The sequence below is a fragment of the Sitophilus oryzae genome, unplaced genomic scaffold (assembly GCF_002938485.1).
Source record: "Sitophilus oryzae breed Bouriz unplaced genomic scaffold, Soryzae_2.0 scaffold_1640_pilon_pilon, whole genome shotgun sequence".
Classification (NCBI taxonomy): Eukaryota; Metazoa; Arthropoda; class Insecta; order Coleoptera; family Curculionidae; genus Sitophilus; species Sitophilus oryzae.
This window is the reverse complement of record NW_022146326.1, coordinates 1,150,215-1,294,393: the sequence shown is the minus strand read 5'-3', so window position 1 is coordinate 1,294,393 and position 144,179 is coordinate 1,150,215. Positions and strand designations below refer to the sequence as shown.

Here is a 144,179-nt window from a genome sequence, read left to right as displayed (position 1 = left end):
CCTAATTAATTTAGAGAATAATTCTATTTAGGTTTATTGAAGAGCACTAAAACCCACATTCAAAAGAACAACTTTAGATATTTTTGATTAGCTCGTTTACAAGTTATCGCCGATTTCTTTTTAAATATTTCTCCTTTCTTATGGCCCTATATTTACTTATGAGCACCAGTCCAGGTAAAAGATAACTGTCAAATGAAGTTGTCATTTCAGAAATTTACCTATTTAGTGCTTTATTATTATTGAAAACTCATTCCTACATCGGAAATCTTAAAGATGTATTTATAAATACAAATTAATATGAATTAAAGTAAAATAAAGTAATCAATTACAAGGTTAATTATAGTATTATTAGAATATTCAATAACTTATTAATTTAGGTACTATTAAATTGTTAGAACTTTAGGATTTAAGAAGATGTTCAAATATTCCTCCATCGACTGTTAGACAATAACCCAGGCGATCATAAAATTATCTTCTTATATTCCCTAGTTGGTAAACTGAAATTCTATTGCATTCGGCAGAAATAGCATTTTTTAACTCGTCTAGATTTGGGTATTTTTTATCCTTGTATATCATGTTGATGAATGACTCCAGAGAAAGAAATCATTTGGCGAAATACCAGGAGACCTTTCTGGCCAATTTACTGTATGATTTAGGCCAATAACGTGTCCGTTAAAACTATTGTCTAAATATTCCCGAACAGCCAGGGTACTATGTGCCGGGCAGCCATCCATTTGGTACCAAACTTCCTGATTTTCCCTAGCGACATCATGTAAAGCAGGTAAAATATGATTTTCGAGTAGTTCCAAATAATATTCTGCATTTAAATTTCGCGTAAGAAATAATGGCCCGATAATATTGTGTCCGAATATCCCTGCCCAAACATTTACTTTCAACAAAGAAAACCAACACAGGTTGTGTTGGTTTTCTTTGTTAAAAGTAAATGTCGTTGTGTTTGTTAAAAGTTCCAATATCGATAATTTTGAACATTGGGTTCATTATTTAAGGTAAACGTGCATTCGCCAGTAAAACATCAACTCGCTTAGTCAATAATATAGGAAAGTACTTAAAATTTTCTAAACAATATGAACTGCTCTCAGACATACCCTTAAACTTACATTTGACAAATAATGATGACGTAACGCTGAACGATAGCTGAACAGCCTTTTAATAAGAAGAGACAACGAAAATTAATACAAAACGCTAACAACCTTTTGTCTTCGTCTTGTCTTCGAAATCTCTCCATATAGGCACCGTACGCCACGGCAATTTTCGAAAATGAAAGGCCCGAAAATAATAATGAGCCTTAATTTATTAGCTCCGGGCGACATGTTTGCCGATTTTATAATGTGATCAAATTTGCGATTTTACATGCGGGTTAAGATATTTTCCGGTCTTACGTATAATGGAACGGTGGTGGAGAAAATCATTATGTGATCCTCTTCATTTTTCAATTACCCAAAATAAATGACGGGTATTGGTGCTTTACCTGTATCGAATTAGTTGCTTACTTCGACTACCCAACTTTTACATTTGTCGGTTTTTTTTTAGTTTTTATCTTTTTTCATTACTTGGAAAGTTGGGTGAATAACCACATCTGTAGATGTTGGCTATAGCTTTTAGTCGCTTATTATTAAATAACAATCAAAACTTAAATCACAGATAGTAAATACAAAATACTGATAAAAATTACAGAAAAAAACAATCTCTTTTTCAATTAAAATGAGGGACAACTAGCATGATTGCTCATTTTATTTAAAGTCTTATTTTTTTAAGTCTAATTTTCAAGTAGTGCAACATCGAATAATATTAATATGGGGGCACGGCAGTGCCCCCGCCAAGTCTAGCACACCCATACCATCCTTTTATCGAATGTTATAGCGGCACTTTTGACCACCCTGTAACTTCGTTGTGGATAAAGCAAGAATATTAATTTTCACTACACATGAAGACATACTATAGCTGGCTAGGTTACCTAAATATCTAGTAATTATCCCTCATAGTGTGTGAATTATCGCCTGTCAAATTTCTTTAATTTCGACATTGACTCACAGACAGATCATCAAAATTCTAAGGTAGTTCTAGATGTATCACAAACTTCAAATTTCGAATTTTAGGTAGCTTTAAGCTTATAATGGAAGGAAAAAATGAAAAATCTCGAAATATCCTTAGCTTTCTTCGGGTTCTTGTTATTACCGATACTGAACCGTCCTAGAACTCTGCAGCGCATGCGCAAATGAAATAATGTCTTCTTATTTCCTTCTGCACATACGCATCACAGTTCTAGGACGGTTCAGAATCGGTAATAACAAGAACCCGAACAAAGCTCTTATGAATTAAAAGTTAGCTGTCTAGCGCTACCGGTAACTGACTTTCCAGTCGAGAAAAAGATAGAAAACTAGAATTAATCGAAGCGGTCTCTTCTGATTTTATTTTTATATGAATATACCAACAATAATTCAAGGATTGTGATTTTTTTCTAGTAAAACTTCTTTAACTTCGCCAGTGACTCACTCGCCGCCACCAAAATTTTAAGGTACTTCTAGATGTGTCACTAATTTCAAATTTCGAATTTTAGGTAGCTTTAAGCTTATAATGAAAAAATGAAAAATCTCGAAATATCCTTATGGATGAGCTTTGAGCTTATAATGGAACGACAAATTAAAAATCTCGAAATACCCTTATGGGGGATGAAAAATTAGTTGTCTAGCTGCTACCGGTAACTGACTTTCCTGCGATGGTAATAGAAGGACCGGTGATATAAAAATTTGGATTTTTATATAAAGGCACTTGCTCCATCTATCTAAAACATTATCACCATTACATTGTTTTCGGATCATTTGAAAAGTGGTACCACCTTTGTTATTTTCAATGAAACACCCAGTATATTATTACATCTTTAGACTAACTATTATTACATCTTAAACTACTATCATATCTCATATTTAGCCGACCATACCAGTATGGTAGGCTATTAAGATTGGTAAAAAACGTTTTTTTAATTTCACTCAAAATGAGTTATTTGGGTCATAAGACCCAATGATGACCTAAATACAAAATATTTTCATGGTGTCTGTCTGTCTGTCTGTCCGTCTGTAACACGATAACTCAAAAACCGCTAAACCGATTTTAACCAAATTTAGCACAAAAATACTGTGGCACCCGAGAATCTGGCCATTAGTTTTTGGTGGGGGTGGGGGTTGGTAAGGGTGTATGGGAGGGGTTAAAAATTTTAAAAAATCGGAACTCCAAAGTTACAGTAGCCAGCGAAAGGCGGTTTTCAATTTAAGATTAGGAATAATATTTGCAACAAAATTTGTAATAACATCAAAATCAGTCAGTCAAGTTGTGTTTTTGGAATCCAAATATACATCCTTAAATACAGTTTTGCTTCTTTTAGACTCACCCTGTATATACGGTAAAAGGTGCATTATATAAACGATTAAAATATATACATAGGTATAAAATTTTAAATTAAAGTAAAATATGACAGTAAACTTTCATTATAAACGACATAAAACCGTTTAAAAATTCAGCTGGATGACTCTAAAGTTATAAACCCCATATTTTATTACTACAGTGATTGTTAATTTAATAACATTAATAGTGCCTTTACCGCACATGGTGAATATGGTTCATACCCCATAAAAAACATTTTTGTTCCCAAAAAACGTAAAATTTATAATATAATTTGGCTACTTAAACTTAAATCTTTGCGCGGATTTTTCTTTAATAGGGAGTTTTAGAAATGATTTTTTTCCTACGTTAAAATACCTTGGAGGGAATCTACAATATAACCTTCTCACAAAATGATCAGTGTTTGGTGTGTGGAACTTTTAACATAAAGGTCCCCGAATTATCTTTTCATAGGCAAGTAAGGTATTCAGTTGTTCTTTTATTTATATTAAACCGATGATATTCGTACGGCGTGGCTAAATGTATTTTTTATATAATTTAATTTTTGTGACAGTATAATATAATAATAGCTCCCGTATACCGGGTGTTGCATCGTCGGACGGGACATAGGAAATCCCATGTAAATTTTAATGGGGTTAATTATTGGCTTTCCTAATTATTTTAGAGAATAATTCTATTTAGGTTTATTGAAGAGCACTAAAACCCACATTCAAAAGAACAACTTTAGATATTTTTGATTAGCTCGTTTACAAGTTATCGCCGATATTTCTCCTTTCTTATGGCCCTGTATTTACTTATGAGCACCAGTCCAGGTAAAAGATAACTGTCAAATGAAGTTGTCATTTCAGAAATTTACCTATTTAGTGCTTTATTATTATTGAAAACTCATTCCTACATCGGAAATCTTAAAGATGTATTTATAAATACAAATTAATATGAATTAAAGTAAAATAAAGTAATCAATTACAAGGTTAATTATAGTATTATTAGAATATTCAATAACTTATTAATTTAGGTACTATTAAATTGTTAGAACTTTAGGATTTAAGAAGATGTTCAAATATTCCTCCATCGACTGTTAGACAATAACCCAGGCGATCATAAAATTATCTTCTTATATTCCCTAGTTGGTAAACTGAAATTCTATTGCATTCGGCAGAAATAGCATTTTTTAACTCGTCTAGATTTGGGTATTTTTTATCCTTGTATATCATGTTGATGAATGACTCCAGAGAAAGAAATCATTTGGCGAAATATCAGGAGACCTTGCTGGCCAATTTACTGTATGATTTAGGTCAATAACGTCTCCGTTAAAACTATTGTCTAAATATTCCCGAACAGCCAGGATACTATGTGCCGGGCAGCCATCCACTTGGTACCAAACTTCCTGATTTTCCCTAGCGACATCATGTAAACAAGGGCGTAGATAAGGGGGGGGGTACTGGGGGACAGTACCCCCCCCCTGACGCTTGACGAGATACGAGAATTGAAATAGTCATTGACTATGAAAGGATTTTTTTTAATTAATATCCGACATATAAGAACACTTTGTATGCTTTTAATTATGTTGATTTATCGTTTATAATATGTTCGACCTAATTAAAACCATACAAAGTGTTCTTATTAACCACGACAGATTAGTGGGGTTAACTCTAATCAATATCCATAAAGATATTGAAATAAATGTTGATGCTGTTATTGATAGGTTTTCCAAACAGCGTACTAGAAAACTTGATTTTGTTTTGTAGTTTTATTTATAGTTTATAGTTTTATAGTTTTCTTTTGATAGTTTAGAGTTTTTTTATTTATAGTTTATAGAAAATTAACTAATAAACGTCGTTGTTTCATTTTTGTTTATGTTATTTACAAATCTATATTTTAATTTTTGTGTTATGTTTTTATATATTTTTGAAGACAAAAAAATCGCCGTCATTTTAATTCGAGAAAAAAATTCCGACGGTGTTTTTTTTGCGACTTAATCATAGTACCACCCCCATAGCATACACCTATCTACGCCCCTGCATGTAAAGCAGGTAAAATATGATTTTCGAGTAGTCCCAAATAATATTCTGCATTTAAATTTCGCGTAAGGAATAATGGCCCGATAATATTGTGTCCGAATATCCCTGCCCAAACATTTACTTTTAACAAAGAAAACCAACACAGGTTGTGTTGGTTTTCTTTGTTAAAAGTAAATGTCGTTGTGTTTGTTAAAAGTTCCAATATCGATAATTTTGAACATTGGGTTCATTATTTAAGGTAAACGTGCATTCGTCAGTGAAACATCAACTCGCTCAGTCAATAATATAGGAAAGTACTTAAAATTTTCTAAACAATATGAACTGCTCTCAGACATACCCTTAAACTTACATTTGACAAATAATGATGACGTAACGCTGAACGATAGCTGAACAGCCTTTTAATAAGAAGAGAAAACGAAAATTAATACAAAACGCTAACAACCTTTTGTCTTCGTCTTGTCTTCGAAATCTCTCCATATAGGCACCGTACGCCACGGCAATTTTCGAAAATGAAAGGTCCGAAAATAATAATGAGCCTTAATTTATTAGCTCCGGGCGACATGTTTGCCGATTTTATAATGTGATCAAATTTGCGATTTTACATGCGGGTTAAGATATTTTCCGGTCTTACGTATAATGGAACGGTGGTGGAGAAAATCATTATGTGATCCTCTTCATTTTTCAATTACCCAAAATAAATGATGGGTATTGGTGCTTTACCTGAATCGAATTAGTTGCTTACTTCGACTACCCAACTTTTAAATTTGTCGGTTTTTTTTTTGTTTTTATTTTTTTTCATTACTTGGAAAGTTGGGTGAATAACCACATCTGTAGATGTTGGCTATAGCTTTTAGTCGCTTTAAAATAACAATCAAAACTTAAATCACAGATAGTAAAAACAAAATACTGATAAAAATTACAGAAAAAAAACAATCTCTTTTTCAATTAAAATGAGGGACAACTAGCATTATTGCTCATTTTATTTAAAGTCTTATTTTTTTTAAGTCAATTTTCAAATAGTGCAAAATCGAATAATATTAATATGGGGGCACGTCAGTGCCCCCGCCAAGTCTAGCACACCCATACCATCCTTTTATCGAATGTTATAACGGCACTTTTGACCACCCTGTAACTTCGTTGTGGAGCAAGAATATTAATTTTCATGAAGACATACTATAGCTGGCTAGGTTACCTAAATATCTAGTAATCATACCTCATAGTTTATGAATTATCGCTTGTCAAATTTCTTTAATTTCGACATTGACTCACAGATAGATCATCAAAATTCTAAGGTAGTTCTAGATGTGTCACAAACTTCAAATTTTGAATTTTAGGTAGCTTTAAGCTTATAATGGAAGAAGAAAATGAAAAATCTCGAAATATCCTTAGCTTTCTTCGGGTTCTTGTTATTACCGATTTTGAACCGTCCTAGAACTCTGCAGCGCATGCGCAAATGAAATAATGTCTTCTTATTTCCTTCTGCACATACGCATCACAGTTCTAGGACGGTTCAGAATCGGTAATAACAAGAACCCGAACAAAGCTCTTATGAATTAAAAGTTAGCTGTCTAGCGCTACCGGTAACTGACTTTCCAGTCGAGAAAAAGATAGAAAATTAGAATTAATCGAAGCGGTCTCTTCTGATTTTATTTTTATATGAATGTACCAACAATAATTCAAGGATTGTGATTTTTTTCTAGTAAAACTTCTTTAACTTCGCCAGTGACTCACTCGCCGTCATCAAAATTTTAAGATACTTCTAGATGTGTAACTAACTACAAATTTCGAATTTTAGGTAGCTTTAAGCTTATAATGAAAAAATGAAAAATCTCGAAATATCCTTATGGATGAGCTTTGAGCTTATAATGGAAGGACAAATTAAAAATTTCGAAATACCCTTGAAAAATACCCGATGAAAAATTAGTTGTCTAGCTGCTACCGGTAACTGACTTTCCGGCGATGGTAATAGGAGGACCGGTGATAGAATTGTTTTAAAAATTTGGATTTTTATATAAAGGCACTTGCTCCATCTATCTAAAACATTATCAGCATTACATTGTTTTCGGATGATTTGAAAAGTGGTACCACCTTTGTTATTTTCAATGAAACACCCAGTATATTATTACATCTTTAGACTAACTATTATTACATCTTAAACTACTATCATATCTCATATTTAGCAGACCATACCAGTATGGTAGGCTATTAAGATTGGTAAAAAAAACGTTTTTATTAATTTCACTCAAAATGAGTTATTTGGGTCATAAATGACCTAAATACAAAATATTTTCATGGTGTCTGTCTGTCTGTCCGTCTGTAGCACGATAACTCAAAAACCGCTAAACCGATTTTAACCAAATTTAGCACAAAAATACTGTGGCACCCGAGAATCTGGCCATTAGTTTTTGGTGGGGGTGGGGGGTTGGTAAGGGGGTATGGGAGGGGTTAAAAATTTTAAAAAATCGGAACTCCAAAGTTACAGTAGCCAGCGAAAGGCGGTTTTCAATTTAAGATTAGGAATAATATTTGCAACAAAATTTGTAATAACATCAAAATCAGTCAGTCAAGTCGCAGTTTTTGAGATAAAAAAATATCAAGTATGGGCGGCTATACGTGCCTCCAGGCGCCAATTTTTTTTATAACACTAACCTATACCTGTCTCTTATAATTTTCGAGATAAAAAATAAAATATGTGTAAAATTGACAAAAACATGATTTTGAATAAGCAATGGTAAAATCACGAATTGCACATTTTTAAAGTTAATATTTAGGTTATAACGAAAGTCGGAAACACAAGTCGTTAGAAAACTAGAATTAATCCATTTGATATCATCTGACTTTATACGATAATTCAAAGTTTATGAATTATTGCTATATAGTCTTAATAACGTCTTTAATATTATTTTGAATGATATATTACCCGAGAAAAAATAGGAGGATAACATGCAGATTCTGTGGGGATTAATGGAAAAACACCAGACACCAAACACCAAACACCTCATTACTGAGTGCGCTGAGACAGCAACCATTCGTGCCATAAACTTTGGTACGACTAATATCGGAGATGAAGAACTAACCTCTGTAAAACCGTCTCAGATACTGGCTTTTGTCAAAGCCCATAGACTGTAGGATGAGTTATAAATCAGGACTGACAGGTAAAACGTTATGTGTGGACGAAGCTTTAAATCACAACCAGCAAATCATATATATTTCTCGCGTTTAAATTTAACCCCATTTTCTCCACCTACCTAAATCAAAGTTACAAAATGTTCCCATCCACATCAAATACCTCAAATTACAAAGCTCTAGAAAATCTCACGTCCCGTTTCATTCCGAAATTGTGCCGATCAAATTCGAGAGAAACCACAGATCAGCCCTGCCCTCTATCAGAACACAAAAGCGCATATAATTTTCGTTGGAAATAACGCCTTTTACAGTCTTGGTCTTTACGAACAAAAACCCCGCATTATAACTTTCTCTAGACGACGAATAATATACGTGGATGCGCGTATGAAGATTCTTTCTCCAGAAATTATTATTATTAAATTGAATTTCGGCTTTCAAGAAATTCAGAAGGAGAAAAAAAACGTTTAGGGCTAATACCTTTGTTTTTTTATATATTCTTTATAGGTGTATACCTTTTTAACTAAATCCATAGAATTTTATATTAATCTAAGTATCTTATCTACTTTTTTTCAGGCAATAGGGTAAATGTGGATCGTGATATACAGGATGTTTCAATTCTCAATTTGATTCACATCATTGGGATCTAAGAAATGGTAAGAGATTGGCTTAAATTTGTGCTGTTAGTGAGCTCAATGGTAATCGAAGAATAATCGTAGTAAATGAACTTATCTTTGTCATTTCTGGAAATATGGCGGAAGAACTGAAATTTCCGGTTTTCCGTTTATTTTCTTACAAGATTATTTTCACAGTTAGAAAAAATCTATAAAAACATTCTCAAAGAAAGTTTCTTATCTTCATAGCTACCTCGTCATATTGAAAATAACATCAAAAAGTACCTAACGATAATTGAAAAAAATTGCAAACTGTTGGTGACAAGTTCATTTCGCTCTTAAAAATTCACTAAGGCATGTATCGACATGATATCCAAAAAACAAAATGCACAGGAGACATGGTTCTGTCAGATAAATAATGTTTTAGAAAAATTTACTTACGAAATTATTGCACAGGGTGTTTGGTTGCGAAGTCCAGTACTAAAGTTTATACAAAACTGAGATTAAGAATTGAAAAAAATTAATGAATCGGTAAAGTTGATATATTCATATACAGTTTGCCAAAAGAAATCATGAAAATATATAAAAATAAGGATAAAAATATATCATATTTTAAATTTCACAAAAAGTTTTTCGTTGCATATTATTACAATTTTTTGCATCTGAGTGTATAAAAGGATGTCGTAAACCAAAATAGATAGAAAGATGATTAAATTAGAGAATCAGAGTTGCGCCTTGCTAAACCCTACAACGGCATGTCTCATCTCCAAAAATCTGATTACAGTACGTCTGTCCGTTCTGTAGCTAAGGGGTATCCGAGAGAGGGGAAACGATATTGTCTCGATGTTTTTCGTAAAAAAATAGACGACGCGTCCCATCAATAAAATTCAACAAATTTGCAAGTAGCCAATAAAATGAGTGGGCGGAGCGATTTGCGGTGACGCACTCGTCAAATCGACATATAAAATATATTTTTCTTCTTACGACGCCGTCTCCTTTCGAAGGTTGGCGATCCAAATAGCTAACGTCGTTCTAGATACAGCCATACGAAATATGTCGATTGATGAGCAACCAAACCATCTACGAATGTCCTTTAGCCAGGAATTCTGGCGTCTGCCGATAGATCTTTTGCCCTGGACTTTGCCTTCAATTATTAATCTGAGAAGTTCATACTTTTTACCCCTCATTATGTGGCCTATGTAGCGTGTTTTTATTTCTTTGATGGTAAGCATGAGTTCTTTCTGTTTTCTCATTCGATTAAGAACCTCCACATTTGAAACTCTTTGGACCCATGATATTCTTAATATACGGCGGTAAATATACATTTCGAAGGCATCTAATTTTTTTTAACGATATGTCAAGAGTCCAACTCTCACACCCGTACAGGAGAACTGAAAAAATGTAGCATCTGACCATGCGTACCCGTAGCTCCAAACTCAAATCTGACCTTGTGAAAAATTGTCTCATATTTATAAATGTTTTTCTAGCCTGTTCTATGCGGCTTCTAATTTCTTTCTTCGGGTCGCATTGATCATTTACAATACACCCCAAATACTTGTATGAAGACACTTGCTCTACTGGGTCACCGTTGATATCCAGGTGAATCTGCACAGGTGTTTTGGTGAATGCAAGAACCTTCGTTTTTGTGGTATTTATGAGGAGACCGCAGTTTTCACTATGCCGAACTAATTCATTCATTAGCCTCTGCATGGTTAACGCAGTCAAAGGCTTTTCTATAATCTATAAAACAAGCGATTATATTGACATTCATGTCTCTGCAACGCTGAGTGATAACGTTTAATCCGAATAACGCCCTCACGAGTACCTAGGCCACTGCGAAATCCAAATTGAGTTTCGTCTAGTTGGTATTCGCATCTTTTATAAATTCTGGTGTGAATTATTCTGAGAAATATTTTGAGGACATGGGACATCAGACTTATCATGCGGTATTCATCGCAGTTCGAAGCGTGGGTTTTCTTTGGAAGGGTAATAAATGTCGAGCGTAGCCAATCCGTTGGGATAGTCCTCATATTATTGATCACTTTCCCGTTAATCCTAATTCCACATTCGATTCCTTCTAGAGCTTCTTTGAAGATAGCCTCTGAATATATATTAAATAAGAGCGGTGACAGCACACAGCACTGTCTTACACCTCGTTTAATCGTGATTTCTTCTGACGATTGAATTACTTCGTCTTTGGTAATTTCAGGTCCTTTTTCGTTCATGTTTTCATCCGCTTTCGGTGGAGTGTTCGGTCTGCTATCATTAAATAGATCTTCTACGTATTCCTTCCATCGTTGTAGTTTATTCTCTATTCTTAAGATGATGTCATTATTTTGGTCCCGTAAGATAGCTGTGGAACGTTTCTTGTTACAGTTTACCATTTCTTTCACCTTCTTGTGTAAATTGAACGTGTCGTATTTTTCTTGAAGATTTTCGATTTCACTACACTTCTCGGTCATCCACTGTTCCTTTGCATCTCTGCATTTTCTTCTAATCCTTTTGTTTAGTTCAGCATATAATGCTGGATTTGCCTTATGGGTTCTCCTTTCATTCATGAGTTCTAGGATTTCAGGAGTCATCCATTCTTTTTCACATTAGTTTCAAGGTGGCCAATGTCATTTTCCTGAATAAGAGTTATGGAGGTTTTTATCCTATTCCAGGTTTCCATTATATCCAGTTGTTTTTCATTTTGGATTTTTGTCATTTCACATTCGATCCTGGAACTCACTTGAGTGTGTACATCCGGTATCCGCAGTTTTCTAGTGTTGATTCTAGGAGTTGGTTGCGTCTTAGCGATCTTTTTGAATCTTCTCATTCGGAAATCCATAACGACGGGATTGTGGTCGCTATTAACGTCTGCGCCAGGATATGTTTTTACTGATTGCACGTATTTCTTCAGTTCTTGTCCAACAAGTATAAAATCGATCTGATTCCTTATGATACGGCCTTTTTTATCAGCAGGAGATTTCCAGGTGTATAGTCTTCTAGGATGTTGTTTGAAGAATGTGTTAGCAATAAATAAATTCGATTCTATACAGAACTGGATAAGTTTGTCACCTCTCGCATTTCGTGTGCCTAGGCCATACTCTCCTACGACATCTTATAGATTCTGTTGTTAAAATATATTGCTGTTTATTTAAATGTTTTTTGTCCGCCATTCCTTTCATAGACACAGATCCAGGAGATGTACTGTACTTTCGAAGATTTTTTGGCAAAACCCGAATTTCTGAATTTCATTTCTCAATTATATTTTTTCTGACTCTATATGAAAATATATGCCAATACAAATTTCACATTCTCATTCCTAATTTCCAATTTCCAGCTCTACAAGATGATGTTATTAGATTTTCAATCTGATGTTTTGTTACATAGATACATAAGACATACTTACATCATCAATTTTATTGTTCTTTATATGATTCTTTATATTTATTCTTTATAATCTTTAAATTAGTACTTAATACTATTAATATGCATTTTAACATTAAAGAAAATCATAAAGAGAAATATTTTGATCTAATATTCGAATTATGCCATGACTAACTATTATGCTATGTGTTAATTCCGGTTTTTGCTATTATACAGGGTGAGTTCCCTACGGTGTTCTCTATGGGTATCTCGGAGATAGAGAGTCGCATTTTTCCGGCGGGGAAAATGGGAAAAGAATTGCAGTTTTGTGGGGTCATAAATATGCTGAAAAACTCAGTAATTTTTCGAACATATTATAGCTTATATCGCTGAAATGCTTAAAAAATGGCGCTTTTTATGACATCATGGCCACCTATGGTTTCCATTTAAAAAACATATGTTTGTCTCATATGTCAAAAATGAAGGGTTTAGAAAAAAACGGAGGACGCAATCTCATTAAGGATATAATTATCTACAACTTTTATCTGAAAACTTTTTGTCTAAAATAGATTATAATGGAATTAGGGACAATTTTTGAAATAGCCAAATTTTGTTTTTTCGAAATATCTGGTAAGCCATGAACTTTTTCAAAAATCTGAAAGGCGCATATTTATGACCTCACAAAGCTGCAATTCTTTCAACATTTAACCGACTCTCTATCTCTAGTAGTTTCCAAGATACCAATAGAGAACATCGTAGAAAAGTCCTGTAGTTTTGTTCTAACGTCCGAAATTAGTGGTTATAGACGATTGGTCCTTGTGTTAGTATTTGCTGACCTCAATAAAATTTAAGTATTATAGATTCTGTTGTTAAAGATTAATGAATATTAATAAATATTTTGGATGTTTCAATAAAATTACCATACGAACGAGAAAAAAAACGGCGTCAAAGATGGCCGAGGAATGACAATCGATGATAATTTTGGCGAAGTCAATCTCTAGACCCCCTTTACTAAAAATTGACATAAACCTTGTCAAAAGTTAACACTAATTATAGAAAGACTAAAAAAGGATAGAACGTTTCCGACACACTATTTCCAAAAAAAATAGTTTTTCTTTAATTTTGAACAACATCCATTAATAAATTAAAACCTTTGTAAGGCCAACTGGCAGTAAGCGCCATTAACAAATAAGGAAGAGTACGGGCCAAGTAAATGACGTCTATAGGGCTTGACGTCGACAAAATTATCATCGATTGTCATTCCTCGGCCATCTTTGACGCCGTTTTTTTTTCGATCGTATGGTAATTTTGTTGAAACATCCAAAATATTTATTAATATTCATTAATCTTTAACAACACGAATCTATAATACTTAAATTTTATTGAAGTCAGCAAATACTAACACAAGGACCAATAACTATATCCAGACATTTTTTTTATTTTATCATCAATAATAGCGAGACGCCGAAACCAAATAATAAATCGGCACCATTTCCTGGGGAATTCCCATCGTAAGTCTCGAAAACCTCTATTATACAAAAAGTAGGTACAGATAAATGATTCCACTGAAGTGGAGACCTGTCATTTTATTATGTCTTCGGACGAAGTACTACCTGATCTGGCTAGAGCTTCTGGTGGCGTCAACTTTTTTTTATTCTAGGTGTGGGAAACTAATAATATTTTCTTTGTCAAATTTACAGCATAGAATACGATGGAAAAACACAAAGGTTAGAGTTGGCTTGTAAATGAAGATCGTTGACATTTTATTGATAAAATTATATGGTGAACGTTATTGAAACGTATTTATTTCGAATCCAACTTGACGCCATTTTTATTATATGAAAATAAATTCGAAAAATTTTAGCAGATGATTCCTTGGTAAAAATAAAGGGTAGATTTTCTCGGTAAAAATAAAGGGTAGTTAATGTTTTAGGAATAAATTATTTTTATTTGTTATATTAAAAACAAAAAACGATAAAGTAATATAGGCCTACAATTTTATGACAGTATTACCACAGATTAAGTATACTATATGTATACAGATAAAAATCTTATCCCTAATTCGTGGTACGAAAATTGTTTTTTATGACGATGTGCAAACGAGTCAAATTTCCTGTGCGCAAAAATAAACTCGCATAAAATAACAATAAACAGCGTAATAGAGAGATATCGCTAAACCGAATAGCGTGCATGGACGTCAATAAGGCCAGGTGTTATTTCCTTTACGTGAGGTAGTATTAACTCTCTTCATTTATAGTTATCGGATCGGAAAGAATTCTGTTCGCGTCGCGTCCGCTATTTAAACTTAACCTAACTTTGAATTTAAAACTTTGAAATTGTTTTGTTTACTAGGTATTTTAAAACTAAAGGGCTAAAGTGTTTGTATTTTGCCGAATTTTTTGTGATTTTTTTTTTATTTTCAGTTAAGCAACATAATACATATCTTGGTAATATGGCAAAATAGATAGTAGATTGAACTAAAAAAAAGTAACGAAAAAAAAATCCAGTGGTTCTCAAAATTTAAGGAAAATAGTTATTTATGGTACTAGTGTGCACCAAGGGATAGAAGTTCATGAAAACGCAAAACGATCTAGCTAGAACAGGAGCCAACACTAACTGGATCAGAACCGTTCTGCTTCCCAAATGGAAACTAACTTAAAGCAGAGCTCAACAACCTGGAAGACTCCATCCTTAAACTGGAATGGGAATCCTCCAATAGTCTAACACTGAATTGGATTGTCATGGGGTTTTTAATAGGTTATTGTCTTCTCAATGGACTCCTCAGTATATAGAACCTAATAAACAACGTCGAAAGCAGATTCTGTAGGATAAATGAGGACACTCCAGAACACTTCATCAATGAGTGCGTCATAAGCTTTTGTACGAATGATATTAGAGATGAAGAACTAACCTCTGTAAAACCGTCAGACAAAACCGACACTAGCCGTAAGACTGTATGATGAGTTATGAGATTATTCAACAAAGTTTTCCAGACTATTTAAAAAAAATAAAAAAAGAAATGTTGATTCAAAACACTATATTCTTCTTCTTTTTTTTACGTGCCGTCTCTTTCGTGGAGGTTGGCGATCACATTGGCAAAATCTTCACGATTCTCGGCTTTCCTTATGAGTTCTTCAAAAGTTAGGTGAGTCCAGTTTCTGATGTTTCTCAACCAAAATAGTTTCTTCCTGCCGAGACCTCTCTTTCCTTCAATCTTACCCTTAACTATCAATTGTAAGACGTGGTATTTTTCATTTCTCAATATATGCCCTAAGTAGGATGTCTTTCTTATTTTTATTATATTCTCTGCCTATTCTGTTGTAGACTTCGGTATTTGTCATATGGGCTGTCCATGGAATTTTAAGCATTCTTCGATATATCCATGTTTCGAACGATTCGAGGCGATTCATCTCTTGAACTTTCAGTGTCCATGTTTCTGCTGCGTATAATAGGATTGACCAAACATAACACTTAACGAGCCTAGTTCTCAACTCTAGGTCCAATCTGGGGTTCTGGAAGACGTTCTTCATTTTTAAAAATGCATTTCTCGCTTGTTCTATTCTAGTTTTTATTTCCACTTCGTTGTTCAAGGTGTTAACTATCCCGGACCCCAAATATTTGAACTTGTAGACCTGTTCTAGGGTATTGCGCTCTATTTTAATAGGAATTGGTACATTTTGATTCTTTCCAAATACCATAACTTTAGTTTTGGAAGAATTGATCTTCATCCCATATTTCTTACAAGAGCCTTCAAGTCGTTCCACTAAACTCTGGAGACCAGTATCAGAATCGACAATAAGAACTGTGTCATCGGCAAATCTAATGTTGTTAATGATTTCGCCATTCACCATATTGGACGATACATTTTTTTTTCAAACAAAAATTATTCTAATAAATTCTTTCTTTAATTTTTTGTATTAAATCACTAAAAATACTATATATTTAAAGATTTTCTATGTAAAACGTGCCTCTAGCAAAAATCTGAAAAAAATGCAAGACTAGCAAGAGTCTTGCAACAAGACTAAACCTGGACCGTGCAAGACCAAGACCAAGACTACTATAACTGCAAGACCAAAGAAAAAGTTGAAAGAAAAGGGTCGAGTGTTTATTGGTCTTGGCAAAAAAATCCGGGTCTTGAAATAAATTTGAACTCAAAAAAATGTACGATTAAAATAGCTATAGTATTTCAACTATAATTAAAACAAATATTTAAAAAAAAACATATAAGGAAGCTTTAATAGATTTCATTATACATTGTTTATTATATGAATTATTAGACCAATCGATGTCATTCGAATATCACTCTTTACCATCGAATAAAGCAGCCTTATCACGCTAAAAGCGTTTTACCAAATTAAACGGTTCTCCACCCTTCGTTTTCCACCTATGTGCGCTACACAAATAATGTCATTTAAATATTTATATAACGGAGGAAAAAACTAAATGAATTGTTGGAATAATCGTTTGTACCTTAGAGCATGATCCAACGAGACGTGGCTATTAACAAGTTTAGTTGAAGCCAGTGGCCCATCTAGAGATTGGGCCTGGGAGGGGTAGTGGTAATATTTAATAAAGTTGGTATAAATAATTCAGATTTAAATTAAATTTGCCCTCAGAGGTATTGAGATAGTGGAAAAAATAAACTTGGATTGCCTGCATTTTTTATTATGATTGGTGTTATTAGTTTTGTTTATGACAGTATTATCTTGTGTTATTATGGTTACCATATTTATAGCAAAGTAAGTACAGATCATCTAAAGTAAATACCTAATATAGTTTTGATTTCAGGCCAGTTCTTGTATTTTTAATATTTTTTTTAAGAAAGGCTGAATATATATATTTTTTATTAATTTATTATTATTATCTCTGAAACTATCGGAATGTATTTAGTCATATCTTAGGATTATGTAAAGTAAGCTGAAAGGAAGCCAAAAATGCAATAATATACAGGGTGTTCCCTTTAAAAAAAATCATGCCGATCCACTCGGACTTTTTTGAGCCACCCTATAGAAGTTAAAATATTGTCCTGAAATTTCATCAGTACATACTTTAGGTTTGCACTTAAACAAAATTCGCAGGTTTTTTATTCTAGGAACTACCGACGCACTACTACCGGACCCTGTATATAATTTTTGATATGTATTTCGTCTATAAGCCCTTGTGTGCTATTTGTAAAAAATCTTAGGTATGACTGGATGTCTTAGGTACCATTTTGGTACCATATACCACCAAATGTTTCGCCATTGCAATTATAATCCAAATATTGAAGAAGTACGATTCAGGAGACTTCTCAACTACTTGGCTCTAGGTATTTTATGGTCTAACGTTTTTTAAAGCACATATTTATTTCTTATTATGGTCAATCAAAACAAATACCGTCCGGCTTTTTAATCAGGAAAATGAATTAACTCTGACGAATAGAGCGGAACAAAAATAGGAAAACTCTATTAAACGTGTTTTTTTTTGTGTGACCCTCCGTGCTTTAAGTCTGATTAAAAGATGACGATTGTGATTCTACGATTGTAATAGGGAAATGTTTACTACATTTATGTAATGATTAAAGTACATAATGTGTATATATTATGCGGAAGTAGAAAAATATAATTAATTTTATTGATCTATATATTTAAAAGTAAATCTATGAAATTCTTTCTTTATTAATTTTTTATCTCTAATCATTTTGTTTACTCATATTATTTAAACACCTCCACTATAACGTAGAGCTTTCTTCTTCTTCTTCTTCTTCTTCTTCTTCTTCTTCTTCTTCTTCTTCTTCTTCTTCTTCTTCTTCTTCTTCTTCTTCTTCTTCTTCTTCTTCTTCTTCTTCTTCTTCTTCTTCTTCTTCTTCTTCTTCTTCTTCTTCTTCTTCTTCTTCTTCTTCTTCTTCTTCTTCTTCTTCTTCTTCTTCTTCTTCCTCAACCCGACGAATTGATTCGACAAAAAAAATCCCGAATCTTTTTTCTCTAAAATAAAAGATTTGCTGGTTGATAATTCACTATTTTATCGTTAAAAAATCGCGATTTATCTAAATGACGTCTTAATGTCAGTGTTATTTATTATTTACATAAAAACAAAACGCACGTTTATAGTGCATAGTAACATAAACGCACCCTGATAATTTATTAATTCGCAACAATGAAAGTAGAACTGGTAGATCCTTTTAAATCAATTATTCTTTAGAGAGTGGACATGAAACAGTTCTGCTGTTGGATAAAATTTTGTATGGCACTCGCGTGTTATAACATATAAGTCACTTGAGAAAATTAAATTATCTAACCAAACCAAACCAAACCAAACCAAACATTTCCCGGCGTGACTTATATATAAGACAACACAGTCAACACAATACTTGGCGATCTTGCACCCAGAGTAGGAAAACTTTATTTTCTTTGCCTAATTTATTAGCTTCTCTAGGCATTCTTTGACCAACTTCGAATTCATGGTTACTGAATTAATCGCTCTTAAGTCTGCTTGGCTATCGGATAAGATGGCTATTTCTTGTTTCCGATAGTTCCTATCTAAGATAAGTTATACGCATCTGTCGGTAGAGTAGACATCTATCTGAAAGATACTGGGGTAGCTGCCTTTTGGTTTGGAGTATTTAGTTTTGGATACAAATACTCCTATCCCTATTCCAGCTTTGATTTCTGAAGCAAACGACCACGAAGCAGATAACACGGTCAACAAGTATATAACACTGGCATGGTTTTTAACTGCCTAGCAAACCTTTCTCTCTTCCAATTCTTTTTGTTACTCAAGAGAGGTGTTTCTTAAAGTTGTACATTCTTGGTAGGTCATGGACTGGGAGTTGGAGGAGTGGAACTTAAACAATAATTTTGAACGAATAAGTAATTTCTTATACCACATAAACGTAAAAAATGGAAGACCACAATACCGCAAGAATCTTGCATGCTTCACATTGATCTTGATCTTGCGGAAGTCTTGTCGGTTTTGCATGGTTTTTGCATAAAAAAAAAGAACAAGACCAGTCTCACTCATCAATAATTACGATCTGTTCGGGATCTAAAATTATTTCCGAAGTTCTAATGATTATACACAGTGAGCCTGAAAAAAGTGCAAAACACACAAAAAGTGAGAGTGACAAATTGAAAATTATTTTTACAATTTCAATTAACTTTAAAATTTTAGAAAAATCTTGTTATTTTTCAGTTTTTTTGCGAATATTTTAGAATTAATCGTAATAGACAATTTCCACTTTAGCATTATTAGCGATAACTACAGCGAATTCTTCTCCTCTATAAACAGTGTATGCTTTTCTATAGTATGTCTATCTTTTCTATATTTTATCTAAGTGCATATCTAATGCATTTTCCAAAATGCTGGTGGATCTGCTTAAAATTCTAAAAAACCAAAACGACGGTAAAGTTAGCTCTACCTCCCGCCGTCGTCGATCGATTTGACGATAACCTGGTGAAAACCGTTGGGGAAGAGGCACCGGCATACGCGTCCACGCTCCGGCACGTGCAGATGGTACTCCTCACGGTGCTCACCGACTGTGACACCGATCCTCGGCACGTCGGCTGCAACCCCCTCATTACGCAAATCATCGTTAGAACAACCCAGTTTACCAGTAGGAGTCCGATTGTGTATTTTGTTTTGTTTTTAATGAAGCGAATCTTACCAGAATGGTGGCATAGGTTTGATGGTAGCTTAATTTAAATAATAGTTATTTTTTATGCAAGACGATCTGTTTTATACAAGACGATCTTAAAACCTGTTAAAAAAAAATTTTCAATTTCATGCCATCAAAAAAACACCATATTATGCCAAGCATCTCAGAACTTACGACCGAGAAAAATAAAATATTTTCCTTGATTTAAGTAAGAACAATCTTCAATCTTCTTTCAAAAGGGAGGAGCATTATCGTCAATATAAACAAATTCATCCCCCACTGCCCCTCGAAATGGATGCACAATAGGCTCTAAAACGTCTCTAAGAAATCACGCACCTGTCATTGTGCCATCAATAAAAACAAGAGGAGTTCGCGTGCTCGTCTTCCAGATACTCTCCAGACCAAAGTTCGTCGCGAGTCTGATACTAGGCCTATTCTTGTTTCATCACTAAACATGACGAAATTCCAATTAGGTCTGTTTGCTCTCATCTCCTCAGCCTAGAGACCTGCACGGGCCGGTTTTTTGTAGCCCGACCCGGCCCGGCCCGAGAAGAGAAGTAGGTTTTGTAAGCCCAGCCCAGTTTGTGGAAAGTTAAAACTTAAACTAGTCCGGCCCGGCCCGAACCATTAAAATAAAATGATCAAAATAAAATTACAAAAATCCTTTCAATTACAATTATTCCAAGTAGTTCTTGTCGATTCCAGACAATCTATCAATTTCACATAAACATAGCCTAAAAACACCTATTATAATACAGGGTGTCTCAAAAACATGTACTGAAGCAAAGTTGTGTTTATTTAAAGTGCGGAACCGGCCCGGCCCGAGGCCCGACCCCTATTGACAGTGCGAAACCGGCCCGGCCTGTGGCCCGTGTTCGGGCCGGGCCTGGCCTGAGGCCCGTTCGGGCTACCCGGCCCGTGCAGATCTCTGCCTCAGCCTCTTGTAGTCGCGTAATTTTGTGCTGTAAAATATTGTGCTCTTCGGAACACGTAGAGGCCTCCTTAAATGTAATCCTCTGTCATGGAGTCTTCTTGCTATGGTCTTTCTTGAAACATTTACTCCTTCAAGGTGAGTTAACTTATTTTTAATAGCAGTACTAGAAAGCAGGGGATTGCGTCGTGCAATTAGGGATATTTGACGGTCTTGCACAGCAGTAGTAACTCTTATTCTACCTCATCCAGGTCGGTCTGTAACCTGGTTTGTCTCCCGGAAGTGTTTAATATTCGAGAAACATCGCTTTGGTTAACTCCTACAATTTCAGCTATTGCAACTTGCCGATAGCCCTTTTGAGACAGTGTTATATTTTTCCGTATTCTGACTCTATTAAACTGTGAAATAATGTTTCTAGACATTTTAAGGCCAAAACAATAGTCAAATTTCTTCTGAAACCCAAGAGACCACAAATCGAAATGTGCAAGAATTTGTAATAATATTGGGTCTGAACGATAAATATTGTTTACCATATCCATTTTAACAAGAAAATGTTTATTAGAGATTATCAAAGCTATGTATAAAAAAAGATTCTTTAAATTTCATTCCGTATATTTTTAAACGATATATGCAATAATTTTGGCCATGGTGGACATTTAGGGTTCCCAACCGTCCCGGTTTGACCGGGATTAACCAGGAATCAGAAAGTTTGTCCCGGCGAAAATTTTGCCTTGGCCGGGACCAAAAAAATCACATTTACATATAATATATTTGAATTTCTAATATTTAATGTTTTGTTTCAATTATTTAAAAACTTAAAAATAATTGTCCCGGAATCGCCGATGCTCAAGTTGGGACCCCTATGGACATTACAAATTCGTAAGTTTCTAACAACTGCTTCCCTAACTTAAAATTTCACCGCACGCCCCTGTCGGTAACACGGTTCATTCCACGGTTGTCAATTTTTCTTTGTATTCGGTGCACAAGATGTTTCAATAAAAAGCAAATTTGAATTTCTCTACTAATGACCGTGCATACGTAACGTCTTGTAAACGAATAACATACTTTAATGTATTGATTTATGATCTCCACCTGCTCCTTATTTAATAAATTATTTCGATGGGAGATATTGAAAGACAGTTTTGTACGTTGAAACGGCCAATATAATGAATAATTTTATTATGGTTTGCAAGTGGTTTGGCGAAAGATGATATGGCAAATTCAATGTCACGTGACATTTCAATGTTTAAATACTTATATAGTAAAACTTTGATAGTTCAGACACATATCACAGGCATCGTCGAATTAAGGAAGTATCCGGATTACTGGAGGAGTATTTTTATAATGTTATTGTTTCATACTTTTATTGTTTCCTACCTAAACTCAAACTTTAAACACATTTTTATTTAAACCAAAACGCGAAATACTTTATAAAACATATTAAACTTATTCTTATTCTTATAAATTTTGCTTATTGTGAATATATGCACCAATAAGATAACTCAGTTACTACTTACTACAATATCCATATTAAGTAACTACGCACCTTAAAACAAACATATTAAATACTTACATAAAAATTTAATTTGAATTGAATTGAATTAACTGGGTTTAAATTTGAATTAACTGGGTTTAAAAAAAATGAATTAATTTTTATCGGCATACATACTTATCGATTTTGCTGCCTCATCAGCCTTCTGTGTTACTACTTTCAAAATCAAAATATCTTGCGTAGAAACACCGTTTTTTTCTACCCAGTAAATACTTTTTGATAAAAATTTTACAACATTGCTAAGTTTCATTGTCAACACAACATTGTTATCTTCTGTTTCACTAAAGGCGTCATTTGTTTCTTTTGTTTCCAGTGCCTAGTATTTTTTCTTCAATTTGTCTCTGCCTTATTATACTATTATACTCTTCAGTCAGAGACAAATTCTTTTTCTTCTTGAGTTGATTTCCAATTTTTTTATTTTGTAAATGGTTTGGTTTTTTTTATTCGTTCTTGATTTTTTTGTTCTTTTTATTTCTGATTTATTTATATCTGAAATATTAAATTTCGGAACAGCAAAAAATGGAATGTTACGTATCCTCTCTTATTCCTTAAAACACTAAATCACCACAATACACCTAAAGAGTTTTACTTTTACACTGGACGCGCGTTTGGCTAACCATGTTAACATCAACAGCAGATAATCAAGACTGACTGAGAGTCTTGGTCAGTGAGAAGTCTTGATCATCTGCTGATGATGCTAACATGGTTAGCGAAACGCACGTCCAGTGAAAAAGTATAAATGTTTTGGTCTATTGTGATGATTTAGTGTTTTATTTTGCTGTGTAACACAAAAAGTTCAAACCCCCAACTGAAATATCCTTCATTTTTTGTCAATGCAATCCAATCTTACGTTTTTTCTTCAGCAAGAGTCGTTTAGTTGACTATTTTTTAGCAACATACTATTTAGGATTTTAGGATACCCCTGACTAGGGGCGACTAGCGGCGTATACAGGAATTTATTTTAGGGGGGGGGACAAAATGTAATGTAGAATATGCTTTTTAGGACGCCATTTTTAACCCAAAAGCCTCATATTTAACCCAATCTATAATTTTTAGGGGGAGCCTGGGTTTCATGGCTCTGTATCCGCCGCTGCTCCTGACTCCAATAAAAGACTACATATTCTGCATTCAACCTTCCAAGAAAAATGCAGACTTTCATTCATTACCCTTTGAATTTTATTGGCATCCGGACTAAAGAGATAAAATATCAAAATTGTCCGGTTGAAGAGACGCCAAACTACTGGAGTGTCCGACTCAGGGGCGGATACAGAAATTTATTTTAGGGGAGGCCCAAATATAAAATAATGCAAAATATTAAAAGGCATATTTTGCATTATTTTTAACCCAAAAGGCGCCATTTTTAACCCAAAAGCCTAATATTTAACCCAATTTACAGATATTAGGGGGGGGGCGGGCCCCATGGGCCCCCCCTCTGTATCCGCCCCTGGTCCGACTTGGCGCGTATCGGAATTAGAGAAGTTATACTGTACCATAGAGTTTGTACATACATAATCTCAATAAGTACATGTGGACCACCAAATTTAATGCTTCCCCTTCTTCTTGAGAAAAAAGCTAATTTAAATTTTATCATTAGTTTGATTTGTCCAAAAAAGATTCGTCATAGACTTGAAACTAGTACACAACAACTTCGGACCATTTTTTATTATCTGGCGTTAAAGTTTAAACCTTACTTCCTAAACAAAACTCTTAATGTTTTAATCGGTTTTTAATAAATATACGTAACGTACCAATTCAGGATCTGACAAGCCATAGAGTCTAGGTGGCATTTCATCAACTTTTTATCCGATATTAAGTTGCATTCTAACTGTCGCACAAAAATTCTCTATCCCATAAGCAAATACATCAGTTCTATATCGACAGAATACTTTTAATATCACCCGATCCCATTCCTTCCTTGAACTTTAGCATATTGTCCTTTTTCAGATCAATAAAAATAAAAGAACTATTAAAAATATTTATTGGAGAGGATTGGAGCCTGTTTTTTTCATTTAATTTTCTTTCTTTACACCACCTATTAAAACAAAGTTAATATCGCTCCAATCGGGCATCAGTACCTCGACACGGTCGAGGAACGCGGCGGTTGCGAAGGTACGAAACAGCCACGTGCTGGGCTCGCGCCCGCCAGCCATATGGCGAGCGAGATGCGCCCCCTTCGAACCAACAACCACCACCAAAGATTGAAGGTTTCGATTTCTCGGCGGCGGCCGCCGTGGCACTTTTTCCGTATCGGAATTTCGTCCCGTGTGCCCCTTCGTCTTTTTTCCTTGTCCTCTTTTTGTGATGCGTGGAAAGGTGCATGGGTCTACGCCGCAAACGGTTTCTATGTGCGAGGTTTGCATATGGTCGTGTGCTGGGGCAACGAACCACGTTTTCTACGGGTTCCCCGATTAAAACGATGGATGTTTTTTGTGTTCTTTTTTATAGGGGGTGAATATACTTCTACACATATACTACTGACATTACCCGCTGACGAGTATTTGACACCGATCCGAAGATGGTTACGCAAGGCGTTTTCTTTCATGAGCTTTTCTGTGACTGAAAAGCTCGATTACGTTATGTTATCTCTCTTCCGCACTGCGGACATTCGAAAATCTCATTACTTTGTTGCCTCTTTACTTTTTGGTTGTCGTGGTTAACTGAGTTTACTACTCCATTGCGTTCTATTGTGCGCTGCTTCCTCCCACTGATGCTGCATACTTACCCCCTTTAAGTTTTCATGGAAGATATCTTTGTATCTTTTGAGTTGTCCACCCGGTATCCTCTTACCCTCTACAAGCTTACCGTAAAGAAGAGATTTCGGTAGGCGGTTTTCTTGCATCCTGCATATGTGGCCAACTCATTTTAAGCGGGATTTAGTAATCATGACTTCAGCGCTCTCGCAGCTTGCTTTTTCAAGGACTAATACCTTTGAGACATGACCTTGTTACATGACCCTGTATATCCTTCAAATCCAAAACTTAATATTGGACACACATTTTTTTTAATTTTTATAGCAGAAAAACCGCATAGCGAGACTTAATTTTTTTTTATATTTTATGTTTTGATGGGATAAGATTTACATTATTAGAAATCTTCAAGCTCAATAATTATTCAATTATGTTCCAGTCGAAATATAATCGATGTTCAAGCAGTCGGGCATATGCGTGCGTCCGAAAACTGCTTACACCTTTCTATAATTTCGAATCATTAATTAAATCGATTGGCGCCTCGTTTGCAACAGATATCGGTAATAAATAACCGCTCGAACAACGTATCATTTGCATAAAACCGCATAATGGCTTCTTAGACGCTTAATATAGAATTAAAGTCAAAGGAAAAAAGAGTGTAATGGTTATTTTATGGTAACAATATAGGGGGGTATTGTTTCAAAAATGGTGGTGAAACATTTCGGTCCTCTCTAATTATCTAATGATAAGAGAGGCCTAAACCATAAAACACCCTCTATACACTATGCCCGAAATGTTTCAATAATGTGTATAAAAAAAACATTTTTAGAAACCCGTGTCTCCAATATAGTTTCTTAGTAAAAATATTTTTTTTTAATTCCGATTTATACTATATCTCCGAAACTTAAATTTTATAAAAAATCAAACTCACTCTACAAATTTATTTACCCAATAATATGTACAAAATACATTTTTAGAAACCCGTGTCCCCAATAGTTTCTTAGTAGAAATTATTATTTTTTTTTAAAGACTGATTTATACAGGTTGGTCCGAACTGTATTCCGGAAACTTCGGCAGCATATTCTGCAGATAAAAACAAGTAAAAAAGTTCGTATAAATGTGTGTCCTAAAATGCTTAGTTTCGGAGATACAGGGTGTATAGAAGTTTCATTTTTATTTCGATTTTTTCCAAATAATTTCTGCAGTAACGTCAATATTTTTTAAACACAATAGGCCTCACAGGTCGCAGTGTTTCCGGGAGAGGACGGCCCCTTGTTATGGAAAAAAACGTCAATATTTGGATAAAAATTGGTGTCTGGAAGTTTTTTGACATGAGAAATTTGGATTTTGATGTCAGTATGACTCCTACTAGTAGAGGGCACCACCTACATATTTTTTAACTGGTTTGAAGAGTAATAACTTTTTATCTGTACCTGTATAAAACTACTGAGCAAAAAAATATACATTTATGACGTTTTTTACGTAAAAAAGGTCTTTTGGTAAAAGTCGCTACGAGTAATGGTTTTCGAGATATTTGGAATCGAAATTATCAATACCTGTCATCACTGAGATAAATTAAACATAACTATGACTAAATAGTTATTATACTGAAATCATAAATTTGAAATGTTTTTGTGCCAAAAGTTCAACAGAAACTGTTTTATCATCATTTTTTTACAGAAAAATTTATGATTAATTTAAAAAAATAGAAATTTCCCAAATTTATTATTTCAGTGAAATAACTATCTACCCAACGTGTTTATTTTTTGTCAATAATGACATGTATTGACGACCATATATAGATGACCATTCTAAATATCTTGAGAACGGTTGCTCGTGGCGATTTTTACAAAGAGATATTTTTTACGCAAAAAGTCATAGAGATGTATATTTTTTCCCTCGGTAGTTTTATACAGGTACGGACAAAAATTTATTACGCTTTAAAACAGTTAAAACACATGTAGATGGCGCCCTCTACCAGTGAGAGTTATATTGACATCAAAACCAAATTTCTCATGTTAAAAACTCCCAGACACCAATTTTCATCTAAATATTGACGTTACTTCAGAAATTATTTGGAAAACATCGAAATAAAAATGAAAATTCTTCACCCTGTATCTCCAAAAGAGCATTTTAAACATGAAACACACCCCCTTCTACACCCTGTATCTTCGAAACTAAGCATTTTAGGACATACATTTATACGATCTTTTTTACTTATTTTTATCCATAGAATATGCTGCCGAAATTTCTGAAATAGAGTTCGGACCACCCTGTATATCAACATAAAACGATATTTATGTAATTAAAGAAATATCATCGTAACAACAGAAATTGTGAAAACGTCTAGGTTTACTTATTTCACTGATATTTATGAAAAAAAGTTCTTTGTCTCGGGGTTAGCAACCGACACGTCGCACAGTGATCTGGCTGGGTCAGAAAGCGGCCAAAAGTAATTTTGGTCATAATAAAGAGATTTTAAGAATACGAGAAAATACGATTTTTTTTATTATTGAATTTCAAAAAAAAATCCGTTTTTTCCAAAAAACTCAGCTTTTTTGATTGCATCTTGGTGAACATCCTAAAGCGCAACTTTGCCCCAATTTAATTATGTTCGTATCTATTACGATTACCGAGATACCAACGCTCGTACCTCGAATTTGTAGCACCCTGTATATTCAACTTAAGATATAAGTTAAAACGATTCGAGGTGAAAATAAAATTACCACCAGCAAATCCCGTAAAAAATGCTTGGTTCCTGAATAACGCATCGGACGACATTCGTTATACAGAGTTTATCCCTGTTGTCCTCATGGGCGGGTCATGGCGGGTAAATATATAATTTAGATTTACTTATTAAGCCTTGGGGTATGATACTTATATACTAGCTAAGGTGGACTTTAAAAGATAAATTTTGTGAAACGAGCAAGAACATCTTTTAAATTAACATTTTATTAAAACAATTTTGCGTAAAATCAAAAACGCTCTTACCATTTTTTTGATGCTGTTTAAAAGGCGAGTCCTTACCCTTCACGTAGATGTCTTTAGTTTCTTCCACGAACAATTTGTGCCTTGGTTATAATTTGTTTTACTTTTTTTCTATAGACTTATGGTGATTACGATCCAAAATTATACTAAATGAACCCTCTGTAACTTTAAAAAAAAAATAATTTAGGAATTCACTTATAATGCATCATATCTCTGGGGTCATTTAAGTGTTTAATTAGCATCGGTTAAGGAAGATACCAGGATGTTAAATTTGACCACTTATGACCTAGCCTCAGATCACTGTGCATCGTGGAAGTTACTCGAGACAAAACGAAATTGAACGAGACAACAGGAGACAACCAAAAGTCGCCAAAAAAAATTCCCCCACGGCCTTCTTCTCAATTTTACGAGTAATTTCGAGGCGTTTTTAAGAAATGAAACCAAAGCAATCAAAACTCATTCGTGCAAATTTTTTAGATTTCTCTTTCAGTGGCGAAATATGCATCAGGACTTTTTCAAGAAATGAACCTGTCATAAAGGATAACGCTTTATAGCTTTATAACCTTTTTTCGTTTAATATTTATTTGTATTTCTGTATTCAAATTTTCTGTTTGAACCCAGCCTAACTCTGAAATGGTGACACCGGACAATAGGAATATTAGCAAGTCTAAACCGTTTTTTATACAGTCGCAGTCTGTCTGGTTATTGTAATAAATTAGTTGCGCTGTCGATTTTAAAGATTGTTAATGATTGTAGACGTTTACTCCTTATTATTGCCACTAATATTTATTAGTAATAAATCAACATGAAGATGAATAGTAGTTATAAATAAAACATAACGTGTCGGAGAGAGAACATTATTATTTCTCATTTATTATCTTTTTATTAATAAACTATTTGATTTACTGTTATTATTTATGAAATTTGCGCTTCTGTAATGGGTTAATTAGTTATTTAAATATCAAATCAAACATTTGATTAAATATATTAAAATATAGTTATGTAGGGTTAGTTAGTTTTTATTCTATATATATTTATATTTATATATATATATATATATATATATATATATATATATATATATATATATATATATATATATATATATATATATATATATATATATATATATATATATATATATATATATATATACAGGGTGATTCCTGTAAGTCGGTCATGCTTTCGAGGAAAGATAGGGGACGTCGAAATATTAATTTTGGTATAGCACACTATGGGTCGGAAATGCCTCTTACGCAAGATACAGGGTGTTAAAGTTTTTGAAAAATTAAAGATATTCTTTAATAGTTTTTTAACAGTTGAAGGTATCGTTATAAAATTTTATTATAGGAATCTACCTAACAGAGACACTTTAAATGTAAAAAGAAGATGTTTTAGTATCAACCAATGGCGTAGATGTGATACGCGTCGGGTAATTTTTTCAAAAAAAAAATAGTACGCCACTGATAAAAATAAAAATTTCGGAGTTTTTTTATTTACTCGGTTTATTTTCAAGAAAAAATGTCTCTTGCAACTTTCTTCTATCTAACACCATTTTGTCACAATTTAAAAATAAATATTTTTTTAATGAGAACCTTAAATATGAGAATTATTATAACTACCTTAAAACTACGAATTTTATTATTAACAATAAAAAAAATTCTAGTTTAAATTTATAATTTTTTAAAAATTTATTTAGAGCTAATAGTAAAAAGTACTAAAGTTAACCAAGATGAAGGGAGCTAACGATGCACATGTGTTTCTGGCCTATAGTTATAATAATTCGCTGTATTTAAGATTCTCATTAAAAATTTATTTATTTTTAAATTGTGACAATATGGTGTTAGATAGGGGAACGTTGCAAGAGACATTTTTTCTTGGAAATAAACCGAGTAAATAAAAAATCTCCGAAATTTTTATTTTTATCAGTGGCGTACTATTTTTGTTTAAAAAAATTACCCGATGCGTATCATATCTACGCCACTGGTTGAAACTAAAACTTCTTCTTTTCACATTTAAAGTGTCTCTGTTAGGTAGATTCCTATAATGAAATTTTATAACGATACCTTCAACTGTTAAAAAACTATTAAAGAATATATTTCATTTTTCAAAAACTTTAACACCCTGTATCTTGCGTTAGAGGCATTTCCGACCCATAGTGTGCTATATCAAAATCAATATTTCGACGTCCCCTATCATTCCTCGAAAGCATGACCGACTTACACGAATCACCCTGTATATTGCGGATTTTTACGACATTCGTCGCCTCCCGCTTCTCAACTTCCATAGATTTCTGTCTGTCCAGTCTTCTTCCTGGAGGCCCCTAGAATTCATAGCGTCAACTACGCCGTGCTTCCATCTTCGAGGTGGTCTTCCACGTTTCCGCCTTTCGCTTGGTGTCCATGAATGAATTCTTTTCGGCCATCGGTTATCATCCATTCGTTGGAGGTGTCCGTACCAACTTAGTATTTTGCCGTCAATGGCGTCGAGAATAGTTTCTTTTTCTCCTATAATTTCTCGTATTCTTTGATTTGAGGTGTGTTCCAGTCTTGAAATGCGACAACTTCTTCGCCAAAAATCCATTTCAAGAGACAGCAACTTATTTTTCTCTACTTGTTTAGCTCCCACGTTTCAGCGCCATAAGTGGTAATGCTCTCTACAATGGCTTTATAAAGTAGAATTTTTGTTTTTTGGGAAATTTTGTTACACCACAACAACGAGTTAAGTTGACCAATAACTCTTTTTCCTTGTCCAACTTTATTTGCAATATCTTGAGTGTTTTTTCCATTTGTTGTAAAAGTGACGCCCAAGTATTTAATGTACAGACATTTTTAATTGTACCGATTCCTACATCCAAATCCTCACGTTCGTCATCACCCACTACCATGTACTCCGTCTTCTTTGTGTTTATTGTTAGGCCCCATTTCGAATATTCCTCATGCAGTTTTCTAAACATATAACTGGAGTCGTCTCTGTCTCCCGCTATCAAGACCTGGTCGTCGGCAAAGAGTAAGGTATATGAAGTGTCTTTTCCTACTGGGATACCCATTCCACGGCATTTCATCTTCCAACACTTCAGTACTTCCTCCAAATATACTTTAAATAAAGTTGGTGCTAATGAACACCCTTGTCTTAAACCCTTATTCACAAGAAACTCTTGGGAAATATTGTTTCCAAGTTTAACTGTACTACTGCAACCCTCGTATAATTTTCTTGTTGCTTGGACATACCAACTACTGATACCAAAATTTTGCATTGACACCAACAACTTACTCAGTGGGACTGTAGGACAGTTTTTATTCTGTTCTGCTATTTTTTTTTGATATTTTCTTTAATAATTTTTGAAGTACTCCTTTACGCGCGCTGGGAGTAAAACTTCAAGGTCGTGACACACGAGCTAGCGAGATGAAAAGTGATAAGAATCGCACGATCGCTCAAACGCCAAAAAAACATTTGATTTAAAGCTAAGACAATCATTATAATAAACTTGATACTCTACCTGTGTACCAATATCCTCTGGTTGTGTGCTAGAAAGTAAACTTTCATGCATATTTTCATCGGTAGGTTTGTAGCTTCTGAATAACGGTCTAGGTAAAGCATCTAGCTCATTTGCTAGCTCAGAATTAGAATTATTAGAGTTGAGCAACTCGCATTTTCATTGGAAGACATTGTCATATTTAATTCAAACCAATAATCAACGAGAATATTCGTATAATTTAACAAAACTACTGCAAATCACTATAAGTAATGAACAAAACATGTAAACAAAAATAGACCAGACGAATTGTTCGTTAGGTTCAAATTTTTTCTCTTCTTAAATAAATTTTAATGAGCGTTAACATTATTAGGCATATACATAAAAGTGTCTATTTTGGGTGGTATTCCACTACATATAAAAATTAAAAAAAAGCTTTGGAGTAGGTTATTACAGTTAGTATATATGTTAGATATCAGTCGATATCAGGAAGACCGAAGCGATCCAGAGCCAAAGTAACTGCTCCGCGTATGCGTGGATCAGGAGGCTACGAAGCTACGAGCTACAGTACGTCTGTCCGTTCTGTGGCTACGGGGTATCCGTGAGAGGGGAAACGATATTCTCTCGATGTTTTTCGTAAAATTTAGACGACGCGTCCCATCAATAAAAATTCGACAAATTTGCAAGTAGCCAATAAAATAAGTGGGCGGAGCGATTTGCGGTGACGTACACTACAAGTCGACGTATAAAATATATTGCTGTTAATTTAAATGTTTTTTGTCCGCATTCCTTTCATAGACTCAAACACAAACTCAGATCCAGCAGACGAACTGTACACACTGCAGGGAGAGGTGTCGCGACGGCGCCTGCGCCAATTCCGGCAGTTCGAGAACAGCAGTACGACCGTACTCGTCTCTATTTAACATTCAAGCATATACGTATTATTTACAAATATACTCAGCCTAATCTCCAAAAAGTGAAGCCCAAACAGTGAAAGAACAATATGGAATTCTGCATAAGTCTATTTCACCCGGATATTCATTTAACTGAGCATGCCTCACCTGAAGAAGTTTTCATTGGTCGATGTTTTTAAAGGGAAGTGGTTGACTGACATTTCACCTAACCTTCAATTTTATTTATATTTTTATTATTTATAACACATTATCATGGAGTTGGAAAAATATCAAAAAATAGTGGGAAACAATAAACTAAACAAAATCACTCTTTTACGCGCACAAATAAAAAGTAATCCAAACAGAACTAAAACAACAATCAATCGGAGTTTGGCGCAATCGCAGTTCAATCCATATCCGGGTGAAATAGACTTATGCAGTTTTAATATGGAGCTGGGTTATGTTGTCCTTTTCTTACGGCACAGAAATTGCACACGGGGTTAAATAGGGAACCCTGAGTATATTTGTAAATAATACGTATATGCATTCAAGTTGTATGACGTAATAATAAAAGTTGTTAACTAGGGTGGTTTATTGTTTCATTTTGGGGCTAATATAACTCAGTTTTAACATATATTACAGAAATAAATTGAAAATATGTAATATTTATATTAAAACAGCATTATAGGTCACTTTTTCAAACATGTCCTTCAAATCCTTCAATTCAATAGCTTTAACAGCGCTTTCAGATGGAGCGGACCGTCCGCGACGGACCGCCCATCATATTTTATCAAGATAGCTATCGGATGAACTCCGTCGAACGGAGCATACGCGCGCATGTGAAATTGTTCATATAAACTCATGGTACTTGCTCGAAGTCGCGGACGCTCCGCTCCATCTGAAAGCGCTGTTAGTAAGAAGTTTCACTTCAAATATACACACATAGTGCACACACTGTTTTTTTTATCTATAGTAATGACTCATTTGCACTCTTTGCCTCTATATACTGAAATAAATATATGCTCAATATACAGGGTTGTTCACCACATACGACACGGAGTATTATAGCTAAACACATAGATTTTTACAAATTGTAAGTTTTGTGCTCGTTGAAGGACTATTAGAGCTACAATTTAAAAGTATTTTTACAAAATACAGAGTGTTCCAAATAAGTAAAAAATATTATAGTTTTATTTTTTTAAATGGAACTCCCTGTATATTATTCTATTTTTAGATTCTACGATTAAAATAAAGGTAAATTTGATTAAGGTTTATCACACTTAAACCTGACCGTTTTTCAATAATTTTCAATTTTATGAAATTGCAGTAAAAATTTTAAGGTTTCATTTCTCCAAGGGTATCAAATTTTTTAATGCTAAATATTTACTGAAGATTATTTATTGATCAGATATTATGTTGCAATAATGAAAATTGTACTACCTTATACACAGTGTCCAAAAATTTATATTAAATAATTACTAGCTTTAAACGGCAATAACTTGTTTAATTTAAATGGAACACCCTGTATATTTTAAGTGAATCAAATGCACAATGTAATTGTCTATCAAATTGTATTATACCATTTTTTACCCATCTCTTCAAGTTTTTGCAGAAAATGCATTTTCTTATAATTTACACCTTATTTATCACTATATCCATGGAATATTGACATTTTAGATTATTTTTAAAGATGTAACAAATTTTCAGAGAGTACAAATACTAATATTTTCGATATCAATTTACGTTCATTAAAAAATAAAAAAAAAACTGTTAAATATTTTTGTTAAAGAGGACAAATGAATATGGTACCAGTATTCAAACTACATTAATTGACTGTTTACGTCGAATAATAATAATTGCTGCAAATACTAAAAACTGAATCTTGTGTGGGTATTAAACAGTGTGGTAAAATGTAACACCTTACAAATTTTATTTCATTTTTTGACGATTACTGATTTATAGAAACAGAGACGTTCATTTTCATAACTTATTATTATATTGATTTCTGAGCCAAATCCACATTTATTTAGAATACTTTATTATTTAAAACAATTTAAAACTATGTAATTAATTAATTTTTGGTCGGAAATAATAGTGTTATATTTATAATTGGTATACTCTTTTACAAAGATTTAAATAGTTTTTTTGTATACCAATGGGCTTGCAATATTTACCACCTGTACATTTTGTAGATATATGTTGCTTTAAAAAAATCTGAAATGTCAATATTCCATGGGTATAGTGATAAATGAGGTCTAAATTATAAGAAAATGCATTTTCTGCGAAAACTTGAAGAGATGGGTAAAAAATGGTATAATACAATTTGATAGACAATTACATTGTGCATCTGATTCGTGTAAGATATATAGGGTGTTCCACTTAAATTAAACAAGTTATTGCCGTTTAAAGCTAGTAATTATTTAATATAAATTTTTGGACACTCTGTATAAGGTAGTAAAATTTTCATTATTGCAACACAGTATCTAATCAATAAATAATCTTCAGTAAATATTTAGTATTAAAAATCTTGATACCCTTGGAGGAATGAAGCCTTAAAATTTTTACTGCAATTTAATAAAATTGAAAATATTTCAAAAACGGTAATGTTTAAGTGTGATAAACCTTAATCAAAATTACCTTTATTTCAATCATAGAATCCAAAAATAGAATAATATACAGGGTGTTCCATTTAAAAAAATACAACTATAATATTTTTTACTTATTTGGGACACTCTGTATCTTGTAAAAATATGTTTAAATTGTAGCTCTAATAGTCCTTCAACGAACCCAAAACTTACAATTTGTAAAAATCTAATCGTTTAACTACAATACTCCGTGTAGTATGTGGTGAACAACCCTGTATTTTGTGTTGAGTAAAAATTATTTTTAAATAGTGTATTTTAAAATTCGAGAAAATGTTTTTTTTTGGTAATAGTCAATTTTTAATAAATGAAGTCTGGACACTGACCTCGCCAGAATTACGATTCGTTAGTTCGATTGTCTTTCCCTAGCCGTCTTTAACGCTGTTTTTTTTATTATACTGCATATAGCACTGTAGGAAGAAAAATAACTTATCTCATGACATACACATTAACATCAGTTAATAATTATTAATGATAATAATCAAATATACAAAGTGATAAAACACAGCATTAAAACTTATTAGCTTAAAATCAATTAACTCAATCTTCCAGATCTCTATTAACAGTCAAAAAAAAATATTAAAGAGATCGATATCAAGACATTAAAAATCCCTTTCGATGGACTTTCACCTTGGCCCCGTTTACCTGCAGCTTTACACACTACAATATTTATAGTCTGGAGGGTGGAAACTACCCTCGAACGCATCACGCATCCGTCTGGTGTTTGGTCGAGCAGATGGGATACCTAGACGCGTATTTTTTTCCGTGTTGGTCGTATAGAAAGCAAAATTAAATCTGCCCGATTTCTTTTTTTGATTAATGGAGGCGTTGGAGCAATTTAAAAGTGACCCAATTTGGTCTGGTAACACAACATGCACCGGTCTGATAAAATGGGTATTTCGGATTCTAGTTTCCTAAAAGTGTAAAAATGCTAGTCTCCATTTCTTTGCTAATCTATTTTCTTGTATTCTGAAAATAACAACAATGCTATATATAAAAATCGGAGATGAACTAATGAAATATGTAGCGGAATTCAATTATCCCGGCAGTTTGATTTCGGAAAAGACCAATATTGACTCTGAAATTCAGCACAGAATTAGCAGCGCCTCAAGAGCATTCTGGCAGAAGTTTTCTACAATCATGACTTGAGTACCAAACCAAAACGAAACTTGCAGTGTACCGATCAATAACAATCCCCACCATGTTATCCGGAAACGAAACCTGGGTGCCATACCGCCGGCACATGAATGATTAGACAAGTTGCAACAGAGACACCTTAGAAAACTGTTAAGAATCAACATAGTACCACCATGTCCCAAACGTAGGTAACGGACTTTCAAAAAGCTAGCTGCAAGAGCGCCAAAGTCATGATTACTAAATGGGCTGGTCACGTATGCAGGATGCAAAAAAAATCGCCTACCAAAATATCTTCTTTACGATGAACTTGTAGACAATAAGAGGAAACCGGGACAAAACTCAGAAGGTACAAGAATATTTTCTACGAAAACTTGAAAGGGATAAGTATGCAAAATCAATGGGAGGCAGCAGCGCAGAATAGAATGCAATGGAGAAGACAACCAAAAAGTAAAGAGGCAACAATGTAATGAGATTTTTGAATGTCCGAATTGCGGATGAGAGATAACATTACTTAAAGTACGTCTGCTGGATCTGTGTCTATGAAAAGAATGCGGACAAAAAACGTTTAAATAAACAACGTCATATATTTTATACGTCGACTTGACGAGTACGTCCTCGCAAATCGCTCCGCCCACTCATTTTATTGGCTACTTGCAAATTTTGTCGAATTTTTATTGATGGGACGCGTCGTCTAATTTTTTACGAAAAACATGGAGTGAATATCGTTTCCCCTCTACGGATACCCCGTAGCTACAGAATGAACAGACGTACTGTATCTAGCTTTTCAGTTACAGAAAAGCTCATGAAAGAAAACGCCCTGCGTAATCATCTTCTGATGCGTGTCAAATACTCGTGTCAAACGAATAGCAGTAGTATACATGAATTTGTACACAGCCCCCCCGTACCATTCTTTTCTCAAAACAACTCACGGCACTTTTGATCCCGTCTGTAACTTCTAACTTCGTTGTAGAAAAATCCAAATTATTAATTTTTAGTGACTCTATAAGAAGACATATTATTACTGCCTATATTTATTATGATTACTGTCTATATATACAGTGTGTCCCAGAAATAAGTGCAAGTATTTTAAGGGGTAGTAGATCTCGATAAAAGAAACATATTTTCTCTTTATGTTTTTTCAAATAAGTCCAAAATAACGGAGTTATTTCACTTTGAAAATTTCCAAAAAAATATGATTTTTTGCTAAAATTTTGAGAATCACTGGATCTTTTCTGGATTTTCTTTCTTGTAAATTTAATCTACTACCTATGTCGCCATATTATCAATAAATTATGTTTTTTAACTAAAAACTAAACAAATTTAAAAAAAAAATTTAAAGAAATTCCGAATTTTCAAATTTTTTTTTTTGCGAAAATACCTCAGGCGTGTTTCTGGGGTTGAACTATGCTACCAGTTAAAATACTCGCACTTATTTCTGGGACACCCTGTATTGTCGATTTATTTAAAAACCATACCTTTTAGTTTATTATTTTTGGCTAGTCAAAGTTCTTTAATTTAAACAGTGGCTCACTCACCAATCAAAATTATAAAGCTTCATTAATTTAAGAAATTAATTAAGAAACTCGAAATTAGTGGTTTCCATTAGCGTACAAGTTTGTTCCTCTAATTTCAATTATTCAGAACGTCAAAATTAGTGGTTGTAATTTTCACCTAAGAAAAAGGTAATAAACTTTTACCTTTTTCCGCTAATTATACTTAAAATTATATTAATTATACTTAAAATTTGGGAGTAATGTCATTTTGGCCGTCGATTATCATCCGTGAATATAAATTGTGGTTAGATATCAAATGTTTATGGTTTTATAAGATAATTATTAGGTTTTCTCTGTGGATAAAACTGACTACCGCAAGCTGCTTCTAAAATATTTTATTAATTTTAATTGTATTTTTTAGACATTGTAAATGATAAACTCTGGATTATAAAGTATAATTGAAACCACTAATTTATTCCACTAATTTCGAGAATCTGAATAAAACTTAAAAAAAAATGAAAATCCCGAATTATTCATTATATACAAATTAATAATTACTGCATCGTGGGTCTAACCGCTACCAGCAACTGACTATCCAGTTGATAAGAAATTGCAAGAATGAGTTTTTTTTCATTTATACTGCATTGAATGTATTGATTTAAAAATTAAATATCTCACCCCGAAAATCAGGCTACAATTTGATGTAAAAAATTTTTTTCAATTGTCAATTCCTTACTTCTTTTCAATCCTTTTGTAAAATGGAAGCATTTAAAAATTACATATTACAATACATGTATTGAAAGAATGTGAAAAATTACGCTACAATTCGTAAAAAAATCAAAAATTGGTAAAAACTTGTAAATTTTGCCTGTACTTCTGGAATATAGGGAACAAAAAGTATAATAATTACAAATATTTTCTTTGATATGTGCCATATTCAAGCCATATTGATTTATGTAATTCCGAATTAATATTCTTTATACGAACTAAATAGAGTAAAAGGTCATTATATCGCTAACATTACTGGTTACGGTTATCTTATTTCCAATTCATCACCTATCATGGATGATTAATCTTCACAGAGTAACGGCATGTGATGATATGCTCTCTTTACATCCCAAAAAAGATCATTCAACCTGGATATAGGTACACTAAAAACAGACAGAGTCTGATTCAGGTCAATTTAGTTGACTATTACCTTATAGTAGTCATAACAATTAATCTTTATAACCTTAAGAATTAGTAAGATAATATTACTGTAATAATTAATAATACAGTTTTATGTTAATTTAATGTGATTTCAAACCTTAATGTTAGAAAACTTTGGACTTTTCCAGTTAATTAAAACTAAATTAAAATTCCCAGATCTATAAAAACAACAGAACAAATTAATTAAACTTCAAAAAAAATTGTATATATCAACAAATAAATTAACATATTAATATCTGTAGTATAGCGGGTGTTTTTCAAAAGTAGCTCACCCCTATAACTTTGTCAGATAAAAAAAAGAGATTTGGTATAGTACAATTCTTTTAAAAGTTCCTCAATATGGCCGTCCTACTTACGAAAATTGGTAATTTTTTTTTTAATGAAAAATAAGTTGGCGTTAGCGAATTCAGAAATTGATTTAGTCTTTGGTTAACAATAACATTTTTCAGGATTGTCAAGTTGACGTTAAAGTTAGGTTATTAGGTGGTTGTCATAAATAAAAACATAGATTATTGAAATTATTTAATAAGAATAAAGGTATTTTACCGCAGATCCGAAGAGATTTTACTTAAAGGTAATTTATAAACTTTCTCAGTCAGAATATTAACTCCCCTGTTTTTTATATTTCAGTTAAAGGGACATAAGAACTATAGGAAGTGAATTTTTGTTTTCATGTTTTGACGATATCTGAGAGTTCCTAGAATTATCAAGATTATTGAATAATTATAGTTGTTTAATAAGTAAAATTAATCTTGGATATAGGAGATGATGCGTTTCATGTTATAGTTTATAGATCACCTCATTTCTCTTAATTTGTTTTTATTTCAGTACAGTTAATCACAAATTGAATTGATGTGTGCAAAAACAGCTACATATTTTCAAACATCTTATTTAAATAGTCCTTTTATCTACTGTTAAACTGTATAAACTACAAAGTCTTTAGCAAAAAGTTATAAGGTAATACATTTTGTAGATATAATTTACGAAAATTTATATATAAAGATTAGAACACAATCCTCTGAGAGAAAAAGAAATACTCAAAAACTCATTAAATATACTTTATTAAAAATAACAACATACAAAAACATCCATGCAAACTGTAATAATCAGAACATTATCCACATTCTACCTTTATTAAATTTGTGTTCACACTGCTGTCAGGAAAGCCAGAAATGTTTGTTTAAATATTAACTTATTTTAAATTGCCAGAAACACATCAGAATATGTCACAACCACAACTATAGGTTTGTAATCAGTACTAAATTTTATACCTAGTAAGTAATGTGTCAACTAACAAGTATAGAATAAAAAAGAATTATTAATATAGAGTGTACTATACAATGTCCTCCTGCTTATTTATGAAATGACTTTCCTTTCAAATGTGAGGAATACCAGTAAAATAAAACATAATTTTTGGTTTGGTTTGGTGTTTGATATTCTAACTAAATCTATTACAAACTTTAAGTGTTTCAAGAGAGTAACTGTAATTTTTATTATTCTTTGTGTATCCTGTATAGTAAAAATATATATATTTCAAGAAATATAAAAACAATGCAATAGATATCAAACAGATTCATAAAAACTACTAACAATTATTATATTTCAAGTGTTATTTGATCTTTGGTCCCATTACCAACATTACCTTATTTAGGTCTTCTCTACTAACTCAACTTTTAAACCTGTTTTAAACCTTCTTTATATTTTAAAATTGATTTACAACAATCTGTAATGCCCGCGCTGTTTCCTGAAATATAAGTTTAAATCTATTTATTATCATATACATATTACAAACCTGAAAATTACTGATACGAGGAAACTTCTCAAAATAATTAGAGACCTTTTTACAAACATCTGGACTAATTTATTTTCACGAATTTGTGGACGAGTCAATGTTTTCTAATACGTTTTTAAGTGTTTTACACATTTTGAATATCTTCCAGTCTATTCCTCAGTTCTTGATCGGTGAAAAGATTATTTATAACTATATAATTAGTACTGCAGGCTAAATAAAAGAACAAAATCAAGTAGAATTTGTGAATAAAAACTCATAAAATAATGAAAATATTTAGAAAAAGGAACCGTAAACGTCAATGTCAGCCAAGTGTTGAACGATTTGAACTACAGTCGATTCCAGTCTAGAGATTTTCGTTTTTTAAGCCTCCCATACTGAAGTCCGCCATATTGGGAAGTTTTAAATGAATACAAGTATATATTAGTATATGACATAAATGAGGATTGATTGATATATTCAATTAGTTTCGTTCACTTCCTGTTTCCCCATAGAAATGACGAGAACTTTAGATTTTTAAATGGTAATTTCGGTAATTTTTTAACTTTATTTGATAGAAAATAGCATTCTGAATAGAATGACATATCATATGTCAACTTTAACATTTTTGCTTATAAAATAATATTTAAATTGGCACTCTAGATTAAGAGTGCCACGACCATAAATGTAACGACAATTTTACTCGAAACACCAAGTATGTGGTCATAAAAAATGCTTTTTCCAAATATGCTCATGAACCATCCTATAAAATCAATATCATCTTTTACCCGGCCAGAAACATTAGACGATCAAATCTATTTTTCCAAAGTTCCTTGATTAAAAATTAATGGTCTTAAACACAGCCACAGCACACTAAATTCAAATTTAAAATGCTATTTTTTTGATTCAAAATGTCAAAAGTGATATGATTCTATTCAGAATTTCATTTTTCTATGAATTAAAGTAAAAAATACCGAGGGTCCCAATAGTCCCAATTAAAAATCAAAACTTGGAGTGATTTCCGGTGAAACAGGAAGTGACTGAAAACAATTGAATACGTCAATCAATCCTGGTTTAAGTCACTTACTAAAATACCAAATATTACTTATTTATAAAAAAAAATAAAAACGTTATAGGTAAGCCACTTTTGAAATACACCCGGTATCTCTAATAATAATTGAGACTTGCAAAATCTTCTCTTTTAATTCTGTAAAATAATTGTCGTCCGTAACCATAACCTCGATTTTAATGATGTCGAAAGCCCTATACAAGTAGATATTAATTTGATTAATTGACATATGTCACGGTTTTTACTGACGCAAACTACTGTAAATCGAATAACAATAACAACGTCGAAATTTCCATACGATTACAATATATGACCAATAATTTATGTGTTTTTCCTAAGTTAATGGTCTGGTGTATAGAGTCATTCTTGTTTTTTTGGCCAAACTGTATAGTCTGGTTAATGAAAATTATCACAGCAAATAATTTGCTTCAACTACTAAAGAATAATAGTAATAATACGTTTTAAATAACTAGTTTAAGTTTCATTTTCTGAAATATTGATACGGATACCATACGATCGAAAAAAAACGGCGTCAAAGACGGCTGGAGAATGACAGTCAATGATATTTTTGGCGAGGTTAAGTCATTTCTTGGCCCGTATTCTTCTTTATTTTTTAATAGCGCTTACTGCCAGGTGGCCTTAAGAAGGTTGTAATTTATTTTTATATTGAGTAAAAATGATATTTAAATGGTGTAGTTCTCAACTCAAGAAATTATTCTGTATATTATACAGAAAATTATTAAGAGTAAGAATATCTCTAGAAGTTTAAAAATCAGAATTTACGTTACCAAACAATGATACGACCAATAGTGCTGAATGCATGTAAAAAGTGGATGTTCAACGCAACGGAAAGTTCGAGGATAGAGATTTAGGAAAGAAAAATACTGAGAAAAATTTTTAGATGAAAGAAGATAGACAACATATGGGCCAGAAGAACAAATGAAGAATTAAAGCAACTATATCGGGCACCAAGTATAACGGGAGTAGCAAAAGCATAAAGACTGAGATGGCTGGGACACATTGAAAGAATGGCTGAAGCAAGAATTCCTAGTGTGATAATGAAACGTGAAATAAGTGGAAAGAGAAGGAGGGGTAGACCGAGAACCAGATGGAAAAAGGATGTTGAAGAGGACATGAGATGGGTAAGAGTGGATGGGTGGAGAATAAAGACGAAAGACAGAAACAAATGGAGAAAGATAACCAATCAAACCATGAGACTTTTAGGCTTTTAGATCTATTATATACAGGGTGGTCCGAACTGTATTCCGGAAACTTCGGCGGCATATTCTGCAGATAAAATTAAGTAAGAAAGTTCGTATAAATGTATGTCCTAAAATGCTTAGTTTCAGGAATACAGGGTGTAGAAGTTTCACTTTTATTTCGAATTTTTCCAAAGACTTTTTGAAGTAACGTCAATATTTGGATGAAAATTGGTTGAAAACGAACTTGTTTACTTATTTTTATCTGCAAAATATGCTACCGAAGTTTCCAGAATACAGTTCGGGCCACCCTGTATAGTTTCAAACTGGAGAAAAAATATTTTTTTGGAAATAGAATGTGTGTCTGGAAACATTCTATCCTTATTTAATCTTTCTATAAGTAGTGTTAATTTTGAAAATTTTATGTCAATTTTTGGTAATTGACGTTTAAAGATGGACCTCACTAAAATGATCATCCATGGTCATTGATGGATCATCCGTCTCTTTTTTCACATCATTTTCATAAAGTCTAGAAACTTGGAGATTGAACCCTCCATATAGCTCTTTGTCAATGGTTTATCATTGCCTAATACAAAGAGCAGCACATGAACTTTTCCACCTTTATTTGTCCTATAGTGAATTTCTCCTCCATTTTAGAGATTTGTTGTTCTGTGGTCATTCTTGTCACGACTTGTAATTATTCAATATGCTTATACAGGCTGTCCCAATATTTTATAGACATAGAACTACTAGACATAGAACTACATACAACTACTGCTTTGTTTGTCCGCTAGACGGCATCAAACTTTAAAAAAATAGACAAGTTTTCAGATATTTTAAGAACGATTATTCCGATTTGAATGAGATTTTGGGTGTCTATGTTTTGCTAAGTGCTCTAACATTTGGCATTCACAAAATTCAATTAAAAATACGGGAAGGGTGTAAACTACCCCACCCCTACATAAATTTTAGTAAAAATATGTTTCAACTCCACCGACAACATATTTTATTTTCGTAAAATAATGTTTCTAGTATTTACTACATTTTTTGTCTCTCGTAAAAAAACGCCACATTGCATAATTTTTGTGCAGCGCAGCAGATGGGTTCTGGGACTAGAATTCAAAATTACAAAAGCTCATTTATACTGGGTGTTTCACATTCTATAGTGAATCTCATTTCTAAGATAACTTCATACGTTTTATTTTTGGTGATAAAAAGTGATTAGATAAAAGAAAAAGTTTTCACAAATCAAATGTTATAAATTCCATAAAAATAACTGCACAGATTTGTGCTGATTTCGGCCCTGTAAATCCTATAACAGTACCTTAAAGTGGGTGTTGGCACGCGACCATTGGACTATTAAAAATTGCATTTTCGGGGTGATGTTTGTACCCTGCTGTCAGTTGCTGCATATGGTGTTGAACGCAGCAGACTGGGTTAACGCTGTATGGCTTTTTCTCAATTTGCTACTACAAAATTTAAGGCAAAATATAGCCGATGCACAGAGGGAATATATTTCGATCTTAAGCTGTGTTGGAGAAAGAAATTTTACATTTTTTTAACATATCAAACAGAATTTTGTCTAAACTATTGCGCGTCAAAATGTTGTATTAATTAAAATAATTTACTTTTAAATGCAATGTTTAGATTTACTTAGTAATCGAAAGTAGATTATTTTTTTATAATTATGGTACCCTACGAGCGCCAAGTCATTATAATAATTATTATAGAAATAAAGATGTCACAAATATTGATACAGTTACTATAAATGTTCTAAGACAAAATGAAACTGAAAAAAAACAAATAAATATTAAGGAGTCAAACATTTCCGCAATATTTAACGATAAGAGGCAAGGTAAGCAATAGATATTTAAGAACTTTTCAAATATCTTGGTACTAAACCTAATAGGTTTGGTACCATTAAAAATGAGAACTTGTCGCAGAATAATACTTCATAGGTGAGAGAAAATGTTCGTATTTAAACAAAATGTCTGATGTAGCCTCACCTTTCTATATATACTCACGGGCCGCCACTGCGTGTCCTGTTAAAAACGCCATGACAATCCGAAGATTTTTCTTAAATCAAGGAAAATCTTGAAAAAAAAGGATTTTTCTCGGTTCTGCTGAGAAATTTCTTCGAGTGACTTATTAGATCGTTGGAATATTTCCATTCCAGGTTACAGATGGAGTCTTCTAGATTCTTAAGTTCCGCTTTAAGTCGGTTTCCACTTGGGAAGCAGAACGGTTCTGGTCCGGTTATTGGGAATATTCGCTCCTTTTCTAGCTAGATCGTTTACTTTTTTATGGCCTTCTATCTCTTCGTGGGCTGGCACCCAGAGTAGGAGGATTAATTTGCCTAATTTGTTCAGCTTCTCCAGGCAATCCTTAACCAACTTTGAATTGATGGCATTTGATGGTTAGTGATTTGATCGCTTTTAGTGCGGCTTCACTATCAGATAAGATGGCTATTTCCTGTTTTCGATAGTTCCTATCTTAGGTAAGTTGTATGCATCTTTCGATAGTGTTGATTTCTGAATGAAGGATGCTGGGGTAGGTTATTCCCATTGATTCGGAGTATTTAGTTTTCGGCCCAAATACTCCTATCACTGTTCCTGCTTTGGTTTTGGAAGCATCAGAAAACCACGTTATGGTATGGTCTTTTACCTATCTGCTGAGCAAACGTTTCTGTCTTCCAATCCTTTTTCTTGCTCAATACTACAGTGAGATATTTCTCAAAGTTGTTCATTCTTGATATGTCATCCACTGGGAGTTGGAGGAGTGGAATTTTGCTTTTGAGGGTGTTCCAAGTCCCTGATCTGATATAGAAGTACCTTAGAATTCTGACGATTGGTGAGTATGTCAAAGTCGAAATTAGAAGAACTTTGACTAGCAATAATTCCAATACATTCAAAACAGTCAAAATTCAAATTTTTTAGCATATAAGATTAAAAAATAAAACATTTATATAAATTTTCTACATTGTGTTACACTTTTCAATTGTCTAATACACATACAAAATTCAGTTTTTTAGTATTTGGAGATATTATTATTAATCAACGTTAACAGTCAATTAATGTAGTTTGAATACTGGGATCACATTAGCTGGTCCTTTAACAAAAAATATTTAAGATTTTTTTTTTATTTTTTAATGAAAAAGGTGAACTATATCGACAATATTAGTATCTGTATTTTTTGAAATTTTGTTACATTTTTAAAAATAATCTAAAATGTCAATATTCCATGGGTATAGTGATAAATGAGGTCTAAATTATAAGAAAATGCATTTTCTACAAAAACTTGAAGAGATAGGTAAAAATGTTATAATACAATTTGATAGACAATTAAATGGTGCATCTGATTCACATAAAATATACAGGGTGTTCCATTTAAATTAAACAAGTTTTAGCCGTTTAAAGCTAGTAATTATTTAATATAATTTTTTGGACACTGTGTATAAGGTAGTATAATTTTTATTATTGCAACACAATATCAGATCAATAAATAATCTTCAGTAAATATTTAGTATTAAAAACTTTGATACCCCTGGAGAAACAAAGCCTTAAATTTTTTACTGCAATTTTACAAAATTGAAAATATTTCCAAAACGGTAAGATAAAAGTGTGATAAACCTTAATCAAATTTACCTTTATTTCAATCGTAGAATCTAAAAATAGAATACAGGGTGTTCCATTTAAAAAAATACAACTATAATATTTTTTACTTATTTGGGACACTTTGTATCTTCTAAAATTATTTTTAAATTGGAGCTCTAATAGTCTTTCAACGAACCCAAAACTTACAATTTGTAAAAATCTAATCGTTTAGCTACAATACTCCATGTCGTATGTGGTGAACAATCCTGTATAACAAGTCACATACTGTATGATCGAATAAAAACAGCGCCAGCGAAAACTATGAAATGACAATCGATGACATTTCCCATATAAATCTATACTAATATATAAAATCCTTAAGTGACTCACTGATTAATCACGATCCTGCTCAAACCACTCAACGTAACAAGCTCAATTTTGGCATTCAGGTTGATTCTATGGGTTCGATAAGAAAGGATTTTTCGAAATTCCAATTCCACGGGGGTGAAACCACCCCTCAAATAATACAATATATTTTATTTAAAAAACGGTCAAGTTTCCGAAAAAACGCTTAAACACGTATATTTTAAGTTGTTGTTTTACATATTTTAAGATTTTTTAAAAATTTATACAGGGTGTTTCATAAAATATGACCATTGAGTAACCACGATTCTGCTTAAACTGCTTGACGTTTAAAGCTGATTTTTGGCAAACAGATTGACTGTGGGGTGTAGAGGTTCGATAAGGAGGGGTTTCTCGAATCTCAAATTCCAAGAGGGTGAAAACGCCCCTCAAATATTACAATATTTGTTATTTAAAAAACGGTTAGTCTTCCGGGAAACGCTTAGACACGCATAATTTATTTTTTTTTACATATTTTGAAATTTTATAAAAAATCATACAGGGTGTTTCGACGCGAACGAAGTCGCGGGTACCCACTAGTTTACATATAAAATGACAGCGATGTTCATTTCATAGCCATATCGCTGACGCCGTTTTTATTCGATCATACTGTACTTTCAATGTAAAACACTGGGCATTTAACGAACCCCATCTAAAAAAAAAGAAGTCCAATAAATAAATATGAAAGCGTAAAGATATTTGCTACAGTTATAACGAAAAGGTACCGAATCTCACAAATCTCGTACAAATCGACCTTTAATACACCGTCATTATATCGATTTCTAAACGATTCTCCTTCAATGAAACCGATTATTATTCTGCGGAAAGTTGAGGTGTAATTGGCATTTTTAAGAGATCGTTCTGGCCCTCTTACCATTCGACGCGATTATTTGGCATGGGCATAATTGTGAGACAAGTACCATTTTACAATTTAAGTAAAAGGCAGAAAAAGAATGAATTGGTATCGGTTACCAGCACTAAAATTAACGAAAAGCCGACTTTGATCTATTTTATAAATGAGAAAATGAAAAAATAAAGAGTCTTTATTAATTATTAAACTATTGTAAAAGCGTAGAATAAAACATCAATCATATTTAAATCTAAAATTCCACTCTATCTAAAGGAGAAAACATTCGACCAATGTGTACTACCAGTTATGACCTATGCATGCGAAACTTGGACACTTAAAACGGACATCATAAGAAAAGTGCAGGTCGCACAACGCTCAATGGAACGAAATATGCTGGGAATAACCAAGAGAGAGCGTAAAAGAATAGAGTGGATACGACAAAAAAACCATGTAATAGATGTCATCCATAGAGTCAAATACCTCAAATGGCAATGGGCAAGACACCTGGCAAGAAGAACGGACAATAGATGAACCACAAAACTAATAGCATGGTACCCACGAGGAATTAAGAGACCTAGAAGAAGACCGAACCTGAGATGGGACCATGATATTAGGAAATTAGCAGGGATAACTTGGATGCGCTGTAGTTTTGAAGATATATTTTATTTTTCAAAAATTCCTGAACGGACAGATCCGTCATCCGATTGGTCACACTTCATTGATTTGGGAAATAGTTTAAAAAACTATAACATATTCAAAGTTGTTAGCGGGAGCCCCATCTTACTGAAAGTATATTTCACGTAAATTAACTAAAGGAATATCCTCTAAAAGTTCCAGTAGGTACCTTCCAAGATTTACAAATAGCGATAGGGTGTTAAGTTTCCCTGATATATATAGAATTTATTAGTGGATCCCAAAATAAAACAAGGGACAGGTAGCAGTATACTTTTAATAATTCTTTTGTTTATTTTATTAACAATCATGACCTATACTAATCAAAAAATTATAGTTTAATGAAAACTTTAAATATTGCAGTATATAGTGAACATAAATATGTATATAGTGATATATATTTTTGAGAAGCTCATAGCGGAGCAAGTCTGATCATATGATTTATAAATATACAGGGTTTTCCATTTAAGAAAACCCTAGATCATTGGAACTTACGCAGATACGTAAATAACTATGAAAATTGTCGCAAACATATCGTCCAATCTATCCTTGCCGAGGAACTATCTTCCACGCGACACGAATAATATATTATTTCTCTATTCTGCAATCCTGTATTAAAAATATTCAAATTACAAAGAATAATCATTATTATTTGTATTCATGCAAATTATTATAGTGCAATTGACATTACCCCAAATATGTAATGGGAAGGAAGGATCATATTTTTGTTTCGTTACAGATGTATTGGATTCATGGTTCGATCTTCCAAACTATTAAGAATGCATTCTGATACAGCAATCTTTTTGGACACCGATTCTTCAATGTATGTATCTGCTACCGAAGAAGACCGTCAACATTGGCAGCAATTTTAGCTTAATTGCTTCCATTTTTGAAAATGTTTGTATTCCTTTTCATAAGTTATTCGGGATTTAAATGGAAGTAGTTTGGATATGGCGCTTGTCGCCACAGCCTGAATATCTGTTAATAATTTAATTATTTCGTTTTGAGCCATTTCTGGCTCCAATTCAATCAGCAATCGACACGAAAGGGAATTAAAAAATATTGACTCAAAACTGACAACTAAAGAGACAGCTTAATTTATTTGTCAGATTACATAGAAACCAACGCCAACGCAGCACAATATTTTTTCTACTCGTAATAAATTCCTTGAAATAATAATTTCTGAATATTTTTTAAAACGTAGTTAACTCGCTATAAAAAAAATATTGTTTTATGCACGACGATAAAATTGCATTATCGTATCCCTAAATTAATTTACTGGCGATTTCATCGTTCCTGAATTAATCTTTTCAGTCGTCTTGTATAAAAAATAACTATTAGCCACTCCGAACGAAAATGTTAGGTAATCTAACCAGAAAGTATGCCCTCGTCGTATGGTTTAATATAAATAAAAGGACCACTGAATACTTTACTTGCCTATGAAAAAATAATTCGATCTCGAATCCGGTATAAAGTCCTTTATATTAGAACTTCCACACAGCAAACACTTCCTAGATATTTTTACGAGTATTTAAAAAATCAACAAACAGAAAAAAATAGAAATATAATTGCACAAACTTAAAATTAACCTTCACTGAACACACTTGCGAACCCTCCATATTATAGCTCTTTGCCAATGACCTATTTGACAATGACCTTGTACAAAGAACCAAACATTTGCCAGACTGTCGCACCGACATAAAATATGTCCTGTTGTTTCTTCTCCAGATTGACGATAAGCTTTAGACTAGATGAGTTTTAAGCTTACAATATTTGTTAGTAGTCCCGCTACAGCTCTGTATGTATTTCTGTCTTTACTTATTAGGTTGTAAATGCCGTGAATTTTGGCGATGTTCTAATATGAACAGTTTTCCCTAGTGAATTTTTCCACTATTCTAGAGAATCGTTTGTCAGACCTTGTCATTTTTATTAAAACAAGAGGGAGAGATTGACAAGAGAATATAGATAAAGTTAGAACCAATCATTTTACTATTTGGACGATTTCTTCACCACCATCACCGTTTCATAGATCAGCGACCTGCCGTCGTCGGCCGTTAGAAGATCCGTTGAAGACGACGGAGTCGCGGCGGTGGTACCCATGAGGGTGGCACCTGTGCGTCGAGCGGGAGGCAGGTGGTACCGCGTACCGGTGGCGAACACCTGCGTTAGCAGCGCGCCCCGGCCGCCACTCTACTTGCACTTTCGCGACGAGACGGACCGAGAGGTCCTCCGCGTCCGACGTCATCTATAAACGCGGGGGAGGTGGAGGGTAGGTACGACTTGGCGGCGGTGGATGTCGTTAATTTAATTAGCGCCCAAGAAACACTTAGTTAATGCGTTAGGGCGGATATCCACCAAACGAACTCAATTACAAACAACTAATAGTATTGTTTACAGAAATATTAGTCAAGGTCCGGGTGTAGGATTATTATTACGCTCATCAAATTTTTGATCAAAACCTAATTTTTACGTACAGGGTGGCGCCTCTCGACGACGCGGAGGTTGCAAGGAGAACTGCATTGAAATGAAATTTAATATAAATATGTAGGTTGATTTAGAGCACTTTTTTAAATATAGAGAGTTCTATAAGGTATCCACAAGAAAAGTTACACATCAAAGTAGTGTTATTTGTAATGGAACACCCCAGGAACACCCTATACATTACCGTAAAACGGTGTTACTTTGGCAGATTTTGACCCTTTTTTAGGTTTATCCTACTATATCTCGAAAACTAATGAAAAATGTGAGGTTTTTAAAATAGCTACATGCCTTGTGATCCTTTGGGAGTAAGTCACGCAAATATGGTTAACTTTTATTAACCGGGTGTACCAAAAATAGACAGCGTCTTGGGGTTACTTTGGCAGCTCGTAAAAATCACTTTAATTGCTATTCTAGGTGCGTTAATAAGCCTTCTTATAGGCACCAAAAAACCGCGGAATTGTTTTTGCCTACTTTTTTTCTCTATTTTAATTAAATAATTAAGACAGTTTTAATTAATAAATGTTTATTATTGACGAACACTGAGGTGGTTTCTTTGGATAAAGTCTTCCACAAAATCATTGCCAGGAACATTCTCTTCAAATTCCTTCACTACGCGACCTTTTTTTCCAAATATTTGTGTAAAACTTCACGAATGTCACTTTTTGCAAAAGGGAAGCCCCGGTCACTTACTGTTCTCAAAGTCTTGACTAACAGCTCCTCCTCCTCGGGCGTAAAGACAATTGGGTGACCTGGAGGTCCCATGTAGATGCCCTTCAACTTATTTTGAAGGGTTCCTCGGGAAATTTTAAATCTTCGGTTTGCTGCCGCCTCTAATGGCAGCAAGTGCCCTTTGTAGGTCTGCTTCCGAATAGCTCGCGTAACGGTGCCCCCCGTGTTTTTTCATGTAATGTCTTGGCATGGTTATTTAGTTAAAACTTATAAAAAAGAAAACCCTGGTCAAAACTTAAAAAAAAGAAAAAAAAATACGGATTTTTTTTGTTGGTAATATAGAAAAGTGCCAAAGTACAGTAAGTTTACGGTAATTGATATTCGGATTCTAACAGAAAAATAAAGGCGAGTTTAGTTAGAGAAGTATATGGCTAAAATGTAAGGTTTTGACATATATTTAACAATTTCTAAAAATGAAGAACAAATTTAAAATTTCAATAAAACACTGATAAAAAAGATAGACTTGAACTAAAGTCGTAATCGTTCTTGAAAAAAAAAATTAGTGGCAAGAGAATTTATTTTAGCGTAAAAGAAAATATTTTGCCTGAAGCAAAACTCTCTTAACTCAAAAAAACTGGTTCTCTTGAAAAATTCGAAAATTTCTCTTGAATCTATTTTCATTCAACCAAGTGCAAGTTACTTTGTTTTAAGATAATAAGAAAAATACGCTAGGAAGTACTTCATTCATGGCCATTTTTCCAATAGCTAAATACTCTTTTGATGAAAAATAATAACGACACGCAAAGACGATCACGAAGGACGGTATATTACAATCAGTCGGCAGTCCGATCAGTCGTACATCACATTTCATAGATCGCACATCATAGTACGCACGGGTTTTGTTTCTTGGAATTTTTCACTTGGAATTTTGCATAATTTGCTTTTTAAACGCATATCGTATAACAAATTAGTGATCGTTATTAACATGCATTTGTCATTTTTTATGGACAAATTTTAGGATATATGGATTATTTAAAGGAGTTTCTGAAAAAACGGAAATTAGAGCATTTATTTGCCATATTTGAAGGTAAGAGATATTTACCTAATGCACCTGTATAGATAATGCATGCGTGACTATAAATAGAATAAGAATATAGGTATCGATTTTTTTATGCAAATAATTACAAAAATTTTAGAATTTCAAGTCGTATTAAAAAATTCAATATGTGACCCAAGCTTATAATTTTAATAATTTATTTGCTTTACTTTGATTAATCGTGATGTAACATTTTTTTGTAATTTGTAGAATGATGAACCACCCCAAAAAATACAAAGGAGTGAAGAAGCAGAAATAACTACTATCGACCAGGAAAACCTAAATTTATCAGAAAATAATATACCTCGTAATATACCTGTATATATTATTATGATGTATAGACTTCTCTTATTATATATCAAAATAAATTTTAGTTGAGTCAATAGTATCCGCTATTGGTTTAAGAAAAGTGTCTCTTTAATCAAGAAATGCCCCTTTTCAATCAAGAAATTTTGCATGAATCAAAGAGACTATAGTTCTTGTAGCAAGAACTTCTTTGCATATTCATTTTGGGTCAAGAGTGAAATACTTTGGACAGATAGATTCTTCTATTCTCTAAAGTAATTTTTTAAAGCTTATGAAAAGATAGTTAATGCTTTGGGCAAAGAAACGTCGTTCTTGGCCCTATTGAAAAGCGCCAATCTTTTGGGTGAAAGTCATAATCATTTCGACTGAGAGATCCTTTTTTTCAGTGAAGCTACCTAAATTGGAATTTTCCCGGTATAGCGTAAAATAACTATTGCACTTTAAATAAAATTAAAATTTGACTTGAAAAGCTATAAAGAGTAAGACCAAATTAATATTGAACAATTGTCTCATCAGGTTACTGCTTTATTTTAAATGGAACACCTGGTATATTATTTCCAATATTTAATGGAGAATTCATATATCTTCAAAATACTATTAAGGTCGCCTACCCCTTAAACAAAGATTTTCCTAGATATTTTCATTTGTATGATTTTGCGTTAGTAGATCTTTTTGTTTGATAAATCTAGGAGTGTGATATCCCTTTTTGTTAATTAAACAAAAATTAAAGAATGTAGGGTAAAATATTCAACGCTAATAAAAATAAACACGTTTAAAATATGTTTTAATTATTGCAGAATTAAAACATATTAAACATAAAGATAAAATTATATGACAAAAATTAGCTAGATGAAATCAAATGCTCAAAATGCTTTCGTTCCTGTTCACTGCATAAAATGATACTCTTTTTAAAAGATCTTTTCATGTTAAGAGGCGTATGTAAAGTTCTACTTCGAAAAGCAGTCACAATTATTGCTTTCATGTTATCAACAATAGCAGGTCGAGTTTCCAACTCTCTTAACTAAAAACTAAAAAAAAAGTTTTTAGTTTTTAGTTAAAAAACATTATTTCTTGATAATATGGCAACATAGGTAGTAGATTAAATTTTCAAGAAAGAAAACCCAGAAAAGATCGAGTGATTCTCAAAATTTAAGCAAAAAATATATTTTTTTTTAATTTTAAAAGTAAAATAACTCGGTTATTTTGGACTTATTTAAAAAACGGTAAAGAGAAAATATGCTTCTGTTATCGAGATCTACCACCCCTTAAAATATCTGTACTTATTTCTGGGGCACCCTGTATAAAAACTCATACTTTCTTGAGCCACTCTGTAGAATTAAAAATATTTTCCTGAAATACATTCTAATACATATTTTAGGTTTGCAATTATAGAAAATTCCGAAGTTTTTTTATTCTAGGAGCTACAGATGGCCGACGCACTATTGACGGACCTTGTATATTCTATTGTCTTAACTGTTGCTTCTTTGGGAAAGTATATGTAACATATAAAGATTAATACATTTGTGCAACTCATATGGTTGTAATTTTGAAAACATTTTATATTTACCAGATCAATCAGAAATTAACGGAGGATTTTTGACCATTAAATATTGGTGTAAATTATTGAGCCTAGTACAGCTGAAAAAAACGATCTATTAAAAAAATAAACGTGGATTTTATGTCACCCGCATATAACAACCCCAATTGGTTCCCATAAGGGAACCCATACATTCACAACGATGTATTCCTTCAAATTAAGTATGTGTATCAGCTATCTTCTATGACGATCGTGCGGTTTGATACCACCATTCTTCAGACAACGATTGCCAGTAAATAATTAGCATCATCCCCCTATTTTCAACTGACTTTTTTACCGTGAGAACCGATGGGCCGGAACTTCAAAAAATAAATGCATGTTTTATGGAAATCGACTTAAACCGGAAGATAGTTATAGTAATTTTATAGAGATAAATAATTTGCTAATTGTTTGTAGGACGTTATCTTGACTGAATCTGAATCTAAATTTATTCTATCTTTTAATTAAGAAATAAAAAAGGAAATTAGATGTCATCGTCTTAAAAGGTTCCATGTTTTATTATATTTTGGTAGACTCTTCAAAAATCCTACAGGTTGTCTCCTACCTACAGGAGCGTCTTTACAAGGGGAAAACTTTTTTATTGTTAACATTTTCAGAAAAAAAAGATTTTTGAAAAGTTTTGCTTGTTCAAAAATGGTTAATTCGGTTTATACTTTTCCAAATTAATATGAACATATAGTTGATTTTTTTTAAAAATGTAAATGAGCCTTAAATCACCAGACGTAAATTTCTCTCAGCAGTGAATCTTCCTTAACTTTCTCAAATCATCCCCTAATTAACAATCAGAGAGACCCGAAAAGGTGCATATAATGGGGCGAATCCCCGACCCCGGGCACCACTTTCGACCCAGAAATCGAAAATTAATTACCGACGGGCAAAGGGGGTTGAGATTCCCGATGCAGAACGAAAAAGGGGACGCCGCGCTAGACGCTCCGTGCACGCGCCCGCCAGCCATATGCCGCGCGTCTCGTCCTCTTTCGGGGGGCACGCGTTCGCAATTTTACGCACCGGAGCCCCCGAAGACTGCTCGTCCGTCCTAGGTATATACGATTCGAATTAAGGGTGATTTTCCGAACGGGGGCGAATCTTTCAACGGTCGAAGGGATTGTGACTTGCGACTACGACATTTGCTTCAAGGTGGAACGATGGAAAAGAATGAAGAAGGGTAGGAAACTAAGGTGAGATTCTTTTGTAGATGAGGTTTTGCAGAACAACTGAAACTCTAAGCATACACTGATAAAAAAATATGTAAAAATACTGTCCGTCTACTGGCACTGATGAAAATATATTTTCATACACTGTATTTTAAAGCAAGAATTTCCAATAACATATAAACTGGATAAAATTTTCTCACATTTATGTCAGCATGAGAAAAAACAATATGGCGATATTATTATATAACTTGGTAATATTTGAGGGGTATATAGTTTCATCTCGTTGGAATTTGACTTTCGAAAAACAAAGACCTTGACTTTCGCTAATTGCCAAAAATAAGCTTTTTGCGTCAAGCAGTTTAAACAGAATCGTGGTTAATCAATTACCCAACACCCTGTATGACTTTTTAAAAAATTTCAAAATATCTAAAAAACAAAATAAATTATGCGTGTCCAAGCGTTTTCCCGAAAGACTAACTGTTTTTTAAATAACAAATATTGTAATATTTAAGGGGCGTTTTCACCCTCTTGGAATTTTGGAATTTGAGATTCGAGAAACCCCTCCTTATCGAACCTCTACACCCCATAGTCAATTCGTTTGCCAAAAATCAGCTTTAAATGTCAAGCAGTTTAAGCAGAATCATGATTACTCAATGGTCATATTTTATGAAACACCCTGTATAATTTTTTTTTTAAATCTTAAAATATGTAAATCAACAAAATAAAATATACGTGTTTAAGAGTTTTTCCGAAAAACTCACCGGTTTTTAAATAAAAAATATTCTAATATTTTTGTGGGCGGTTTCACCCCCTTAGAATTCGAGTTTCGAAAAATCCCTTCTTATCGAACCTCTACACCCTAAAGTTAATACGTTTTCCAAAAATCAGCTTTTTACGTCAAGCGCTTTAAGCAGGATCGTGATTAATCAATGACCAGATTTTTCGAAACACCCTGTATACATTATTAAAAAATCTTAAAATATGTAAAAAACAAACCGAAACTTGACCGTTTTTTAAATAAAAAATATTGTAATATTTGAGGGGTGGTTTCACCCTGTTTCAACTGGTATTTCGAAAAATCCCTTCTTATCGAACCTCTAGAATCAACCTGTATGCCAAAATTGAACTTCTTACGTTGTGTGGTTTGAGCAGGATCGTGATTAATCAGTGAGTCACTTAAGGATTTTATATATTAGTATAGATTAGTATAGATTAGTATAGGATAGTAACGAAAGCCACAAAACAAATATTGTTTAATAAAAATATTTCTTAATAAATTAATTTCAAATAAATGCAATATTCCGATTTATGGTTAATAAAAGTTATAATGTTATGGTTAATAAAAGTTTATATATAAAATTATTGTCTAACATTGATTAATTCAATATTTTTAGTGCTTTGCTTTCGTTTTGATAGCAGCAGCATTGATCGACATAATAAATCAACATAGAAAATTGTTGACAATATGGCCGTTAACGCAAAGTTCCTTAATTGTGCCTTTTTGTGTCTACATCAGGCACAATGTAGGCAATGTGCAATACACTTCCCTATTAGTTTCGCTCAGTTACTACTATACGTCATGATTCAACGAGGAATCTTGTAACAATATTCCGTAAATGCGTGGTCGATATCGATCGATGACACAGTGTTTGAAAATCATTCCTATTTTAGGACTTGTCGCGACGCCAGAACGGCATAGTGTCCGTAATGCTTTATGGGTAACTCCAGCAAGTTTGTTCTCACAGCGTGTTCCCAACATGTTTGTGACTTCTTCCAAACCGGTATTAATGCGCAGGTCTCAAATAATGTAGTTTCTGATCGATTTCAAACTGTCTGTGTGAACAGCGAATCCCCTACTCTTCTTTTTTGATCTAATACCGCTAATTTTAACTCCTACGTAATACCGAATAAAGAAGAAAACGAACAGGGAATTAACCTCACTTTTTAAACAGACCACCGCCTCAGATTCTTCGGAAGATTTAAAATCGCTCATTTCTTTTCTTTATTTTTTGAAGAAAAAAACACTAAACAAAAACAACACACGTTTTGTAGGTTAAGTTTACCAAACAATGACGTCGGGTCGTAATGTCGCAATACGCATGCGCCGGACACTTTACTTGCAAAAGATCCGCTCACAGGTCTGACTGTCAGCTAACAATGAGAATTTTCTGTGTCAACAGAGTACTATTTGTTGGAAACCAATCAAAAACGCGTTTTGCACTACTGCGCATGATTATCTGTTGGAAATATGTTTCTTACATCTGTGAGAACAAACCTAGTGTCGATAACAATATTTACAATCAGTCAGCTGCTACTGGAAACATTTTTACTCGTTTCATTTACACATATTTGCTGAAGATGACAATCCTCCAAACTTGCAGCATTGCCACAAGTTGATCTTTTAATGGACTGTATCATCATCACTCTGTATATCATAAAAACAGAAAAAAATTCTAATTTAAAACAGAGGCAGAATTTTTGGCGTTTAAAAAATCAGAAATAGTTATGTATGCGCATAATTATTAAAGCGAAAAATGCAAAATTATCTATTTCAAACATCTAGGTAACTAAATTAAATTTATTCTAGCTAGCAGCCGCATAGAGCGATAAGACGTAAAAAAGATTTATCAAAGTGACATCTGGTGACATTTAGCCGGCCCAGCTCTGCGTAAAAAATGGCAACATATTTGTGATTTCTTGCATTAAATATGCTTACCTACCACTGATAAATTTAGGCTTTCAGATTTTATACCTACGATACACATAGGTTATGAATGAAAAGAAAAATGCTTAACAGAAAACAACTACAGGCTCAAACGCGCTGAAGACCATGTCACAGCAACCAGCATTTGATTCAATGATATTACTGGTCGCAGCTGCGTTTTCTAACAACATTGTCACATTGTTCACAATAATAATATTTTTATAACAATAATAAATAATTGTTAACATTGTTCACAATAATATCGCAAATCGCAACTCCTAAAGATTCAAACTTGCAGATACAAGTCACGGTCCCAGTTTACAAAATTATAATCGCAGCAAAATCGCAAATCGCAACAAAGTAGCAAATCGCAGCTATAGTAATACCGGTTGCCTAAATTGAAACTCGTAAATAGAAGAAATCGCAATCGCAGTTTTCTATGAGAGCCAATCGCAGGTTGCGATTGCGATTTATCGCTGCGCTTGAATCGCAGTTTTTTACTTTTTTATGTTTATCTCTAGCTAATACTCCGAATCTTTCAACACCGGCAGAATCTCTGTTGTCAATTAAGGAAAATAAAGCCCTTGAAAACATAAATATAATATTTTCAGCTCTTGCTATAAGGAAAAAAAACAGTCTCTCTTCAGCCTTTCACCCTACGTGAGAGTATGGTAACATCATGTGTTGATTCCCCTCACTTCCTCGGACCAAGTTGTTCGCCCCTGCGCCATATATGAGGCTTCGGGAAGGTTGAGGCCCACTAGGGTTTTGACTTGGTATACCAACCTCTTAGGTGACCTTCCACGTGATCGTCTTCCCTCTACCTTTCCCTCCACCATCAGTCTCTCAATTGAGGTGCTACTCCTGGCAATATGGCCAAAATATCGGAGGATTGACTGATTCAATTTGGTAACAAGACGTGTCTCAATTTTTAGTTCTTCAATAATAGAAAGGTTTGTTCGATGAGCCGTCCATGGTATTCGCAGCAGCCGTCGATATACCCACATCTCCAAGGCGTTTTCTTTGCTTATCACTTTCCTTTAATGTTCATGTTTCAGAGCCATATATATATAGTTATGGGAAAAATGAGGGAGTTTGCAATGCGCAGTTTAGTTTTCCGTGTGATTACTGAAGTCCTCTGACATCCTTCAGAGTTTGCTATCATGGAACCTAAATAGTTGAACTGGTTCACAACGTCGTATCCATCCACGGTTCGGACATCAGGTTGGTTGTTGCGGAGGCGGTCAACAATCATCATCTTGGTTTTCCGTTTGTTTAGTTCCAAATCATATATTCTTTACTAATAGAGCACAGTACAGCCATGACTTCCTGCGACTCTTTTTTGCTGGCGGCTATAATCACGGTATCATCCGCGTATCTCACGTTAGGTATTCATCCTCCTGCCCCCCACGGATATCCCACCGTTCCATTCTTCTATTATACTCAAAAAACAGTAGATATTGGTTAAACGGTAATTCTATGTTCTTAATTACCGTATACCGATAAATTTGCAATCCTTACAATCAACCTACCACTAGTCTGAGTTATGGGGAGCGATGTTCAATCTTCAGCCGCCGAAAGTCGATCGCAAAAACCTTTTTTACCGTTAATCAGAGCGCGCTCTAAAAGAGAACCGACACGAGGATGCATCTGCCGCCTCTTCGACCATTGTTCTTTTACGACTATTCCGTTCGCTTTGCGCCAAATAAAAAGGAAATAAAAGCGTGGGGAATCGCGGCGGTGGCCCGCATAAAACACTGCAGCCCATGCAGGAATCTAGAGCGAAAGTAATGATGATATGGTCGGTCAGTTGCTCGGACAATAGCCGATGGTGCATCGGAATAAGATGAAACCGAGACCATCAGGCAAATTAACCTTAATTGAGGCGGTATGGTGATTTATTGTGCGAATTTGATTAATTAAGTCATTATTGTATCGGCCCTGAGGTGTAGGTATAAACGTCTTAGGCTAAACTCAGGACATACTTCCTCTACTTATGCCGGGTCCAAGGCGACAAAAAGTACACGATTTTGAGACAAAAACAAGACAAACTTGCGACAAAAAATGGGGAATTCTGACAAGACAATCTAGAGATAAATTGTCCACACCGCAAGGACAAAAGTACAACAAAGTCAAAAGTTTAGTTGTTGCGAATGAATTTTATTAACCATGTGTGATTTCACTGGTCTCCTGTTGGCAGCACACGTCATCCACACTGCGCCGACAACTTGTCGTAAAATATACGAACCAAACATAGACACTTCGATCTTTACCGACTCGAGACGGGACATTGAAAAGTCACCGAATTTTGAAACAAAACAAAAATGAGACAAAAATGTCGCAGAAATGTATTGAATTTGTCGTAAAACATGAATGTTTCTGTTTTGTCATTGTTTTGTCTGCTTGGTCTGGACCCGACATTACAGTGCCATACTCTATAGAGAACGTCGCGTCGGCTTACCTCTTGCATGTACTTGTGATGTGTCATCAGTGCTTCACAAGTACACGGGACCTACAGTTTATCGCCGAATCCGAACGGCACTATTTGAGAGGCTGTACAAGGCAAATATACTCAAGATGGTTTGTCATTGCCTTCCTTGAGGTGGCGGCTCGCTGGTCGCTCTATTTAGATAAATCAATATTTTTATTTAAATAAATAAAGCGACCGTACTGACTGAAGATAGAACCCAGTACTTCTCGCACCGCAGATCGATACACTATTGCTTGCTCTACATATATAGCATAATAAACCACTATTTCACCACAATACACCAAAACTCTTAGCATCATGTTAACTTTAATCTGCAGTACTAAACATCTGCTGTTAACGTGGTTAGCGAAACTCGTGTAGAGTATATAAATATAGTGTTTTAGTGTATTGTGATAAATTGGTGTCTTATTTTGCTAATTAATGGTGGCAAGGATAAAATATTTTTGAATATCATACGACAGGTGACTGGTGACATACGACAGGTGACAGACATACGACTAGTGTTGCACAAGAGTCTTGAAAAAGTCTTGCAAAACCAAGACTCTTGAAAGAAATTCAAGACAAGACTTTCAAAATTTCGTGTCTTGAATTTCAAGACAAGGCAAGACTTTAATATGCAAGAAATTTCAAGAGTCTTGAGGGTTTCTGCAATTCAAGATTTCTTGAAAGTTAGAAATGATACATTTTTTTAAGTGATAAAAAAAAACGAAAGTTATGCCGGGTTTATACAACATCTACATAGTCGTAATCACAATCATAGTCATAATCATAAAAAGTTAAACTATCCACTTCTTATAAACCTGTTGACATTTACCATGAACTTAGCCTTTAATTATGTTACCCAACTTCACTGATATAAAAATTATGATTATGAAAATGTTTTATAAACGCACATTAAAATTGCGTTGTGATTATGACGATGATTAAGACTGTGATTATGATTGTATTTGACTAAGAGTGGGTCCCACCTGGCGGCCGCGAGGGCCTATTGTGGCTTGTGATTATGATTACGACTTATGCAAATGTTGTATAAAACCGGCATTAATATTGACCAGTTTCTATCAAAGCCAGTGTTTTAGAGTTGAAAATGAAATAAAATAAAGTCGATGCAACAAACCGTATGTTGGTAATTGGTATTATACACAAAATTATATTGGTATAATAGTATTATACAAAAAAAAACTAACGGTAGTTGAAACAAAAGGTGGCTTAGTGGAGCACGCTATTTGCGCTATTTGATACTACTTTTTGTTCGCGAGGCAATTTCGTGCTTGAAAAGTAGTACGAAATAGCGCAAATAGTATATACACTCTTGACTGACCTTCTCGTACACCCTGTCTTCAAACTTTTCCAACCAATCTTCCATAATAAAAAAATAAAATAAATACCATAAAAAATAAAAGTAACAAACGGGTAACCAAAATAGAACATAATAAACCAACAAGAATTAACAGCTTTTATTTGCTAATGGCTCCTGTTTCGTCAAACGGGCGAGTTGGCATACTTCGTGTGCGGTCCGTTAAGATTTTTTTTGCTAAAATTAGCATCGTTGTTGTTCATTTTTCCGTATTACATTTTGTATATGACGCTTTCTACGAAATAGAATATAGAAATATTATTACCTTTTTGTTAGAATGTAAAATTTTTCAAGACATGAAATTTCAAGAGTCTTGCAAGACAAGACAAGACTTTGCCATTCAAGAAATCTGCAAGACAAGACTGAAAATTTCTTGCCTTGAATTTCAAGACAAGACAAGAAATTGATTTTCAAGACAAGAATTCTTGTCTTGTGCAACACTACATGTGACCGAGAAAAATCAAAGATTTTCCTTGATTTAAGTAAAAACAATCTTTGGGATAGAAGGTAATGAGAAAGCAGAAATCTAGCTAGAAAAAAGCGAACACTCCCACTAACTGGATCAGAACCGTTCTGCTTCTCAAGTGGAAACCAACTTAAAGCAGAACTCAAGAATACCTGGAATCAGGGCCGGATCTACCTACGGGCTGTTTGGGCTGCAGTCCAGGGCCCCGAGGTTACAAGGGGCCCCCAGGCCCCGCGAAAAACAATAGACCCATAGTTGAATGAACAATAGACCCAACTGTTGAATCGTGAAATAAAATTAAAATTCAGGTTAAAAGTTTAAGCCAGACAAGATGGCCTTGCCACTATGATGCTGTCAAAGCCTTAAAAAATAATTATGATGACATTATGAAAATTTTCAAAAGTTTCAGCGAAAATGAGGTTGAGAAAGTTGATTTCCGGAAAGAGGCACGAAATTTATTCTATAAAATGGCGAAACTCGAGACTGCAATTTTGATTATCTTTTGGGAAGAAGTTTTTGAGAGATTTCATTTAGTTAATAAAAAAATACAGAGCCCTGGTTTAGACATTTGTGAAGGCAACAAGTTAATTGTTTCTTTAAAAGAGTTTGTGAGCAACATACGACATCAATCAGATCAAATGTTACAGGAATACGACGAAAAAGCTAAAAAATTAAGTACTAGTGTAATAATAGACTACAATTACATAAACAAGAGACGCATTATCCCAAAATTTTCAGATAAGTCTACAGGTGAATTCTCAGTATACGGCGCAGAAAGATTTAAAGAGACACGTTAAAAGTTGCGTTGGATAAGCTGATTATGGATTTAAATAAAAGGAGACAAGTCTATGAGACATATAGCAAAAAATTCAAATTTTTAATGGATTTGCAAGACAAAAATATCGAAAACATAGATTTGGAAATTGCACGTCATATTATTGATTACTATCCCGATGACGTAGACGAGCATTTAGTGAATGAGTGCATTCAATTAAAATCGTACTTACTCCAATCTATGTCTGAGTCTTACACCTCTTGCAGTGACATTTTTATGCTCATGTATGAAAATAAACTTATTAACGTGTTCCCTAACTGCTATACCATTTTAAAGATTTTTTTAACATTGCCAATCACTAGCTGTGAAGCAGAACGCTCCTTCTCCAAGATGTCCTAGGTAGAAAATAAATATAGGACAACAATGTCGAACCATCGACTAAATAATTTATCACTTCTTTCCATAAATTGTGATCTAACAAAAGACTTGGAATGTGATGACCAAATAACTGTCAATTTCTGTGACTGCAACCTATCAATTTATTTTACTAATTCATAATAAGTAAATTAAAATTGTTTTATTGTTTTTTTATATTCTTATAAAATATCACTATTTCGGTTTCTCTCTCACCCAAAGTTTGCCTGGAAGAGATTGCTACCACAGCAATAAGGTCGCCTTTTGTACAACTAATACTTGCGTAGATTTAAGTAACATTTATGTTACTTAAATCCACATATCTAAATACCGAAGTCTACAGCAGAATAGGCAGAGAAAGAGAATTGCTCAATATAATAAAAATAAGAAAAACATCATACTTAGGGCATATATTGAGAAATGAAAAATACCACGTCTTACAATTGATAGTTAAGGGTAAGATGGAAGGAAAGAGAGGTCTCTGCAGGAAGAAACTATCTTGGTTGAGAAACATCAGAAACTGGACTCACCTAACTTTTGAAGAACTTATAAGGAAAGCCGAGAATCGTGAAGATTTTGCCAATGTGATCGCCAACCTCCACGAAAGAGACGGCACGTAAAGAAGAAGAATAATAATATATCATTATAGAAACAGTTTTTTGATATGACTATTAGTTGAGTACTTATGTAGGCCCCTAAGTAGTTTCAGCACAGGGCCCCACAAATTCACGATCCGCCCCTGCCTGGAATATAACTACAATAACCTGGAATGGACCCTCCAACGGTCTAAGACACTCGAACAAATTTCTCAGTACTTACGACCCAGAAACATCAAAGATTTTCCTTGATAGTACACATTTCGAGATACAAGATAATTGAACTGTTGTAACTGAATTATTGTTTTTTTTAACCAAATTAAAATTTCAAATTTCTTTTTACTTAGTTTGTGAAATATACCAATTTAAGCCTTTTTTGTTCATCTGCTGAAAAACATCAGTTTGACGCAAACGAAGATAATTTACATTTTACGAGGATCGTTCGTAAAACAGATACGAAAAAAGGTGCTTGGGCAATTGAAAATGTTTACTGCGGACCTTTGTTGTAAAGAGGCACAGATGAGTAATTGTTATTGTCTGAAAAAATCAGACGTGACAAGTTTTTGAGCTGTTTTATTTATTGGTTTGTTTCGTTTCGACTTGTCGTTCTTATACCTGTTTAGATAATGCATGCGTGACTATAGATAGAATAATAATATAGGTATCGATTTTTTTATGCAAATAATTACAAAAATTTGAGAATTTCAAGTCGTCGTATTAAAAAATTCAAAATGTGACCAAAGCTTATAATTTTAATAGTGTATTTGCTTTACTTTGATTAATCGTGATGTAACATTTTTTTGTAATTTGTAGAGTGATGAACCACCCCAAAAAATACCAAGAAGTGAAGAAGCAGAAATAACTACTATCGAGGAAAATAATATCATTTTAATTACTACAGACCAGGAAAACCTAAATTTATCAGAAAATAATATACCTCGTAATATGCCTGTATATGATGTATAGACTTCTCTTAGATCAAAATAAATTTTAGTTGAGTCATTGGTATTCGCTATTGGTTTGTTTTGGTAAATGTCTCTTTAATCAAGAAATGTCCCTTTTCAATCAAGAATTTTTGCATGAATCAAAGAGACTATTGTTCTTGTAGCAAGAACTTCTTTGCATATTCATTTTGGGTCAAGAGTGAAATACTTTGGACAGATAGATTCTTCTATTCTCTAAAGTAATTTTTTAAAGCTTATGAAAAGATAGTTAATGCTTTGGGCAAAGAAACGTCGTTCTTGGCCCTATTGAAAAGCGCCAATCTTTTGCGTCAAAGTCATATTCATTTCGACTGAGAGATCCTTTTTTTCAGTGTTGTATACCTATAGATACTTAATTTTTCTCGTTTAGAAAAAAGAAATGCAAATTAAATTAGAATTGCGTACATTATTTACATACCTATATACTCCTAAGTACCTACTTATATAACAGTTAACAGATTTTTTTACTTGTCAGTAACCAATATCGAAAAAAAAAATAGGTATCTATTAGTGTTTGATAATTAATGCCGTATGATCGAAAAAAAAAACGGCGTCCAGTTGGCTTGGAAATGAACATCGATGACATTCCCCAATATAATTTTACATGCAAAAGCGATTTTCATTTCTTAGCCATCGCTAACGCCGTGTTTTTTCGATCATATTGTTACCTATCATATAGGATAGATACCTACACATTAAAAGATTCTTAGGGGAAAGTGGTGTTACTGATTCCTTAAGGCGCGATTCTCACTATAACGTCCCGCCACCGCCCGTCACGTCGCGCGTCGACAACAAACACAGTAAATATTCTTATAGTCCAGGAGGCAGTGAAGATTTTTGGTACTTATTTTCCCAGTCAACAAATACCGATAGAAATATTCGGTATCGTATTCTAAGCAAATTTCATATTATACAGGGTGTTTCAAAAAACATATGCCAACTCTCGTGGGACGATTCCTCGGGTAAAAATAAGATTTATTTTTCATATCAACATAGGTCCGATTTCGTAGCTACAGGGTGTTAAAGTTTTAATAATCTTTCGAGTTAAAGTTACTGTATAAGTGCTATAGTGTATAAATTCATCAAGGACGTGCATATCGGTTATTACTGGAATATTTTTCAAAAAAAAAACATGTGCGCCACTGGCTTTTTTTGATATCAAAATTGTGTAGGTCGTTTAATGCCAATTAAAAGTTATCTCTTGATACTTTGTTGAATTCGGCCTCCTTGATGAGATAAACGCAATTTTATTAATCACAATAATTAATAAAATTAAAATTAAATTAAAAAATATGGTTTCCACCTAATTTATTATAAATATTATTACTATATTACTGTTAGTTATTATTACTATTAGTCCAACCTAGAGCAATTATTTCAAATAAAAAAATAATGGCGTTTAATATAATTACAAAAAAACTAATTTTAAAAAATTTTAAAATCTTGTCTCTAAAACTATACTATATTTCCATGTCCATGTTTATAGGAACATTTTTTCATATTTTTTATGAGGAATCAATAAGTACTTATTTAAAATTTTCGCATGTTAATGATTTAAAATTTTTTAAAGGTTGCTATTAGACATGGATCAAGGCGAATTAATAAAATTGCGTTTATCTCATTAAGTAAGCTGAAATCGACAAAATATCAAGAGACAAGTTAATCGACATTAAACTGCTTACATGCACTATTTCGCTAATAAGAGAAAAAAAGTCAGTGGCGTACATGCTTTTTATAGAAAAATATTCCAGTGATAATCCATATGCACGTCTCTGGTTAATATGTCGACACTTTTTTAGCTTAAAATATGTCCCATTTATAGTAACTTTTACCCTCAAAATCTCTCATTCAAAACGCTAAAAGTAGGTACTTGGAAGAAAATATAATAAATCGAAAAAATATTAAGATTTCAACACACTGTAGCTACGAAACAAAGCGGAATCGGACCTATGTTGATATGAAAAACTAATCTTATTTTTACGTGAGGAATCTTCCCACGAGAGATGGCACATGTTTTTTGAAACAACCTGTATATGTAAGAGGTGTTTTCCGATGGGTTGCGGCTCAAAATGCATTATAAATTACAAATGAAGGGTACAGGGGAAAAACGGGCTAAGTCAAATTTTATGATTTTGAGATAAAGCAATTTTAAAGTTCAAAACACTGCAAAAAATACAATATTTCAATTTAAAAAATTCTTTTTTACCCATATGTTCCCTAACTATCTCGGATCTTTCAGTCATAAAGTTTTCGCTTTTAAATGGTCATGACTTTTTTTCCCTGAATTTGTAACACTTTTGTATTTTGAAGTATTTTATTTCACTCAATAACCAGATTTATGCCTACATAAATAATATAGAGAAACAGAACAAAAACTAGAAAATAGTCTTCGTTATTCTGACATTGATCCGATCATCTAAAATGGAAAATTAATGTTTTGATTTATTATAAATTAGGCACCAGTGAGGTAAAATACTCCCGAGCTTCCTTTCCACAAAACTTTTTCAAACTCTGCAAATTGGCAAATTTTTCCGCCGAAATTCGTATTGGACCTGAAGCGAATAAGAAAATGTTAATAGTCAAACTAACAGTAGAGGAGGAGTTTACCTGAGTAGGATATATTTCAGGAAGAAGAAATTCGCCATTTTTTTCCAAATTTTTGAGAACGACCGGTTTTCTATCCATCACAACTGCAGAGGTCCATGTCCCGTTATATGTGTCTCTATATTTGATTAATCTAGGGTGTTCTTTTGAAACTTCGATTAAAACGATTAAAATGGCGACCAGAACGCTATCGAATAGACGCGTAAAAACACGACTTATAGCCCGTTTTTGCTCGGTACTTGTAACGTTATTCCCCTGTACGGGATATTTTTCTTGTTTAATATCTCCTGACTTATCACGTTCTTGCCGTGGAAGCTATCTTTAGAACAAAATTTAACATATTTTCTATCAGATGACATCAATATCTCAATTTCGCTAAAAATTGACTTAGCCCGTTTTTCCTCTGTACCCTTCAAATATACTGCACTTTTTTTTTCAGCGAAAAAAATAGTTCTATTAGTGAGAGCTGTTATGCAATTAGGAAAAAAAGTATAGCTAATCTGTGAGAATGGGTCAATATGTCTGGCAGATGAAAAATTGGATAAAAATTATTGAAACTATTGTCCTTATTTTCTCAGTCCTAAAAATTTGTCAGATGATAGTTTATATAATAATTATACAGCTGCAAATATAGTCTGGCTCGTGTGGAACATCCCGAAAGCTTTACCACACTCGTCCAACGCTCGTCAGACGCGCTAAATACGGCATGTTCAATTATACAGGTGATTGTTGTGTCATATCTACATGTTTTTACTCCTCATAATTTATGGTAAAAACAGTATTGGTTTAGGGCGAAATTATGGCCAAAAACTCTTTTCTCAACGTTGAATCCAAAAAACAAGGTTTTAGTCCGTCCGTCCGTCATCAAAAAACTTCATTCGCCACTAACTTTGTAATTATCAGAGATATAAGACAGTTGTATTAATAAATGTCAAATATTTGTTGTAGGAAATTTAGTTCTCTACAAAATCGATCTCTTAACTTTATTTTGTATCTCTCTTAGTTTTTGAGTTATAACAATAAAAAAAATCTGGTCAAGGTGACTTGTCCTAAACTTCTCATCATATGAATGTGTTCGGATCTATAGAGCGATTTTTGAAATTAAGAGTAATGTTTCTCAATTTTGTTATATTGAAAATCACGAAATTTTCAATAATCAATTTCAATTCATTTTGAAAATCAAAAATTTTCGCATCTAAAAATACGAAATGTACGACCTGGCTTGTGAGTCTGGCGGGGCTTTCGTGATTGTAAATGACAGCCAGACGTGTATCTTCTATAACATTATAAAGTAAAAAGTAAAGATTTCAAGTTAACGTCTCCTTTTTGCTGCCAGGGCTAATCTAGACGGGGCCTACTTTGTTTACGCGGAATCCGAACCGCGGTCTTCGGCCATATCATGGTCAATGGCCTACCGACTTGGCAAGTCTAAATCAACTCTTACTCACGAGATATCCGATCTCATCCGGCCTCGAACCGACGTGAATGAGCAGTGTGTGTCAATAGATTTTACACTTTTGCCTTTATTGGACAACAGCACGATACAGAGTTTCGAACCGAGTCCATCCACTAGTATCGCCTTACGTCGGTTAACTTCGGTGTTCTAATGGGAACCGGTGTTTCGACGTAGCTGGACCGTTGCCTATGACATTATAGTATTATTCATCATGTGACAAATTATTATTGATATATTAAAATATTTTGTAATTTTGACATGTTGCTGTTGAAATAATGTTCATAAAAATCTCGAAAAATCATAAAATGTGGAAGAGATCGAAATAAGTAGGTATTAACAATAATTACAATCACCCTTTTCAGAAAATTTCGTAAACTTTCTAACTTTTTTGCAAAACGTTACTGTTTAGGCTATTCTCCCCTGATGCCTTGGAAGAAATATTGCAGGGCAGTTGATTTTTTTTCAAGATATTGTGCGCCATTATTTGTTCAATCACAAGAAATACGACTGAAGTTATATTGGTCTAAATTAGTTGGTACACAATTTTTCAATTCTATATACCTTTGTATATTTATATATTTAGATATTCGGCTAATAGCAGGTGGGTCACGATTACTGCTTTTTCCTGCATGAGTTTTATGCTTTAGGTACCTTTAAAATACTTTCTTTCTCGATTTTTTGACAGTTTTTCGAAATGGCGGTACGGCAGTAGACAGTTTACAAAAGATATTTCTGAATTTTACAAGCCTAAATACACTGAGAGAATTCCTTTTTTACTAGAAGCAAATATCTTTATTGAAATACCTACTAACCAGTGGAGGCTGGTGCTATAAGGACACAGAAGAAATTCAAAATTTAAAAACTTTTTTTTCGCAAAAATACCCTCATAGATGTGTTTCTGGTGTAGAAATATAGATACTACCCCTAAAAATATTTACACCTATTTAAAACTCACCCCTTATAGTGCGTTCACTACTTTATATCCTGACCTGTGTCGCTTAAGTAAATTTATTTCTTTAGAAGATTAAAACAACTCAAAAATAACGTTTAATGTTTATGTCAAATAGGTATCTACTGCAGATTTTGGAATCATATATAATCTGCTCCGCAATTTGACGAGCTTTTTTCCCTAATCAAGAACCAAGATAATCTAATATTTTGAATTTTTCGGCGAGTGTAAGTCTTATCAAAAAATAATAGATAAAAAAACAAGTTCAGATTGGAATGCTTGGCTTGCGCCAAAACTTATAATTGTTTTGGGGTGAATACGTTGTACGGGATCTAGCCTTGCTATAGCGGTTGCTAAGATCAACCGTAAACGCAAGAACAGAAATAATTTTCTTTTATCAAAGTCAGAATCTTCAAAAAGTACCTATAAAATCTTTCAAAATTTAAAATGCCCTCATTCAAAAATACCGAAAAGTATTTAAAGCGTCCATTTTCAAAGTAATTATTGCTATCTGGTGAGTTTAATTTAAATTTTATTTACTCAAACCCATGATAATTGTGAAAAAGTGGAATTAAAAACTTGTGAACTGTGAACTACAAAAACCATCGTGGATCGTGTCATGACGTCGTCGTCGGTTTCCAATGTTTCATAGGTATTTCCAAAGATATTTGAGTTTAAATATCTTTGGCTATTTCATACATCTAGATACCTACTAATATATAAAATCCTTAAGTGACTCACTAATTAATCACGATCCTGCTCAAACCACTCAACGTAAGAAGCTCACTTTTGGCATACAGGTTGATTCTAGGGCGTAGGGGCACAGTTTAAAGAATATAAAATATATTTTATATTCTTTAAACTGTGATAGAGGTTCGATAAGAAGGGATTTTTCGAAATTCCAGTTCCAAGGGGGTGAAACCACCCCTGAAATATTACAATATTTTTTATTTAAAAAACGGTCAAGTTTCCGAACACGTCTCGGAACACGTATCTATATTTAATTGTTTTTTTACATATTTGAAGATTTTTTAAAAATGTATACAGAGTGTTTTAAAAAATCTGGTCATTGATTAATCACGATCCTGCTTAAAGCGCTTGACGTAAAAAGCTGATTTTTGGAAAATGGATTGACTTTAGGGCGCAGAGGTTCGATAAGAAGGGATTTTTCGAAACTCGAATTCTAAGGAGGTGAAACCACACCTCAAATATTAGAATATTTTTTATTTAAAAACCGGTGAGTTTTTCGGAAAAACTCTTAAACAGGTGTATTTTATTTTGTTGTTTTACATATTTTAAGATTATTTTAAAAATTTATATACAGTTTCATATAAAATATGACCATTGAGTAATCACGATTCTGCTTAAACTGCTTGACGTTTAAAGCTGATTTTTGGTAAACGGATTGACTGAGGGGTGTAGAGGTTCAATAAGGAGGGGTTTCTCGAATCTTAAATTCCAAGAGGGTGAAAACCCCGCTCAAAAATATTACAATATTTGTTACTTAAAAAACGGTTAGTATTTCGGGAAAACGCTTGGACACGCATAATTTATTTTGTTTTTTTTACATATTTTGAAATTTTTTAAAAAATCATACAGGATGTTCCAAAAAGTTGGGTAATTGATTAACCACGATTCTGCTTAAACTGCCAAAATATAATAATATCGCCATATTGGTTTTTCTCATGCTAACATAAATGTGAGATCATTTTATCCAGTTTGTATGTTAATGGAAATTCTTGCTTTGCTTTATCATCACCATTACAAATGATTCGACGCGAACGAAATCGCGGGTACAAGCTAGTGTCCTTATATAAAATAAAGTTTCTTATATACACACTGTATTTTATTAAGAAATTAAAAGAAAATAATAAATTTTAATATATAATATTTGGGGACATAATTCCGGAAAAAGTCAAACCCAGCGGCGTAGCTATCATAGGACAGTTCGGTGCAAAGCATTAGGTATAAAGTCGGTCCCACACGATATCCCAACGTTGGACACATGAACATTTGCCACCTTAGGAGACACACTTGTCAATTGCAATATTGTCAAAAACTGTGCAAAATGTTGGTTAAAATATTGGTACAATAACACAGGGGTATCGTAACGGGATCCCAAACCCCATCAGCAACTTAATCTAACCTAACCTAACCTAGATATCTATCTATTTAGGTATTTCGACCGTTATTTTTTTTATTCGACTTCCACAAGCCAACCTCTAATAAAAACACAAATCAACCTCAATCGAATTAGACAGTTACATTCGCCATTGTTTACCATCGTCAACGGCAAACAATTAATTAAGCTATTTCCACCTCTCGCGCCTTTCCACATCGACCCCCACCAATCCAATCAATCGGCAATTGGTGAGCGTCGAATTTGACACCTCGCGCCGCTAAAAAAACATCATCAAATCAATTAGCGACGTCCCCAAATGAGAGGCCCCTAAGCGCCCAATCAGTGTAAATCGTTTTCGCGCTGCTCCTCCCACGATTAAGAGGTCGACCAATGAGATGAAACGCTGGGCGGGGTTCAGGTGCACGTGCTCGCAGGTAAGTCGAATGAGAAACGAGAGAAGGGCTGGTCAGTAACTTTATACCTGGATTATCCGAAAGTGGAGTTTCAGTCAGGTGTCGGTATTCTTCAGGTATGTCAGTGAAGTTTGCTTTTTGATTGTGCGCTGAGCGTCGTTAATGCGATCTCGCTGACGGTGATTTTAGCTGTTGATTTTGATTCGAACAATTTGATTTTGTCGGTTCAGGACAGATTTGTTATCGGTGTTACGATAAACAGTGTAGAAATCGTTTATTTTCGTGTTGAGAGTGATATGTTGGACAGAAGTTTCTGATTGGGTCAATTCTTACTGTGAAATATCTGGCACAAGGTAAGGTTTTTGTTTAGATTATTTATTTTCAGTCCATAGTAAAATATTTCATTTTATATAAATAAAATACCTTTTTTATTTGATAAAAAAATTACAGATGTTTGTTAAGTAACTAGATACATCAAATACTGAATTAAAAAATCAGTCACTTTTACAAAAGTAGATACCGGCGAGAAAATATTTAAAATTTTATATAAAATGATAAAAATATTATTCCATGTTGAAACCTTAAAAAATTGTACAGATTTACTTATAAAGATATATTTTTTTCGATAAAAAATAGACTATACTTAAATACATAAAAATAGCAATCGAAATAAAATCACTGTAGAATTAAGTATGAACTGATAAAATTCAGTATTTTTTGCGGTGTACCTATAGTTTTGGGTGTTTTTATTTGAGGAATTTTGTAGAAATATCTGCAAAAATCTCACTGGTTTTATGAAAATTAAATTCATTTTATTTTATTATAGAGAAATTTATATAAATCAATTTATTTATATTAAAGTATTTCATTTGATTCTTTCATAAAACTGACTAAATTAAATAAACTTCTGTTTATCTGAAAAATTTTGGAAAAATAAATTAGAATCTACTTTCAAAAACTAAGGTAAACGTACAGGGTGGGTCAAATTGGACGCTTTTAAAGGGAAACGCTCTTTTCTATATGAGATAGACGGAAACTAATATCGGTGTTTGGAGCTCAATTTTTGTCAAAAACACGATGGTGAAAACCGCATATACTGTTTCGAAGTTACGGGGTGTTTTTCAAAAATATGCATTTTTAACAAATCGCTGTAACTTTTTTGCTATGGAAAATTTTGTATTTTTATGAAAACATTTCCAAAGCATCTTTTTACGTAGAATTTATTGGTTTAACCCTTAACAGGCGCGGTCGGAAATTTTAGCACTCCATGCGTTGCGGAGTCCCTGGGACTCCGAAATATACAGGTGCGCTGTATTATAGTGTTATCATAACATAATATTTTTTTTTCGTTATATACATCGTTAAACACTTACAAGGAAATATATTTTTATTTTTACAGCCATATTATTTACAAAATGAAGTAAAAAAAAGAAACAGACAAAAGGTAATACAGTTTGTACAAAATGAACATTATGCTACTTTTCATCGTATTTTACAAAAAGAAAAATATAAACAAAAAACATTACTCATTGAAAAACGTGATCACCAAGGTGAGAACTACAAAAAAAGAGAATACAACCACCCCTAATGAAAAATTGCAAAAAATTGACAAGTGTTTAAAAACAAATAAAATATAGCTTTTATTTAGGAATCTTCGGTATTTTCTATGCATTGAACATATACACTTTTCTTGAATAACTATTAAATAATTTGATTAAACAGAAATATTTTTTAGTTGGATCAGTTGCGCCACTGTCCTCTAAAGTTTCAGTAACCTCCATCCCATCTTGATTCATTGGCAGACATGTCACTCGCCATGTCGTGATCACTTGTGATAACATTTTCTGTTGTAACATGACTCTTAGGTTCTCCATCTTGGTCAGAAAACTCTTCCTCACTTTCATCAAACCATCTTAACATAGTTTCCCCAAAGTTAGGATCTGTGGCTTTAGCCACCTTTAATTTCTTAGATCATAGTCACTAAATTGATATCATTTAAACTATATCTAATAACAATAAAAATAAATAGCAAACCAAGACATGAGATTTTGCTACAGGTGTTCAACATATCAACCGTCTTTTGTTATGGACAGACAGGGCCGTTTTTGAATATTTCTCGCGGAATTCATAGGTCGTATTTTTGAGTTTCTGATTTAGCTCCTTATCTTTTAATTAGTTCTCTATAGCGTCATTTTTTGCAATAATGTCATCAGTTTCGTAAATCACTTTTAGTTCAGATCGTATAGCAACCACTCGGTCGAAGAACTGGCCATAATGAAGAAGAGATTTAAACGCATCTTCTGGAAAAGTTTTTCCTTTATATACATCAAAATTGCAGAGTTCGAGAAATTTAAAATCATTTAAACCGTTAAATCTACAGTTTATTTGTTGCTGAATATCTGTCCGAGAAAACGATTATTGACTAGTTCATTGTGTTGGCGGTGACCATTGACGTAACAAGAGGGGTGCCGGGGGGCGGGCACTCCCTGTACCCCCCAAGTACTGCTGAGCACCCCCCAGAGAAAGCTTGAATTTTGACTGAACGATGACTCTTGGCTAAATATTAATTTTTTTTTGCTTGTAATGTAGTACCTACCTAGTTAATGAAAAAAAGTTTTTCCTTCAAATTCATATACCTACCTACTATGTAGAGATATTTTTTGTTCCTCAAGAAAAATCTCACGTTTATATACCAAACCGAATTAAAAACCCAATTTATTCTTAACTTATTAATAATATTCTTTCTATTCAGATAATAATCTGAGATAATGCGTAATTTGTGTCGACCGTTGCCCATATACAGCCGGGTAATTTATGAAATTTTAAATCGCTACGCGCTTTATACGGTCCCGATTTGGCCTTAACAAAGATTTTCTCATGAATTATTGGACGGAATTAAAGACTATCCGTCTCTCATGAAAAATGCAACTGGTCGTTGGTGTAGAAGGACGTACGAAATAGGAAAGTGGCTGAAAACGAGTCGCCAGCCTGCGTAAACAATATCTTGGTTAATACGACGGTGTAATAGGTACCTCGTTGCTTTAAATCAGTAGAGGTTTCACGAAAAAAATAAATGGTAATAAACACCACAATTGTGTAAAACACTGCTGCATTTTCCGTCTAAAGGTTGATTCTCACTTTACCTTCCATATCAGCTCCCTTCCGTTTCACTCCCGTTTACATAAAATAATATATCATGTTTTATTATATTCATGAATAGGACAATGCACACTATCCGTTCCATTTCTTTTCTGTTCTATATCCTTTCCTTCCATATACATTTTTTTGGCGGACGGACTGAAGGGTATCGAAAACTGCGTTGTCAGGTACTGACATTGGTACCAACTCTGTTAAAATTTTGCTGCTATTTATTAATCTTTCACATCTTAATTAAATCTATTACCTTTTTCAAAAAATACAACTTTTTAAAATAAAACTTTCATAATAATATAAATTGTATAATAAAAAGTATGGAACTGATACGGAACGGAAGCTTACGTATAGCGTCAATACAATAAAAAATTCACAGATTTTGCAACATGCGCAACCATCATAGGCGTATTGAAAATACCAGACACAAAAGTCGGCGGTGGTCAGCAATCACCTGTTTTTTACATTTTATATTTTTTACTTGTGACGTCATTTGGAAGAGCTCAATAGAAATATAAAAGCACTAAAGCTTGTTTGGAAAGCAATTTGACATTCGTGACGTCAGCACTCCGGCAGTCTAACGTATCGCTAATTGCCATTCGCAAATATATTCCAGATACGTATAGTGATATTGTATTAGTATTTTGATATTTGATTTTTATCGTAATGGCTTTTTATAAAAGTGAAGAATTTAGTAAGAAAAATATTAATGATGGAGATGAACGTGTACGGATTCATGAATGGTCACGATCATGGTCACGACACTATAGAAATGTGAGGTATGTATGTATACATAGAATTAATGGCATTAATTTGCAATAGCACCTCGACCCCACAGTTTCATTATGGAGCCAGATTAAACCAATCAGAATGAGTATTATGTTACCGTAAAAACCCGAATATTGGTTGAGCCCGAAATATGCAAAAAAGGTCACTTTAGGTTAAGTTTAGATTAGGCCTATATTTTTATTAATGCAAAACCAACTAAAACCTAATTCTAATCTAACCTAAACTCACTCTCTTTTTTGCATATTTCGAGCTATTACCTGGGTATTTCTAGGTTTAACCAATATTCGAACTTACGGTGTAAATTTATGGACCGTCCATAAATTTAAATTCGCCGTACAAAAAATAAGTAATAGTTACTGTAGATAAAAATAAATTAAAATATAGTTCCACGATAATTTAGTTTGCAGCTTCTTTTCATCATACCTAGTAAAAACCCGTCACAACCACTACTCATAGTATGTATACCTATGTATTTTTAAACATCATTATGAGATTTGAGTCATACGTGCCCATAAAATGAGTAGCGGTATTGACGGTTTTTGTATGATGAAAATGTTGTGTGATATGAAAAAGCAACAAAATATATTATCTATTGCAGCAACTATACCTAGTTTACATTCAGTATGTTCAATTAATATAGAACATTATAGCTATGCGTGATTTTAAAAAATTGCTACCATTATATTTTGATAGTTGAGTTTTTGAAATTATTTGTTAGCTTCTTAAACAAAACAGACCCATAATAATTCAAATCTTTATCATCCAAGACTTCCAAGAATTATAAAGTAATCTCACGTCAAAATTTTTTAAAATTATTGCATGCCTTAAATGTTTGCAAAGTTAACAAAAATATGTCTTTGATTACCTGCAATTAATATATTTGGTCCAATTTATCAGTTCTGCATCATATCCGAAATTCAGATTGAGTGTGACACAACGAAGACTCAATGTGAAACGTGAACGACAAAAAAATGGCAATTAAAAAAAATTGTAAAGTCTTAATTACTAATTACACAGTCGTTCTCTTGAGTTCTCCTGCCTAAAATCTATATTGCCTTCTCTAAGATTTTAAATATAAATGATTGAAACTCATACAAGTTTACCACAATTCAAACTTAAGATAATTATTTAATTATTAAATCCATAATTATATTAAAATATAACACTTACGAAGTTACTAAATATTAACTATTGCTACTTAATCATTTAATAATTCTGATAAAAACACGCTTGATTATTTATTTTAGAAATCATACGGGCTATAATCATTAATATGACTTTATTAACAATACTTAAATCAAAATTTATTTGAAGGAATGCTACTATATTACAATAATTGTAAACCAATTATGTAATAATAACTCGGAATAATTATTAAAAACTGCTCATCATTGTTATAGATGTCGGCGTCTTGTCTCTATTATTTTATTAGCCGTTTAGCTATAGTTTGATTTCAGATAATGCAGATTTTAATGTGCCATTTGTGTTTTTTATTGGAATTATTATTTTTAGCATATTTGGTATACTCTATGAAGTTATTTTTAAGTGCTCCTGTCCATTTTTCAATTATTAAAGTGCCTTTAGATACAATTAAAATTAATTAATTGGTGTATAGTATTTGTATTATGGGTTTGTTTATTTTTTATGAAATGATTTTTTTTCCTATTAAAATAAACATAGCTTACTAAATCAATCATTCACTAGCCATTTTTAAATACAGGATATTAATTAAGTATCTGGCCAAACTTCAGGAGGTGATTCTTTGAGAGTTTTTAAGGTAAAAACTTCATATAAACATGTGTCCGGAAATGTATAATTTTAAAGATACAGGGGTGTCAAGGTGTTTTCTAATAGACCTTTTTTATTAATATCTCAAAGATCCGTTAGCCGATTTTGTTGAAATTTCGCCGTGTTGTGAAATTTAATAAGTTAGCACTAATTAAATGACAATTATTATTTACAACAATATTTAAACGATAAAAACTTATCCCAATAAATATTTGACACCGCCTTGAATTCATTTGTTTTACGTTGGCGGTGGAAACCATGCAAGCTTTTTCTTTGTCCTAAGTTGTTAATTAAAAAAATTATTATCATATAAAAAAATATAGGTCTTAATAGCCTAATTTTTATCAAAATATATCAGCAGATCCGATGAGACCCGAATTATTATATGTTTTGGAACTTAATGATTTAATTAATTATTCCCTTTAATGCATCGATTGTGCGCATTTTCCTACGCGCCAAGAAAAAAGTTCCATTAGTCTAAATTTATTATTTATGTTATTCCGCCCTTTAACGTATAATTTGCCCCCTGCTTCTCATACGGAAAGAGTTAGATTAAAATAGCCCAACTGTACTTAACAACCCATGCCTTGACGCATATTCTTTTTTATAATAATATCGGCTTTCAGAGACTAAACATCCATAAAATAGTTGGCCCACACTAATAAGACCTCATTTCGGCCCTCGGACGGCCTTGCTCTATTCACGACGTGTTGACAAGTTGATTAGGCAGGTTATTGAACTCCATATCGCCTCTAGCATGTCGTTTTTTCAAAGATGGGTCCCATATAAACGCGGCCAGAAGTATTTTCAATACTAAAATACGGAACGGATATGGAATGGATATGGAATGGCAACGGAAGGTATAGGGAAAATCAACCTTTAGTTGAAAAATACCTTAACCTTTTGCAGTGTGACAATACAATTTATACAGTAAAATTGCTTATAAGAAATTCAATTTCATAACTACAAGAACCAACAGTTGCAAAAATGTTGCAAAATCAAGACGGGCCTAAAAACTTAAGCCTGTAAGACCAAAACCAAGGCTATTTATTAGACTGCAAGACCAAGGAAATCTTGGTTTTGATGTTGCATTTGCTCATCACTAGTTCATCACTCATTCACTAGCTCAACACCACTATTGAAAGTTTCTCAAATTTCAATTTAGAAGATGTTATTTAGTATAGTATTTAGACTAGTTATAATTGTATTTTTGTTGAGAAAGTATTATAGGGGAGTTTCAATTTATATAATTTTTATGTTTTTTTGGGGCGCTAAATCCAAATCTGATATTTAACAACATTTTGTACTTTAGTTTATACTCAAATAGGTATAGTTTATAGTTTTTACGAAGTAAATTGGAATAGGTTAGAACTCTTAATTTCGGCACTCTCTTTGTCGGCAATGCCTGGACAATGGCATTAAGAGTCTCAATATTTCCAATTTATTTCGTAAATACTATTGTATGATATTTTTTGAAGTAAAATACTACCGCAAAAAAGACCTCCGATATGACTTGCAATGGAACTGACAATCGCTGTCATTTTATACGTAAAATTATATTGTAAATGTCGCCGATCTTCATTTCCAAAGAAATTTGGCGCCATTTTTTTTCGGATCATACGGTATATAATCAACGGCAGTTATTCATTGAGCATCAACTTTCAGAATCATACAGTACACATCCGCATAAAATACATTAAATTTGTGGTAGCATTTGCGTGATGTGTCCCTCGCTGCGTTCATCGTCGCCATGTAATCAGAAACGAACTAATGTCCGTCTCCCCGTCCCATTAAACCATGCTCAATTATGGGGACAATCTCGGGGATCAATGGACAAAATCATCGTCCATCGCGTGATAACGGTCCGATGTCCGGTATACACGGGGGTGAAGTAAAGTAGATATATCGAGGGAAGTGAGATTGCACACTATAAAGAAATAAAGTTTCACAATAAAACAAAATATATAAAGCCTAAAAAAGTTTTCTGGAAAAATATTTTGACAATTCGTAGCTCACTCCTTTAGACTGGCTATAATTTAAATACTCAGACCTTAGATGATCTAAATAGATACATATGTCATTTAAAGAGAAAAACCTTATTTTATTTTTTAATAATATAGGAGCCATGTATACTTATAGGAAACGAAATTCAACTGATAACTGTAGATAGATTTATTATGAAATCAAGTAATGTGGATGCAATAACTAATTTGGTTGACCCGATCTTTTAGGCCAACCAAGTTGGACGTGTGTAACCCGCTTTACTCAGGAGACATTCGATCTCATCTTAGCTCTAACCGGCGCGGCGCCGGCGTGAATAAGCAGTATGTCTCAAGAAAGTATCTATAGCTCATGCCTGAAGCATAAAACAATGCGTTATTTTTCAGTTTGTGATGACCCGCCTATTTAAAAAGAAACATCATTTAATGAAGATCTTTAAATTCAAAATATTCCGTTTTCTAAAAAAATTGGCGCCGGGAGACACGTATAGCCGTCCATACTAAAATATGTTAATAAAAAGTTGGTAGGCAATTTTTTTAGTTTCAAAGTAAAGGAATTTTTCCAATTTTTTTATCTCAAAAACTGCGACTTTGACTGATTTTGATGTTATACAAATTTTGTTGCAAATATTATTCCTAATCTTAAATTGAAAACCGCGTTTCGCTAGCTACTGTAATTTTGAAGTTACGATTTTTTAAAAATTTTAATTCCCTCCCATTCCCCCTTGCCCCCCCCCCCACCAAAAACTAATGGCCAGATTCTCGGGTGCCACAGTATTTTTGTGCCAAATTTGGTTAAAATCGGTTTAGCGGATTTTGAGTTATCGTGTTACAGACAGACGGACAGACAGACACCATGAAAATATTTTGTATTTAGGTCATTTATGACCCAAATAACTCATTTTGAGTGAAATTAAAAAAACTTTTTTTTGCCGATCTTAATAGCCTACCATACCTGTTGGTATGGTCGGCTAAAAATAATCGTTTACTGTCCATTCGTGCCGATGTTTTTGATTCAATGTGACAATAAGGGTCTTGTTGAGTGTACTATTTTTTTTCTACGAAAAAAATACTAATAAAATCATTCATATAATACACTAAGTTTCTTCACTCTCGTGTTTTTCAAGTGTCCAAGTGTCTAGTCGGACCCTTACATAAAAATAATTTAAATTAAGTGCCTGGGCAGACTATTATATATTTTTTATGGTAAATTGATTTAGGTATACTGCTTGGTTTACTTGATAATATTTCAAATGGATTTGTGGGGTTTATTTTTTCGTCCCTTCCTGGGTCTAAATTGTTTTGTGTCAGGTCATGTGGAAAGGGAGAGTGTCATGTGTTTTATTACAATGCCTGTAAATGTATAGGGTGTCTCATTATCGTGTGTGTTTCCATGGTTTCTTATTTACGAGTAGAGGTACAAAAATATACGGTTTTTACACTGCTTTACTACTTTTTTTATAGAAGTAAAGATAGTTTATACAGATCTGTCCTAAATTTCTCATCAGTTGCTGTAATACAGAGCGAATTTTAAAATGCTGCATTTTTCGGTACCCTGGGTATCTTGGTTATCTTATACTTTATCCTTAGATTAAGAATAAAAAACTTTATCGCTCTTGCGGTTACTCACAGCATATTTCGTTCCATTGAACGTTGTGCGACCTGCAGTTTCTTTATGATGTCGGTTTTAAGTGTCCAGCTTTACATGCATAGGCAAGGGCGTAGATAAGGGGGGGGGTACTGGGGGACAGTACCCCCCCCCCTGACGCTTGACGAGATACGAGAATTGAAATAGTCATTGACTATGAAAGGATTTTTTTTAATTAATATCCGACATATAAGAACACTTTATATGCTTTTAATTATGTTGATTTATCGTTTATAATATGTTCGACCTAATTAAAAGCACACAAAGTGTTCTTATTGGCCAGGACAGATTAGTGGGGTTAACTCTAATCAATATCCATAAAGATATTGAAATAAATGTTGATGCTGTTATTGATAGGTTTTCCAAACAGCGTACTAGAAAACTTGATTTTGTTTTGTAGTTTTATTTATAGTTTTTAGAGTTTTTTTTGATAGTTTAATTTTTTTTATTTATAGTTTATAGAAAATTAACTAATAAACGTCGTTGTTTCATTTTTGTGTATGTTATTTACAAATCTATGTTTTAATTTTTGTGTTATGTTTTTATATCTTTTTGAAGACAAAAAAATCGCCGTCGTTTTAATTCGACAAAAAAATTCCGACGGTGATTTTTTTTGCGACTTAATCATAGTACCACCCCCATAGCATACACCTATCTACGCCCCTGTGCATAGGTCATGACTGGTAGTACACATTGGTCGAATGTTTTCTTCTTTAGATAGTGGCATTCTAGATTTGAATATAATTGAGTTTCTTCCATAAGTACTCCATACTAACTTAGTTCTTCTGTTGATCCCTCGTAGTAGAGATCCCGAGCTGTGCATTAGTTGTCCCAAATATATACAGGGTGTCCCAGAAATAAGTGCAAGTATTTTAAGGGGTGGTAGATCTCGATAAAAGAAACATAGTTTCTCTTTATCGTTTTTCAAATAAGTCCAAAATAACGGAGTTATTTTACTTTAAAAATTTCCAAAAAAAATATTTTTTGCTAAAATGTTGAGAACCACTGGATCTTTTCTGGATTTTCTTTCTTGTAAATTTAATCTCATACCTATGTTGCCATATTATCAAGATATTATGTTTTAAAACTAAAAACATTTCCAAGAAAATTTTCCAAAAATTTCGAATTTTCAAAATTTTTTTTTCGCGAAAATAACCTCATAGACGTGTTTCTGGGGTTAACTATACTACCAGTTAAAATACTTGCACTTATTTCTGGGACACCCTGTATGTATACTACTATTTCCAGTGTTTGGTTTGGTTTGGTTATTTATTAGAATGTCTTTTCTTTCCACTAGTTCGTTGTACAATACTTTAGTTTTTGCTAAATTCATTTTGAGACCCTTATTTGAGCGTCTTATACTACAAGTATAGAAAAAAATTTACAAGTATAAAATGCATTTGTAATTAAATCATAAAAAGTCTTGAGCTTCGTGATTGTAAATTAAGTCAATTAAACTATGTAGATATAGATTCCTCGTATAAATATTTTGAAAAATCAAAAAAAATATCAAAAATGCTAATATTTATGGTTCATCCTCCTTTTCCAGGATGCCCCGAATCGAGGAGCTGCACCACTACGACACGGGCGGCTCACCCTTACGCTCGCCCCCCTCAAGCCCCAACAGCAGCACGGCCAACAGCAACAGCAGCATGGCCGCGGGGGTGTCCAGCGGGAGCACGAGCCCCTCGTCCCCCCGGCCCCCCGATCTAACGCCATCCAGACCGAGCGCCTTCTCTCTGGTGTACCCTAGGGATCAGAAGACCAAGGAGTATCTGAGCAGTAAGTTTCGATTGATTCGGTTAAAACTTAGATAGAAATATACTAATAATAGGGAATACCGGTTCCTAATTAGTCGCGTTACAATAGCGACCGTTCCAGAAAAATACCGCGATTTTGTAACCGAGGCTCCGGCTTCCAAAGAGGCGCTGTTCCCGCCTATGCGATATTTCTGGTCACTGTACCTACCTACCCCTACTAATTAATTCGTCTTCTAGTTCCTTGCAACCTAACTACAATCATACAACTAAAATCCTGTCATTTTCGAGCTCAAAAATATTGACTTTATACATACTGCCATTACCCGCTGACGAGTATTCGACACGCATCAAAAGATGGTCACGCAAGGCGTTTTCGTTCATGAGCTTTTCTGTGACTGAAAAGCCCGATACGTGATGTTATTTGGCCTACCGCACATTCCGGACATTCAAAAATATCATTGCTTTGTTGCCTCTTTACTTTTTGGTTGTCGCTGTTAACTGAGTTTACAATTTTTCTCCATTGAGTTCTATTGTGAACTTCTGCATGTTAATCCCCTTTAAGATTTCGTGGAAAATGTCCTTGTACCTTTTAAGTTGTCAGCCCGACCTCCTCTTACCGTCTACAAGCTCACCGTAAAGCAGAGATTTTGGTTTTCTTGCATTCTGCATACATGACCAGCCCATCTTAAGCGGGATTTTGTAACCATGACTCAATACTCTCGCAGTTAGCTTTTTCAAGGACCGATACGTTTGAGACATGATGGAACCACCGGATTCTTAAGAGTTGCCTAAGGTGTCTCTGTTGTAACTTGTTTAATGCAAGTTTAATGCGTTCATGTATCGATGTCGGCGGTACGGCGCCGGCGCGGCACCCATCAGGTTTCGCTCCCATATAACATGGTGGGGATTATAATTGCTCGGTACACTGCAAGTTTCGTTTTTGTACTCAAGTCATGATTGTAGAAAACCCTGTCTTTTAATTTCCAGAATGCTCTTGAGGCGCTGCTAAACCTGTGCTGAATTTCAGAGTCGATATTGGCCTTTTCCGAAATCAAACTGCCGAAGTAATTAAATTTCGCTACATATTCCAATAGTTCTTCTCCGATTTTTATAGCATTGTTAAGGTCTTCCGAGGGAGTGCACATGATTTTGATTTTGTCGATGTTTAGCTTAAGGCCCAAAGCTTCGTATGCCCAGGTATATGTGTTCAACATTTCTTTGTAATTGTTGTAACGTGTTAGGTTAGCAATTGGAGCGCAGTCATCAGCGTATTGAAGCTGTGTCAGGGGCGGATCATGAATTTGTGGGGCCCTGGGCTGAAACTACTTAAAGGCCTACATAAGTACTCAACTAATAGCCATACAAAAAACTGTTTCTATAATGATATATTATTATTCTTCTTCTTTACGTGCCGTCTCTTTCGTGGAGGTTGGCGATCACATTGGCAAAATCTTCACGATTCTCGGCTTTCCTTATGAGTTCTTCAAAAGTTAGGTGAGTCCAGTTTCTGATGTTTCTCAACCAAGATAGTTTCTTCCTGCCGAGACCTCTCTTTCCTTCAATCTTACCCTTAACTATCAATTGTAAGACGTGGTATCATTTCTCAATAGGAAGACGTTTTCATTTCTCAATATATGCCCTAAATATGATGTTTTTCTTATTTTTATTATATTGAGCAATTCTCTTTCTCTGCCTATTCTGCTGTAGACTTCGGTATTTGTGATATGTGGATTTAGGTAACATAAATGTTACTTAAATCTACGCAAGTATTAGTTGTACAAAAGGCGACCTTATTGCTGTGGTAGCAATCTCTTCCAGACAAACTTTGGGTGAGAGAGAAACCGAAATAGTGATATTTTATAAGAATATAAAATAACAATAAAACAATTTTATTTATTTACTTATTATGAATTAGTAAAAGAAATTGATAGGTTGTAGTCACAGAAATTGACAGTTATTTGGTCATCACATTCCAAGTCTTTTGTTAGATCACAATTTATGGAAAGAAGTGATAAATTATTTAGTCGATGGTTCGACATTGTTGTCCTATATTTATTTTCTACATAGGACATCTTGGAGAAGGAGCGTTCTGCTTCACAGCTAGTGATTGGCAATGTTAAAAAAATGTTTAAAATGGTATAGCAGTTAGGGAACACGTTAATAAGTTTATTTTCATACATGAGCATAAAAATGTCACTGCAAGAGGTTTAAGACTCAGACATAGATTGGAGTAAGTACGATTTTAATTGAATGCACTCGTTCACTAAATGCTCGTCTACGTCATCGGGATAGTAATCAATAATATGACGTGCAGTTTCCAAATCTATGTTTTCGATATTTTTGTCTTGCAAATCCATTAAAAATTTGAAGTTTTTGCCATATGTCTCATAGACTTGTCTCCTTTTATTTAAATCCATAATCAGCTTATCCAACGCAACTTTTAACGTGTCTCTTTAAATCTTTCTGCGCCGTATACTGAGAATTCACCTGTAAACTTATCTGAAAATTTTGGGATAATGCGTCTCTTGTTTATGTAATTGTAGTCTATTATTACACTAGTACTTAATTTTTTAGCTTTTTCGTCGTATTCCTGTAACATTTGATCTGATTGATCTCGTATGTTGCTCACAAAGTCTTTTAAAGAAACAATTAACTTATTGGCTTCACAAATGTCTAAACCAGGGCTCTGTATTTTTTTATTAACTAAATGAAATCTCTCCAAAACTTCTTCCCAAAAGGTAATCAAAATTGCAGTCTCGAGTTTGGCCATTTTATTGAATAAATTTCGTGCCTCTTTCCGGAAATCAACTTTCTCAACCTCATTTTCGCTGAAACTTTTGAAAAATTTCATAATGTCATCATAATTATTTTTTAAGGCTTTGACAGCATCATAGTGGCAAGGGGGCCATCTTGTCTGGCTTAAACTTTTAACCTGAATTTTAATTTTATTTCACAATTCAACAGTTGGGTCTATTGTTCATTCAACTAAGGGTCTATTGTTTTTCGCGGGGCCTGGGGGCCCCTTGTAACCTCGGGGCCCTGGGCTGCAGCCCAAACAGCCCGTAGGTAGATCCGGCCCTGAGTTGTGTGAATTTTGTACGTATTTTTGCCCTCAGTCTTTTTATGTTGAACAGACCGCCGTCATATCTGTATCTAATGCCCAATCCTCTCTCCTGCAGTTTGCTGAATAGGAGAGGTTGAATATGTTGAATAGGAGAGGCGCTAAAACACATCTCCTAACTATTATTGACTTTATATTTATTATTTAACAACTCAAAACAGTTTTTTTTCAATTTCTTAACATTTGACTTTATGTGGATTTGTCGGGTTTTGCAGTCAAATTAAATTTGCAGTTCTTCACCTTCTAAAAGTTCTACAAGGTCCGGCAATAGTCCGTCGGGCATCTGTAGCTCCTGGAACAAAAAACTTGGGAATTTTGTTTAAGTGTAAACTTCAAGTTTACCTACCTACTTGAGATCTGCATTTATAAAAAAAATGTTTTTTATTATAGGAGCTACAGATGCCCGACGCACTATTGCCGAACCCTGTATAAGAATATTTTTTACCTTATTGATTAATGGTGTCTGAAACTAAACAATTTTGTTTCAAGTTTGCAAAAAGTTTCACAAAAAGTGGTATAGGTTCGTGAAGACCGCAAACTTTTATCAATACAAACTCTTTATGCTCTTTTGCAAACAAAATAGGATTTAATATACAATTTATATACACAAATATTTTCCTTTTTTATCACATAAAATTGAAAATATTAATAATTTTGATTTGTTTCTATTACAGATATGGGCGCTCTTATGTACGCCAACTCATTAAGGCGCAGTATTCCTACTTACCCCCCTTATCTGTGGTACCCCCTTCCGGGCCTGTTCCTACCCTATAGCCCAGCAAATAGACCGGAGTCGCTGAGTCCGGATCAAGCTACATCCAGCGATGCCGTCTTCGTACCTGAAAAGGCCAAAGTGGGTAAGTAAACATAAAACTAATATATACAAAAATCAGTTGAATTTTTGAAAATCATAGTTTTTTAAATATCGATCATGTATTGAGTGGTTGACATATTCTTAAAATGTAAGGATTTTGACATATTTCACATTGTGTGAAAATGAACAGTAAATTTTAAATTGTAATAAAAACTATCTAAATTTTAGTTGACCTTATATATTGTATAAGGTCATTGTATGTTAAACCAAATTAAAATTTTAGACGAAAAGTTATATAGGGTAAGACAAAAGTAATAGGGGACATTAATCACTTTTAAAAACAAGTTACTCCTTTATTTTAAATGGAACACCCAGTATATTATTCCGGTGTTCAATGGGGAATTCATATATCTTCAAAATATGATTAAGGTTGCCTAACCCTCAGACTAAGATTTTCCAAGATATTTTAATTTTTATGATTTTGCGTCAGTAGATTTTTATCATTTGAAAAAATCTAGGGTGGATGTGATATAGCTTTTGTTAATTTAACAAAAATTAAAGGATATAAAGTACAGTAGTCAACGGTAATAAAAAGATACACGTTTAAAACATATTTTAATTATTACAGAACTAGATATAAACCTATAATTATGTGACAAAAATTAGCTATTTAAAAGTTAGTTATTTAAAAATTAGGTAGATGAAATCAAATGCTCAAAATGCTTCCCTTCCTGTAAACTGCATAAAATGATTGTCTTTTCAAAAGATCTTTTCATTTTAAAAAGCATATGTGGAGTTCTCCTTCGAAAAGCAGCTACAATCGTTTCTCTCATGTTGTCGACACTAGTTGGTCCTGTAGTATGACTTAAACTACTATTGTTTAATCATATATGTTTATTATTTAAATATAAAATAATACATGAGTTTAACAATTAGGATGCGTAGGAATCTCGCGTTTTTCTCAACTGTCCCCCATTGACCTTCTAGCTATTAGGGAGGGGCACTTTCTAATAATATCAGATAATATTACATCTTCCCCTTTTACTAGTGAATTAGAGTAAAGCTAATACATATGAAAATCCTTAAAATGCTGAGGCAGTTTAACAGGCCTCCTGCTTTTGTCAGTTGCCCGATTTATGCTAATACTTATATCATTGCTTGGAATATCATTACTTGGAATATCAACACCCTCATTTAAAATAAATTCATGGTTTTGATTAAAATTTCCTTCATTTAGTGACTGCCTTAAATGGGAACTGTTTCTTCTAATTTCATTTCCATTCTCTTTCTGCACTATATATGATCTTGGCTCTTCCAATTTTCTGATTATCTTTCCGGGCTCCCATATTCTACCTTCTTTTACTACAACATTTTCTCCCTCTTCAAACTCTTTTCTCTCCCTTACTGACCTGTCATAGTAGCTCTTATATTCTTGTCTTTTTTGTTCTAGCTTTTCTTTTTCCTTTTCATAATTTATTTTGCTAGGTATTAATAATTCTGTCTTAATCGGCAATTTAGTTTGTAGTTTTCTGTTAAACAATAATTCTGCTGGTGACTTTTCTGAGGCGGAAATAGGTGTCATTCTATATTCCAATAAAGCATTGCTAATATCAGTACACTTTCTCAGCATATTCTTAGCAATTTGCACGGCTCGTTCTGCAAGGCCGTTTGATTTGGGGTATCTTGGACTCGATGTCAAGAATTTAAATCCCCATTCTTTTGCAAATTTTTTACATTCGTATGAATTAAATGGCATGTTATCTGATACCACTTCTAATGGTATTCCATGTGTGCTAAAAACTTGTTTAAATACATCAATGACTGATTTAGACGTTTTTGATTGTAAACAAATTAATTCAATCCACTTTGAATAATAATCAATAATTACTATATATGACTGACCTCCCCACTCTAAAATGTCACTTGCTAGTTTTTGAAATGGCAAATCAGGTATTTTTCTCAAAATCATGGGCTCTTTTATGTTACTCTTTTGATATACTTCACATTTCTTACATTTCTTTATAAATTCCTTAATATCTTCATTTATTCCTGGCCAATACAATAAAGATTTAGCCCTTTTTTGTGTCTTAGTGATACCATAATGATTTGCGTGAAGTTGTGTAAGCATATCTGTCCTTAAAGTCTCTGGAACAATTATTCTATCTCCTAGAAACATAATATCATTAGAAGTATATATGTCAGTTTTATAGTTGTAATATTTTCTTATAGGACTTGGTGTTTTAGTTATTGTTTTAGGCCAACCTTTTAAACAAATTTCCTTTAATAATTTTAGTTCAAAATCTTTACTCGTTTCACTTTGAAATACCTTTAATTTATCATCAGTTACATTTACTGAGTGAACAATTTCTGTCAAAAATGTATTATCACTACCTATATCGTCTTTAATATAATTTCTTGAGAGAAGATCTGCTATAAGCATATCTTTTCCTGGTAAATACTGAACGTCAATGTCATATTTCAACAATTTTACTTTAATTCTTTGTAATCTTGGAGAACTTACATCTGCAACACCTTTTTTCATTATTGATACTAAGGGTTTGTGATCAGTTAGTATTTTAACCTTCCTACCGTAAATATAACTGTGATATTTCTGGCATGAATATAGTATAGCATTCATTTCTTTTTCAATTTGACTAAAACGAGTTTCACTATCTGTAAGAGCACGTGATCCAAAAGCAACAGGCCTATTTTCCTGCAACAACACGCACCCTACACCGCTTTGACTTGAGTCTGTTTGTATTGTTATTTCTTTGTTTACATCGAAATTAGCTAATACTGGAGCTGAACTAACAATATTTTTTAACATTTGTAAACACTTTGTTTGATTATCAGTCCATATCCAGTCAGTGTTATTTTTTAATAATATTCGCAGTGGTGCAGATATCTCTGACAGGTTGGGTATATACCTTCTTAAATAATTAATCATTCCCAGAAGTTTTTGTAATTCTTTCTTATTATTTGGTTGTTCCAAATTTTGTATTGCTTTAATTTTATTTTTATCAGGCCTCATACCCTCCCTGTCAAAAATATTTCCTAAATAATTTACCTCTCTTACTTTATACTGAATTTTAGAGCTGTTAAATTTGACATTATATTTCTTTGCTCTTTCTAACACTCTAGTTAATATCTTATCATGTTCTTCTGACGTATCAGCCGCTATAAGAATATCGTCAAAGTAAACTATCACTCCCGGAATATCACCAAAGTGTTCTTGATTTAATTTTTGAAAATATTCTGGGGCACAATTTAACCCAAATGGTAGACGAAGAAATCTATACACTCCAAAGGGTGTTCCAAAAGCACACAGTTTACTTGACTCTAAATCTAACTCTACCTGATAAAACCCATCTTTAAAATCTAGTACAGTAAAGTAGCTTTTATTTTTAAGTTTAACACATATTTCTTCTAAGGTTGGTATCTCAAAATATTCTCTTTCTAATACTTCGTTAAGATTCTTGGGATCTAAACATACCCTTAATGTTTTGTCACTTTTTTCAATAATAACTAGGTTACTAAGCCATTCAGTCGGTCCTTGGTGTTTAGCAATAATGCCTTTGTTAACTAAAGCATCCAGGTGTTTTTTCAACCTGTCTTTTATTGATAAAGGAACCCTTCTGGGTGGCTTAGCCACAGGACTGGCATTGTTTTTTACTTTTAATTTACATTGTTCTTTAAATTTCCCTATTCCTATAAATAAATCTTTGTTATTATTAATAAAACTGTTCTTATCTAACCCTAAATTAACTTCATTAATTTTCTTTAAAATATTCATTGTCATGGACGACTGTAGACTTAAAATAGGCATAGATTTATCTTTTACAACAACAAATTGTATTGTGTAATCCTTATCTCTAAATTTACATTTTAATTTTACTACACCTATAGGCGTTATTTTAAAACCTCCATAGGTTTCAAGTACCAATTTTGTTTTTTGCCATGCAATATCTTGATTTTTAATACTTTTAAGTATATGTTGTGGAATCAAATTAACCTGAGACCCTGTGTCTACCTTAAATCTAATATTTTGCTTACCAAATTCTAATGTCTCTATCCACTCCGATTCACTTTTCACTTCACTCACTGTCACAACAGATACTAAGAGTTCTTCATCTTCTTCTTCTTCTTTACTTTCTTGTAGCTCCTTCACCATCATTGTGCTTCTACACATCTTCTCAAAATGTCCATAGCGCCTACATTTGTTGCACTTTCTGCCAAATGCTGGGCATCTTCTTTTTTCATGTTTCTTTCCGCAGCTTTTACAGCTTATTAATGTTTTTTCTTCAGTATTGCCATGCCTTTGTACTGTCTTCGCTTTGTTTTTAACAACTTCAACTTTAGCTTCAGCACCTTGTACACTTTTTATTTGGGATTTTGCGATTTCACATGCTCGACAGAGCTCAATGGCCTTATTGAGATCTAACTTGTCTACGTTAAGTAGTTTTTCTTGGACTTGCCTCGACTTGATACCCAAGACAATCCTATCTCTGATCATTGAATCAGTCGACTGCTCAAACTCACAGTTTTTTGATAACTTTTTCAATTCAGTATAGAAATGGTCGAATGTTTCTTCATCTTCTTGTTTCCTTGAGTAAAATAGAAACCTTTCATACACTACGTTCTTTTTCGGGGTCATATAATTCTCCAATTCATTTAGTACTGTTTGAAAATTAGCTCTTTGTAACTCTGTTAGTTTTAATGTGTTGTAGACTTCTATCCCTTCTTCACCCATCAGATTTAGTAACAAAGCAATCTTCATCTTGTCATCTTTTTCACTTTTCCCACTGGCTATTAGATAAATTTCAAAACTTTGCTTAAATCTTCGAAAATTTTCCGCTAAATTTCCATCAAAGGAAAGTGGTTCTGGTAATCTAACATCCATTTTTCCTCTTGAACTTTTCTTTATTTGTTTCACCACAAAAGGACTCTAATAATTTGGCGGGCAATTTTTTTTCGTTTTCCGTTTTTTACCACTTAAAGGTTATGTATCCACATGTACTTTTATTTACTTTTAACTTCAATCCACGCCAATTTGTATTGTTTGGTATTATTCCACTTTTTACCCATACGACTGCGCCATGTAGTATGACTTAAACTACTATTGTTTAATCATATATGTTTATTATTTAAATATAAAATAATACATGAGTTTAACAATTAGGATGCGTAGGAATCTCGCGTTTTTCTCAACTGTCCCCCATTGACCTTCTAGCTATTAGGGAGGGGCACTTTCTAATAATATCAGATAATATTACAGGTCCAGTTTTGTAAATACTGTCTTTAACATATCCCCATAAAAAAGCTCAGACTAGATAAAATCAGAAGCATTTAAAAGTCGCACACTGCATTCACCAACTAATAAAATTATTGTAGGATAAGTTTGCATTTTCGGCAAATTTCTGAGAAATTTTTAGACACAAAATAATAACTAGTTGTTAAAGTCGACTAATTAGACAGCTATGTTGAAGTAACATTAGACATATCACAGCCACCTATATAAAATATAAATAATATTTTTATATACAAATAATAACGATCTACTGACACTAAATCATATAAATGAAAATATCTAGGAAATTTTTTTTGAGGGATAATCACCCTTGATAGTATTTTGAAGAGACATGAATTCCCTATTGAATATCGAAATAATATACTGGGTGTTCCATTTAAAATAAAAGAGTCACTTGCTTTTAAAGGTGACCAATGTTCAATATTCATTTTGTCTCACCTTGTATAACTTTTTTGGAATTCAAATTTTAATTTGATTTAAAGTACAATAGTTAATTTAACTATATGTATATTAGGAAATACCGGGCAAATTCCAATTTAGGTAGCTTTTATTGTAATTTAAAAATTGTTCTTTATTTTTAGAAAATGTCAAATATGTCAAAAACCTTACATTTTAGTCATATGCTTCTCTTATAAAACTCACCTTTATTTTTCTCCCAGAATCCGAAAATCAATATATAGGGCGTATACAAAAACACGACTTTGATATGTAACTTTTTTGGGGACACCCTGCAGCTCTCTCTATATTTTTAAAATGTGCTCTGAATTAACATACATATGCTCACAAAATTTCATTTCAATACAAACTGTCGTTCTCCTTGGAGCCTCCGCGTTGTATGAGAGGCGCCACACTGTATTAAAATTAATACCGGCCAGCGAACCTTTAGGTCGGCGTTTACATGCATAGGAGTGAGTCGTTATGGCAATCTAGTAAGTCGGAGTGAGCAAAAATACGAAGTATTTATACATAACTACTTAATCCGACGCTAGATTCCATGCGCTTGGGAAAATACTCGCCTTCTGTCTTTATTCAGTACATCTTATTTTACTAAGCGTGTTGACCGTACTCTTTGTACACATGAAAACCAGAAATGCCGACCCTTAGTATAATGTGCTGTACTGAAAAGTTGTGAAAAAAAAAACGAGATATGCCATTAGTATAATATTTTTAACGACGATATCTAGGGAGTAAACTGAGTACACCCTTATCATGTCACATATTTCTTCTTTCCAGAGGAAGACGCTCCCCTCAACCTATCCCTGAAGGGCCGATCTAGAACCCACGGCATATGGTCGCCGGGTACCGTTTGCGAGCAGGAGATGAAGGACGTGCAGCGGAAGAACTTGCTGGGTGCGAGCGGTACCACGGTCACTCCGGACAAGGTCCTGGATTCGAGGCTACGCTGGGAGCAGGAGAAAGAAGGCCAGGGCAGGGGTAGCAGCAGCGGCTCGTCGCCGGAGAAGCAGTTTACGGTAAGTGGAAATTGGTAGATTTAATCAAAAATGGATGGACTTTGGGTTTGGATACATAACTTTTAAAATGCATTACAGATACGTACGTATATACTGCCATTACTCGCTGACGAGTACTTGGCACACATCAGAAGGTTGTCACGCAAGGCGTTTTCTTTCATGAGCTTTTCTGTGATTGAAAAGCCCGATACGTGATGTTAATTAATCTGTTTATTTTTACATTTGTTTTTAATTTTTACGTATGTTATGTTTATGTATGTTATGTTCTTTAAAACCAAAGAAAAAATTGCCATTCATTACTAAACATATACAGTACGTCTGTCCGTTCTGTAGCTACGGGGTAACCGTGAGAGGGGAAACGATATTCTCTCGATATGTTTTTCGTAAAAAATTAGACGACGCGTCCCATCAATAAAAATTCGACAAATTTGCAAGTAGCCAATAAAATGAGTGGGCGGAGAGATTTGCGGTGACGTACTCGTCAAGTCGACGTATAAAATATATTGCTGTTTATTTAAAAGTTTTTTGTCCGCATTCCTTTCATAGACACAGATCCAGCAGATGTACTGTACAGAAACATGAGCAAAATATTTTTATTAGATTGTATTAAAAAAGCCTCTTACTTTATTTTAGAGTCTATCGCTTCTTTCATTATAATTTTGGCGTTGTTAAAATCTATTCTGTGCCCTGTATCCAATGAATGCTGACAAATCTTAGATTTGTGAAAGTCGCCCTTTCTTAAATAATCTTTATGTTCTTTAATTCGAACATTTAAGGGTCTAGATGTTTCACCAATATAAAATTTATCGCATTCGCATGGTATTTTGTATATTACATTTTTTGTTTGTTGTTCAGTATTCATTGGTTTAGTGTGTGATAAAATGGACCTATGTGTATTTTGTGTTTTGAAAGATGTTCGTATTGTAGCGTTTTTTATAAAACATTACCACTGCGAACGGCAGCTTTTCATCGGAGAGCAGTCGTGGATAAGGTATTTCAGTAGAGAGAAAACTAATCAATAACAATAAACAAAAAAATACAGATATTGGGCGCCAGGCATGTACAGAGAAAGAAAACACAGTTGTATATTACTTAAAACTAATGACTATATTTATTCATGATGGACTGTGATGGTAAATAGCATTGTACAATTTTAATAATTATTATAGTGGTTATATGTCAACGAAAGTGGTGTTAAGAATTGTACTAAATATCTATGAAAACAACTATGATAAAATACAAGACATGTAAAGTTTAAGAGAATATATGAAATGTAGCATTACTTTAATTAATTTGATATATTTTATATGATGTTAGTGCAATAATAATATCTATAAAAAAGTAATACTATTACAAGGCGTAATATAGTGAAACCTAAAATCTAAATTACATTGTAACTATTAAATCGACATAAATGTTCTTAATAATCTAACCACTAAATATAGTCTGTACAATATTATTTAAAATGTACGTTATTGTTTAAGACTGAAAATATAGAAAATCTAAAACATAAAAACTAGAACGTAAATCAACACTTAGCTGTTCTTTATGTAATCTTGCTTCAAACAGTAGCAGCGTAAGGTGGTCTCGCATCTCTGTACTGTCTGTCGGCGATCCCGTTGGCCAAAACAACAAAAGGTGCCAGAATGAGGACACCATGAATCACTACAGCCGTAGCTACTGACTAGGCTTAAAAATGGGAGCAAAGCAGCATGGGGCTTACGCTGTATCCATACTGTGGCAATATGGGGACACTACCCGTACCTTGGAACACTACTAGGACCTTGGATAATGTCCGTAACCTGGGCCATAAGCTTGGACCATAACCTTGGATACAGTCCGTTCATAAGACAACGGTACAGGGGAACACTACCCGTACCTTGGATACTACTAGGACCTTGAATAATGCCCGTACCTTGTAAATAGTCCGTACCTTGGACCCTAAAAATACGAAACTCTTGTTTAAAATCAAACAAGGTCTAATAAACAAAATGAACCTACCTCGAATTACTTCCGAGGGCTCACTAAATAATAAAGAACATGTCCTTTCTTCCATGTGACATTCTGGAGGACAAAAGAAAAGGGACGCCAACGTGCCAGCAAAATACAAATACAAGTTAGGTTGGGACATCCAAAACTCTACCCTAAAAATATTCAATAATAATATCGAATCTATAAAAGATAATAACTCATCTTTACCTGTAGCTTCGAAATGACAGCTGATTCAGATTATACAGCAAGATTTAAATAATCACCATTTCTAAAAGCCGGGATGGTTAGGTTAGGCTACAGAGCGCTAAAAAAAAGTCAGTCGACAGCACAGAGAGTTGACAGAAGCGACGTTGACAGCGCCTCCACAGAGCGATAACAGGGTTGTGTCAAACGATAACAGGGTTGTGGACTAGAGAACGCAAAAATTCGTCAAATAAATTATCCGGCCGGAACGATAGGGAATCCGGTGATGATACGCCAGACATCATATATCATAATCAAAAACATGTAACGAACTAAAAACGTTACAGTATGGTTTATTGTTTTCCTATCGTTCTTATTTTTTCTGAAACGTCTCGTATGGAATTGTAAGTTGTATAATAATACCAACCCAATTAATAAGTGTATGGGTGCACCCCTCCTCAACATTATTTTGAAAAAAATCCTTCATTTTTATCTAATTTCTATGCAATTCATGAAAGACTTGCTACCGTAATTTTAGGTCATTACGAAATACATTATTAACGGAATCTATCTGTATATTTATAAATTTTGCTGTTTACTGCACTTAAAAGACCTTTTCAATCAATTCGATTACAAATTCTCTCTTCAAAGATAAAGTCATTTGTTCATCGTTAAATTACAGTTTTTCATTTACATAATTCCTCTTTTAGATTCTGTCGAACATGCATATTGCATTAGGTCTTTTTAACGTTTAATTTGTTTATGTTCCTATTTACAAACAACTCTACTAAATGTAATAAAACATCTTTCGAACTTATACAAGCTATATTTATTTATTAATTTACTTGAATGAATAAATATGTACTATCAATAAATCCTGCAAATTAATAAGAGAACCTGGTATTTTTTGAAGCCAAAATCTAAATAAATAAAATAAATTCGGGTTGGTTACACCATTTATAACTCAAGCATGGCTGGACCGATTTTAATGATGGACTGGATTTTAATGATAATGATTTAATGATGGACTGATTTGTTGGATTCGTCTCCACTCAAAATTAACTTCTCACTGAACACACTTGCATCCTTGGCTATACCGTGTGGTACATCGGAACACGGGCACGGGACATAGGAAATCCCATGTAAATTTTGAAAAGGTCAAATATTATCTCCCCGGATGATTTTATGCAAAAGTTCTATTAGACTTTTTTGAAGAGGCGTTAAAGTTGTACTTTCGTCTAGAATTTCGTTTCATTTGGAAAAGGCATTTAAATGTTATTTACAAAAATCTACCTTCAAATTACGAAAAACTTATAATACGGCACAGAGAAAGCTACAACAAAATACCAGCTAAAATATGATTTTGTCATTGTCAAATTCGATGTTGCATTTTTTTGTTTACAAGATTTTATATGGTTTGGAAAGGATGTTATTTTTTTCTGAATTGGAATGATCATGTACAAAAGAATTAGTACGATGTCGTTGAACTATAAGAATAGTATTCGCGGAGTATGAGTTGATTGCTGTACATTACTCGATCACTCATAGGTCTCGCTCATACCACATATATTCACAATTTAATGGAATTTAAGAAATAAAATAAATATTTGTAACTAAAGAAATTTTATTAAACTATACTACTTAATAAAATGTTTACATATTCCCCCATTCACAGCAAAACAATACCCTAAATGATTATAAAATTGACGCCCCACAATACAAAGCTGTTAAGGGGAGAATGTTTAGCATTCCACAGAGATGTCGTTTTCAGTTCATCTAAATTTCTGGATTTAATATGCTCCTAAAGACGATTTTTGAGTGTTCTCCACGGAAGAAGTCTTTCGACGAAAGATCCTGTGGTATTTTTCTACTGTAATCCCAATAGACGGGAGTCAATGTTTTTCTTTTCTTCAACATGAAGAACATTCAAGTTATTGTTGTTTTCTTCATGTTCAATTATTTTTGTCTTCACACTTCCTTCGCAATTCAAAAGAGGAAAATCAAATAAAAAAACTGTTCATAAAGATTAATCAAAATCGGATTGCGCATCTTTAGACGAACTACAAAGTTAGCTGACCAGTTTTATCATTAAAATGAACCAATATTTGAAAATCATTATATTGTTCGAAACCTTATGATGCCTTGAAAAAAAACTCCTGATATACCTACTAAATATTTATTATATTTATCGTAAATACATTATTATAGACGAGTTTGCGTATACTTAAATCCTTTTTAACTGGATTTTTTATCGTGCCCTATAGGAAAGTAGTTCAAACGGATCGATAGCTAGATTTACTGAAGACTTACAAGATTTTCATTTAAGGTCTTTATTATCGGCGCGGAGTTGCTTATTGACTTATCAATAATGTAGGACTCAAACTCAAACTTTAGCCAAAGGGAAATTTACGATATTAAATCCACATCATACTTAGCCAGTGGCGGACAAAATTATTTTGATATTGAAAGTTTGAAATAAAGGAGGATTTTTTAAAAACTTTATACATTTTTATAGCTAGTGGTATTGAGAGACCTTTTTTACCTTAGTTTACTTACATTAGTTCTCTGATCCCTGCCAATACAGGGGTGCAAATCCTTGGGATAATATTGCCACCTGTCATATTTTTAATGTTTCTTCTATAAAGTCCGAACTGTATTCCGGAAACTTCGGCAGCATATTCTGCAGATAAAAATAAGTAAAAAAGTTTGTATAAATGTATGTCCTAAAATGCTTAGTTTTGGAGATACAGGGTGTAGAAGTTTCATTTTTATTTCGATTTTTTCTAAGTAATTTATGAAGTACCTAACGTCAATATTTGGATGAAAATTGTTGTCTAGAAGTATTTTGACATGAGAAATTTCATTCTGATGTCAATATGACTCGTACTTGTAGAGGGCGCCACCTACATATTTTTTAACTGTTTTCAAGCATAATAACTTTTTGTCCGTACCTGTATAAAACTACCGAGGAAAAAAATATACATCTCTGTGACTTTTTACGCAAAAAATATCTCTTTGTAAAAATCGCTACGAGCAACCGTTCTCAAGATATTGAGAGAATGGAAATAGTCAATACATGTCATTATTGACAAAAAATAAACACCTTAAGTAGATAATTACTTCACTGAAATAATAAATTTGGGAAATTTTTATTTTTTGTAATTAATGATAAATTTTTCTGGAAAAAATGATGATAAAACAGTTTTTATTGAACTTTTGTTACAAAAACATTTCAAATTTATGATTTCAGTCTAATAACTATTTCTTCAACATGTTTAATTTATGTCAATGATGACAGGTATTGATAATTTCGATTATAAATATCTTGAAAACTATTACTCGCAGCGATTTCTACCAAGAGACTTTTTTTGCGTAAAAAACGTCGTAAATGTATAATTTTTTATTTAGTAGTTTTATACAGGTACGGACGAAAAGTTATTACCCTTCAAACCAGTTAAAAAATATGCAGGTGGCGCCCTCTACTAGTAAGAGTCATATTGACATCAAAATCAAATTTTTAATGTCAAAAAACTCCCAGACACTAATTTTCATCCAAATATTGACTTTACTTCAGAAATGATTTGGAAAAAATTGAAATAAAAATGAAACTTCTACAGCCTGTATCTCCGAAACCAAGCATTTTAGGACATACATCTATACGAACTTTTTTACTTATTTTTATCTGCAGAATATGATGCCGGAGTTTCCGGAATACAGTTCGGACCACCCTGTAGATCATTATTTGTTGCTACGAAATATTTTTGTTTCAAATATAGATTTTAACTAACATTTTTCTTCGGTCTCCTGTTGGGTATGGGTAGTGGCTGTTATCACATTTATATCTAAAACAAATAATCTCTGTAATGCGTTTAATAAATTATTATAAAATAGCATAAGAAAAATATCTGTATTTGTATCACCATAATGTCCTTCCTTTTGCTTTTTCAATTATAGTACTATAAAAACTTGAAGAATGCTTAAATGCAAAAACTGCAGAATAAAATCAAAACAATAAATTAAGGTTATGTTCTGATATATGACAGAATATCAAATAAATTATGGAAACTTTTCAGACACAAAACGGGTATCAAATCTGTAAATGTGAGCCACATCTGTTTCTTAAAAGTTTCGAAAAACTTGTGACACTAAGATCTTTATTATTATAGCTTATGTAGTGAAACCATATTTTGGTAAAATGTTTCGAAACAAAAAGCGATTTATGTTACGAAACATATGTTTCAAAAATGTGACGAAACTGTTTCGCAATGTTTCTCAGCAAAGATTTTGTTTCGATTTTTTGTTCAAAATGCTACTTGGGATGGTAACTGTTGGGCAAACGTTTCTCTCTTCCAATTCTTTTCAACAAAAAAAGTGATTAAACTAAGAACATTTTAATTTCAAATGAAAAAAATTGTCTACCACTTTTAAATAATCGAGAGATGAAAACAAATCATTTAATAAAACAATGATGTTCTTCTGAGACGCTACTGAGTGGAATCATGGATAGAATCGGTCGTGGTAATGATCCGGCTATTCCTGGGCTAATGTCTCCATAAATAATGTATCGGAGGCTTAATCGAAAAACGGCGCTCATTAAATCTAAGCATAGAGTTCCGTTCATTTGGCATTCTCGAACTTACCACGTAATGGTTTCAATTATGAAAGTTTCATGTTGCCAAGAATATCGATTCCACCCCATCATGTCGCCGTGCGGGTCGTCGTAATGTTTTCGATCATTATGTCGTTTGAGTGGAGCATTGGAAAAGAAAAATCAAATAAATAGACGTAATTTCTTACTTGAGGGAAGTCTAAACTTCACTAGGAGATATTTTTAAATTTTATACTATTGGAATATAAATACCATGCAGTTATTAATATCATATAAACCATATTCTCATATTTCTTGAAAAAAGTATTATTTTTTGCCACTGGAAGAGAAATCAATAATAATAAAAAAATACAAAGTCAAATTCCAAATATTGAGAAAGACTCATAGAGAGAACTGGGTCCATCCATACATGCCTTCTCTATCACGTCTTGCTCGGAGTATCCCAGAATATTATATTAAAACCGAACTAAAACGAGAAAACTTTCCTGGACTGGGTCGTTTTGAACTGGATGACATGTGTCCATCAGCAGTTTACCATTAGCTGAAGAAGTACGTTTCTTGGATTGGAGGGTAAAAATGAATCATTAAATAACATTATTATCATCAAGAGAATATATTAAAACCGAATTATAACGAGAAAATTTTCCTGGACTGGGTCCTTTCGAACTGGATGGCATGTGTCTATCAGCAGTTTACCATTAGCTGAAGAAGTATGACTCTTGAGTTGAGGGGATAAATTCATTATTAAATAACATTATTATCACCAAAATAATATATTAAAAGTGAATTATAACGAGAAAACTTTCCTGGACTGGGTCGTTTTGAACTGGATGGTATGTGTCCATCAGCAGTTTACCATTAGCTGAAGAAGTACGTTTCTTGGATTGGAGGGTAAAAATGAATCATTAAATAACATTATTATCATCAAGAGAATATATTAAAACCGAGTTATAACGAGAAAACTTTCCTGGACTGGGTCCTTTCGAACTGGATGGCATGTGTCCATCAGCAGTTTACCATTAGCTGAAGAAGTATGACTCTTGAGTTGGAGGGATAAATTCATTATTAAATAACATCATTATCACCAAAAAAATATATTAAAAGTGAATTATAACGAGAAAACTTTCCTGGACTGGGTCCTTTCGAACTGGATGGCATGTGTCCATCAGCAGTTTACCATTAGCTGAAGAAGTATGACTCTTGTGTTGGGGGGATAAATTCATTATTAAATAACATTATTATCACCAAAAGCCTATATTAAAACCGAATTATAACGAGAAAACTTTCCTGGACTGGGTCCTTTTGAACTGGATGGCATGTGTCCATCAGCAGTTTACCATTAGCTGAAGAAATATGATTCTTGAGTTGGGGGGATAAATTCATTATTAAATAACATCATTATCACCAAAAAAATATATTAAAAGTGAATTATAACGAGAAAACTTTCCTGGACTGGGTCCTTTCGAACTGGATGGCATGTGTCCATCAGCAGTTTACCATTAGCTGAAGAAATATGATTCTTGGATTGGAGTGTAAAAATGAATCATTAAATAACATTATTATCATCAAGAGAATATATTAAAACCGAATTATAACGAGAAAACTTTCCTGGATTGGGTCCTTTCGAACTGGATGGCATGTGTCTATCAGCAGTTTACCATTAGCTGAAGAAGTATGACTCTTGAGTTGGGGGGATAAATTCATTATTAAATAACATTATTATCACCAAAAGCATATATTAAAAGTGAATTATAACGAGAAAACTTTCCTGGACTGGGTCCTTTTGAACTGGATGGCATATGTCCATCAGCAGTTTACCATTAGCTGAAGAAATATGGTTCTTGAGTTGGGGGTATAAATTCATTATTAAATAACATCATTATCACCAAAAAAATATATTAAAACCGAATTATAACGAGAAAACTTTCCTGGACTGGGTCCTTTTGAACTGGATGGCATGTGTTCATCAGCAGTTTACCATTAGCTGAGCTGATTTTGAAACATCAAATTTTTTTATGAAGAATGCTACTCAAAAAGAAGAAAAATCTCAAAATGTCAATAATAAAAAAGTGTTTCCTCTTGTAAAGACAATACTGTATACAATAGAATTGCGCACTGCTTCCTTTAAAACTTTATGCAGACGACAAATATTGTTTTTTTCTTTAAAGGTAGATATGTGCCTCTAGTAAAAATCTATTTAAAATGTGCAGAACTTGCAAGAGTCTTGCAGCAAGACCTAAATTGGACCCTGCAACACCAAGACCAAGATTACTTATTAGACTGCATGACCAAGACCAAAAGAATCTTGATTATAGTCTTGCATTTGCCCATCATTAACTTTTTTCTGATTTTCTCGATTATCTGCTTTGATTGTCTTGTAATAAACATATTTTTATATCTTTATCGATTATTTCAGCCAGGATTCCTACCGACAGAACCCATCCATTTAACGCTAATGAATGCATCGAATCGTTTATTAATAATGCCGTGACGAACGTCCCATCGCGTCGAAAACGAAAACAAAGAAAAGAACTTTTGTAATTACGAAACAATTAGTGAGGAGGAAAACGACAAAATCCATACGAATCGCGTAGCTACTTTCCGTACATTATTTATAAGACGACAATTAAAAAGGCTTCCATGTCGCCAGGTATTCACTCCCCGCTCTATAACTATACGTAGGATAAAACGGCCGCTTATTGAAAACAGGAATATTAAAAGAATTACAACGGTGCAAATGGTGTAATTATAACGTACAAGATTTATCGAATCTGTACATATTTTATTTGATTTGGTTTGGACTATGGAGGGTGTAGAGGTAAGGAGACTACTCTTTTAAGTAAAATAATGGATGTTTAAGAAGTTCGTGAGAAAATTCAAATTGTAAATTGTAAAACGGTATTTCCAAATAAGGTCTAATCGGGATATACAAACAATTTTTCCACAAACTTTTGTAAACAGGCCAATTCCATCTTTACCTACTATATCAAGAATTATTAATAATTTTGAAACACATGGGTGCGTGTTCCCACAAAAACCCAAAACAGCATGATGTGTTGATTAATGAAGAACAGGAGTTAAAGCAAGTGTTTGGGGTGGTTTTGTAGGGGAGCATATGATTGGTCCATTTTTTATAGAGGGTAATTTAACTGTTCCAAAGTATTTGGACTTGTTACAGCAGCAGATTGTCCCTAGAATTCATGAGTTATTGGGAGAAAGATTCCACAATGTCTGGTTTCAACAAGATGGTTGCCCTGCCCACAATGCCCGTATTGTTCAAGAATATTTTTGAATAATACTTTTCCTTTTTCCCCCTTTTTTTGTTTAATTAGTGGATATGGAACTATTTTTGGCCCGCTAGATCACCAGATCTTTCTCCCAATGATTTCTTTTTGTGGGGTTATGTAAAATCCAAAGTGTATGGTCATAATAGGGCTAATAATCTGGATGAGCTTCAAGTAAAAATACGAGAGGCTTTTCAAACTATTAGCCCTAATATATCAGCCAATGTCTGACGGGGATTTTACGACCGCCTAGGCTTCTGTCTAGCACAAGAAGGTGGTCTTTTTGAACACTTGTTATAACTTTTTTTTTATTTAGAGTAATATTTTAGTTTTTTTCGGGTTTAGAGAATTTATTTATTTTTAATTTTGGCTTGTAAACACACTCAAATAATAAATATTTAAGTATTTTTATTTTAAATGTTACCTTAAGTGAAAGTAAACACTTAAAATGAAAATAATAAATACTCGGCACTCCTCTCGTCGTATCCCTAGTGTCACGACCCACCCGTCCAAGCACAACTGCAACTGCGTACTGCCTGACCAGCCGACTAGCCGGCAGTGAATCTCTAGTACGAAGGCAAATCGGGTAAACGTAAATTCGTCCGGCAACTTGCTATGTTACTAGTAGCCTGGTCTTTTCTGTATATAGTATAGATTTATTTTTTTTTCTTAAAGACATATAGGTATTATTTGATTTCTATCCCTCCTTTTTTAATTATATCTTCAACCTCCACAAAAATTATTTATAGAAAAGTAAAATATAAAAGTAGGATTCAGGATTATAAATTACGATTTAATGCTTCTGTTTTAACGAAAAAAAACACAAACACGAAACAGATTAATTGCTATTAAAAAGGAATAACTAATTAGAACAAAACAAAACAACACGCAAACGAAAATATTAATTATAACCAAAAATAAATGAATAAATTATACTTTATATCTACTAAGCTTTCTTTATTTCCGTAATACCTATGTATATCGATTCGAAGCAGAATCCAACAAGTGTTTTATGAGGTGCAATATTATTAGTATTAGAAATGTATTATTCGGCTCTATAATAACTAATTGCAGTTTGATTTGAAATAAAAATAGAACGTTATATGGAGTTTTCCTGTACAATAGTAAGGCATTGAATCGGAATTTTATTGATGGAAATTTTGTTGCAATGAAGAAAATACTGATCAATACAGTATGTGCACCTGTTATATAATCTTTTCAGAAGAAATATAGCATTAAAAATAATTAATTACTAAGTTAATTTCACCAAATAAAGATACTAACAAATCCTTAACAGATATCAACATGCATCATCCTACAATACTAGTATCATCTAATCATTTTTCGATAATTTTTTGATGATAGTACCTATTTATCTAAGGTTTATATGAAACTAGCTGGCCCAGCCTAACTTCGTAACAGTGAAGTAAAGTGACACAACAGTGGTTACTGATTAACTGAATGATGTGGAACAGTGGCGTAACAACAGACTCACGGGCCTGTGTGCAGAAATTTTACCGGGCCCCCTATTACACCTACATATTTCAATACTTATAGACTAATCTGAATAATATGCACTCATATTTTAGGTTAGAAATAACATTATCAAATTAATTTTTATATAGTATTATTTATTACTGCAACACAGAATATGTAACCCAAAACATATAAAATATCAAATAAATAAAAAACAAATAAAAACAAAACAAAAAACAACAACAAAACTAACTAAATTAAAATAAACAATGTAAATAGGAACATGAACATGTTAAAATTCTTTTTTCCTTGCTTTAGTATGGGCGAAAGTTGACACAATATTGTGTATTGTACGGGCAAGTTCATTTTCTATTGAAATAATTGCCAAAACTGATAACCATTTTTCGCCCATAGTATTTCTTAAACAATTTTTGACAAGCTTTAATTTGAAAAAAGATCTTTCAGCCGAGGCCACAGAAACAGGTATGGTGAGAAAAATATGACACGCTGTTAAAATCTCGCTGAAACTAGAAGACGATGAAAGGTTTTTAATTAAATTAAATTCAGTGAGTTCAAAAATGCAATTGATTTCATATAAATTATTTCGGAAACATTGCTTGAAGGAGAATAATTCAGAAGAAATCGTATAGGCAATATCATTGGGGTATTTAAGGTATAGAACCTGACCCATTTCATATATATCCTCATCAGAAACAGAAGGATTCTGCTTGATTCGCGATAGCACGTGATAGATATGGAAATGCAGCCCGGGCCCCCCGAGCGCCCGGGCCCGTGTGCTTCGGATACACGGCACATCGATAGTTACGCCACTGATGTGGAATGATTGAGACCAGTCATTTGATAGTTGTTGTCACTTTTTCTCTGAATTTTTTTTATATTTCGATCCAAGGCTTTTCTTCAGTGAAAAGCAATTATTGAAAGACCAAGACTCCCTTGATCTTAATCTGGCACTGTAATAAGTAGTGTTGGTCTCGGTCTTGATCTTGCTGCAAACTCTTATTGCAAGTGTTTCATTTTTTAATAGATCTTTACTACAGGCATTTTCTACATAGAAAATATTTAAATAAATAATATTTTTAGTAATTTAATGCAAATAAAGCTTCATTCAGAACCTTGCAATTAGTGAAATTTAAAGAATGCATCCATTTTTCTCAAAGAGACCTGGTTCAAATTAAAAAAGTAGAAAACTTGAGAAAACCGAGACTTTGAGTCTTTTTTCTACTTTTTTAATTGCAATTAGTGGAATAATTAGTGGTTTCAATTACACTTTATACTTTTTAGTTTACGATCATTCAGAAGATCTAAAAAACACAATTATAATTAATAAAATATCCTAGCAACAGCTTGCGGTAGTCAGATGTATCCATAGAGAAATCCTAATATTTAGCTTATAAAACAATAAACTTTTGATTTCTAACCAAAATTTTTCTTGACGGGTGATAATCAAAGGCGAAAATGACATTCCTCGCAAATTTTGAAGTATAATTAGTGGAAAAATCAAAAGTTTGTTAATTTTTTCCAATAATTGAAGATTACTATCACTAATTAAGACGTTCTGAATCCTTACATTAAAATTAGGTTAACAAACTTCTACGGCTAATTAAAGTACTAATTTATTCCACTGATTTCGAGGTTCTGAATGAAGCTTAAAACTTGTAAAATCTAGTTTAAAATTGTTAGAATCTTGAGTCTGACGAAAATGTTTACTTTTCAATATATTATACTGAATCAACATTTCTTTCTTCAAAATAGTAATCTTCAATTGTCGGAAAAACACTATTTGTAATAAATTACAAAAAATAAGTAATTTCTTATATCATATAAACATGAAAATAAGGAAGACCGCAGTCTTGCACTGTGCATTTTGGGGTTTGGACCTTGCATGCTTTCAGATGACGAATTGCGGAAGATGGAACTAGCATTAATTTAAAATATAATTTTCTGGATATTTTTTTGTGATTTTCCGATATTTTAATAGTTATTCTGCTATTCGTGGCGGAAGCAAATCCAACACATCAGAAATCATTAAAATTGTCAAAGATTTGTTGAGTTTTTCGCTTATTACTTATTTAGGTTACTGTTTTTCAAAAAAACATTTCATTTAACTTCCCTAATTTTAATATTTTTTCCAGACACTACCAATGTATTTTATATTGTGGAAGATTGAAACCGAATTGTCCGTATCTTGAAAAGTGCTGATTTGTCGTTATTTAACCAAATTAATAGTCTAAAGACTTAATATCATATAATTAGATTGAAATGTAGCACGCAAACTTGGTTAGAAGATTAATTCGTAGGAATAAATAAAACGGCTGTACTAAATTAGTTCCTCACTCATGATGACAGCACAATTTTATGTTTAACTAGTTTGATACACGGGGTATTAATTCATTTAAGTGAACTTCCTGATTTGTAGAAAAATGTTCAGTCAATGTCACATTATATTTTTTAAAGAGTTCTGTTTTAAAAATATAATGTGACTCTTATTGAAGTGAAGACATATTTTATTATTATACTATAATATCAATAGACTTGTGTACAGAGCGATCAATACTGATTGAAATAGCTATTAGGCTATTGGTCTTTTTCTTAGTTACTATGGTCCCGCGTTTTTTCAACGTTCAGCCAACCACTTTTCTTTCTATTTCATTCAAACTATTCTTTCTCAAGCGACTGGAATAATCAGTTATTAGTCTCCCAACTAGCAAATATAGTTCCCAGTCCTTTTTAAAATGTCACTTCCCCTAAAGTATAGTTCCTAGACCCACTCTGCCACTTAAAATGTTACTCTATAAGGAATAGACACTTATATTTTGAGAGTGACTGGTTAGTGCCTACCTACCATAAAAGTGGAAAATAAACACCCCGATTACAAGTGGCAAACATGTAATTTAAAGAAGTGGCTGGAACTTCCCGACTCTTTGAATATGACACCATAAAAGACCAAAAACTTTATAGTAACTTTTCAATGTAGGCGGGGTTACTAACAAGTGCTACCATAATGCCTCCATTAAGTTTTGTTACTTTAATTTAAATACGGGGTAGCCGCGGCCACGACACCTAGTTACTTCTAATTTATAGTAGCATTGAAAGTAGCAAAATGGTTACTGCAACCTTCTTAGGTCACTATAAAGTAGCCGTCGCTCATCCATTGCCACTAAAAAGCCACGGGGATCAAAAACGGCTACTTTATAGTGACCATAACTTAATATACCCTAATAAATGTAATTGCCTCAGATTGCATCGTGTGCTGCTCTGTTTTAGTGCTTTCTTTTACTTGCTTTTAAGCTTTATTAAAATTTTGTAAAATGCCTAAGGTGAATAAAAAGAAATTTAGATATTCTAGTACTTTCTACCGAAGAAAATAAAAGGAATCACTGCGAGCCGAAGCATCAACATCAGAAACAAAAACTACATCTTTCTGTAATCCTACTGATGAACATCATTAATCAGGTAGTGACTGTGACATTTTTGAAGCTGTTTCTGTAGATGAGAGTAGTGTTAGTTCATCTGAAACTGAATCTCAGAGGAGAACTAATTTGAGAAGCAACAACAATATAAAACAAGAGCTAAAAGAGTGGGCGGTAAAATACTCATGTAGCTCTGAACGATTTATTGAGGGTGCTGAAAAACGAACAATTTAATGCCGTCATTCTGTATTGAATTGGCATATATTCGCGTCGTCGCGTCGCCAAATGAGAACTTCAAAGGACAAGGCGGAACGTTATAGTGCAAATTTGTTCCCTTAACACCAATTGGTGTCGCAGGTAACTTTCTTGGTCACCTTTGGGTAGCTACAATTGCCACTTTATCAATCCAAAGATTTTAAAGTTCCAAGCGGGTAGGGTTGGCCAAATATGTTATTGTTCCCGGTACTTTGTGGAAGTATATGAAACTATAAAGTATTTTTCGGATTAAACGGCCATATGTTTTCATGACTTTTTAGACGAACAGCCAAATGGCTCAAACATTATGCGTTTTCAAGCTAAATATACCTAGATTAAAGCTTTTTCCTTAGTTATTTTGTTACTTCTGACAGTGGACTAATATTTTAAAGTTTGATTCCAGTTTCAAGCAAATTATTATTATTTTTAATTACTACATGAGTTTCTATTGCAAATAATATAATAATTTGAAATATTTTTAGAGACGATCGAAAATGTTGTCATATAAACCCACTATTTTATTCAGTAAAGTCGATTGCGTTCTGGAATTTATCTAAAAAGGCGTTAAATCGCACGGTAAATACTGAAAAAGTACCTAATAATGGCTTCCAGAGTTATTTTCGACGTGACATTTATTTCTATGAAATGTGAAATTGAAGGAAGATGTCGCTACGAATAAAGTTTAACAGTTTAACGAAAGTTCCACATGTCGCGTCGGTGGATAACACTTGGCTGCCATGGACCCGCGACTAGGTAGCTTCGTAACAGATAAGTCGCATTACATCATAGTAACATTTTAGTGGCGAAAACTACCCAAGACACTACCCGGCTACTCAAAATCTTTCCCCATTTTGGTCGCAGTTACTAGCAGCTACGAATATACGACGCCGATGGTCACCGTCCACTTTGTAGCGGCTTTGCTAGTACCAGTTATGTAGGTATCTGCCACTATAAATGCTAGTTGGGCTCTATTGTAATTTTGCTCGTTCGGTTGGCAATAAATTATATTTATATATACTAATAATTATCAGCCATTATCACTATAGATTATCACTAAATTTAACGATATTAGTACTGTAGTTGTATTGAAAAACACATAAAGCGATTTCGCGAATAACAAAATCAAAATTTTTAGCCAATTTTCAGTTAAGAAAGTAAAAGAGAATCCAAAAAACTGACATATAAATGGCAAACATTAGCTATGAATATATCGATCGATAATTCGATCGATAATCACGAATCCTATAATACTCTTAGCACAGTATTGCCAACTGCTTCAACCATTGTTGAGCGCACCGTATATTTAGGTGTTACTAACTTTATTTGTAGATCTGGCACTGATAACCTGTTCATTTTGTTACAGTGTCAACAATGTGGCAAGTCGTTTAAGAGATCGTCAACACTGTCAACGCATCTACTGATTCACTCGGACACTAGGCCGTACCCTTGCCAATACTGTGGCAAGAGATTCCACCAAAAGTCTGATATGAAGAAGCACACGTATATTCATACAGGTAAGTCATTTTCTATTAGGTATATTATTGCAATTGTATTGATAACAATTCTCCTGTTGTTTTTATGAATATCGGGAACGCAAAATCATTTTGATTTGGTTAGTATATTGCTTGTATATGTTGAGTCATCATAACACACGTAGACAGTGAAGAATATGAACTGGTTATAAAAAATTTACTTCCATTTACAACAACATCCCGTTTAAAAAAACGAAAACCTTGGTGTAAAAATATATTTGAATCCCTCTGTATCTCAGGTCACCCTCTATTATCGTTTTCTATGTTTCTCTGGGATTAAATAAACCCTTATAACCACGTTATTTTGCTCTGTTACCCCTATTGATATAAAACTTTAACCCTCACATACATTCGATCCATTAATAATGAATCAAAAACTGATACTTTGAAACAGTGATATGTCCGTATGTTTAAATAAATGATAACCCTTGCAAAGTTTTGCTGTTCTATTATTAATGGCCAAATTACTTCGTAAGTCGACCATCTTCCAGGTCGACGATAAGCGTTTGGTGAAGTTTATATTTTCATCAGGTTAGCTTTATTAGAGAGGAGGAGGAAGTTGTTGTTGTTTAGGAAAATATATGTTGGGTTTTGGAGATATGGAAACACAGAGAAAATAGTAATTTCTTAGCTCACAGACGTTTATACTTAAAGGCAAAAGGAGCATAAACAACTTTTGTTATTAAGTGGCTAATATTTGGTTTATAGCTAATATTTAGTGGCTAAACTTAAAAAAAGAAAACTACTCCGAATTTTAGCACAGAATACTATGTTTAAGTGATTAAGTACTAAGATTATATGTTTTAGTTCTGCTATTTTAATTAGGTTTTTTTTCTAATATAACGAGTTGAACCAAGTTTTTTTATACATAATATTAGATTTATTTTGATTATATTGTTTTTATTGTTATTTACTTCCACGTAAAGTATATTATATTATACCTATAGTATACAGGGTATCTCAGAAATAAGTGCAAGTATTTTAACTGGTAGTAAATTTCAACCATAGAAACAGGCTTACGAGGATTTTTCGCGAAAAAAAATTGTTGAAAATTTAACATTTTTCTTGTCATTTTCCGGGAAATTATAAAAAACTTTTTAGTGCCACTTGTTTATTCATCTGAGATTTCTCTAGGGTGTATCTAAACCTTGCAGTGTTGCGACCTCTTATGTTATCCACATTCTACATAGTTCATATATTTATAAATTGACAGACAAATTTCTACACAAAAAATTAAGAATGTTAAATTTAATCTTTTATCAGTGATAAAAGATTAATAGATCTAATAATTCTAGAAAAAAAGCACATTAATTATTTTTAGTACTTATCCTTTCAATGAAAACTTAACCAAAACCACCGTATATTAATTTAAACATTACCTTTATGACGTTTACGAAAATCTTTGTTATGCTGCAAAATAACTTTATTTTGGAATAAATTTAATAAAATGATTCATTATAATACATGTTTCACTCGACAATTTTAAATACGTATTTTGTTTTTTCGCTATTTTTTCGACGTATTTCGACAATGCCATCGACAACCAACGAACCAACCGTTCGCCAAAAGTGCCGCGTGACAACTGGTTTTGAGACGCCGAGCCGCGCCGCCGTGTCGAGCTTGCGTCATGCAACGATATTAAGCGAGGTTGCCGTAGTTTTAACAATTTCAATCTATTTATTATTTCAACGACGAGCGAATATTCGCTCAAGTTATCCCATCACTAATATGGCTATTCGTCTCATGGGAGAATCCAAGTTTCAACTTTCATAATAGAGAAATACACACTCCTACTACATATTTTAACAATTTTTATTGTGCAAAACTGCTAGAAACCTTCATATTGTCTTCTTTTTGGATGAAAATCCTTCGGCAAAATTTAACTGTAAAATCCTTCATATTGAAGGAAATCCTTCAATTCTGACAACACTGCATGGGTGTGAATACACCTTAAGCTGTCAACTAATGCCAACCAAAATCATATCAATAAGGTGTGGAGATTTCGAGGTTTATTCCATATCCATTTCATGCACGTCCCGTACGATTGCCTTCGTCGAACCTATCCATTATGTTTCTCGACTCGGAGGACCCGCCGGACATTAATATGGATGTTAAGAGGAGACGTCGATCAAGTCGCGAGCCCGTGTACACGCACACACGTACAGGAAAACGCATTGTATGGTTATTTATTATTATTCGTATTTTTCCTGAATGCGATATGAGCGTGTGCATCGGCCAAGTTCGACTTTAATGACAGCCATACGTATTAATCAAAGCCAGCTAGAATGTGCTGCACAAAGGCGGGGCTCGCCCGCGGAAGGGGGAGGGGGGCGGGGTGAGCGGTGATTGATGGTTCGTCGTAAAATGAATCATAAATCTGGCGATCGGTAATCAGAAGAGACGTGGATGCCAATTAATAATTTATTTCGGAAGAGGGGTGCAGCCAGCACGGTCGCGTATAGTATGCAGATATGTATATGCGATTGTGTGTATGTGTGTAGATATACGACAATCGGTAATGGTTGTGTCCGGTTGCGTGCCGAGGTGACGTGATCGTCGTGGTCGGGGGGCAGCGAATACAATCGAAATTGTCACGCGTCGTGGACGATTATCGTTTTCGAAAGATATACCCACGTCATAAAAGGATTTCGTTTCACTTTTACTTTTCTATTGAACACCAAAAAAGAGCCCCGTTTAAAAATAATGTACTGTTCAAATAATTTCAGCTTCCAGAGCACCACAGAAATTTTCGAAGGATATACAGTATCGGACAAAATTAGAGCAACTATAGAAAAATGTGAATTTAACTGCCATCATTTATTTGAATCGGTTTATTTATTTTTGCAATGGAATGTTTCTTTCAACCAAAACATTTCGATTATTTGTTGACTTAAATGTATCCCTTATCGGTAATTTTTTCCATTTTTTCAAATATGTTTATGAAATTCTTGGACAAAATTAGAGCAACTTGATCTTTACGCAGTGTTAGTTTTCTGAGAGTGTTGATACAAGTAACCATTTTGCTTTGTAGAATGCCTCGGGGTATACATTATTCAATTGACTTGAAAAACGCATCGTTGACGCCTACAAAGGTGGCATGTCGCAGGCAGACATATCAACAAGGTTTTTGGTCAAAAAAGATATTGTGTCGAAGACAATTAAAAATTTCCGGAATCGCGGTCGTGTAGTTAACTTAAAACAAGGTGGCCAACATAGAAAAACCAATAAACATTTTGATCGTCGCATTAAACGGTTAGTTCAAAGGGAGCCGAAAATGTCAGCTCAACAGGTATTGGCCAATTTGGGGGAACCAGAGGTTTCTTCCAGGACTATTCAGCAACGCCTAGTTGAAGCTGGTCTCAAGGCTAGAAGACCTGCTAAGAAACCGTTATTGTCAAAGAAAAACCGGGATGCGAGATTACTATTCGCTACCTTTCATCGTCAGTGGACCGCCCGAGAGTGGAAAAAGGTGCTGTTCTCAGATGAATCAAAATTTTGCATCTTTGGGAGTGATGGTGCTAGATGGGTACATCGTCCAGAAGGCAAAAGGCTACACCCAAAATACGTAAATCCCTCGGTTAAACATGGAGGAGGAAAGATAGATCTAGATATTCCAAGATCGTCATTCCAGCAAGACGCATAGTTTTCTGCCACTAGGGTCCCGGTACCGAAAGTACCGGAAATTCCCGGTTCTTTTGAGACATCAAAGCCATAATTGCAAACGACAAAGATGACATGGAATATATGGTGCGGAAAATAATTGAAGAATACGATAAATGGGGTCTCGCACAGTAAATACAGAAAAAACAAAATACCTTCCAATTGGAGCCAATACAGAAAATCTTATTTTGGACAATAATATGGAAATTAGGGCATGTAAAGATTACAGGTACCTGGGTTCGATATTTACAGGAGATGGAACGGATAAATATAGAGAAATAAACAACAGAGTAATACAGGCACGAAGAGTTATCAGATGCATAAATGACATTCTATAGAACACTGAAATTACAAAGAACAGGAAATATAATATAAAAGAGACACTAGTTAAAAGCATATTACTCTATGGATGTGAAACATGGCGACTCACTGAAAAGAATAAAAGCAAATTAGAGACAACAAAAATGGACGCGATTAGACAAGCAATGAGAATTTCACGGAGGGATAAGATCAGAAATGAAGACATTAGACGACAGATGGGAATAGAGGGAACAATAGTAAATGATATAGAACAAAAACAATTAATATGGTACGGCCACGCTCAAAGAATGCACAATGAAAGAATTCCAAAACAAGTAATTCATTGGATACCACCTGGTAAACGAAAGAGAGGACGTTCCAAGAAAACATGGATGGAAGGAATAAGAAGGTCGATGAGCGAGAAAAATCTGACCGAAGATCAATGGCAAAATCGCACAGGGTGGAAATTAGGCATCGGACAACGTCGTAGGACGTTCTGACCCGAATTTATTTATATATATTTTTTTTCTGTTATGTTTTTATAGGCATTTGCATCTTTAATTGAAAATGTTTTTTTTTCAAATTTAGTCAAGTTGGTTTCGAGGTTGGTTGCTATTTTTTGATGTAATTTTTAAGCTACCTATGTGTTTTCTTTTTTTTTTCGCTTCTGTTCATTATTTGTGTTCATGTTTACTTTCTCATGACTAAATAATTTGATATTATTTCCATTTGAAACTCAATTTTTTATCGATTTTGCTTTTGAGTGACAATCATTAAACGAAAATATTTTAGTACGGTTCCGGAAACTCTTATTAATAGCATAGTATAAGGAAATTATTTTCCTTAAACTATGTTAATAGGTACTACCAGTTAGGGTTCTTAGATCTTCTTGGCCATCACAGAACCGGTCCTCGGTAACAATAATTAAAAAATTATTTTTTGTTACGTGTGAAAGTCCTTCGATACTTTCTAACGGTCGAAATCAAACTCTTCTAAATAAGTATAATGATGCTATTTCTTATTGTTCTTGCTTCTTTTCTCTTATGATGTTATTTTTTGATATTTATTATGTTATGTTTTAATAGATATTTGCATTTTTAATTCAATCTTTTAGGGCTTTTGTCTCAAATTCAGTTAAGTTTGTTTATCTTGTTTCATGTGAAATTTAAGTTACCTATACTTTTTTCTTTACTTGTGTTCCTGTTAATTTTTCGAACGAAACTTGCGGTGTACCGAGCGATAATAATTCCCAACATGTTATATGGAAGCGAAACCTGAGTGCCGATGCCGTACCACCGATACATGAACGCATTAAACAAGTTGCAACAGAGACATCTTAGACAACTCTTAAGAATAAAATGGTTCCATCACGTCTCAAACGTATCGATCCTTGAAAAAGCTAACTGCGAGAGTATTGAAGTCATGATTACAAAGTCCCGCTTAAGATGGACGTATGCAGAATGCAAGAAAACCGCATACCAAAATCTGTGCTTTACGGTGAGCTTGTAGACGGTAAGAGGAGGCCGGGTGGACAACTCAAAAGGTTCAAGGATATTTTCCCCAAAAACTTAAAGGGAATTAACAAGCAGAATGAGTGGGAAGAGGCAGCTCACAATAGAACGGAATGGAGAAGAATTGTAAAGTCAGTTAAGAGCGACAACCAAAAAGTAAAGAGGCAACGAAGCAATGAGATTTTTGAATGTCTGGAGTGCGGTAGACAGATAACATCACGTATTGGGCTTTTCAGTCACAGAAAAGCTCATGAAAGAAAATCTTCTGATGAGTGTCAAATACTCGTCAGCGAGTAATGGCGGTATGGTATGGTATGGTTAATTTTTCATCACTGATTACTTAATAATTTGATATTATTTTCATTAAAAATCTTAATTTTTCATCCATTTTACTTTGAAAAACCATCCCTTGCTTTCTAATTGATGAACTGCACCACCATTGAACAAAAATTAGTCAGTACCGAAAAAAACGGGAAATCCGGTTCCTATAAGAGGCACCGTACCCCGGTTCCCGGTTCCGAAAAGCAGCTCCGGTTCCGAAAATCCTAATAAACACCTGTAGGCGGTTTTTAGATATTTTTGTTACTCTTCGTATCTCACAGACATATACTAATACTGGGGTAATGTTGTTTTTACATAATGTTTGGTTAAGCATAGGCATTAGCAAATGTTTAAAAATTGATTTTGATGTATGTAGTTTAGATCCGACAATAATTATTATCAATTGTCGTTTGAAAGCACATTTCTTATAAAGAAAAAATAACTCTAAATACCTCTATTTATGTCTTGTATGAACTAAATATTACAAGAAGCTCAAAGATCAAAGAAATAAATCCTCATTTCGTTACATTAACTTATAGGGAAGCGGCATCTTTATAAAAACATAAATATATCTTTTCAAACCCATCCACATATTCCTTTTTTTCTAAAGAAACAAAAAAACGATAAAAATATATTTTCAATGTTGAGCATTGATTATAGTCGAAAAAATATTCCTTCTTGTCATTAGCGATTGGATACAGGATGTATGGTTAGCAGAAACATTCGTACTTACATATCATTAAATTACTCTTTTCCCATCAGTTATACATTCAGATTTATTTTATATATCCGAATGAATGGGAAAATATACGAGTTTAGCGTAATTTGCAAAAACATTTTCATTGATTGGCATTCATTTGAGTTATTAGGTAGTACTAGATATGGTCGAAAGGAACTCGTCGGTATTAATAGTGCAGAAAATTGTTGTCGGTACCTATTTAAATAGTTTTTTGAATCTAATAAATATACAAAATATAGAATTATCAAATACTTTAAGATTTCTTTATAGACAAGAGTCATAAATCTAGAAAACAGCAGAGTATTTTGCAACTGGAACAGAAATTTAAAAAAAATATTAATTAAAAAAATCTTTTTAAAAACAAGCTTTTATTTAAATGCTCTAAAATGAAGAAAATAAATTTTAAATTAAATGAAATCATGGTACTACTATCAACACACAATCGAACTTCAGGAAGTGGTACCATAATAATATGGTACTTACGTATATTAATATAGGTATAATAAATCGTTGACGTTCTGTTAAAACGTCATTATAAAAAAGTAAATTTTATATTAACGTCTCTTTTTTGCTGTTAGGGCTAATCTGTTCACATCTGTTCACAGTTTTCTTATAATGTCCGTTTTAAGGTTGATTCTCAATATACCTTCCGTTTCCATTCCATATATCCATTCCATATTCGTTCCGTATTTTTATTGTATTGACGCTATACGTACCCTTCCGTTCCATATCAGCTCCATACTTTTTATTGTACAATTTATATCATTATGAAATTATGAGTTTTATTTTAAAAATTTGTATCTTTTGAAAAAGGTAATAGATTTAATTAACATGCGAAAGAATAAATAAATTTTAACAGAGCTGGTACAAATGTAAGGACTTGACAACGCTGTTTCCGATACGCTTCAATTCGTCCGCCAAAAAATGTATGGAAGGAAAGGATATGGAACGGAAGGGAAACGGAACGGATAGTCTGCAATGTCCTATTCATTTACATGATATAATATTTTATGTAAATTGAAGGGAAACGGAAATCTGGGTGCCGGACCACAGCGGCATCCAAGGCAACGAAAAAGCCGATGAGCTAGCTAGGCAGGGATCATCGGCATCCTATCTTGGTCCAGAGCCAGTACTCAATGGAATACCCAAATGTATGGCCCGTAGTGCACTAAAACTCTGGATCAAGGAAAAGCACAATGTCCACTGGAGAAACAGACAGGGGCACAGGCACAGCAAAGCTTTTATCCAAGGACTTAGCTCTAAAACCGCAAAAGAACTGCTAATGCTTAGCTGGAATAAAGTGCGGATTACAACAAGCCTCTTGACAGGACACATGGCTGTCAAGTGTTATCTGAACAAGCTCAACCTGTATCAAGGAAGTCTTTGCTGCAGACTCTGCGATAAAGATCCTGAAACAGCGGAGCACATAATATGGCATTGCGAGGCTCTGGATCGCAAGCGACACTCTTTATTTGGGAAAGCTAGGCTAGAACCGGAGGAACTATGCTTACATCCTATCAAGGACCTGCATAAGCTAGTGCAGGGCACAGGGATAGGAGAATGGGTGCAGATATAGAAGTGGGACAAACACAATAGGCCTCACAGGTCGCAGTGTTTCCGACAGAGGACGGCCCCTTGTTATGGAAAAAAAGGGAAACGGAAGGGAGCTGATATGGAAGGTATAGTGAGAATCAACCTTTAAGGGTCCAGATTTTGTATGCATAGGTCAAGACTGGTAGTACATATTGGTCGCATGTTTTATTACTTAGATACAGCGGCATTCTAGATTTGAACATGATTCAGTTTCTTTCATGTACTCCATGCTAACTTAATTATTCGGTTAATTTCTGGTAGTAGAGATTCCGAGTTGTATATTAGTTGTACCAAATATATGTATTCTTCTACTATTTCCTATTTGTGTTATTAATTAGAATATCTTTTCTGTACGGAGCATATATTATGTCTTCTGTCTATACGGACCATATACAATTTTTTTTACATCGTGTATTTTTTATGAGAAACATCGATTGGGGCATTGTAAGCTGAATAAGCATATAAAGCTGATGGGACTAAAAGACGAAGCCATGCATGTGCAGGTTCTATCAATCTGTAGAGGAAACGACAGAACAGATTTTATGTCGGTGCGACAGTCTGGCAAATGTGCGGTTCTCGGTAACAGACGATGATAGGAGGATATATGTATGTATATGTATGGAGGGTTCAGTCTCCAAATTTCTAAACTTGCTGAAAATAATAGGGCTAGAGAATCTAACCTAAAGGCTCAGAAGAGGACGACAATAAATCTGAAAAGGTCGCAATGTCTAGTTTTAACATGTAAATACCGACACAAGGCTTTTTCTTGCCGACACGGTATATATTTAACACTATCATTATTAAGTTTAAAACAATCTGCTTTAAAGCGGCGTAACGCGATACGTACTGACGAACCCTATAAAGGGCCCTTTCACGGCTCGACAAATCCCAATTGAAACACGAGGACGACGACGATAATAATAAGGTAATGAAAACACACACGAACGGAAGTGCTGGTAAGCGGCTGACGCTTCCACACACCGGCCTATGTACCGCTAAAAGGGTGCGCGGTAAAGGGAGCGAGGTTAGTTCACACTCATTACGCACGCGTTTCCTGAAGGGCACGTGTCGCTCGTATGCCTTTCGGAGCATCGAATACATTGTCGCTTCGGTGTCTTTAGGGCTTAATTATTATGATTTATTGTGAGGTTGCTGGCCGATGGGAAAAATAAATAAATTGAATTGTATACGATTGTTTAATTGAATTTGAAATAGTAATGTGGAAACGTTCTATCCTTTTTTAATGTTTCTATCATAATTTTCAGCTTATTCAGCCATTTTTAATTATGGTGTTGTCTTCCTAACATATTTAGATACTCTCATTGTAGTTGTTATTCAAGTTATCCCTGCTAAATTCCTAATATCATGATCACATTTCAGGTTCGGTTTTCTCTAGGTCTTTTAATTTCTCGTGGGTACCATGCAGTAATTTTCGTGGTCTATCTGTGGTCCGTTCTTCTTGCCAGGTGTCCTACCCATTGCCATTTGACTCTGCGAATGACATCTATTACCTGTGTCTTTTGTCGTATTCCACTCTATTCTTTTACGGTCTCTCTTGATTATCACCAGCATCTTTCGTTCCATTGAGTGTTGGGCGACCTGCAGTTTCCTTATGATGTCTGTTTTAAGTGTCCAGGTTTCCTAGGCCAAAGCCTAGGGATAGGTTATGACGGGTAGTGCACATTGGTCGAATGTTTTCTTCTTTAGATAAAGTGGGATTTTAGATTTGAATATGATTGAGTTTCTTCCATAAGTACTCCATGCTAACTTATTTTTTCTGTTGATTTATGGTAGTAGTAATATATATATAGTCTGGTAGTAGTAATGTTTCTATAATTAGTGTTAATTTTTGACAAACTTTATTCAATTTTTAGTAAACGATATCTAGACATAGACCTCGCCAAAATTATCATCGACCTTTGACGCCGTTTTTTTTTCTATCGTACGGTATTTCATTTCAAATAAATGTATCTTAAATATACAACAATTCGAGGACAAAACTGTATATCCACCTTAAGGGTATAAGGATAATTTTCAACAAAGCAAAACTCTTTCATTATTAATTTTTAAATTACCGTCGATAGAGAATGCCCTACAAAATATTTAGCACTATTTCTGCAAGGTTGGTAAGTTGCCTGTTCTGTATGATAACATTGACCAATTATTTTAAAAATATATTATAGTACCAAGATTATGTATTACAGGTATACGCTTAGTGATTACCCTACGCTATAATTGGTTGGTATACGTCTGGCTAATTTACTAAATATAGGCAATTAACTAGATAATTGCTAAAGCTTTTAAGCGATAAAATTTTTAAAACGATTCATTACTTCTTTTTTATGTACCTACTTAAAAATGCTAGTAGGAAAAAACATAAAAATAAAGAAAAAATAAATAAACAATGACTGTAAATGATAAAACAAACGTGGTTACCTTGACAGACCTTCTTTTTGTAATTACAGCGTAAATAGGTGTCACTTCTATATAATTATTTTGATATAACTGGGAGAAGCGTGAAGCTTGAAGTAAAAAAAAATATTTTATGCATTAACATTTTCTAGTTTTAATCTTTATGTCTAGTAATATTAGGTATACTAATTACTAATACCGAATGTAAAAATTAATTCCTTTTTTAAAAATGAGGTGTTTACTGTACGTTTGTCCGTTCTGTAGCTACAGGGTATCCGTGAGAGGGGAAACGATATTCTCTCGATGTTTTTCGTACAAAATTAGACGACGCGTCCCATCAATAAAAATTCGACAAATTTGCAAGTAGCCAATAAAATGAGTGGGCGGAGCGATTAGCGGTGGCGTACTCGTCAAGTCGATGTATAAAGTATATTTCTGTTTATTTAAATGTTTTTTGTCCGCATTCCTTTCATAGACACAGATCCAGCAGACGTACTGTATATATGTATATCATAAAAAAATATGATATGGCGTTTATTTTCAAGCTTATTTAATTGTAGAGGGCAAATAAAAATGGCAATATATTTTCGACTTTTTTGAAAAATGTGTGACGAAATGTAGGATTGAAAAATTAACCTTCCCGTTTTTTAGAGAAGAAATTATATTTAAAATATACGGGGTGCGTCTCAAAAGTGGCTCACCCCCTATAACTTTTTTAGTTTTTCATACGAAAAAAACGAGATTTGGTGTTTTGACGTATTCAACTGTGTTTGGTCACTTCCTGTTTCATCGGAAATGACTACAACTTTTGATTTTTAAATGACACCTTCGGTATTTTTTTACTTTATTCTATAGAAACCTTAGGCTCTAAATAGAATGACACATTATATGTCAACTGTTGACATTTTCGCATATGGTTCATTTTAAATTGTAGCATACGCGACAATTTGACTCGAAATACCAAGTGTGTGGTAACAAATTATTCGTAAAAAAATGCTTTTTCCAAATATGCTTATGAGCCACCCTGATTTCATTTAAAAAAATTGAGATATGATTAAAAATACGATTTGAGCATCTTTTAACCGGCCAAGACAAGACACGAGAAACAGACGATCAAATCTATTTTTCCAAGGCTCCTTGATTAAAAATTAGTGTTTTTAACACAACCGTGGCACTCTAGATTGAAATTTAAAATACGATTTTTTTAAGCGAACATGTCAAAAGTTGACATATAATATGTCATTCTATTCAGAGTATCGTTTTCTGTCGAATAAAGTTTTAGTCATTTCCGGTGAAACAGGAAGTGACCAAAAACAATTGAATACGTCAACCAGTCAAATAACATACCAAAATTGTTTTTTTTTATCTGAAAAAATTAAAAAGTCATAGGTATAGGCCACTTTTGAGACGCACCCTGTATTAACAAGTAAGTTTTTAATAAAACCTTCGCGGTGCCCGGTGGCATAGAGCTACAGGCTCTCGTCTACCAATCTGAATGTAGTGGGTTCCATTCCCACACCCGGCATTTCATCAGCCGATTATTTTTATTAAAATAAAAATAGTTTGGGTACCTAGGTCGACTCAGCGTTAAATGAGTACTTGGGATTCACAATCCTGAGATAATAGGCGGTTGAAGCGTAGTGCTAGCCACATTACCTTCCTTGTATACCGAATGGCTCTAGTATGGCAAGCTGTACCTTGCTACTCCCAAGGCGTTAAACGCTATAGTATACGGGAGCTATTATTATTATTTAATAAAACCTATAAACCTTGGTCCATTTTTTGTGACAAATGGCACGATTATAGTATTAAAATGCAGGCTTGCGTATTTACTTTCAATTGATTACTGTACTGAAATTTTTAATCAGTAATTTACGTATAATTACGAAAATAGAGGAGCTTATCGTTAGCTAAAAGCGACTTGACCGTTTAGAGACCCATTAATGAGGATTTTTACCAGCAAATACAATTAGCAGGGAAGGTCGTTTCCATTAATGTAAAAAGATAATCCAAATCAAAGTTGGGCCGAAAACGCATTAAATTTTCGAAATAATTACCACTTGATATAATTGTTCAATGATCAAGAATGCCTTCAATAGATTTACGCCCATTGTTAAGTCTGATTGCAGTATAGGTACACGGTTTGGGTTTCGTCAGTAATTGATTATATTGCCAATATGTATTGCGCGGTGTTGTTCAAACTTTCTAGATTATTTTCATTGAAAAACATTTTTTTATTATCACAGTGAATTAAAGAACATTAATGTTTGATATTTATTCACAACAGTATACCTTTATTTGAAAGAGAATTGAATGACGTTTTTTAACGAACATATATAAAAACATAAGCAAAAAGGTAAAACAAGGCAGTTAGGTATTGCAGACCATGTGTGGTCGGACTATAACAAAAATTGTGCGGAAGTAAATTTAAAGAAGCCGTTTTAATTTCAAGCAATAATAATATTTCCAATGATAATGTGTTTAGCAATCAAAGTATGAAAATTTCCACAAATTAGTTGTAATTTATTTAAATTATTTGATATTTAAACTAAAGTTGCTAATGTACAGCAACTTTAGTTGCTATACGTTACTGATAGTACAACAGAAATAATATACAGGGTCGCTGTTATGTATGGAAACGGTCGATTATTAGGTAAAATATAGGAGGTACCGCAAAAAGTTAAATATAAAAGTTATGGGGTTTATAAATATCTATGAGCGGGTAATAAATTTAAGTATACAGGGTCGGTCATAAAGTCATGGCACATCAAAGTTTCATTTTTTAAATGGAATCCCCTGTATATTATTGCATATTTCGGTTCTTCCCTCAATTCTAAGCAAAAATCGAAACACACCTCAATATACCTCAAACCAACCGTTTCCGAGTTATTGACTTTTGAAAATGTCACTTAAACAATTTGATTTAATTAATTTCGACTGTGATACTTAATATTTAACATTAGTTCTCAAGTTAGCATTTATAGATGTATGAAATGAGAGTATATCAAGTCTGGAAATTACAAGATTTTAGTTTAACATTTCAATTCTTCAATTTATGTACATTGTGTATTACGATTATTGCTTAAAACTGAAGGAAGAATTGAAATAATTGAAATATGCAATAATATACAAGGGGTGTCATTTAAAAAAAAAGTTTGATGTGATACAACTTTATGACTGACCCTGTATACTTAAATTTAGTAGAAGCTAACAGAAATGCAAAAACCCATTACAACAGTATCACAGTTTCGGTAGAATGGCATCATTAAATCAAACCAAATACATCGAAATTCATTAAATCGAATTGTTTAAATGATATTTTCAAAAGTTAATAACTCGGAAACGGTTGGTTTGAAGTCCATTGTTTGTATTTCGATTTTTGTTTAGAATTGAAGGAAGAATTGAAATCTGTAATTATATACAGGGGGTTACAATTTAAAAAAATGAAACTTTGATGTGCCACGACTTTATGAACGACCCTGTATACTTAAATTTATTACTCGCTAATAGATATTTAAAAATCCTATAACTTTTGTATTTAACTTTTTGCGGTACCTCCGAAATTTTACCTAATAATCGGCCCTTTCCATACATAAAAGCGACCCTGTATACTTATGTCCACAAAATTCAAAATATCAGAAATAAATATCTCTTAATAGCCAAACTTATACAGAAAATTAATATTTAAATAGATCAGTGCCCCGAATGTTAATGAATAATAAATAAAAATCAGTTGATAATGACATAAGTTTCTTCTGAAGAAATGAAAATCCAATAAATTAAAACTTAATTCTAGCTTGAACTTCTCCCTTTGGTTTAATAATATAACGTTTTTCGAGGTAGTTAATATTGTAAAAGAATACTCCTCTTACTCTTTAAGAAATATTTATTTGAATATTAGAAACATCGATTAAACGGTAACAGAGAATAGTGTCTTCCCCCTTTGGATGCCCCGTAGCTACATAACGGATAGATGTATACATATTCAAATTCTTTTTTGTAAAAATTACATGAACAAATTTTTCTTCGTTTAACTTAATTTTCCATATTTTGGACCTAATATTTATAGTCTAAATTGTAGTTAAAAATAATATAGGATTATGCTCTTTTTTCTGCTCAATTTTCTTAGATCACAAGATTAAAAATTTAAGAAGATTCCTTTAACCAAATGATTTGTTGCTCTTCAGAAATGAATTTATATTTTTTATGATGCAGTAACAAATCATAAATATTCATGTTCGCTTCAAAATTCAGCTGCCGATTTAAATCATTCCATCCCTGCCTAGTTGGGCTAAAAATAAAATTTTGGGAAGGTGACACCCGCATATGATACTAGGTACTGATTACGTAGAACCTTGACTATCTTTTCAAAATATTCATCAATTTTGTTACAAAACAAAAAAAAGGTAAGTATATATTATGTACATAATGATTCAAGAAAAAAAACCCTAAAAATAATATACCTATATTAAAAAAGAAAAATGTAAACAACCTAAATTGTTACATACAGTCCAAACCAAATAAACTTTTAGTCGCGTGATTAAGTTTGACCAGCATAGCGTTGTCCACTTTTTTATATTTTCTTTTAATCAAAATATTTTAGGAAATCAAAATAAATTAATTATAAATATATAAACAGTTATTATTTACATCAACAAAACTCACCTTGTTAACAGCACTTAAAGGACATAAAGTACATGAGTTTTTTACTGCTATTAAGCAGCTATCTTGTACACTTCGCACTAAAAAGAACAATGTTCGACTGCAAGATCTGCTAGTAATAATTTTTAAGCTTAAAGCAGCTTAAAGTATCACAACTCTACTTATTTGAACCAAAAACTCATAATACAAAACTAAAGTGTCAAAACGAATGACAATGTCAGGAAATGAATAAATAAGTGGCGGCAACTTGACATTTTTTACAGCAGAGCTACCATCTGAATTTCCAGCGCGAAATTTAAATTCTAGTTAGTCAGCGCGTCCGTGGGTTGGCAACAATGAAAATCGCGTGTTAAAAAATGCATAATATAATTAACATTTTTTTCTACAAAATATGTTATAGATATATTTAAAGTCAAAAAAAGAATTAACGTAACAGTATTTAATTAAGCTACAATGTAGGTACATATTTAATAGTTTTGTCTATTTTTATTACCGTTTGCGTAAAATATACCCGAAATAATCCCAAAAACAAACACGTGGCGAGCAAATACAAACTAACAACGTCCAAAAACAAATAAACTACCCAATTATAGCACTTAAACCACTGCAACGACATTAGTAATAAAATAAAAACAGTGTTAATGAAACTTTCGTGTTGGACAGTGCGGAAAATCCAAAATTGATGGGCAAAAAAATTAGTTATCTGAACGTCGCAGTTTGAAGTAGAAACCTTTGTACTAAGCAATCTTTTACAAATTTGTGCTGATACTGGGTTGTTTGACATTTCCATTAAATTGCCTTAAATTATATAGGCACCTATGATAGTATCACCGATAGTACCAAGAAAGTTTGAAAAACCTAGGAAACATTTAAATTGATTGATTTATGTCATGTGTTGTAGTTCCATTAGTCCCCTGCTTTAAAAATCAGGCTAACTAAATGAAACTAACCAAACCAGAAAAAAAAACAGACCTCATAGTATTCTTGGAATTGACAATCATGACTGATGTTGATGGTCTTTGTCAAAAAATGAAACTTAATAATGAAGAGAGTTTCCAGACAATCAAATATGTTCAATAAATATTATTATTTAAAAATTGTTTTTGTTCTGGTAACTTTCTTTCTTTTTTAAATTAAACATTAATTTTTGATAAATTGACATAGATTGGTCTAACAGAAATTAACATCGATTGTCATTTCAACGACCACTGTGACGCCATTTTTTTAACAATGTAGGTCAACTTACCTATTTTAAAAAAAGGTTAATTTGGTCATTTATTAAAAAAAATCATAAGAATGAATACATGGTGTAAGATTATTTTTAAAAATACAAAATAGTTTTTTATCAATGATTTTTTGTTGTGGAAATGAATTTATGTTGATTATTTTATTAATAATTGTCTTTGTAAGACGAAAAACGTTCTTATCGACATTTTGAGAAAAATGCATTCTTCATATAAAAAAATTAAATTAAAAAAGAACATAAGATACATTCAAAAGTATATACATTCTTTTTCTAGAGTATTTTAAAATAAAGTTTTATTATAGATATTATTGGAAACAATCATTGGTAGTACTTAATGTTTGACATCACAGACGCAAGTATGCACGTCAGTAGATTTAATTGTCCTATATTTAACGAAACTGCTTTGTAATTACCAAATTTAAAACAAACAGGAAATTTGCTTTTACATCCAAATTTTATGCAGCAGAAATTTGACTCATAGAAAACTACAGAGTGAAAAAAATATACATATTGAGCTGATTACATACAGACATCCATAACAAGTATACGAATAATGTCTCTATTATCCGTAAAAACAAATAAGCATATAATTAAATCTACAAACAGCCGCATTTCTATTTATAATGCCCATTTACGTATGATAATACCCACAAAAAATAATTCGACCCACAATCAACTTCAAGTAATGACAGCTTATTACGATACAGAACGTAAAGTAATAGTTGACCAGTTATTTGCTTTGCGATAGATCGAAGATCATTAGCTGTAATAACAAATTACCCTAATGCACCATAGACAGTGTATGGAGAAATAAAAAATAAACATAATCAATTACTAAAATAGCCGTTTTATGAATTGTATCATCATTTTATCTGATGTATAGTGTCATAGTGTAGTCGTATTTTGCTATGGTATAAATAAACCTTTGGGATTTAACCAGTGCCAGTGGGTGTTTGCTTAGAAAAAAGATTCTCACACGACCACTCCCAAAAAAGACTCGTTTTGGAGTACCAAGTCGTTAATATAATGCTGCGACCTTCTAGATCTATTGTGTGTTCCCCTTTCTTCAGTTATAACGAGTTATAACTCATCATACAGTCTCAGGGCTTTAACAAAAGCCAGTATCTGAGACGGCTCCACAGAGGCCAGCTCTCCATCCTCGACATCAGACGTACCAAGGTTCATGGCACGAATGGTCGTCGTCTCGGCGCACTCAGTGATAAGGTGTTCTGGTGTTTCCCCATTTTCCCCACAAAATCTGCATTCGCCGTTTTTTCTCAGTTTCAGCCTACTGAGGTGTTCGTTGAGGAGACAGTGTCCTGTTAGAAACCCCGTGACAATCCGAAGATTGTTTTTACTTAAATCAAGGAAAAACTTTGATTTTTTTCGGTCATAAGTTCTGAGGAACTTTTTCGAGTGTCTTAGACCGTTGGAGGACATCCATTCCAAGTTACGGATGGAGTCTTCCAGATTCTTCAGATCCGCTTTCAGTTGGTTCCCGTTTGGAAAACAGAACGGTTCTGGTTCAGTTAGTGGAGTGTTCGCTCCTTTTCTAGCTAGATCATTTGCTTTTTCATTGCCTTCTATCCCTTGGTGAGCAGGCACCCAGAGTAGGAGGACTTTATTTTCTTTGCCTAATTTGTTGAGCTTCTCTAGGCATTCTTTGACCAACTTCGAATTGATGGTTACTGAGTTGATCGCTGACTGAGTTAAGTGCTGCTTGACTATCGGATAGGATGGCAATTTCCTGTTTTTGATAGTTCCTATCTAAGATAAACTGTACGCATCTTTCGATAGCGCAAATTTCTGCCTGAAGGATACTGGGGTAGGTGCCTATTGGTTCGGAGTATTTAGTTTTCGGAGTAAATAACTCATTATACAGTCTCAGAGCTTTGACAAAAGCTAGTATCTGAGACGGTTATCTTCCTCGTTGGTATCTCCATCTCCGATATCAGATGTACCAAAGTTTATGATACGAATGGTTGTAATTTCGGCGCACTCAGTGATGAGGCGTTCTGGTGTTTCCTCGTTTTCCACACAGAATCTACATTCGCCTTTGTTCTCAGCTTCAATCTACTGAAGTGTTCATTCAGGAGACAGTGTCCTGTTAAAAACCCCGTGACAATCCCAAAATTGTTCTTACTTAAATCAAGAAAAACCTTTGACTTTTCTCGGTCGTAAGTCCTGAGAAATTTTTTCGATTGTATTAGATGATTGGAGGATACCCATTCCAGGTTATTAAAGAAGAACTCAAGAACCTGGAAAACTCCTCTTCAGTTGTATTATCTATGGTTTTTATAAACTCCGAAGCTTTCGATATAATATTTTTAATTAATCAATGTTCTATTACGGCCAGTAATTCACTGTCGTGTCCCTCTTTTATAATACAAACAGAAATTCAGCTATTTCAGATAGAAAATTGAAGATAAGGATTAATTGTGGTTGATTTTCTGTCACGACATGAAATATGCTTTTGGTGATTTATACTGGATATAAAGATTTTTTATTGCTTTCTTTTAAATGTTGCAATTATGGCATATCCATGAAATCTGGAATTTAATATGTATAAATTATTATAAGTATATACTTATAAATAAATGAGTATTATATCAAGCAATATAAAAGTATGTTCCCATATATTAGATGATTATAAAATAAAGAAATAGAAATAGAAAATATCATCCGAGCCGTAAATTTGGTGGTCTAAATAAAAAGAAATAAACGTCACAGATACATTTGTTTCTATATTTTTAATTTTTATCACACGAAATTTGCATAGAAAAAGCTTAGACGACAATTATTGCCTATATGACACACAGCGAACTTAGTGTCACCGGTGCTCACTGGTCGAATACTCAACCGCGGTTAAATATTCGACCAGTTCGCGCCTATTCAGCCAACATATAGACATCGTTGATTAAATGGCAAAAGCGCGCATAGAAATAAGCATAGCAAATAAACTGGGCGATAATACACTTCCACACGACTGATTAATTGGTTAAATTAAAGTGGTCGATTTAGAGACCATCAACATATAAAGCCTATATTAACTTCACTATAAAATGAACAAGGGAGCCAATATTTGGACAGTTCAAAATTGGCATGCAATTTCTTATATTTCCAACGACTATGCACCACGCGGTATAACGAAATCCTATCAGCCCCCACTGAACAACTGAACCCATTACCAACCCTTTTATAAAAATAAAAACGCCACTGGTAACAACATACACCTTACAGAATTGCAAAAATGCACCGTTTGTCTAACATTACATCCCTGGCAAAATCCCCTTTGGCCTAATCCAGGCGAATAATCCCCCTCCTGGAAACCCCTCAACCGATCACATATACCACGCCCCCAATCGCTCTAATCTAATCTTTTTGTTGCAGGCGAGAAACCGCACAAGTGCGTCGTCTGTACGAAAGCCTTCAGCCAATCGTCCAATCTGATTACGCACATGCGTAAACACACCGGCTACAAGCCCTTCTCGTGCGGGCTGTGCGAGAAAGCGTTCCAGAGAAAAGTGGACCTGAGGAGGCACAGGGAGTCGCAGCATTCCTCCATTCCAGAGGTGGTCATCGACAGCATGTTCCGCGCTGTCAATCAGCTGAAAGCCAGTGTGAGTGGCGTGAATGGACTCGGTAATGGTGCTTAAAACTGGAAATCTGAGTTGTCCAGGTCGAGGTTTACATAAATGTTTTGTTTAAATTGACGAATTTACGATTTACACAAGTTTGGTCTAATTGAATCTGTACATGCCAATGAAATATGGTTTAAGATTTATGGCGTTTTCAAATAACAACAGGCAGCAGAATTGTCATAGTAGCTGCTGCATTTTTTATCAGAAATAGAATTACTTACATACAAGGAATACACAAACCTTGTAAAGAAAAGTATCTCATTAGTACGTTGAAAAATTTACATAAGTTCTTATTTTAACTGAAGAATTACACAGAGTAAAACTTAGTTTTCTTATCTTCTATTGGTCAGTGAAGCAAATGGCATAGATTTAAGATTTATAGCATTTTTAATCGACACCCTCTAGCGTCAGTGACAACACAGGACTGTGTAATCGCGCGTAAAGTTGGAAATTTGAATTTTCAAGGCCGCAGTTTACAAAAATGTTTCTTTAAATTAACGAATTTACACAAGTTTGGTCTAACTGTAACTGTACATGCCAATGAAATATGGTTTAACAAGATTTAGCGCGTTTGCAAATGACAACAGGCAGCCGAATTATCAGAGTAGGTACTGAAAATTGATGATTTGTGTCAATGGCTACTACTTAATTCTGCCTAATTCTGCTACATGTTGCCTACTATTTATTTTTATCAAATATAGAATTACATCTACAAGAAAAACAAACCTTGTAAAGAAAAATACGTTTTTAAATTCTTTTGATTCTCAATAGGTTGAAAAATTTACATAAGTGTCTATTTTGACTGACCAATTACACAGAGTAAAACTTAGTTTTCTTGTCTTCTATAGATCAATAAGACATGGGCATAGATTTAAGATGTATAGCGTTTTCAATCAACAACCATCTACCGTCAGTGACAACACGAGACTGAGTAATGAGTAATGGCGCGTAAAATTGGAAATTTGAATTTTCAAAGTCGCAGTTTACAAAAATGCTAGTTTAAATTGACGAATTGACACAAGTTTGGTCTAGTTGTATCTGTATATGCCAATGAAATGTGGTTTAAGAAGATTTAGCGCTTTTGCAAATGACAACATGTAGCCGAATTATCAGAGTAGGTACTGAAAATCTACATTGATGATTCGTGTCAATTGCTACTACTTCTGTCTAATTCTGTCTAATTCTGCTACATGTTGCCTACTATTTAGTTTTATCAAATATAGAATTACATCTACAAGAAAAACAAACCTTGTAAAGAAAAATACGTTTTCAAATTCTATTGATTCTCGATACGTTGAAAAATTTACATAAGTGTCTATTTTGACTGACCAATTACACAGAGTAAACCTTAGTTTTCTTGTGTTCTATAGATCAATAAAACATGGCATAGATTTAAGATTTATAGCGTTTTCAATCAATACCATCTACCGTCAGTGACAACTCTAGACTGAGTAATGGCGCGTAAAATTGGAAATTTGAATTTTCAAGGTTGCAGTTTACAAAAATGCTAGTTTAAATTGACGAATTGGCATAAGTTTGGTCTAATTGTATCTGCATATGCCATATATCTACATTGATGATTGGTGTCAACTGTTACTACATAAGTTTGCTGTACATCTACAAGGAAATCAAATCTTGTAAACAAAAACACGTTTTCTAATTCTTTTGTTGCCTGTGAAGTTAATATACATACAAAATTACATAAATTTTTATTTTAACTGACGAATTACACAGAGTAAAACTTAGTTTTAATGTCTTCTATAGATCAATGGAGCATATTATGGCATAGATTTAAGATTTATAGCGTTTTCGATCAACATTACCTATCGTCTGTAACATCACGGAACTGGACAATCGCGCCTAAAATTAGAAATTTGAATTTTCAAGGTCGCAATTTGCCAAAATAACAAGATATTCAACATGTGACGAATTACACAGAGTAAAACTTAGTTTTTCTTGTCTTCTATAGATCAATGAGACATGGCATAGATTTAAGATATCAAGTCAGTAACATCACGACACTTGGCAATCGCGCGTAAAATTGGAAATTTGAATTTTCAAAGTCGCAATTTACAGAAATAACAAGTTATTCAATATACGATATAATTCGTGTTAATTGCTACTACTTAATTTTGCAGCCTGTTTTTTATACTATTTGTTTGTAAATATAGAATTACTTACACCTACAAGAAATACCGACCCTGTAAAGGAAAACACGTTTTCAAATTCTTTGGACGTTCATTGATACGTTCAAAAATTTACATAAGTTTTTATTTTAACTGGCGAATTACACAGAGTAAAACTTAGTTTTTCTTGTCTTCTATAGATCAATGAGACATGGCATAGATTTAAGATATCAAGTCAGTAACATCACGACACTTGGCAATCGCGCGTAAAATTGGAAATTTGAATTTTCAAAGTCGCAATTTACAGAAATAACAAGTTATTCAATATACGATATAATTCGTGTTAATTGCTACTACTTAATTTTGCAGCCTGTTTTTATACTATTTGTTTGTAAATATAGAATTACTTACACCTACAAGAAATACCGACCCTGTAAAGGAAAACACGTTTTCAAATTCTTTGGACGTTCATTGATACGTTCAAAAATTTACATAAGTTTTATTTTAACTGACGAATTACACAGAGTAAAACTAAGTTTTCTTGTCTTCTATAGATTAATGAGACATGGCATAGATTTAAGATATATATAGCGTTTTCAATCAATACCATCTACCGTCTGTGAAATCACAGCACTTAGCAATCGCGCGTAAAATTGGAAATTTGAATTTTCAAAGTCGCAATTTACAAAAATAACAAATTATTCAATCTACGATATAATTCGTGTTAATTGCTACTACTTAATTTTGCTACCTGTTTTATACTATTTGTTTTTATCAAATATAGAATTACTTACACCTACAAGAATTACCGACCCTGTAAAGAAAAACACGTTTTCAAATTCTTTTGACGTTCATTGATACGTTCAAAAATTTACATAAGTTTTTATTTTAACTGGCGAATTACACAGAGTAAAACTAAGTTTTCTTGTCTTCTATAGATTAATGAGACATGGCATAGATTTAAGATATATATAGCGTTTTCAATCAATACCATCTACCGTCTGTGAGATCACAGCACCTAGCAATCGCGCGTAAAATTGAAATTTGAATTTTCAAAGTCGCAATTTACAAAAATAACAAGTTATTCAATATACGATATAATTCGTGTTAATTGTTACTACTTAATTTTGCAGCCTGTTTTATACTATTTGTTTGTAAATATAGAATTACTTACACCTACAAGAAATACCGACCCTGTAAAGGAAAACACGTTTTCAAATTCTTTGGACGTTCATTGATACGTTCAAAAATTTACATAAGTTTTTATTTTAACTGGCGAATTACACAGAGTAAAACTAAGTTTTCTTGTCTTCTATAGATTAATGAGACATGGCATAGATTTAAGATATATATAGCGTTTTCAATCAATACCATCTACCGTCTGTGAGATCACAGCACCTAGCAATCGCGCGTAAAATTGGAAATTTGAATTTTCAAAGTCGCAATTTACAAAAATAACAAGTTATTCAATATACGATATAATTCGTGTTAATTGTTACTACTTAATTTTGCAGCCTGTTTTATACTATTTGTTTGTAAATATAGAATTACTTACACCTACAAGAAATACCGACCCTGTAAAGGAAAACACGTTTTCAAATTCTTTGGACGTTCATTGATACGTTCAAAAATTTACATAAGTTTTTATTTTAACTGGCGAATTACACAGAGTAAAACTAAGTTTTCTTGTCTTCTATAGATTAATGAGACATGGCATAGATTTAAGATATATATAGCGTTTTCAATCAATACCATCTACCGTCTGTGAGATCACAGCACCCTAGCAATCGCGCGTAAAATTGGAAATTTGAATTTTCAAAGTCGCAATTTACAAAAATAACAAGTTATTCAATATACGATATAATTCGTGTTAATTGTTACTACTTAATTTTGCAGCCTGTTTTATACTATTTGTTTGTAAATATAGAATTACTTACACCTACAAGAAATACCGACCCTGTAAAAGAAAACACGTTTTCAAATTCTTTGGACGTTCATTGATACGTTCAAAAATTTACATAAGCTTTTATTTTAACTGACGAATTACACAGAGTAAAACTAAGTTTTCTTGTCTTCTATAGATTAATGAGACATGGAATAGATTTAAGATATATAGCGTTTTCAATCAATACCATCTACCGTCTGTGAGATCACAGCACTTAGCAATCGCGCGTAAAATTGGAAATTTGAATTTTCAAAGTCGCAATTTACAAAAATAACAAGTTATTCAATATACGATATAATTCGTGTTAATTGTTACTACTTAATTTTGCAGCCTGTTTTATACTATTTGTTTGTAAATATAGAATTACTTACACCTACAAGAAATACCGACCCTGTAAAGGAAAACACGTTTTCAAATTCTTTGGACGTTCATTGATACGTTCAAAAATTTACATAAGTTTTTATTTTAACTGACGAATTACACAGAGTAAAACTAAGTTTTCTTGTCTCCTATAGATTAATGAGACATGGAATAGATTTAAGATATATAGCGTTTTCAATCAATACCATCTACCGTCTGTGAGATCACAGCACTTAGCAATCGCGCGTAAAATTGGAAATTTGAATTTTCAAAGTCGCAATTTAAAAAAATAACAAATTATTCAATCTACGATATAATTCGTGTTAATTGTTACTAGTTAATTTTGCAGCCTGTTTTATACTATTTGTTTGTAAATATAGAATTACTTACACCTACAAGAAATACCGACCCTGTAAAGGAAAACACGTTTTCAAATTCTTTGGACGTTCATTGATACGTTCAAAAATTTACATAAGTTTTTATTTTAACTGACGAATTACACAGAGTAAAACTAAGTTTTCTTGTCTTCTATAGATTAATGAGACATGGCATAGATTTAAGATATATATAGCGTTTTCAATCAATACCATCTACCGTCTGTGAAATCACAGCACTTAGCAATCGCGCGTAAAATTGGAAATTTGAATTTTCAAAGTCGCAATTTACAAAAATAACAAATTATTCAATCTACGATATAATTCGTGTTAATTGCTACTACTTAATTTTGCTACCTGTTTTATACTATTTGTTTTTATCAAATATAGAATTACTTACACCTACAAGAATTACCGACCCTGTAAAGAAAAACACGTTTTCAAATTCTTTTGACGTTCATTGATACGTTCAAAAATTTACATAAGTTTTTATTTTAACTGACGAATTACACAGAGTAAAACTAAGTTTTCTTGTCTTCTATAGATCAATTGGACATGGCATAGATTTAAGGTATATAGCGTTTTCAATCAACACCATTTACCGTCAGTCACAACACCAGACTGAGCAATCGCGCGTAAAGTTGGAAATTTGAATTTTCAAGATTGTAGTTTACAAAAATATCAAGTTATTCAATATACGATATAATTCGTGTCAATTGCTACCTACTACTTAATTCTGCTGCCTGTTGTATACCATTTATATTTTATCTCAACCATAGAATTACATCTACAAGAAGAAAAAACATTTCCTAATTCTTTTGTCTCTCATTGGTATGTTAAAAAATTTACATAAGTTTTTATTTTAACTGACGAATTACACAAAGTAAAACTAAGTTTTCTTGTCTTCTATAGATTGATGACACATGGTATAGTCTTAAAATTTATAGCGCTTTCAATCAACATCTTCCGTCTCATAATATCACGAGACTGGATAATCGCGCCTAAAATGGGAAATTTGAATTTTCAGTTTAGAAAAATAAATGATAATAAGATATCTGAATCTAATATAGAACTCTATCCAACACCGGTAGATTTCTGCATATATTTGGTCTACATTTCTATGCCTAGTAAAAATACATATTTCATTGACATAATTAGTTTTAAAATATGTTTTATTGTTTAAAAAACAATCCTGTATATAAAATTATGGAGTGCCATTTTTACAAAAAAATAGTCATTTCTTGTGGCATAGTTATTTATTTTTTAAAATAAAGGCTCTGTAAAGTCTACAATGACAAAACATTTCTCTATTTTATATTCTACAAGAAGAAAAAATAGTCATAACAAATATATTTTAGAAAAATATTTATAAAGCTATTATAAATCAATTTTATGATGAAATCATAAGTGCCATTGGAAACAACCCGTGACAATGTTGCCATGCCTTTAAAAAAATGAAACTCACATTTAAACGAGTCCGTCCAATTATATATCAAAGAAAAAGCTGTACACAAGTACAGTTTTTGTGTATTTTTGTTATTATTGTATAGTTGACATTTACCTTGTTTATTTATACATATAAATGTTTTGTGTATGTGTCTTATTGTTTATCAACGATTCTAGTCTAAGTAGAAAATCTTCAAAAATATATATACCTATTCTGTAAAAAGAATATTTTCAATAATTTCCGTATTAGTCTCTAGTGACTAGACTCTAGTCTGTATATATTAAATAATTTTAAAAAAAGTGTAGCAACCTATGGTGCCTTTGAAAGCTAGATAAAAGAAAACATAAATATACAAATATTTATTTAGTAAAAACAATGAGTTATATACATTTTATCAATTGACATAATAGTAGACAGCAGTGTCGTGAACAAAATAAACTAAAGTATTAGAGAATTGCATAGTATAGTAAATTGTAAATTATTTGATTGATTCAAGTATTTGTGTCTTTGGATCGTAGAATATTTTTTTAAAATTCTATTTCACATACTTTTGCCATACTATATCAAAATCGCGTATAGATATACCACAAGAAACAACATTCAGTCACTGTAAGTGTATAGTATATTGTATTAATTGACAGTAGTGACAGTACAGGTCATCAAATATATAGGATGATGTTTAGCGATTCTACCACCCGGTCACAAGCAGTGAGTAAGCATTAGGTGAAAAGAGATATCAAATACAGCTAGACAATTGTATAAACACATGACTAAAGAATACAAGGAAATGTAACGTAGACATATACGGGCTGCAGCCGAATTTGTTACCTTAGACGCCATTTTTTTGGAAGTAACGAATGAGTCATTAGCTGGTCATCAGCGACAATTTTAGCGATTTTTAATAGTTAGTTTGTAGTGAACTTTGTATAAACTTTATTACAATGGTGATTAGTTGTTCAGGTTTCAAGTCGTAGCGATAAGAAAGAGCCAGGAGTTACGTTTCATAAGCAAATAAACAGCAATCGATAATTATTTTTCTGATATTGTATGTACTTGATATGTGCTATACGTCGATATAGGTTTCTACCTTTTTTTAACTTTTAATACGTTTTTTTTTCGTAAATAATTAGTATGATACCACCGCATACACCATAGGCCATAGGCGTAGTCAAAACATTTACCTAACATATAAATATCTCTTCAAGCAGCTATGTTAAGAAAAATATGTGCCACGGCACTGTTTGGAAGTATGGTAACAATTTGGTTTCGGGTGTTATTAATCCTTGTATTCTTTATAGTCATTGACTATACCAAGGATTATGTCATTTTCTAATTTTTGGTATAGTCCAGATAACAAGCTGAATCTTGGATTTAAATTTATAACATTTTATTGCAAAAATACAAGATGTTCCAACTAAACATGCATATAGTTTATATTATTCTTTTACATAATGATTATTGGAAAATATGCTCCACCTAATCAACTTATTCTTAACAATAAAAAAAAACAAATCAAAATCGCATTGTAAAAACAACCAACAGACACAAAATAAACTTCTGACACTACCTGAATGCATATCATCCTATACCTATATCATCTGATGAGTTGTAGTAAAGCCATGTAACATTTTATTAATTGACAGTGACTGCAATGTTGTGGATAAAATTGAGCAAATGATTACAAAATCGTTTTATAAAACTGTGTCCTGTATCTATGTTAACATTTAAAACTGACGATTATTATATTAGTGACAAGAAGATTAAATAACTAAATCATTTGCTGAAATTGGTAACATCATGGTTAGCGAAACGAAAGTTTCAATTAGTTTATTATTAGTTAACGTTATAGTTAGTATTCGATGGCTCAGACGATGAATAACATCTTTTGGTGTAGTTTGGCAAAAGTATTTTTTTTATTACAGTATAATTTTTTTAATAACATATTTTTAACCTATACAATATATTATTCAATTATCAACTTTTCGGATTTTAAATTATTTTAATAAAGTATTTTACTGTTCTGGTAAAGATAATGCTTTTTTACTATATGTAACATTTTAATCATAAAACCAAAAAATATATCTCTTCATTAACAAATCCTATCGACAATACATTTTTTTTATTATATCCATTACATTGTTTTATATGAAGAAATAATCTGAAAAAAGTTCTCATTGTATTTTACTGTTTTTGTAAAAAGTGCAAATGTCTCTTTTTAAAAATTTTAATTATTTTTATTTGTATTTTAACGTTTAAAAAATTTCGCACTCTTTCGTATTTGCACTTTTGTTTTAGTTTTACTAAAAAAGCTTCGGCGGACAGACGAATCTTTCTAGTAAAACTTCGTACAGCTGAACAGCCAAAGATTGTAAATAAATGCGTAGGAACTTTTGTAAATAGTGTTTAGTACACTGTAGAAATATTTTTATATTTGTATCGGAGTTTGGGACCATCGTATTAGAAAACCATTTATCGACGAATTCATTATTTGGGATTTGTCCCGTTCTTTATTTTGTACCTTAATCATAAAACGTTGTATTTTTTAATAAAATTTTAACTAGTTAAGGATCTTTTTATTTTCCTGTTTTTTAACCTGACCCCTGCACATATCTTTATATCTGACTGCGTTTTTTATGACCTTGCAGCAAAATTTTCAAAGATACACAATGTCATCAAAATATTTCAAAATTTAATAATTAATCAAGCAGACGATATATCGGGTGCGTCTCAAAAGTGGCTCACCCCCTATAACTCTTTTATTTTTTCAGATAAAGAAACGAGATTTAGTATGTTAGTATATGAGATAAATTGGGATTGATTGACGTATTCAATTAATTGTTTTTAGTCGCTTCCTGTTTCACCGGAAATGACTACAACTTTTGATTTATAAAGTCAAGACATATCCGATTTAAAATGTTTTATTTAAATATTTTGCATCTAGTGGTTTCACTGGTCAGTAATATTATTACTGTCATACCTCATGATATAAAATATGCATGGCATAATTCAAGTAGAAACAAACTTTTCTCAAGAAAACGTTACAAGGGGAAACTGAAACCTCGTCACGTCTAAGAACCGGGTTTATATACCGGGTGCGTCTCAAAAGTGGCTCACTCCTATAATTTTTTTATTTTTTCTGATAAAAAACGATATTTGGTGTGGCAGTATATGACATAAATTAGGATTGATTGACGTTATTCAATTGTTTTTATTTTTACCGGAAATTACTACAACTTTTGATTTTTAAATGGCACCCTCTGTATATTTTTACTTTATTCGATAGAAAATGACACTTCGAATAGAATTTTTCGATATATAGAACTTTTCACATTTTCGCTTACAAAAAAAAATATAATTTCATCTAGAATGCCATAGCTTTTGTTAAAAACACTAATTTTTAATCAAGGAGCCTTGGAAAAATAAATTTAATCATCTAATGTATTTCATGTCTTGTCCTGGCCGGTTAAAAGATGCCCCAATGTTTTTTTAATCATATCTCAATTTTTGTGAAACGGAACAAGGGTGGCTCATTACCATATATGGAAAAATCATTTTTTTGCGAATAATTCGGTACCACACACTTGGTATTTCGAGTCAAATTGTTGTTATGAACCGCATGTTACAATTTCAAATAAACCATATGCAAAAATGTCAGAAGGTGACATATGATATGTCATTCTATTCAGAGTTGCATTTTCTATCGAATAAAGCAAAAAAAACACCTAGGGCGTCATTTAAAAAACAAAGGTTGTAGTTATTTCCGGTGAAACAGAAAGTGACCAAAAACAATTGAATACGTCAATCAATCCTAATCATATACTAACAAACCAAATCTCGTTTTTTTATCTAAAAAATAAAAAAGTTATAGGATAATTTTTGAGACGCACCCGGTATAACTGTGAGCTCATTTAAATACAGTGATCTTATAGAAGTTTTTTCCTTTGCTTTTACCCTTTTGCCTTTATTTATATTTTAACGTTTAAAAAAAGTATACACTCTTTCGTTTGCACTTTTGCTTAGTTGACTTTGTTTTAGTTTTACTCACTTCGCATCATAATTTGATTATTTAAATTACAAAATAGGGTGACTTTGGATACAATTTTTTTGTATACAAGTCCATAAAATCTGATATTTTCATACATCAACACAAATCAGGCCATTTTAGTTTATCCTAGAAAGTATCAGGCCATGTAGAATGTAGAATGTATGGGAGGGGAGTTAATCACCGCGACTTTACAGATGTATTGTGTGTCCTTCTTTCTTATAACGAGTTATAACTCATCATATAGTCTCAGGGCTTCAACAAAAGCCAGTATCTGAGACGGTTTTCCATCTCCGATATCAGTCGTACCAAACTTCATGTAACGAATGGTTGTCGTCTTGGCGCACGTCTGGTATTTCCCCATTTTTTCCGCAGAATCTGCATTCGCCGTTGTTTCTTAGCTTCAATTTACTAAGGTGTTCGTTGAGAAGACATCAGTGTCCTGTTAAAATCAAGGAAGATCTTTGATTTTTCTCGGTCGTAAGTTCTGAGGAATTTCTTCGAGTGTCTTAAATCGTTGGAGGATTCTCATTCCAGTTTACGGATGGAGTTTTCCAGGTTCTTAAGGGATTAGACCATACCAGTATGGCCTAGAAAATTTACAAAGTTCCTAATAATGATATGAGCTTTTAGTATGTTCTAGGCCAAACTAAAACGGCCTAAAATCGGATATTTTCTCTAACATATATTGATAGTTTCAGTATGGTTTTAATGTTCTTGTGAATACTAATATTGTAAACTTCGTTCAGTCTAATGTAAAAGAATATCCTGCCAATAAAAATGAATAAACGTTGATCGAAGCAATAAAGAGAAAATCTTTTCCTTCAATCGACGGTATAAAAAAGGAAGAAATAGCACGATGTTCAAAGGTGGCATTTACAACGAGGCCTCGTTTGGCGGCTAAAATGCTGCTCTTGAATTATTGACCGCCTAATGAAAACCTAGCCGACTATTTAGCTACCCTTCAGCGAAAGCACCTGCTCTGATTACAGGGGACAAGGACCCCAATCCCTCGTTCTCTTAGGAAGAGACATGTGGACAGCTACTCATCATACACACACACACCACGTCGACTAGTTTCGATGGTCGATAGAAAAACGTGCGTGGTCGTGATTGGTTTTGAACTGAGAATGAAATCGAACTGTGTTTTGCAAAACTTTATAACATATACAAGATATAAAGTTTGTCCAACGTGTATGAAAGATTTCTACATACGACATCAAAAAAATGACAGAAAATACAATTAACCTGTGAATTAAAATGACAGAAAACAAATTTTTGTCATGTATCCTTCCATTGGATATATTTTATCAAAAATAATCTCTAATAAACAATATGGAAATAAAATATTTTTCCTCCAAAAAATTGTTTGTGTACTACTTAAAATTCAAGCATCAGTCTCTCAGAGAAATGTATATTGTTTAAATGTATGTATATTTCGGATAACATTTTACTAAAGCTTTAATTTTATTGTAAAAGTACGGACTTATTTATTAATGTATATAATTCTCTAAAATAATCGAATAGAGGTATCACAAAACAATATTAACTTTTAAAACAACGAATTAATTTTTGATGTTCTATCGAGCCACTATATAAACTTAATATTTAATTCTACTAAAATTTTAATTCCTACCGTTGGATAGGAATTTAATAAAAACTCTCTTCCATTGTTTGTAAAAGTAAATATCTTCTTAATGAATAATGAGAATCTCGAATTGAAGAGAAAGCCAAGTATTGAATAACACATCATCGTTTTTTTGGTTAAATCCCCTACAGAGTATTATGTCCCTTTAGCAGGATTTACACTGTATTTTCTTCCTCTAGGAGATACTT

At 33.2% G+C, this 144,179-nt stretch overlaps 1 protein-coding gene across 2 annotated transcripts; it reads left to right on the top strand.

Annotated features, from left to right (window-relative positions):
* The first annotated feature begins 73,412 nt into the window (after window positions 1-73,412).
* LOC115880696 (zinc finger protein with KRAB and SCAN domains 1-like) lies at window positions 73,413-133,802 on the top strand. 2 transcript variants are annotated; one of them, XR_004049926.1, is made up of 7 exons: window positions 73,413-73,705; window positions 84,277-84,509; window positions 88,283-88,465; window positions 94,964-95,202; window positions 111,796-111,946; window positions 131,799-132,657; window positions 133,168-133,802. XR_004049926.1 is itself a non-coding variant. In XM_030897978.1 (6 exons), exons 2-6 carry the CDS (start codon window positions 84,278-84,280, stop codon window positions 132,062-132,064), a joined length of 1,071 nt encoding a protein of 356 aa, XP_030753838.1. In that variant the 5' UTR covers window positions 73,413-73,705; window position 84,277; the 3' UTR covers window positions 132,065-133,802. The 2 variants fall into 2 exon arrangements, 1 of the variants encoding a protein (XP_030753838.1); XM_030897978.1 differs by having other exon boundaries at window positions 131,799-133,802.
* The last annotated feature ends 10,377 nt before the right edge of the window (window positions 133,803-144,179 follow it).

What these genes read in the sequence shown, in the direction of transcription:
- LOC115880696 (XM_030897978.1), top strand. Translation starts at nt 84,278, where the DNA reads ATGCCCCGAATCGAGGAGCTGCACCACTACGACACGGGCGGCTCACCC. An exon ending in GACCAAGGAGTATCTGAGCA is followed by an intron (nt 84,510 to 88,282) that starts GTAAGTTTCGAT and finishes TTTCTATTACAG; the next exon opens with ATATGGGCGCTCTTATGTAC. An exon ending in GCACACGTATATTCATACAG is followed by an intron (nt 111,947 to 131,798) that starts GTAAGTCATTTT and finishes TTTTTGTTGCAG; the next exon opens with GCGAGAAACCGCACAAGTGC.